General features: G+C 69.6%; 12 protein-coding genes and 1 long non-coding RNA gene across 15 annotated transcripts; 7 read left to right on the forward strand and 6 right to left on the reverse strand.

Moving 5' to 3' along the window:
• Positions 1–1931: 1931 nt before the first annotated feature.
• RAPGEF3 (Rap guanine nucleotide exchange factor 3) lies at positions 1932–12748 on the forward strand. The gene is made up of 27 exons (XM_068997627.1): positions 1932–2198; positions 5467–5520; positions 5740–5846; positions 5927–6048; positions 6133–6307; positions 6501–6585; positions 6839–6899; positions 7000–7076; positions 7160–7306; positions 7392–7501; positions 7720–7808; positions 8336–8414; positions 8605–8755; positions 8838–8920; positions 9196–9235; positions 9354–9435; positions 9505–9651; positions 9742–9839; positions 9987–10112; positions 10198–10379; positions 10505–10595; positions 10705–10755; positions 11413–11500; positions 11601–11665; positions 11869–11923; positions 12008–12079; positions 12346–12748. Exons 1-27 carry the CDS (start codon positions 1947–1949, stop codon positions 12462–12464), a joined length of 2808 nt encoding a protein of 935 aa, XP_068853728.1. The 5' UTR covers positions 1932–1946; the 3' UTR covers positions 12465–12748.
• Positions 12749–14352: 1604 nt separating this feature from the next.
• Positions 14353–20049, forward strand: ENDOU (endonuclease, poly(U) specific). The gene is made up of 9 exons (XM_068997679.1): positions 14353–14427; positions 17635–17769; positions 17913–17948; positions 18358–18529; positions 18617–18816; positions 18951–19064; positions 19140–19246; positions 19603–19745; positions 19892–20049. Exons 1-9 carry the CDS (start codon positions 14370–14372, stop codon positions 20004–20006), a joined length of 1080 nt encoding a protein of 359 aa, XP_068853780.1. The 5' UTR covers positions 14353–14369; the 3' UTR covers positions 20007–20049.
• Positions 20050–29425: 9376 nt separating this feature from the next.
• NEUROD4 (neuronal differentiation 4) lies at positions 29426–30421 on the reverse strand. Its single transcript, XM_068997712.1, has one exon. The coding sequence runs from the start codon at positions 30419–30421 to the stop codon at positions 29426–29428; it is 996 nt and encodes a 331-aa protein (XP_068853813.1).
• An 8524-nt stretch (positions 30422–38945) lies between these two features.
• LOC138099907 (skin secretory protein xP2-like) lies at positions 38946–41463 on the reverse strand. Its single transcript, XM_068997504.1, has 4 exons — positions 41403–41463; positions 39549–41216; positions 39110–39203; positions 38946–38949 (listed from the first exon to the last, which is right to left on the reverse strand). The coding sequence occupies exons 1-4, from the start codon at positions 41461–41463 to the stop codon at positions 38946–38948; spliced, it is 1827 nt and encodes a 608-aa protein (XP_068853605.1).
• Positions 41464–43932: 2469 nt separating this feature from the next.
• TESPA1 (thymocyte expressed, positive selection associated 1) lies at positions 43933–49980 on the reverse strand. Of its 3 annotated transcripts, XM_068997755.1 has the most exons (12): positions 49343–49980; positions 48680–48804; positions 47443–47667; positions 47329–47371; positions 46828–46868; positions 46656–46709; positions 46364–46400; positions 46152–46277; positions 45860–46068; positions 44809–45602; positions 44408–44525; positions 43933–44303 (listed from the first exon to the last, which is right to left on the reverse strand). In XM_068997755.1, exons 3-12 carry the CDS (start codon positions 47642–47644, stop codon positions 44200–44202), a joined length of 1728 nt encoding a protein of 575 aa, XP_068853856.1. In that variant the 5' UTR covers positions 47645–47667; positions 48680–48804; positions 49343–49980; the 3' UTR covers positions 43933–44199. The 3 variants fall into 3 exon arrangements, with proteins under 3 accessions (XP_068853856.1, XP_068853855.1, XP_068853857.1); XM_068997754.1 differs by having other exon boundaries at positions 43933–44525; XM_068997756.1 differs by lacking the exon at positions 46152–46277 and having other exon boundaries at positions 43933–44525.
• A 1662-nt stretch (positions 49981–51642) lies between these two features.
• On the forward strand, positions 51643–57054 carry PPP1R1A (protein phosphatase 1 regulatory inhibitor subunit 1A). Its single transcript, XM_068997649.1, has 7 exons — positions 51643–51785; positions 54567–54627; positions 54936–54973; positions 55072–55135; positions 55397–55555; positions 55635–55792; positions 56175–57054. Exons 1-6 carry the CDS (start codon positions 51705–51707, stop codon positions 55790–55792), a joined length of 561 nt encoding a protein of 186 aa, XP_068853750.1. The 5' UTR covers positions 51643–51704; the 3' UTR covers positions 56175–57054.
• Positions 57055–58430: 1376 nt separating this feature from the next.
• PDE1B (phosphodiesterase 1B) lies at positions 58431–66394 on the reverse strand. The gene is made up of 15 exons (XM_068997638.1): positions 66264–66394; positions 63681–63794; positions 63345–63530; positions 62840–62906; positions 62269–62385; positions 61616–61756; positions 60666–60766; positions 59908–60033; positions 59700–59801; positions 59505–59625; positions 59349–59430; positions 59133–59259; positions 58911–59047; positions 58610–58717; positions 58431–58517 (listed from the first exon to the last, which is right to left on the reverse strand). Exons 1-14 carry the CDS (start codon positions 66392–66394, stop codon positions 58626–58628), a joined length of 1644 nt encoding a protein of 547 aa, XP_068853739.1. The 3' UTR covers positions 58431–58517; positions 58610–58625.
• Positions 66395–70399: 4005 nt separating this feature from the next.
• Positions 70400–82334, reverse strand: NCKAP1L (NCK associated protein 1 like). Its single transcript, XM_068997647.1, has 31 exons — positions 82233–82334; positions 81744–81854; positions 81357–81449; positions 81206–81262; positions 80984–81126; positions 80299–80389; positions 80079–80216; positions 79180–79228; positions 78904–79060; positions 78580–78636; positions 78083–78179; positions 77401–77510; positions 77003–77135; positions 76838–76919; positions 76621–76679; positions 76174–76319; positions 75548–75680; positions 75355–75474; positions 74625–74764; positions 74343–74474; positions 74040–74258; positions 73218–73348; positions 73035–73132; positions 72296–72383; positions 72131–72213; positions 71948–72028; positions 71770–71863; positions 71569–71685; positions 71181–71290; positions 71007–71096; positions 70400–70533 (listed from the first exon to the last, which is right to left on the reverse strand). Exons 1-31 carry the CDS (start codon positions 82332–82334, stop codon positions 70405–70407), a joined length of 3390 nt encoding a protein of 1129 aa, XP_068853748.1. The 3' UTR covers positions 70400–70404.
• A 1046-nt stretch (positions 82335–83380) lies between these two features.
• On the forward strand, positions 83381–85596 carry GTSF1 (gametocyte specific factor 1). The gene is made up of 5 exons (XM_068997505.1): positions 83381–83473; positions 84513–84639; positions 84716–84787; positions 84891–84972; positions 85578–85596. Exons 1-5 carry the CDS (start codon positions 83381–83383, stop codon positions 85594–85596), a joined length of 393 nt encoding a protein of 130 aa, XP_068853606.1.
• A 6027-nt stretch (positions 85597–91623) lies between these two features.
• Positions 91624–109870, forward strand: ITGA5 (integrin subunit alpha 5). The gene is given in 31 exon segments (XM_068997506.1): positions 91624–91838; positions 93000–93127; positions 93573–93685; positions 94259–94385; positions 94742–94803; positions 95153–95198; positions 95676–95801; positions 96456–96500; positions 96606–96649; positions 96770–96826; positions 97066–97118; positions 97785–97990; positions 98331–98522; positions 98822–98867; positions 98948–99055; positions 99484–99539; positions 99775–99848; positions 99850–99945; positions 100513–100650; positions 102033–102100; positions 102828–102978; positions 103364–103451; positions 103555–103639; positions 104179–104259; positions 104512–104614; positions 104850–105002; positions 105691–105759; positions 105963–106073; positions 106594–106695; positions 107849–107971; positions 108362–109870. Coding segments are annotated over 31 exon segments (3150 nt in total). The 3' UTR covers positions 108446–109870.
• A 2173-nt stretch (positions 109871–112043) lies between these two features.
• ZNF385A (zinc finger protein 385A) lies at positions 112044–117372 on the forward strand. The gene is given in 8 exon segments (XM_068997507.1): positions 112044–112151; positions 113368–113463; positions 114233–114386; positions 114655–114876; positions 116059–116225; positions 116708–116800; positions 117141–117182; positions 117184–117372. Coding segments are annotated over 8 exon segments (1071 nt in total).
• A 3078-nt stretch (positions 117373–120450) lies between these two features.
• On the reverse strand, positions 120451–125962 carry COPZ1 (COPI coat complex subunit zeta 1). The gene is made up of 9 exons (XM_068997750.1): positions 125867–125962; positions 124263–124331; positions 123729–123810; positions 123509–123600; positions 122294–122349; positions 121662–121739; positions 121206–121257; positions 121027–121065; positions 120451–120569 (listed from the first exon to the last, which is right to left on the reverse strand). Exons 1-9 carry the CDS (start codon positions 125882–125884, stop codon positions 120522–120524), a joined length of 534 nt encoding a protein of 177 aa, XP_068853851.1. The 5' UTR covers positions 125885–125962; the 3' UTR covers positions 120451–120521.
• A 1377-nt stretch (positions 125963–127339) lies between these two features.
• On the forward strand, positions 127340–129223 carry LOC138100061 (uncharacterized). The gene is made up of 3 exons (XR_011146787.1): positions 127340–127416; positions 128787–128822; positions 129140–129223. It is a non-coding gene; the product is annotated as an uncharacterized lncRNA (long non-coding RNA).
• Positions 129224–131263: the final 2040 nt, after the last annotated feature.

Genomic DNA, 131263 nt, shown 5'->3' on the forward strand with positions numbered 1-131263 from the left:
TTGGGATTCTCCGTGCCTGGAGCGGGATCGCCCAGGGATGGGATGAGGGACCGGGAATGTCCCCGGGCTCAGGGACACCCCCAGGGACACCTCAGGGACACCATCACTGCTGTGTGATGGCCTCAAACCCCCCCGAAAGCACCTCACTGGTCCGGTAACGCCGGGACACTGGGCTGGACAGAGCCACTGGTCCGCCCTGGGATGCTCCGCCTGATTTCCCGAGGGATTGGGATCCCCACACCTCCCACAGCCCCCAGGGGCAGCGGGGTCGGTGACCCCCGGCCCTCGCACACCCCATCCCGCGTCCCGGAGCTGCTCCAGGCCATCCCCCACAGGCTCGGGAAGGGCTCTCCGCTCCAGCGGGACTGGGAGCCGTTCCCAGGAATGCGGGGTGGGAGGAAGCGAGGAGACAAAGGGGCAGGGAGGGAGCTTCGGGAAAGGGCTGGGGGACCCTCATTCCTGGGTCTGGACTGCGATGGGATTGGGATGGGATGGGATGAGGCGGTGGAAGCCTCAGCCAAAAGAGGAACCGCCCGCGGTCCCCGGCGGGGCCCAGGGCAGGTGTCTCTTCCTCGGCTGCCGGGGTGGGGCTGCGCGGGCTCCAAGAGCTGCTGCCTTCCTCAGGCCTCTTCCTCCTTCCCCTAACGAGCTCTGATTTGCATGGGGGGACGTGTCTGTGCACGGCCGGCATCCCCCGCCCGTGCCGGGGACCCGGGGCCCGTCCCAGGGAATCCTGGGGGCAGCTCCTGGGGGGGGGGACTCCAGCACGGGGGAGGTTGTTGTGATCCCGGAGCGGCTGCGGCAGCGCCCGGAGCCTCCAGGAATCCCGGGAAAAGCGTCCTCGGCCTCCAGGCGCTCGCAGAGGCAGCGGGGGGGGGGGGGGAGGAGGGATCAGGGGCAGGAAGGATCAGGATCGTGTCCCGCTGCTCAAGGATGTGCCCAAGGCCACGCTGGGAGGACCCATCTCGGAGGGAGAGATTTGGGGACCCCAATGTGACCCCCAGAGCCTCTCGGGTGACTGGGCAGGAGGGAGAGCAGGGGAGGCTCAAGGCTCTTTCCCCAAATTCCTTGAATCCAGCTGATGTTTCCCATCCCTGCTCTAGCTGGGGTGGGGGCCGATTTAAAGGCAGATTTGAATTTAAAAATTGGGACTTATTTCAAGAGGAAAGGCTCCTTTTGGCAGAACCCCCTTTCCTTTTTTGCCAAAAGCCCCAGCAAAAGCTCTCCCAGGACCGCTGGGCCTTGCTCCAGCTTTGCTGCTCCGGCTGGGGGCTGGGGGCCACCTCCCCAGTACACACCAGCTTCCCAGTACAAACCATCCCCCAGTATAAACCATTCCCAGTACAAACCATCCCCCAGTACAAACCATTCCCAGTACAAACCATTCCCAGTACAAACCATCCCCCAGTATAAACCATTCCCAGTACAAACTATCCCCCAGTACAAACCCCCTCCCTCCTCCCAGCCCCTCTGGGTCCTGTTTTCCCCCCACCGGGCTGGGCAGGGCAGGGGGGTCCCCCGCGATCCCCCAAACCCCAGGGTCTCGTTGAGGTGCTCCGGGACTCCTGGAGACCCCCCGAAATCCAGGCCCGGGGGTCCCAGGGGGTCCCGGGGGTCTGGGGGCTCCCGCGGGCGGGGTCGGGGCTGTTCCTCCCCCGCCACGGCTGAACGAGGGGCGCGGGGGTCCCCTCCAGCCCCGAGGGGTCCCCTCCAGCCTCGGGGTCCCCTCCAGCCCCGAGAGGTCCCCTCCAGCCTCGGGGTCCCGGTGCGGGGCCGTGGGAGCCGGGGAGGGGCCGCGGGCGGAGCTCCCGTGCCCGGGGCGGGCCCGGCGCGGCGGCGGCGGCGGCGGCGGAGCCGCTCCCGAGCCCGGCCCCGTCCCGAGGAGCCGCGGAGCAGCCCCGGGCCGTGGCCGCGATGGCCTCGCTCCCCCCCGCCGCCGCCGCCGCATGAAGGTGCGCGGGGCCGGGCCGGGGGGAGCGGCCGGGGGGGCGCGGAGGGGCGCGGGGCCGGGGCGAGCGGGGCTGGAGCCGGGGAGCGGCGCCGGCGCCGCCCCCCCGCAGCCCCCCGGGGGTCCCGGCGCGGACGGAGCGCGGCTCTCGGGGCTGCTCAGGAGGATGCACTTGTTCCGGAGCTCCAGCTACGAGGTGCGGCTGGAGGGGGCCGGGGGGAGCCTGCCCCGCATCCAGGGAATCCGCTGGGTGAGTGGGGCCGTGGGGCGCGCGTCCCGAATCCAGGGAATCCGCCGTGGGATTGGGGCCGGGGGTCTCCCCAGCACCGGGAACCCAGGATGAGAGGAGGGGAGGGAGTCCAGGAGCGCAGGGAGCCAGGCGAGGATGGAAGGAGCCAGGTGAGGGCACAGGGAGTGAAGCCAGGCGTGCAGGGAGCCAGGTGAAGGAGCGGGGAGTGAAGCCAGGCGTGCAGGGAGCCAGGTGAAGGAGCGGGGAGTGAAGCCAGGCGTGCAGGTGAGGGTACGAGGAGCCAGGTGAGGGTACAGGGAGTGAAGCCAGGCGTGCAGGGAGCCAGGTGAGGCTGCAGGGAGCCAGGTGAGGGCACGAGGAGCCAGGTGAGGCTGCAGGTGAGCTGTGCAAGGCTGCACGCTTCCCCAGCCGCCTGCCCCGGGCCCGTCTCCGGGCGGAGCGGAGCGGAACGCGCGGCCAGGCGTGAAGCGAGCCCTGTGCCAGGTGTCCGGCAGCGCATCCCGGCCCGGCCGCCAGCGGGAAGGACATTCCCGACGCTCCCCCACCCGTTCCCGCAGCGGGGATTTGTTCCTTGGCATCGCGTCCTCCCCGCCTGGCCCCGGGAGCTGGGGGGCTCCTGGGGGTCCCGGGCCCTGCTCTCGGCCCCTCGTTGTCCCCTCCGGCGGGGAGGTGACCCTGGAGCCCTGGCAGAGCTTCCGGGGCTTTGCGTCCTTCCCCTTCCCGCAGTGCTTGACCTGGGAGACTTTTCAAGGGGAAAAGTGGGATTATTTTAGGGGAACAAGCCCCCTTTGGGCATTTCCACGCAGCACGGGGCTCCCTCCCAGATAGGAGCTTTCCTCTCCTTCCCCTTCCTTCCTGATTTTTTTCCCTCCGGAACTTTTAGGAACGGACTTTGGGGAGGGCTTTTGAGGGGCACTCAGCCTGGGAAGCCGGGCCAGCAGCGGGCCTGGAGCGTTCCTGGGATAAACTGGGATAAATCCCACCAGACTTGGCAGCGGTGGCACCTGCGGCTCGGCAGGAGCGTCCCCTCCCCGGGGGACACCCAGGGATCGAGGGGAGCAGAGCCGATCTGAGCAGGGAAAGGGGGATTTTGTCCCAGCACAGCCATTCCTGGGGCAGGTGAGCGGCAGGGAAGCGCCTGGCTGTGCCTTGGAGCACCACTATTGTCCCTTGTCCCCGTCACTGGAAGCTCCTGGAAACTCCTCCCAGCGTCCTGGCTCCGTCTCATCCCTCCTGGGACCTGATCCCAGCGCCAGCAAATCCCTCCCGGCTCCAAAGGACACCGGTGTCCCCAAGCGGCTCCGTCCTGCGTCCTTCCCAGGGGACGAGTGCCACCGTGCCAGCGACGAGTGCCACCGTGCCAGCGACAAGTGCCACCTTGCCAGCCCCCACCGCGTCCCTGGCGAGGACAGCGGGGCCGGAGCGGGTCCGGGGGGATGCCGAGCCGTGTCCCGGGAGATGCCGAGCCCCGGCCGGCGGCCGCGCCTGCGGAGGCTGCGGATGGGCGAGGACTTTCTCCGGAGCCGTAAAGCCCGAAATAGCCCCGGTTGTTTTCCTCGGGATCCCAAACAAAAGCGGCCGGGAGCGCGGAACGGCCGCTGGCGGCCTTGGCCGGGCGCCTGGCGCTGCCGGAATCCTGCAGAAAGGCAGGATCCCGGCGTGTCCCGTGGGCAGGAAGATGGAAAAGGCAACTCCTTAGGAAGCTGCTTGGAGCGACGCCGTGACAATGAGGGGGGGTTGGGGAGCGTCCTGCAGGTCCCGACCCGCGGCTGGATGCTCCAGGGAGGGGGTTTGGGGACAACGGGAAGGTTTGGGTGGTTCCAGAGCCGCCCTGGCAGTGAGGAACCCCCGGGAAAGGAGGAATCTGATCCTTGAGCGGCATTTTTGTGTTTCTTTCGGTGTCCTTGGAGCGTGGCCGGAGCTGGCCCGGGGCACAGCCTGGCTCTGTGCCCCAAGGACAGAGCTCACTGCCGGGGGACAGCAGAGGCCGTTTGGGGACCGGGGCAGCGCTCGCCTGGACACATGGGATGACACGGACCTGCTGCACCCATGGGGTGACACAGATCTCCCGCTTCCACGGGTGACAGGGACCTCTGGCTCCCATGGGGTGACACCTCCGTGTCCCCCCGGAGCAGCCGCCTCCCGGCTCCCGTTCGCAAACATTTGCTCGGAGCGGTTCCTGCTCCCCGCGGCCGTCACGGGGCTCGGCAGAGTTTGCGGAGTGCCTGAGTCACCGTGTCCCTGCCTTGGGGACAGTGTGGCCAGGTCAGGAGCGGTGTCCCAGCACTGGTGACACTGTGGCTGTGCCAGGAACTGTGTCCCAGCCTTGGTGACAGCACCACAGGGTCAGCAGCAGTGTTGCAGCCTCGGTGACACCGTGGCACAGGTGGCACAGGTGGCACAGGTCCCCCGGCACCTGCAGCGTTCCAAGAGCCGCTCGAATTCCTCCTGAGCCGTTGCAAAGTGCTGGGAGCAGGTGGAGGCTCAGCCTGGAGGATCCTGCACTAATTAACTCCTGCCATCCGCTCCCGTAATTGTGCCTTCCGTCCGGACCGTCCCCCTGGGCTGGGATTGCTCCAACCTTCCCTGCCCGGAGCCCGCAGATCCTGGCAGGATCCCTGGAGATGCCGCTTTTTGAGTGCCCGTCCGGGGAGCTGCAGAGCCCCCACAGTCGGGAATACCCGGAGGGGACCCCCAAATCCCCCTGGGGGTGCCCCCGGTGTGGGTGGATGTCTCTCGGAGGGGTGGCCGTGCCCCCGTGCCGGCTGAACGCTCCCGGCGCGTTCCCGGTGCCGGGAACTGGTCTGACGGGTGAGGACGAGGTTGTTTATCCAGGGCCGTGGCCAGGACGGAGCCCGGGTGCCTCGGTCCCCGCGGGCAGCGCCTGCCCCGGAGCTCGGCCACCTTTGCCCCGGGATCCGGGCGGGGCTGGGGAGGACGGGGCTCGTCCCTCCGTGGGTTTGTTTTTACCTGGAGCATCCCCGAGGGGGTAGCTGGGAGAAAAATGAGCTCGAGAGGGGGACTGGGGTCAGGATCTGGGTGCAGGGAATGGGTTCTGGATTCAGGTTCTGGGTGCTGGGTTCAGGAAATCGGTGCTGAGTGCAGGATCTGGGTTCTGGATTCAAGATCTGGATGCTGGGAAGCTCTCCCCTCACCTGGTGAAGAGCTGGGGCTGCTCTGGGGGTGTCCAGCCCCTCCCCAGGCTGTGTGGGGTGAGGGGGGCACAGCAGAGCCCCCACAGCCACCAACCCCCCCTTTGGTTTTCCAGACCCCACTCCTGGACTCGGAATCCAGCCTGGACTATGGACACAGCATCACCCAGGTGGGGGGGCCGGGGAAGCCCCCGGGGACGTGAATTTGGGGAGGCTGGGGGGGGTGGGGGTCCAGAGCACCCCCACATCCGGGGCCATCGACTCTGGGGTGGCCAGTCCTTGGGCTTGGCCATTCCCGAGGCGGGCGATGGCGATCCCGGGGCACTGGGGGGACCGGTGACAGCACAGCCCCCCACCCACCACCCCCCTTGTCCCCCTCCCACCCTCAGGCATCCTCGGAGAAGATCTGGAGGGCCGGGAAGCTCCTCTTCGCCCACCTCAGCAGCTCCCGGCCCGGCCTCATCCGCGACCACAAACACCACCTGCGGCACCACCGGTGGGACGGGGGGTCGGGGGGCTCACAGGGGGCTCCGGGGGTGCTGTCCCGGGGGGTTCTCACACCCTGTCCCCCCCCAGGCAGTGCTGCTCGGGGAAGGACTTGGTGGATTGGCTGCTGAGCGCCGGCGTCGCCGTCCAGACGCGCAGCCAGGCCGTGGGCATCGGGCAGGTTCTGGTGGACGGAGGGGTCCTGACGCACGGTGAGGGCTCCGGGGGGCTCCGGGGGGCTCCGGGGGGCTCGGGCGGGGTGCAGAGCGGAGCTGACGGCCGCTGTGCCCCCGCAGTGAGGCAGGAGTGGCACTTCCAGGACAAGGACACGCAGTTTTACCGCTTTGCCGAGCTGGAGCTGAGCCCCGAGCCCGGCGCGGGGCCGCGGGACCCCGAGGAGCTGCTGGAGGCTTTGGGGTTCCTGGCGCAGCTGGGCCCCGACGCGCTGCTCTCCATGGCCCTGCGCAAGCCGTGAGTGCCCCGGGGGGGCTCCTTTGGACCTTCTGGACTCTGTTTGGACTGTTTGGGGGGGTCTGGAGCACCCAAGGGGCTGCTGTGGGTGGGGTGACCCGAGAACGTCACCCGGGGACGGAAGGGGGCTGGAGAGGGGGAGCTGTGCCCTGGGGGGGGGGCACAGGGAGCCGCTGACCCCCACCCTCCCCAGGCCTGCCCAGCGCACGCAGGACGAGCTGGAGCTGATCTTCGAGGAGCTGCTGCACATCAAAGCTGTGGCTCATCTCTCCAACTCGGTGAGTGAGGCCGTGTCCCCAAATCCTGCGGGGTGGGGGTGTCCCCTGGGCTGCTCCTGGGCCCCGAATCCTCCTGAATCCCATCAACTGCTGTCCAGGCATCCTCCCCTGGTCCCCAAATCCTCCTGCACCCCTTCCCTTCCCATCTGAGCATCCTCTCCCCATCCTCTCTGTGCCCCCGCCCCCTCATTCCCTGATCCCCTGTGTCCCCTCCTGGCCCAGCTGGGGGTGACAGGGCTGTCCCCTGGCGCAGGTGAAGCGGGAGCTGGCGGCCGTGCTGATGTTCGAGGGGCACCAGCGCGCGGGCACTGTCCGTGAGTCCCGGGGGGCACTCGGGGTCCCCAGCCTGGGGACACCAGAGCCGTTCCCAAAACTGCGGCCTTACCCCCCCCTCTTTCCCGGGCTCCGTCACAGTGTTCAGCCAAGGTGACAAAGGCACCTCCTGGTACATCATCTGGAAGGGCTCGGTCAACGTGGTCACCCACGGCAAGGTGCGTTTGCCCCCGCGCGGGGTGGGGGGACACCTCGGGGACACCTCAGTGTCACCACCCCTGGCCCCCTGTGCTGTCCGCAGGGCTTGGTGGCCACGCTGCACGAGGGGGACGACTTCGGGCAGCTGGCGCTGGTGAACGATGCCCCGCGGGCGGCCACCATCCTCCTGCGCGAGGACAATTGTCACTTCCTGCGCGTGGACAAGCAGGACTTCAACCGCATCCTCAAGGTGGGGCTGGAGCGGGGGGGAGAGATGGGATTGGGGGGAAGTTTTTGGGGATCCCGGCCGGGCTGATGGCTGGATTGTCCCCCAGGACGTGGAGGCCAACACGGTGCGGCTGAAGGAGCACGGGAAGGTGGTGCTGGTGCTGCAGAAGGACCTGCAGGGTGGCAGCGGCCAGGCGGCCTCGGCGCGGAGCAGCAGGTGACACCCTTGTCCCCGTTTTGGCAGGTGACACCCCCGTCCCTGTCCCCTGAACGTCCCCCGCGGCTCCTCTGCCCTCTCCAGCCTCCCTCGGGGCGGTTTTTGGGAGGAACAAAGGGACGAGGAGCAGGGTCACCAGCCCGTGCTGGCACCGGTGCGTGGCGTGGTGGCCCTGCCCGTGGCCGCGGTGCCACGTCCGCCCCTCCTGTCCCCACCAGGTACCTGGTGATGGCCGGGACGCCCGAGAAGATCCTGGAGCACCTGCTGGAGTTCATGAGGCTCGATGCCACCCTCTACGACCCCGTGGGTAGGTGGGGGTGTCCCCCTGCGCCGGGGACCGTCCCAGAGCCACCCGGAGATGGGGCTGGGGACAGGCGGGGGGAGCGGGGCTCCTCATTCCCGGTGTCCAACCCCAGATCCTGCTCCTCCCACCCTGGCGTCGCCAAAAATCCCTAAAGCTGGGGCCGGGAGAGGGCGGCAGCTCCGGGGCGGGGAGCGGCGCGTCTCCCGCGCCTCTCGGTCTCCCTCTGCCTTCGGAAAGGAGAACCCCGGGCGCGCCGGGAGCCAGGAGATGTCCCCAGCGGGTCACAGATCCGAGCCTGTCACCGGCGCTGCCTTGGAGACGGCTCCTGCCAATCCCCGGGATCCGCCTTCCCACCCGAACGATCCAGCCCCTCCCGCGGGGTTTGGGAACAAAATCCGCCCGGCCGCGAGTGGGGTCCCCGTGGTGGGGACACCCCAAGTCAGCCCCAGGCACACGGGGGATCCTTCGCTGCGGTCACCGTGTCCCCCCCGCGCTGGGGACAGGAGTGACGCTGCCCCGGTCCCTCGCAGACACGCTGCTGGGGGATTTCCTGCTCACCTACACCGTGTTCATGCCGACCTCGCAGCTCTGCCGGGCCCTGCTGCACCAGTATCCTTCTGCTGCGGGAACTGGGGGGGACTGGGCTCCATCCCTCGCTGGGGACACACTCAGCCCGGTCCCTGTCACCTCAGGGGGATCCCCTTTTAGGGCTCTTGGGCGCATCCCCATCTCCCGGGGTGACATCCCTGGGGATCGCTGCCCCTCTCCACGTTTTACTGGTGCCCTTGACTGGTCCCAGTTTCCGCGCGGAGCCGCTGGAGGGCTCGGAGCAGGACAAGGCCACCTATTCCCTGCGGAAGCGGCGGAAAATCCTGCGGCTCGTGAGCCAGTGGGTGCTGCTCTACGGGCGGCTGCTGCAGGGAGACCGCAGCACCACGGCGCTGCTGCAGGTACGGGCAGGGTGACACGGGAACACCGCGGGGACCGGCGGGGACCGCCCCGCGCTCACCCCCGGGCCCCCTGTCCCTCCAGAACCTGGCGGACCTGGCGAGCCGGGACCCCCGGCTGGGCGGGCTGGGCCAGGAGCAGGGCCAGGAGCGGCGGCGGCCCCGAGCGTGAGTCCCCCAGTGTCCCCCGCTGTCCCCCTCTGTCCCCCGATGTCACCGCGGGTGCCCGTGTCCCTTCCCCGAGGGGCTGCGCTTCCCTGGGGAGGAGCTTTTGGGGCATCTCTGGGGCCGCCTTGTCCCCGGTGTGGGGGTTCCCGGCCGTGGGGAGGGTGTCACACACAGCCAGGTGGGGCTCGGAGGTGGCCGGAATCCCGGGGGTGGCCGGTCCCGGTTCTGTCCCCAGTGGGAACGGCGGCTCCATCCTCCCCCTTCCCCTCCCGCAGGCTGGAGAACGGTGACGGCAGCGTGTCCCCCCAGCCTAAGGTAGGGACCCCCTGAGGGGGGACAGGGCAGGATCTGGGTCCCCCCTGCCCTTTGGGGACACCCCGCGGGAGGGGTGGTGGCTGGGGCCGCATCCTCCCCTCTGTCCCGCCTTTCCCAGGCTCGGAGCTCGGGAATGTGGCCCGGGAGCCCCGAGGAGGCGATCCTGGACAGCACCTGCACCCTGAGAGCCCAGGACAAAGGTACTGCCCCTGCGGTGGGGACCGTGCCCCCCGGCGTGGAGACACTGAGGCCCCTTTTGTCCCCGCCAGTGCCCTACGAGATCTTCAGGGCCGACCACTCGTGCCTGGTGTCGGTGCTGCCCGTGAACGCCTCGGTCCGGGACGTCCTGCGGGCCCTGGCGCCGCGGCTGGGCCAGGACCGGGAGCACGTCCTGGTCAAGGTGAACTCGGCCGGAGGTGAGGGGGCTCCCCCGGGGTGGCCTTGTCCCCATGCCCAGCCGGGATCTGTCCCCTCCTCCATCCCGGCCCCCCGTTCCCTCCCCGCAGACAGAGTGGTGCTGCCGCCGGACGCCGTGGGGGTGTTCACAGCACTGGGGCTCAACGAGAGGCTCTTTGTGGTCAGCAGGGACGAGCTGGGCAGCCTGGTGAGTGCGGGGTGGGGGTCCGGGGTGGGCAGCACCGGGCAGACCCACCCAGAGGGGTTGGGGGTTGCGGTGCCTCGCTTTGGGGTGTCCGTCCCTCCCGGGGTCTGCTGAGGGCAGGAGGGGTCAGGGGTCCTCTGCCGTGCACAGACCCCCCACCCCGAGCAGCTGGGCCCCCACGCCGGCTCCTCGGACACCCTGGACCTGATCAGCTCGAAGGACCTGGCCAGCCACCTCACCGACTACGACTGGAACCTCTTCAAGAGCATCCACCAGGTCTGGCCCGCGCTGGGACTGCGGCGGGAGCAGCCGGGGAAGGACGGGGAGGGTCGGGACACCCCTCACCTGCCGGGGTTCCCAGGTGGAAATGATTCACTACATCGTGGGGCCGCACAAATTCCACGAGGTCACCACGGCCAACCTGGCGCGGGTGATGCGGCGCTTCAACGAGCTGCAGTTCTGGGTGGCCACCGAGCTGTGCCTGTGCCCCGAGCTCGGGCGGCGCACGCAGCTCCTCCGCAAGTTCATCAAACTGGCGGCACAGTGAGTCCCTGTCCCTGTCCCGGTCCCTGCTACTGTCCCCGTCCCCATCCCCATCCCCATCCCCATCCCCATCCCCATCCCCATCCCCATCCCCATCCCCATCCCTGACCCGTCCCCGCCTGCAGCCTCAAGGAGCAGAAGAACCTGAATTCCTTCTTCGCGGTGATGTTTGGTGTGAGCAACACGGCCGTCACTCGCCTGGCCAAGACCTGGGAGGTGACTGCGGGGGGGTGGGGGAACAGCGGGAGGTGCCAGGGGCGGGACAGCCGGGGGTCTCTGGGGTGGGACAGGCGAGTGCCAGCCCCGTGGTGCTGTCCCTGCGCAGAGATTGCCCCACAAGATCCGGAAGCTGCACTCGGCCCTGGAGCGGATGCTGGTGAGCGGAGCCCCTCCGGCCCCGTGTCCCCCTTCCTGCTCCGTGTCCCCCCTTCCTGCCCCGTGTCCCTCTCCCCGCCCCGTGTCCCCCTCCCTTCCCCGTGTCCCTCTCCCTGCCCCGTGTCCCCCTTCCCACCCTGTGTCCCCCTTCCCGCCCCGTGTCCCCGTTCCCACCCCGTGTCCCCGTTCCCACCCCGTGTCCCCCTTCCCACCCTGTGTCCCCCTTCCCACCCTGTGTCCCCCTTCCCGCCCCGTGTCCCCCTTCCCTCCCCGTGTCCCCCTCCCCGCCCCGTGTCCCCCCTTCCCTCCCCGTGTCCCCCTTCCCTCCCCGTGTCCCCCTCCCCGCCCCGTGTCCCCCCTTCCCTCCCCTTGTCCCCCCTGCCGCCCCGTGTCCCCCTTCCCGCCCCGTGCCCCCCTTCCCGCCCCGTGTCCCCCTTCCCACTCCATGTCCCCCTTCCCACCCTGTGTCCCCCCCCCGCCTCATGCTCCCCCTTCCCTGCCCCGTGTCCCCCCTTCCCGCCCCGTGTCCCCCCTTCCTGCCTTGTGTCCCCCTTCCTGGCCGGATTTGCCCCTGGAGCAATGGGGAGGGAATGCCACTGTCCCTCCTGTCCCCCCCCCCGTCTCCCCCGTGTCCCTGCCCGCCCCGCTCCGTCCCCAGGACCCGTCGTGGAACCACCGCGTCTATCGCCTGGCCGTGGCCAAGATGAGCCCCCCCATCATCCCCTTCGTGCCCCTCCTGCTCAAAGGTGGGTGTCCGGCGTTGGGCTGGGCTGGTGGGGACCCTCTGGGCATGTCCAGTGCTCCCAGGGACCGAGGAGCCTGCTCTGACCCCTAAACCCCCCCCAGACATGACCTTCATCCACGAGGGCAATCGCACCCTGGCCGAGAACCTCATCAACTTCGAGAAGATGGTGAGTGGGGGGGTGGCTCCCCGGGGACCCCTCTCTGAGGGCCCTGCTGTGCCCCCGTCCCCCGGGATGCAGAGCTGTGGCACTGGGGCAGCCCCCCAGCAGCCGGGGGGTCCCAGTATGGTCACAGCCATGACAGGGACAGAGTTTTTGGGGATCCAAATGGGGCCAGGTGGCAGCAGGTGACCCCTGTGCCTCGCCCACAGCACATGATGGCCAAGACCGTGCGAGTCCTGCAGCGCTGCCGGGGCCACGCGCACGGTGAGTGTTCCCGGGAGCCGGGGAGGGGGCCGGGAGCATCCCCTGGGGACAGGGCTGAGCCCCCTTCTCTCTGTCCCCACCCAGCTCCGCTGTCCCCGCTGCGGAACCGCTCCCCGCACCGGCCCGAGGACGCCAAGGCTGTCAGGATCTCCACGTGTATGTCTGGAGTTCATCAGTCTGACCCCTACCCCGGCCCTGGGCAACCCCCAACCCTCTGCGGGGGTCCCTGAGCTGCGGGAGAGGGGATGGAGATGGAGAGATCAGTGGAGGGGGATCCGTGAGCCAGGCCAGGGGTGATGTGGAGGTTTGGAGGTGATGGAGGGCAGCGCAGGGGGATCCGGGGGGTGATCCTGCAGGGATGGAGAGGGTCACCAGGCTGTGCCGTGGGGATGGAGGGGACTTGACCTCGTCTCTCCCCACAGGCTCAGAGCAGTCCCTGAGCGTGCGGAACCCCGTCTCCACCTGGGCCTACCTGCAGCACCTGAGGGCCATCGACAGCCAGAAGGAGCTGCTGCGGCTCTCCCGGGACCTGGAGCCCTGAGGGTCATGGGGCCGGAGCAAGAATGGGGTCCCAGAGCGGGGATGGGGGCCCAGAGTGAGGATGGGGGCCCAGAGCAGTGATTTGGGGCTGGAGTGGGGATGGGGGCCCGGGGTGGTGATGGGGCCCCGGCTGCCGGCGGCGGGGCAGCCCCTGGCTCTGCTCCCGGTGGCCCCGGGCTGTGCTGGAGCTGGCCCCGAGCTCGGCTGTGCAGCGGGTCCGGCCGTGTGGGGCAGCTGGGGCCCCGGAGAGCTCCGGGCAGAGCAATAGAGGTATTTTTGTATGCATGGCTGTGCTCCCTGTTCTTCTCTGAGCCCGGGGTCACCCCCTGCACCCACCTGGGAGGAAAAGGGGCTGCGGTGCCCCCGATGTGACCCAGGGGACAGCCCCAGAGCCGCCCCAGTGGAGGTGACGCAGCGCTGTCACCAGGAGGGGACAGGTCAGGAAATGACTGAGGGGTGAGGGAGAAGCCAAACCCGGCCCTTATTGCACCAAACGCCGCTCCCGTGCCAGCTGATACCGCCTGGGGCACAGCAGGGACCGCTCCCTGCTCCAGGAGGGATCCTGGGCATCGCCCCAGCTCCTCAGGAGCTGTTTGGGGTCAGTTCTCAGCTGCCCAGGCAGGAGGCACAGGGGGTGATCCTCTCCTCGGGGTGGACGCCCTGTCCTGGTCCTGCAGCTGCTCCCGAAGCATCGGGGCCGTGTCCAGGAGAGCCCGGGGCTGGTTCTGGGAGCCTCCAGATGCTGACCCTGCCTGGAATTGCACCAGGCCAAGCCAGAGGGACCTGGACCACCAGGACCAGCCGGTACTGGCCATCCCTGGGCCGGTGAGGGTGGGGAGAAGTGTCTGGAGGAAATCCTGTGGGCTTTGGGCAAGGTTTGGGATGCAGCTTCCCAGGAAAACACGCCAGGGAGTGAGGAGGGGGAGGCAGAGGCCTGGGGGTGCCTGTGGGAGACCCTCAGCGCTGCTGGTGCTCTGTTATTTCCCTGGAATGAGAAAAAGGGCGATGCCTGTGGGCAGCCCTGCTCCTGATGGGTGAGTTGGGATCAACCCGTGCCGGAGACCAGGCTGGGAAGAGCCGGGGGCATTTGTGTGGCAGAGCTGGACTTTCCCAGCACCCTCCAGCAGCAGAGCAGGCCAGGCACTGGACCCACGCCAGTCTGGTCACTCCAGGCCTTTGTGGGGACTGGTCGGCAGCGGGACAGGCTCCAGGACTGGGAACATCTTCCATCAGGATTCATTGGGCTGAGCCTGGGCAGGAACAGGGCTGTGACCCCCCCCAGGCCTGGGCTGAGCCCCCCAGGGCCGTGGAGGGTCCCTGGAGCAGCTCTGGGGTCATCCCAGGAGTGGGACCACACTGGGATAACCCCAAAACCTCACACGGGGACTGGGGTGGTGTTTTGGGCTTTCCTGGTGCTGCCCTGAGGCTCCAACGAGGCCGATCCGTGCTGGGGGGGGGAGGAGGTCACGGCCTCCAGAGCTGAGTTAGGAGAGCTCATTACCCCCAGTTCATGCTGCTCCCAGTTCACACCAGTTGCCCGGAGCGCGAGGCCCAGTGAGGGACCCGAGTGTGCCCCTGGTCCCCACTTCAGCCCCCCGTGGGTGGGCAAAGCCCCCCCGGGACGCTCCCCCCGCAGCCTCGGCCACCCCCGGGGGTCAGGCACGGGAGCTGTGGAGCAACCCCGGGATTCTGGATTTACCAGCCCTCCTCCCACTGCGGGCAGCCTGTAATTAGCCATGCGCTTAATGAGTTTTGGGGAAGTTTGGGTGCAGCCTGCCCGTGGAGCCCTCGCTGCCATCACGCCCCTCCCTCCCCTCCCGCGGGACCCACAAATAGCAGGGAGCGCCGGGGAGCTCCGGCATTCCCAACCCGCTCCCGGGACGCCCATCCCGCCTCCCGAGGGACGATGGAGACCTGGATCCTCCTGTTCGGGGCAGGAATTGCCCTGGGCTGCGTGTCCGGCCGTGAGTAACCAGCGGGGCCGGGCCGCGGGGGCTCCGGGGCTGCGGCATCCCACGGGATGGGCTGGGAGCGCTGCCCTAAACCAGGGGCTGGGCCCTACTGGGACAACTGGGTCCTGCTGGGGACGGGTCCAGTCGAGCTCCACGGGGGAAGGGGAGGAGGATTTTCCATGCTGGGTGGATTATCCAACTTCCCTGGTCCTCAGCCTGGCCCACCAGTTGGTTCCTGGTGTGTCTGGCCCTGCTTTGGTCCCGCAAAGCACAAGGAACCCTCCTCTGGCTCCTCCTTTCCATTTACCCACGGAAAAACACCGCTGGGTATTTTCCAATCCCAATCCCACATCCACCTTCCCCCCGCGGCCACTGGGGCTGCTCAGGTGGAAACGCAGCAGGGACCGGGCTGTTCGCCCTTCCCCACCCCGTGGTGCCCAAGAGAGGCTCGGGGGGGCCGAGGGAGAGGAGCTCTGGCTTTAAGGAGGAGCTCGGAGCCGCCAGGATTTGGCTCCTGGGATCCCATGGGGATGAGGAGGTGCTGGCATTGCTGAGTTCTTGCACAAAGCGTGAACTGTGATCCACTGATGAGGACGGGATTTCGTCACCCCCGACGCTGCCAGGAGCCCGTATCTGATGTCCCGGGAGCGGACGAGTCCCCTCGGGATGAAAGATGAGGAGTTTTGCAAGGCCAGCGCACAGGAGAAGCTCCAAGCCTGAGTCAGGCTGGGAGCAGGAGTTTCCCAAGGGCTCCGTGTGAGACCTGAGTTGTTCCAGAAGGAAAACCCGGGGTGAAGGTGGCTGGGAAGCTCGGCTGGCTCGTGGTCACCTGATGGACCGGTCTGGTGGACCTGGAACCACTTCACTTCTACCTGTGTGGGCGGTGGGAGATTTTCCCTGATTATCCCACAGGCAGGGGTCATGTGTGGGTCTGGAGACCAGGAACGGAGGATTTGGGAAGCTCAGGCTGTCCACAGCTCTGTTCCAGGTTAATTTGTCCTTCAAATGGTCCCTTTTGGAGGCCGGCTTGGGTTTTGATCCGTGTTTTCCTGGAGGAACGAGGTCCTGAGTCAGGCCAGGGGCTTGGGGACGCGGCTCTGGCTGAGCTGTGACTCATCCCCTTGCCCGAAACCAAACTGGGAGCACTGGGAGAGCTCCGTCACCTCGCCACTGCTGGGAGGATGGAGCTGGGCAGGGAACAACCCCCCCTCTCCTGGGCCAGAAGGCCTTTTTGGCAGAAGTGAAAATGAGTTTGGGAGGGGAGGAAGGGGTCTGGTCCCTGAGAATGAGAAATATTTGTGTGCTTTGTGCAGCCAGAGAAAACCTTTGGGCAGGACCAGCCAAAAAACTCCTCTGGCTGGACCAGCCAAATACCCCCGGGGTGGTTGAGTGTGGATGTGCCGCGTCCTCCTGTCCCGGCCACCATCCCTGTGGCACTTCCAGCTCTCCCCGCAGCCCCAAAAACCTCCCAAAAGCCCCAACAGCCTCTCCGATCACCCCATCAGGGGCGGCCGAGGGCCCTGCAGCGATTTAGGGTCGATTTAGCGATTTTGGGTCGTGTCTGAGTGAGGAGGAGGAGCCATTCCCCTGCCCTGAGACCCCTCGGCGCCCCCGTGGGATTCGGCATTTGGGATTGGGGATTTGGGATGATGCTGAGCCCGCCCCTCCGAGGGCTCCGCAGCGCTCCCGGCCCCGCTGAGTCAGCGCAGCGCGGGGTCGGGGCCCTGCTGGGACAGCCCCGGGCCGCACGGGACCGGCACCGGCACCGCCTCGGCGGTGACGGGGGTGTGTGGGCAGCTCCTGCCTTGCACAATCCCGCCGGGATTGCTGCTGGAAAAGGAGCCTGGATGAGTGATCCAGGGTGATTTATCCCAGCGCCGATCTGGGATGTGTCTGGGAATGGGGGGGGAGGCTCGGCTGCTGGGCCGGGACTGGGCAGACTGGGGGGGTCTGGGCACCGCCAGCGTTGCTGACCACGCGATCCATGGGATGTCCCTGCCCTGGAAGTTGTCCCAGTTCTTCTCGTGGACTCCGGGAGAACCTCGAGAGCCCCTCTGCTAAACCCCTCCTGTTTGGAGTGGATTTGCAGGGAATGGGAAGCCAAGAGGGAAAACCAAGCCAAGGGCACCCCCAGGAGCTGGGGCCGGGGGGTCCGGGGGGGCCAAGGGGTCCCTCAGCACCTGCAGGGCCCAGGTGACGTTACCGGGCACAAATAATTGGGGTGAAGTGACGAAGGGAACAAACAACGCGGGTGCCGAGGGAAGGCGGCGGTGCCGGGGAGTTTGATGTCACCCTCATGGCCTGGATGTCACTGTCATCGCCTGGATGTCACCCTCATGGCCTGGATGTCACTGTCATCGCCTGGATGTCCCGGGACAGGTTGTGTCGCATCGGGGTTTGCCCCGGGGCCACGTTTCACCCGCCCGAGTTGGGCAACCCCGCGGTGCCTCAGATGCCGGGAGATTGCGGCTCCGCCAGGGAAAGCAACGCCCTCTGCTCCAGGGATCCCTTTGCCGGCTGGGACACGGCTGCTGGCACGGCCTGGGACAGGGCCACCCCCCTGGCACAGGGCCACCCCGCTGGCACAGGGCCACCCTCCTGCTGAGGTGGCTTTTTGGCTCCTTCTGTCCCCTTCCTCCCGTCAGGAGCTGACGAGGAGCAGGGAGCTCCTTCCCTGGGGACAATCCCAACCCTTTGGTGACCTCCAGCTCCTCTTTGCTCCATGACAAGTGTCCCTCGTCCCTCTGAGTGTCCCTTGTCTCCTTCAAAGTGTCATTGCTGCTATTTTTAGCTTTGCTTTGCTGCCCTGCGTCAGACAGCAGGTGCTCAACAACTCATTTGTTATAAACAGCTCGGGAAGGAGTTTTCCCAGTTTTCCCAGTTTTCCCAGCAGGAGGAAGGGTGGCCAGGATGCAAACGAGGGTGCCTGGAATGCGGCAGCTCCTCCAGCAGGGCCCGGGGCACTCAGGCTCATCCCGGGGTGAATCACAGGGAGCAGTTCCAGGGGGGCACCCACGAGGTGTTCCCTGGTGTCACCTCGGCGCGGTGACACCCACCAGGAGTGACCCTGGTGACAAAGATCCCGGATGGCTCCGGGGCTGCAGGAGAACCCCGGGGCTGTCCCGGGAGGGGACAGAGGGCAGGATGGGGATGCTCCAGGTGAGGGGGTGGCTGCACGCAGCCCCTCCTGAGGGCCACCCCCTGTTTGTGTCCCCAAAGACCTGTACACGGCCCCCGACTCCTGCGAGGGACGCTGTGGGGAGCCTTTCAGCGAGGAGGACGAGTGTCACTGTCACCCCGAGTGCGAGAGACACCACAACTGCTGCGAGGACTACGAGAGGCACTGTGGGCCCGGTGAGCACCCGGGGACAGGGATTTGGGGTGTCCCTTTCCCCCTGCTGAGGATACCAGGGGTTGGTCCCAAGCCTCTGCAGGCTCCTGGGGAGTCCCCAGGGTGTCCCCATCCCCCTGAGCTCCTTTTCCTGTTGGTTCCGCAGGTGGGGAAGGGGCCGAGGATGGAGCTCGAACCCGCAGTGAGTGAGGAGGGATGAAACCTCCCTCAAGTGCCTCAGGGGGTCCCCCCCTGTTCCTCAGGGTGTCACCCCCTTGCCAGCAGCGCTGTCCCCTCCCCGGAGTTGGGGGCAGGAGCCAGCTGGGTTTGCATCACCTTCCCACCTAAAACGTGGGAAATGGGGAGGGGAATGATCCCAGTGGATGTGGGAGACAGGGACTGATGCTTCCCATGTCCCCATGGCCACCTCCTGTCCCCAGGGCTTGGGGTCAGTGAGGGCCGAGACCCCCCTTTGCACCCCTTAAGCCTCCACATCCTGGGATCCCCCATGTCCCAACAGGGACATCCTCACTTCTCCATGGATCCTGCTGGATCCCCCACACTTTTCCATGGATCCCAGAGCTGTCCCCAACCCCTGCCTGTCCCCACAGACGGATTCTCCAGCAGCCGCGATTCCATCACGGACCAGGAGCTGCTGGAGCTCTCGGAGCAGCTTTATGGGGTGGATCACAACAAGGCCCGGCCCGGCGACATCACCCTCAACCCCCAGCACCGCGCGGGCCCCGACGAGACCGGAGACAAACAGGACCGGTCACCACAGCCGTGAGTGGCACCGGGAGAGGGACGGTGACCCAGAGCTGGGCTGGCTGGGGAAGGGAGCTGCAATTCCCCGGCCCCGCTCTCCCCCAGGCTCTACAAATACGTGAACGAGGAGCTCTTCTCCAAGCCCACCTACGCCAGCTTCATTAAGCTGCTGGATAATTACCAGAGGGCCACGGGCAGGGAGGAGGAGGTGACGGCCGAGGAGCTGCGGGAGCAGGACCATTTCCTCGAGGAGGTGATGAAAACAGAGCTCATGAAGAAACTCTTCACCTTTCTGCGGGGAAAAAGTGAGGCTGGAGCAGGGCAGGGCTGGGGAATGGGGGAATCCCAAAGGGAATTGAGAATTCCTGAGGGACGGGAGTGGGGAAGGGATGGGGAACCCCAGCTCTGCCTCTCTCGGTGCTCCCACCTTTCCCTGCAGATCGCTATGGCTACGAGCAGGAGTTTGTGCAGGATTTGAAGGAGATGTGGTTCGGCCTCTACTCCCGAGGGGACGGAGAACGGGATTCCAGCGGCTTCGAGCACGTGTTCTCAGGTACAGCCCTCCCCGGGGCCGGGCTGTGCGCAGCGCCGGGCCGGGGGCTCATCCCGGGATCCCGTCTGTGTTTAGGGGAGGTGAAAAAGGGAAAAGTGTCTGGATTTCACAACTGGATCCGCTTCTACCTCCTGGAAAAGCAGGGGGTTGTCAACTACTTCAGCCACAACTTCAATGGGCCGGTGAGAGCTCCCGGGGAGGTCCGGGGCACCCCAAATCCCATCCCACTGGGATGACCCCACAGCATCAGGGATGCTCCCTCTGCCCCATCCCCGCTGTTCCCCCACATGTCCCGGGGTGGAGTGGGGTGGGAAGGGCCAGGACAGACAAGGCCAGGGGCAAGAGGGGCTCCCAAGCCATGAGGGAGAGATTTGAGGCCGGGGGGCTGGGACCCCTCAGCCCAGCTGGGAGCTGCTCTGGATCCTCCATGGAGGGGCTCTGATGATTCCCGGATGGGCTGGGTGTGGATTCCCAGCCCTGCTGCCCCCAGAGCCGAGTGGGGCCGGAGGTGTGACCCCAAACCCCCCTCCCTCTGCAGTGGGACACATACCCTGACGTGCTGGGGCTCCAGTTCAGCTGGGACGGCTTCTACAAAGAAGTGGGGTCGGCCTTCATCGGCTGCAGCCCCGAGTTTGAGTTCGGCCTCTACTCCCTCTGCTTCCTCGCACGGCCCGGCCGGGCGTGAGTACTGACCCTGTGTCCATCTGTCCATCCCGAGCCCGGCCCTGGGGCTGGCACGGCCTCCCTGAGCCCCATCAGAGCTGGGGCTTGCCCTGAGTTTGGGGCTCGGGGACGGAGCAGGGCGGTGACAGTCAGTGTCCCCACAGATGTCACCTGAGCCTGGGCGGGCACGGCCTCAGCGTCCAGACCTACCCCTGGACCAAGTCCACCTACGGCAGCGGCAGGAGGTTCATCGCCACCGCCTACGTGATGTCACCCTGAGGGGGGGACGGCTGTGGGGCGAGCACCGCCCGCTCTGGGGCCGGTCCGGCCGCGGGACGGGAGCGGCCGCGCTGCGGGCCCGGGGAGGGGGCCCGGAGGGGGCTGGGAGGGGCGGCGGGGGCACCGGGACACCCCCAGCCCCCACCGCGAGCCGCGGGCCCGGTCTCGGCAGAAGAGCGGCGGGAAGGGAAGGATTTGGCACGGAAAGGAGGATTCTGAGCGGAATAAACACTGCCCTGGCTGCGGGAGCGTTGGGTTCTGGGGGCAGGAGCTGCGGCTCCCCCTTTATCCACCCCGCACCCCATTTCTCCCTCTGTTTGTCCCCCCACCCCCTCTCTGAGCCCCCCGAGGCTTTGTCCCCCCGGGGCTCTGTCCCCCGGAGCCTCTCCCCGGGGCCCCTTCCCGGGAATTCGGCTCTGCCCCGGGTGCCTCCCCCACCCTGCCCAGCTGAGCTCTCCCCGGGGGCCGCGGCTCCCCAGAGACCCCCAAACCCCCCCGAGCTGGGGCTGCTCAGGGCTCCAGGTGCTCCAGCACGGCCCTCAGGGGGACAAAGCAGAGCCCGGGCAGCAGCGGGACCCCCAGGCCGGCACCCCCCGGACCCCCACCCCCTTCCCCGGGCCGGGCATTGGAGATGACGCCCCACGCTCGGGACAAGACCCCCCACCCGCCCCGAGGCACCGGATCCCACAGCCCCCCGCTGCTCACCCCCGGATTTGGGGGGTGCCGGGGGGGGAGTGACAGCCACCAGCTCCCCCCGCTGCCCCCGTCCCCTCCTGCTGCACCCCCGGGCTGGCGGGGCCGGCGGTCGGGGGGTCCCAGGGCGGTGGGGCCGGGCGGGAGCCGGGAGCTCGGAGCTGCCTGACAGATGGTCCGGCTGCAGCAGTTCCTGGGCAGGGCTGGGAGTCCCCGCACCATCTGCCAGGGGTCACAGGTGACCCCCAAACCCCGCCGCGGGGGAGGGGGGGAATGCCAGAGCTTGATTTATAGAAATGCGCTGGGAAATCGGGGAGAGGGCGGCTTTGGGGGGACCCGGGCTGGGTGCGGGTGGTGTCCCCCGGAGCAGGGGTGTCACGGGGGGTGATTGTGGAGTCATTTGAGGGATCCAGCGCTGGGGCCATGGCCAGGGTGGCCCGGGCCAGCTGGGGAGGGCACCGGGCAGGGCAGAGCTGTGGGACGGGGATGCTCCAGGAGCCTCCAGCTCGTCCGGGAGCTCTCGGCAGCGGGTGGTTCCTGCCCCCTCTGGCACAGGACCCGGCTCCTCCTCCCTGCCATCCCTGCCATCCCTGCCAGCAGCTCCGGCAGCTTCCTGGATGCCAAATCTCACCCGCGTTGATGCCAAACATCCCCGGTACCCCCCCCCCCCCGGGTTCACACAGAGCCCCGGCCCCGCGTCCTCGGGGAAGGGGCGGTGGGAAATTGCTCTTCCGACACCCATTCCTGGGGAGAACGGAGGCAAAACCTGGCAGGCGAGGGTCCTGGGTGGCTGCCGCGGGGGGGGGGTGCGGCGCTGGGCACTGGGGCAGGGGCTTGGAGGTGCTCAGGGGATACTGGGGAGCTGCTCTGCCTTTGTGTGCACTCAGAAGGGACCCCTCTGGCTGTCCCCGGCCCTGGGGAGAGCAGGGACGGCCACGCTGGGCATTTTTCCAGGTCCCTGCTGGGCTGAGGCCCCCCCTGCCTGCACCGGGTCGGGTGTGAGGCATCCAAGGTCAGGTGGAACAGCAGAACTCCCCGTGGGTGGGTCCCATGCCCCCCCAAAACCCCCGCGTGGAGCCGGCAGAGGCACCTCAACCTCCTCCCCCCATCCCCAGGACCCCTGGGAGCCCCCCAGGGCCGGCACATCCCTCCACAGCTCCCTGCCCCGGGGTCCCGCTCCCGGTTCGGGCCGAGGGGGCAGCGCGGGGGGACCCCGGGCCTCGCCCCCCGTGCGGGGAAATGAGCCAGAACGAGCGGCGAGGAAAGGGCAGGGCAGGAGAGGAGGGGCAGGTGTCAGCAAGCTGCCTCCAGCCATCTGTTGCCAGCTCGGGGACTCCGGGGCCCCCCAGCTCCGCGCCTGGCGGGGACAGCGCTGCCTCTCGGGGGGGACCCTGCGCGGCCGCGTCCCCCACCTGAGGCAGCCGGGGACGCGCGGAGGGGGGAGCGGGCGCTCCCCGCGAGGGGCTCCGGGGCTGCCCAGGTGTCTCTGGCACAGCTGAGCTGGCGGGGACACTCGGGGGACTTTGACCTCCGCTTCCAGGTGGGGAAATGTGGGGGTATCCCCTGGGCTCCCCCCAAAGCGCACACGGGGTGGTTTTTTCCCGTTTTCCCCCGTTTTTCACGTGTTTTATTGGGTTTTTTTCCCCGTGTTTCCCCGTTTTTCCCCTTCTTTCCCCCTTTTTCCCGCGCTCTGCTGAGCACAGGGAGCTGGGAGAGAAGGAGGAAGGAGCGGCTGGCCGTGGAATCCCGGGATCATCCCCCCGCCCAGGGCCAGGGGAGATCCCGGAGAGATCCCAGAGAAACAGGAGAGACCCCTTCCCCCTGTTTTTAGGAGGCGTGCGGAATACTCGGGGTCCCGGGCGGAGGAGCCGCTCTGTCACCCTCCCGTCCCTGCCGCAGCTGCTCCGCTGGGTCCCGCCTCGTTGTCCCCCTTGGAAACGGCTCCCTGAGAGATCCCTGCGGGATTTCTCCCGGCGCAGGCCGGGCAGCGTTTCCCCGGCAGCTCCATTAGCGCTGCGCGCAGTGAGGATGCGGAGGGTTCGGGCTCCAGCTGAGCCCCCGCCAGGCAAAGCCCGCGGCTTTAGACCCTAATCCGAGCGGCCCCGGGGACCGGGACGCGGCGCGGAGCCTCCCTAATCCCTCCCGTAACCGATCCGGCCGTAACTGCCCCGATGGGGCTCCGGCCACATCTGCTCCGGGAGCGCCCGGCTCCACCTCGGCCTAAGAGGATGAGGATGCGGAGGGGGATTTGCTAAACCATTTATGCCCCCGGCGCTCCTCAGCCGCGGCGGGCGGGAGCGGCGGGACGGGATCTCCGCTGGATCCAGCCCCGGAGCGGCACCGCTGGGCCGATCCCGAAAAAATCCCGGCGGGGGGCTCAGGGCTGCCAGGGAGGCAGAAATGACCCCAATAATGAGCACCACGCTCTGCCCCGTCCCCAAAGACAGCATGGATGGGGAGGGTCTTGTCCTGCGTTTGGGAACCCTCGAGGGGTCTCAGGACCCTCCGCCCCAGCCCTGAGCACCAAATTAAGGGAGAAACGACCCCAAAACACCCAACCCTGATGTGCGCGGGGGGGTTCGTGAGCAGGGGGGGAGCCCCTGGAGCATCCCCCCAGCCCAGGGGTGCAGCGGGCAGGGGTCGGGCCCCGCCGCGGCCGGGGTAGGACCCAGCCGGGTTTTTGGGATGGCAAATCTTCCTTTTTAACAGGGATTTATCCCGGGGATGGAAGGGGAGGGGGAGAGCAGAGCAGAGCTCCCCCCGAGACCCCCGGAGCATCGCTGGCAGCTGGGCCGGGGGTCCCCCCGGAGCAGGGGTTAATGAGGGAGCGGCGGCCGTTGGTCCCATATGGACACGGGGACAGGGAGGGGGCGGCTCCTGCCGGGGTCCTGCCCGCGTTTTGGGGCGGGGGGAGGCAGAGCCCCCTCCTTGGGCTGCCGAGAGCCCCCCGGAGGGCAGGGGGAGGGCGCTGATCCCCCGGTCTGGAGCTGCTGCCGCGCCCCTCCCGTTCCAGGGGTCGTTCCTAGGATCCAACAGCCGCGAAACCAGACCCCCGGTGGGTCGCCTGGGGGGTCCCAGCACCCCAAATTTCTTGCTCCGGGAGATCCAGCACCCCAAACTTTGCTCCTCAAGGGCTCTGACACCCCACAGCGCATCCTCTGAGGGGTCCCACACCCCCCAGCACCCAGGTGGGGACACGGGGAGGAGCGCGGCGTGGGCACTGCACCCACCCCGGCCGTGGCACAGTGGGGGCACATCCAGGTCCCTGGGACTCGTCCCGGTCAATCCAGGGATGCCGAGGCGGTGCCGGCGCCGCTGGCCCGCAGCTGGCCCGGGCCGTTGGGGACCCAAGCCGGGGTCGCGTCCGTTGCCCCCGCGCTGCCGCTCGTGGCCGGGAGCCCGCGGGGCCCCCTGGCACCCTCGTGCCGCCGCCCGCGGGGACGCCGAGCAGCGAGGAGCAGCCAACTGTTCCCCGGCGGGGCCGGCGGGCGCAGCCCCCGCTAATCCAATCCATCAGGGGGGTAATGAGCTATGAAAGTGTGGATTCAATTAAGGGGGATTGCGGCGGGAGGCAGCGCCCGGCGGCAGACGGCGAAAGGAGCCCGGGTCCCCTCTGAAAGGCTCCATCTGTGCCGCCGGGGCCCCTTTGTGCTCCCTGAAAGCGCCGCCGAGCCACAAAAGCCGCCGCGTCCCCGCCGGGCGCTGGAGCCGGGCGAGGCTCCGGTGATTCCCGGGGGGAAACTGAGGCACGGGAGAGGAGCTCGTGGAGGGGTTGGGGGAAATCGCGGAGCCGGGTCTCGGTGCTGGTTTCGCTTCACGGATTAGTTTTGATTTATGGGGTTTGTGCAGGGATTCCGTGGGAATCATCGAGCCTTGGGATGCTCGAATCTGGGAATGCTGGAATGGTTTGGGCTGGGAGGGACCTTAAAGAACATCCAGGGCCACCCCTGCCATGGGCAGGGTCACAGGGTCACCTCCACTATCCCAGGCTGCTCCAAGCCCCAATGTCCGGCCTGGCCTCGGACACTTCCAGGGATCCAGGGGCAGCCTCAGCTCCTCTGGGCACCCTGTGCCAGGGCCTCCCCACCCTCCCAGGGAGGAATTTCTCCCCAGTATCCCATCTGAATCTCCTCTCTGCCAGCGCGAGCTCCCCCCGACTCATTTGGGCTGGAAACACCCCCGAGGCCTCTTCATCCGAGAGGCTCCCGCCTGATTACAACTTGGGAGGGATTGGCTCGGGGACGAGTTTAAAGATGGGATTATTCCTGTACAAATTCTGATTAAACCGTCCCCAAACCCTCCTGCAACATCGTTAAGCCGAGCTCTAATCTCGCCCGAGCAGAGACTTCGTCAATAACTCCAAATCTCTGCGCTGTTGGTTTATCTGGTGCGGATTAAGCCGGGAGCTTCCTGAACTTGTATTAGAACAGAAAAAAAATAACCAAACCCCGGGGTTTTGTGAGGGTTTGCATTGGCAGCTGCCATCTCCCACGTCCCAGCCAGGGAAGGGGCTGGATGGAATTCCTGGTGTCTCCCAGATGCCAGGGAGGGCTCCAGGGATCTCCCAGGGCTCCGGGGATCTCCCAGTGCTGCCGCCGGGATGGGAACAGCCCCGATCCCATCCTAGCCCTGCTGGATTTGGGGACAGTTCGTGTTCCCAGCCCTTGGTGACATTGCAGGACACAATTCCCACCCTGGCTGGGGACTGCAGCCTGCGGGGGGTGGATGAGGGATGGCTCTGGGATGGATGGATGGATGGATGGATGGATGGATGGATGGATGGATGGATGGATGGATGGATGGATGGATTATGGATGGATTATGGATAGAAGATGCTGCAGGAATGGGACACCCCACACAGAAACCCCCCACCCTCACAGCCACATCCAGGATCAACTGCTCAGGTTGAGGGAGAGAAGAAGCTGCTCCTGAGGGCCGCTGAGGTGGCAGTGACGGGGGTTTGCACCTGGGGGTCATGGCCTTGCACGACCCCGTTTAACCCCCGTTCCCCTCCTGGCACATCCCGGTTCCCTGGTGTCACCAGCGGTGCCACCGCCTCCATCCTCCCGGCACCACTGTGGCTCCTCTCCCCCCTCTGAGCAGCAGGAAAAGTTCGTTGCCAAAATCTGCTGTCCCCACGGGGGAAAAGACGATTAAGTGAAGACCCCGCAGCCCGATATCCCGGCTTAGTGGGAAAATCCGCGTGGTTTCCCGAGCCGGGCACATTAGGGGCTCATGGCCGGCGGTGTTATCAGATTACAGACAAATATCAGAATTACAGCTCTGAAAGCCGGGCTTGCGGGGGACTTAGCAATTATCCAGCCCTGGGCACCCCCACCCCGCCGGGGAAACCAGGGCGACCCTGAGCCGTGACCCCCGGGGCCGGGGGCGGCTCCCAAACGGGGCTGCCCCGGGGGGGTGGGACAGGGAGTCCCCTCCACGGCCTTTGGCCAGGGCTGGACACCCCAACGGCCCCCACGGGAGTTCCGCAGGTGGGATGGGAGGGGAAGCCGCTCTGGGAGCCCTTCCCAGCCCCCCGACCCCGCCTGCCCCGTGTCGCCCCACCTGTGGGACCCCTGGGAGGAGCTGGGGGGCTGTGGGGTGTTCAGGGACCCCCAGAGGGGACGAGGGACCCTCCCCAGGGCCCTCAGGCTGGGTGCAGCGAGTGCGCCCGTTCTCAGCTCCTCAGCAGTGCCAACCCCCCCGTCCTGGTGTCCTGCGGGGACACGGGGGGCACCCACACCCCCGGGTGCTGCGTCCCCCCTCCCCACGCGAGCCGGGGGCCAGCTGTGCCCTCGCAGTGGCGGCCTGGCACGGCTCCTGCCCTGCTGGCACGGGCTGGGGCTGCTGGAAGGGCGCTGCCCCGGCTGTCGGGCGCACACGCGCCCGGGGGAGCTGGCACCGAGCTGGGCTTGGCCACCGGCCAGCGGGAGAGGGGCCGGGGGGGCCGGGGGCACAGCTGGACCCTCGGCCCCGGCGGGCAGCGGCCGCTGTCCTCAGCCCAGGGCTCCCGGGGCGTCGCTGGGGGGGTCCCGCTGCCACCGCGGGGGTGCGGGGGGGCGTGGGGGGCACCCGGCACGGAGCTGTGGGTGCGAGTGGGCCCTCGCAGCGCTGTCACAGCCCCGTGTCTGTGTCACAGCCCGGTGTCCGTGTCCCTCTGTGCACACCCGGGTGGGTGACACCTTGATGTGTCCTGTGTCCGTGCCGGGAAGGGTCCCCGCACCTCCCCCGGAGCGGGGCAGGGTGAGACCCACCCCGCCCAAATCCAATCCAGGCAGCTCCATCCCAGGTCGGCGCATCCCCATCCTCGCCCTGTCCCTAAATCCGCCGCTCCCCTCTTTTTTGGGGGGACACACGAAGTCCCCCCCGCTCCCCGCCAGCCCCTGCCTGGCCCGTACTCCCCGTGCCCCCCGTGCTCCCCGTGCCCGGCCCCGTTCTCGCTCGGAGCGGCCCCGCAGGGCCCCCCCGGCCCGACTGCAGCTGCGGGGGCCCCCGGAGAGCCCCCCGCCCTCAGCCCGAGCCGGGCGCAGCTTGCGGGGCCGAGCGGCGGCGGCTCCCCCGGGCTCCGGCACAGCCGGCGCGGGGCCGGGGGACAGCGGGGCGGGACGCGTGGAGCGGGGTCCCCGCGCGAGGGGACGCGGGGGGGACGCGCCCCCACGGCCGCCAGACGCTGCCGAGGGGTCGGGGAGCAGCTGCGGAGGGACGGAGGGACCCGGGGGTGCTGCGGGGGAGGAGGTGGGGTGAAGTCAGGACGGCCGTGTCCCCTGCGTGGACGTGTCCCCGGGTCCCTGCATGCAGCAGTTGGGGCACATCCCAGCTCCCCACACCCGCCGGTATCCCCAGGGCTGCCCTGCACCCCAGCTCCTGGTAGCCCAAATCTGTCCTGTGACCCCAGGGCTGTGCTGTGCCCCATTTCCTGCCACCCCAATTCCCCCCAGTGCCCTCAGGGCTCTGCTCTGCCCCCGTTCCTGGTACCCCGAATTCCCCCAGCACTCCACAGAGCCCTGCTCCAAGGTCAGGGATCCTCTGGCAGCCCCCGACCCTCACCTCAGCCCCCCCCAAAAAAAGGAGACAACAGCCCAGGGGCAAAGCTGCTTGAAACAAGACCACGACTTTATTCGAGCTAAAAACCCCAAATCTGCTCTCTTTACAAAAGGATAAAACATTTTCAGTACAAAAGGGAAGAAGCCCCAGGACCCGGGGGCTGGGCAGGGACCTCAAATCATCTCCAAATTCCCAACTTTATACAAAACCAGGGAGATTTGGCCAACGGGGACATCAAAAATAGTTGCCTGGCTTTTCTTTGAAAAACAAAACCAAAAAAATCGTTGCATAGCATTTAAAAGTTATTGCTCGTCTCAAAATGTGTGGAGGAGTTGGGAGCTGCCGGCAGGATCCGCCTCCCAAATCCATGGAATGGCCGTTAAAAACGAGTTTGGCATTAAATGTGGAAATACCGGGGTTTATCACCAGAAAAAACAATCAGGTGGTGAGGGAGGGGAGGGAAATAAATTAAATAAATAATGGCTAATAAATAACCCTGGAGCACCAGCACGGCAAAAACCACAACGTCTCCACGAAGGGAATTCCCACGACGGGCCTGGAAGACGGCGGGGGAAAAACGTTCGGCACATCCCAGGTTTCCGTGGAAAACGAGAGGAAATAAATTAGGACCCCTCACACACAGTAATTAATAAATAAAGCGGGGAATTAAGACAGGCTTTTGTTGGCGCTCAGGACTCGGAGCAGGGCAGGGAACGCTACGAACCGAGAGGAGGAGAGGCCCCAAACGGGAGAGGGGATCAGTGGCTCCTTTTCCAATCGGGATTCTGGGAAGGATCAGCGGGATCCCGTCCGAGGTTTCCAGGTCTGTGTGCGGAAAATCCCGTGGGGCTGGGGGGCACAAGGAGGGCTCAGGAGGGGTCGGGTAGAGGGAGGGGAGCAGTGGAGGGATGGCCACAGGGGTGGTCAGGGCCTGGCTGGACCTGGTGACCTGGGATAAGGGACTGGGATGTCCATGGATGATGGGCCACCATCCTTGGGTAATGGACCACTGACCCTGGATGATGGACCACTGTCCCTGGACGCTGCCCCTCCATCCCTGGACATTGTCCCTCCATCCCTGGACATTGTCCTTCCATCCCTGGGTGCTGACCCTCCATCCCTGGCCACGGTCCCTCCATCCATGATGGCAGCAGGAGAAGGTTCTCCCTGGGGTGGGAAGCTCCGTTGGGTGGGCAATCTCCCATTTTGGTTTCCCACAAGTGTCCAGCTCATTCCCACCCGGCCACGGCTGGATTGGGAAATCCATGACCCCACTGGAGCACGGGGAAGGGACACCGGTCACCCCGAGGGGCAGGAGGAGCTGACAGGGACAGGGATGTGTCCCCACCCCACTGCACCGAGCAGGGAGGGAGAGGAGCCGCCTCAGCCATGGATGTTCCAAGGGCTGGATGGGGCTGGATCCAGTGTCAGGATGGACATCCTGGAGGGGAAGCACCTTCGGGAGTATCTCTGGGGGACGCGGCAGCGACCGCTCAGAGTTCAGAAAGGTTCACGTGGCTCCTGGGGACAGCTGGGACAGCAGCGGGGTGGCACCGGCCACCTCCAGGGCCACGTCCTGCAGAGATGCTCGGGGTCCCTCACCCCCCTCGCTCCGGCTGTGTCCGTCCTGGGAACAGCTCCACCCCCGACTTCTCCCTGCCCCAAACCCCTGTCCAGCCCCGCTACTCGTTGAAGATGGCACCGAGCTGGGGCCCGGCCACCTGAGGTGGAAAGGACTCGTAGCTCACATCCAGCGGGATCTCGTAGCGGGGCACGGAGCTCTGGAAGTGGGAGCCGTGTCCGTGGGCTCCGGCCAGGCTGACCGAGGGGTAGTGGGCCATGAAGGGGTAGGATTTATCCAGGTCCGGGGACCCGTCCTGCTTCAGGGAGAAGTTCCCGCTGATGCTCAGGGGCGGTGTCAGGGGCCCCTCGTAGGGGGGCGTGGAGCAGTCAGAGGGGTGGCTCCCGAAGGAAGCGTCCACCAGGCTCTTGAAGGCCGGCGGCTTCAGGTGCAGCAGGTGAGACTCCATGGAGCCGTAGGGGGGGCTGGGCAGCCCCTGGTAGCCGAAGGAGTGGCCAGCCAGGGCCGACTCGCAGGCCGGGGCCTTCTCCTCGTGCTTCTCCAGGAAGAGCGGCTGCGGGCCCAGCTGCAGGCAGCCGGCCACCAGGTTACTGGTGGGCTGGGACAGCCCCTTGCACAGCATCTCCACGAAGCTCTTCCCCTCGGGCGTCTGCCCCGTCTCCAGCACCTCGGACAGGGCCCAGATGTAGTTCCTGGCCAGCCGCAGCGTCTCGATCTTGGAGAGCTTCTGGGTTTTGGAGTAGCAGGGCATGACCCTGCGCAGGTTGTCCAGGGCGTCGTTCAGGCCGTGCATCCGCGTGCGCTCCCGGGCGTTGGCCTTGACCCGCCGCGCTCGGAACCGCTCCAGCCTGGCCTTGGTCATCTTCTTCTTCTTCGGGCCCCTCCTCTTCGGCTTCTCCCCGTCTTCCTCCTCCTCCTCCTCCTCCTCCTCCTCCACGCTGTCGCGCTCCTCGGTCAGGGCCGGCCCCAGCCCGAAGGGACCTGTCCTGGTGTCCCCCTCCTTCAGCTCGGCCTTGGCTCCCGGCATTTCGTCCATCCAGCCCTGGCTGCTCACGAGCTCGGCCATGTCCGAGGGCTTGGTGCAGCTCTGGGGCATCCCCGAGCTCTGCAAGGGAGGGACAGGGACATGGGAACGGGTTCCAGAGGGAGAGTCCTCAAAACGTTGGGAAAATCTCCCTCCAGGCACAGCAGCAGCTCCTGGCACCCACGGATTCCCTTTCTCCGCTATTTCCCCCTCAATTTCCACTGGATTTCATCTGGGAGCCGCTGATGCCTCTCCCTGGGCTCCAGCACCTCCTTCCCCAGGGCTTCCAACCATCCCATTTCGGGGTTATTCCCACTCCTGAATCCCTTCCTCGCGCCCTCCACCCGGACTGTCACATTGGGGGTGACAACAGGGGGCTGGGAATTCCCGGTCTGAGAATTTCCTTCCCTGAGCCTCCGTTCCCCTCGGTGGCAGCGCCGGGAGCAGCCCCGGGTCCCCATTAATCAGCCCCCCCAAATCCCATCACCGTCCCTGACTCATTCCATAAAGCTTTAGCCCCTAAGCAGCTTTGCTGGAAGTGCTGCCCGAGCCGCGGCTCCCCTTTCCCGACCATCCCACGCGGAAAATCCCACTTTTAATATGCGTGATGGGGCTCCCGGGCTGGATTAGGGTGTTAATTGCTGTCGTATCCCCAAAGGACCACGCAGCCCCAATTAACTCCTGGCGGAGCACCGGGGGTCTGGCGGAGGCTGGGAAATAGGGTGGGTGGGGGGGAGGATCGTTTTTGGGGTGGGGGGATGGGTCCGGCTGGTCCCGAGTCCCTCTGGTGGGATGAGAGGATGGCCCCGCTGAGATCAGCCCCAAAACGCTGCAGATCTGCCCCAAAACCGCCACCCCCCCCCCGACTGCAGCCGGGGGTTCCTTTTCCCCCCGTCCTCGGGGGCCCTCCCTCCCCTCGCTGCTCCCGGGGACCAGGATCCATCCCGGGAGGAAATCCCCGGGTTTGGGGCTCCCTTCTCGAGGGGAGCCCCGCGCCCCTGCCCTGCCCGGCATTTCCAGGGAAAGTTTTCTCTCTGGAAGTCCCGTTGGAATTTTTAAGGGGATTTTGCTTTCTTTCTGCAGAATATTGATTAAAAGCAAAAAAAAAAAAAAAAAAAAAAGGGAAAGAATTTACACAAAGAGGGAATTGCCTGAGGAAGTCGCCTCCTTCACCACCTCCATGCCCAGCGAGACCCCGGCCCCGCCGTGCCCGGGGGTCACCGCACCCTCGCGGTGTCCCCGCCCGGCCCCGGGACCGCGGCTCCGTCCCCAACGGGGACCGGCGGGAGCGGCTGTGGCCCCATCCCGCCCCTCTCCCCGCACCCCCGGCGGCTCAGCCCCTCCCCGGGCCGGGGTCCCGCCGCTCCGCCGCCGGGGCAGAGCCCCCCGCTCCATCCCGGAGGAACCGGGACCACCGAGCGGCCGCGGAGCCCCGTCGGGAGCACCCCCGGGGGTCCCGGTCCGCCCTTACCTGGGCACCGCAGCGAGTCCCCGCTGTCACTTGTGTCACTTGCCCGGGGACATGGCGGGGCCAGCCCCGGGGGCGCGGGCAGCTCCCGCCGAGCGGCACCGGGAGCGCAGCGGGCACCGGGAGCGCAGCGGGCACCGGGAGCGCAGCGGGCACCGGCGGCTCCGCGCTCGGGCGGTTTTGAGAGCTCCGCGCTGCCCGCGGCTCCTGCCCGGCCGCGGGTCCCGCGTGGCTCCTCCCACGGGGGGAGTGACCGGGCCCGGCTCCTCCCGCGGCCCCACCGGGACCCCGACGGCAGCGCCCGAGCGTCCCGGGATTGGGGACCGGCGGGGCGGGGGGACCCTCGGGAATCTCTGGATGGACCCCTATGGATGAACCCCCCCCGGACGGGCACCCCCGCATGAGTCCCCTCAGTTTGCCCAGCCCCAGGACAGCCCCCGGCACTCAGCCCCCTCCTCGGGGGGAGCCCCTGGGGGTCCCCATCCCCCAAGACGCGATGTGACGGTGCCGCCAGTGCCACAGGCCTGGGGGTGTCCCCACCCGCCGCCCCCCCTTGCTGGGCACTGCCCTGGTGACACCGAGGGTGACACCGGCTCCCACCCGGGTGCTGGGGGTGGGCGCGGGGGCTGCGGCCCCCTCCCGGCTGTAATGAGAGAGCGAAGGGGAGTAATTATCGCTCGGCAGAGCCAGAAGGGGCCCGGCCGAGCTGGGGACAGGCGGGGGAATGGACCTGGAGGCTCGGCAGCCCCCGAGAAGGGAGAGCGGGGGGCGGAAAAAAGACCCTCCCCGAAATTTCGGGGGTCCTGGGTCGTTTAACTTGGCCTGAGGACTGGGGAAGCGCTCGGACCTGGGGGTCCCCCAGCTTGGGGCAGGAGTTGCGCCCCTCTGCAGCAGCCGGACTGAAAGGGGGGGGACAGCCGTGACACCCCAAAATTCACCTCCCTGACCTCCCCCATCCATCCGCTGCTCCCCAAATCCCCGCGTCCCCGCGCGGGACCCTTCCCCGCGGCCTCGGAGCGCTCGGAATCGCGGCCCCGGCAGCCCGGGATTACGGGGAATACTAATTAATTCATTAGGCGGCTCCGTGGCTCCCTTCCCGGCGCGCGGGCCGGGCGGCACGAACAGATTGCGGCCGATAAATCTGCCTGTTGCGGGCCCCCCCTGACAGATGGCTCCAACAGGTCCCGGCACCCGCACAAAGGGGCCGGTGGGCGCCCCGGGGAAGGGGGGACACGGCCCGGGCTCCCCCGGGGCCGCGGGACCCCCGGGGGGTGCAGGGCATTGTCTGCGCCGGCCACGTGCCGCCGCTGATCCCATTGTGCGGGGGCCCCGCATCTGTTGGGGTTACGGCGGCCGCGGCCCCCCCCGGGAACGCTCGGCAAAGATGTTCCCCTCCCTCGTCCCCTTCCCTCATCCCCTGGGACCCCCCCATCCCATCCTCTCGCCACCCCGCATCCCTCCCCGCTCCCCATCCCCTGGCACTGGTGACACTCCCAGCCCCAGCGTCCCTCTCTGCCGGGGGGCTCTGGGCAGCGCAGACCCCCAGGGGCGGGCAGTGACCCCCAGGGAAGGTGTGGCAGGTCCTGAGCTGATGGTCACTCCCGAAATAGCCCCCACAACGTGACCCTTTCAGGAAGCCCCCCCTGAAATCATCATCATCGTCATCCTCTTCCTCCTCAGCCGCGGAGGACAAGGACAATTCCACCAGGATTTAGGAGGACGTGGAGTCCTCCCGAAGGCTCCAGGACTGGCCAAAAGGAGCGAAATTTGGGATGCTCCACCTGGATGATGCCTCACGCGGATGCAGCTCCACCCCGGGATGTTCCACCTCAAGGATGCTCCACCTGGAAAAGGGGATGAAGCCACCCCCCAGGCGCTCCCAAAGCCGCAGATTGAGCCGAATTTGGGGCTGATGAGAACAAGGGAAGCTCATCCCAGCCCTGCCCCCGTGTCCCCCCCCGCCCCGGTGTCCCTCATCCCCCCGGCGGGGCCGCGGCCTGGAAGGGAGGGCAATTTCCAGAGTAAATATTGGGAAAGGCGCTTCCCGCCCCTGCGGCCCGGCTGGAATTCCTGGGCCCGTGCGGAAGCGCAATTACCGCGTATTAACGGGGTCTAATTTAATCCCGGCAGCTGCGCCCGGGCCGCCTCATTTGCATAACACTGGGGAATGCAATTAGGGAGAAACGAGGGGCTGGGGGGCCCCGGGGTTGGGGGGGGAGGGGGGCGGGGCGGGGGGCTGCGGCCAGCGCTCGCTGACCCGTGTTTGTCACTTTGAGCGATGGTGGCACCGGCCAGAGGTGCCGCGGGGGCGGGGACAAAGGGACGCTGTCCCCGGGGTCCCCCTCGGCTGTTCTGGGGTCTCCAAACCCCCCGGGTGATCCAACCTCGGGGTCCCGGAGGCTCCGGGGGGAATTTCCCCACCCTGACGGCTGCTGGTACTGGAGAAGGGACATGACAGGAACTGGGGACGCTCCTGTGCCCCCAAAAACCCCCGGGTGCGGGCCACGGAGTGGGGGTCACCTGAGATGTGCGGGGCTGAGCCTCTCGCACGGCTCCTGCCTCAGTTTCCCCTTCCTCAATTTCCCCTTTCCTCAGGTTCCCCTTCCCCATTTTCCCGCCCCAGTTTCCCAAGTGCCAGAGCTGGGAAGGAGCGGGGGGGGCGGGGGGGGAGGGGGGTGCACCCCCCAGAAAGGGCCAGGGAAAGAACCTCGTGGGGCAGGAACCCCCTCGAGAGGGGCTTTTCCTGCTGGGATCCCCCCAGAACCCCCGAGAGGGGCTTTTCCTGCTGGGATCCCCCAGAACCCCCCGAGAGGGGCTTTTCCTGCTGGGATCCCCCCGGAACCCCCTCGAGAGGTGCTTTTCCTGCTGGGATCCCCCCGGAACCCCCCGGGAGGGGCTTTTCCTGCTGGGATCCCCTCGGAACCCCCCGAGAGGGGCTTTTCCTGCTGGGATCCCCTCGGAACCCCCCGAGAGGGGCTTTTCCTGCTGGCAAATCCCCACGAACCTCCCCCCAAGAAGGATTTTTCCTGCCGGGAACGCGACTCGTGGTGGGGGTCCTGGGTGGGCTGGGGTCCCGGGTGGGCTGGGGTCCCTTGTGTCACTCCCCCCGAAGGGAGGCAGCAGTGCACATGGAATCAGACCTGGAATTGCACATGGAATTGCACATGGAATCGCACGGAATCTGACCGGGAATCGCACGTGGAATCACCCATGGAATCACCCATGGAATCACCCATGGAATTGCCCATAGAATCACATGGAACCTGACTGGGAATCACCCATGGAATCACCCATGGAATTGCACATGGAATCGCCCATGGAATCACATGGAATCTGACACGGAATCGCCCATGGAATCACCCATGGAATCCCCCACGGAATCCCATGGAATCTGACCGGGAATCGCCCATGGAATCCCCCATGGAATCTGACCGGGAGTCGCCCATGGAATCCCCCATGGAATCCCACGGAATCTGACCGGGAGTCGCCCATAGATTCCCCCATGGAATCCCATGATATCTGACCGGGAGTCGCCCATGGAATCGCCCACGGAATCCCATGGAATCTGACCGGGAGTCGCCCATGGAATCCCCCATGGAATCCCATGGAATCTGACCGGGAGTCGCCCATGGAATCGCGCCCGGAGCCGCCCGCCCGCGGCTCCCGCAGGCCCGGGCCGGAGCTGACCTCTGCTGGCGAGAGCCCTCAGCAGCCGAGCCCCCCCCGTCGCGTCCCCAGGGCCCCCATCCCGGCGGCAGCGAGGATTTGGGGGGAGCCGGGACTTGTCCAGGGTGGGATCCCCGGGCGGGAGGGCTCGAGAGGATCTGGGCGGCCTCCGCCGTGTGGGGTTGGGGTCCGGCACTGCTGGGGGGATTTGGAGAGTCAGGATTTGGGGTTCGGCACTGCCTGGGGGGGGGGGGGGGGCTGGGAGGATTTGGGGTCCCAGGACAGGGGGCACCGCACAGCCCTGGGGTCACAGGCCTGCGACAGGCACACCCCAGGGACCCCCGCTGCTCTGTGGGACCACGGCCACCCCTCACCCCCCCACAGACACCCCCGTGGGGTCACAGCGGGACCCCGTGGGATCCCGGCAGGGGGGGTCCCCCGCTCTTGGCACCGGTTCCTCCCGGCCTGGGGGCTCCCGGCGCCTGTCCCGACATTCCCAGAGCGTGGAAAAGGTTCCTCCCCAGCCGCGCCGCCCCCGGCCGGGCCCTGCCGCAGGAGGAGGAGGAGGAGGAGGCGGCCTTGGCACAGGCGGGGGCACTGCTGGCTGGACGGCGACCGCGGGCCCCAGATGTTGAGCTGCGGGCACGGCTTTGCCCGTTTGGCAGCGTCCTCGCCCAGCTGCCGCCCCTGTCCCGCGGCTCCGCAGCCGGGGCTGCCGAGCCCCCCCGGAACGGGCCCGGATGTCCCCCGGGGCCCGCGGCGGCACCTGGGCCAGCCTGGCCCCGACCCAGGCCTTGGAGCCGCGCCGGCATTCCCGGAGGGAGCGGGGATCCGCGCCAGCTCCAGGGAAAAACCCCTCGGGGTGAGGGGCCCCGGCCCCTCCGCGGACACCGGGATGCTGGGGGGGGTTGGGGGGCGTTTGCAGGGTCAGGGCAGAGCATCCCGGGAGAGCCGCGGCTCCCGGCGCAGGAGGAGCAGCTCCGTGCAGGGAACCAGGATTTCCCGAGCCTTCACGGGCGAATCCGTTAATTACTCGATGAACCAAAATTAATTAAGATCGGGTCCTCCAAGGGCCGCTGCTCTGAGCCGGCTCCTTGGATCTGGCTGAGGCTCCGGCTGGGCCGGCTCCAGGATCCGCATCCCGACTGCCCTGGGGGTGCTCCCGAGGGGTCTGGGGCAGGAGCGGACACTCCGGGGTGCTCCTTGTCCCTGCTCCTTCTGAGGGACCCCTGCGAGCTGCCCCCAGGACCGCCCCCATCCCCATCCCCATCCCCACCCCGGCCTTCAGAGCCAGGAAAAACCTTCTCTGGCCTCGGAGGTGTGGGATGGATGCTGGACCCCAGCCTCAGTGCCCCCAATGCCCCCCACTCCGCTTACTGGGGACGTCACTGCCTTTTGGGGCCACCGCTCCCGGGCGGGGACATCCAGCCGGGAGCCTGCAGGAGGTCACCTGGATGATGTCACCACCTGGGAGCTGGTGACGTCACCGGCATGTCCAGCTGGATGTCACCTGGATGTCGCCACCCGGGAGCTGCTGATCCCAAAACTCTCTGGGGTCCCTGAACGTCCCCGCTTCATTTTTCTGCTCCGTCCTTTATTTGAGGTCAATTTCCGCGATTTGGGGACAGCGTCACGCCCGGCCCCGCACCCCAGGTGGCCGCGGGTGACATTTTCAAGCCGGGTGGCCCCACCCGGGAGGGCCCCGGCAGCCGGAGCGCGATCCCAGCCCCGCTGCAGCCCCAAATCCATCGCTGATCACGCTCGATTCCCCCTCGAGGGACAATGACAGCGGGAGGAGCTGTCGGGAACGACTTGTGTCACATCCCCGGGGACATCCCACTCTGCGGCAGCGCCGAGCCCGGCTCTGCTCACCGGGAGCCTTTTCCTGGGGAAAAAAAAAAGCCAGCCGGAAAAGCTGATTTTTGTGAAACTGTGAATTCTCTCACCTGCGCTGGGAGCTCGCACCGAATTCATTTTTCCGCCCCCTCCGCATCCCTGGGCCGGCTCCCAGCGGGACTCTGCATCCCAGAGCTCCTCGAGCTGGCACCACGCGCCTTCCCCTGGGGAAAAACGGCCCAAAAAACGCTGCTTTTGGGGAAAAGCTGCCCGGCAGCGGTGGGAGGAGGCGCGGTGAGATGTCAGCCAGCGAGGAGGAGGAGGATGAGGCAGCTCTTCACACCGGGATGAGGCATTTCCCTGCACCAGGAGGGGCTGGGTTTGTTCCTAGGGGGAATTCATGGAGGGGAAAATCACTAATTTCGGGTGTCCCCCCGCCCCTGGAGAGCTGAGTTGGGGGGTGACGAGGGAGTGGAAACAGAGCCGCGAGACGTCCCTTACTGGGCTCCTGAACTGGAAACCAGTGGGTACCAGTTCCGCCACGTGCCCTGGGCCCATGTGGGGTTTGGGGGGGACCAACCCCAAGGACCTCACGGAACCGGGACAGGGCTGATCCCGGACGGGGCCGGGTCCCTGGGGAGCGTCCCACGGCTCCGAGAAGACGCGGAGCTTCTACCCCCCCCCTCCTCCGGCCCTGCGAAGATCTCCCGCTTCCCACGGAGCTGCCACATCATCGCCGTCGCCATGGAAACCGCAGCCCCCCGCCCCCCCCGGGCAGGGCTCTGGCAGAGCCGGGGGGTATCAGAGCTGCCAATCCAACACCTCGGCCCCCACAGGACATCCATGGATGGGGGGATGGGACCAGCGATGGCACCAGGGACATCGCCAGGGTGGTCCCCAGCGACCGTCTGGGTCCCCAAGGACCCCCCCCCCCAGGGCTGGCGGTCACCCCCGCAGTGAGGAGAGACGGGAAAGGGACAAGGACAGGAGATGCTGGATGTGGCAGAGGGGACTAGGCTGTCCCGGGGCACCCCCCGGCCACCCAGGGACCCCCGTGTCCCACCCAGAGCTCCGGGACACCCCGAGCCGGGCCACTGAGCTGGGGACTCCCGTGAGGACCCCGAACTGTCCCTGCCCACCCTGGAAGAGCCTCGGGAGACAGCGACCCCCACTAACGAGGGGCAGGAGCCAAATCCTAACTGGGAGCGAGAGTTTGGGGACAGGGAAGTGCTGCGGGTTGGGGTCTGGGGGTTTGGCGTTTGCAGGACCCGGAGACACAGCTGGGCACAGCTGGAGGGGTCTCCGGGATGTTTGAGGATTGAAGGCACGGCTGAAGAGGCCCTGGGACCCCAAAACGGGCACCAAACCCCCCACGGGCACCAGGATGGGGTCGGGGGGCCTCGGTTCATTGTGCTGGACCCCAGGATAACCCCCGGCCCCATTTTCGCCCCCGGAAGAGCCGGCAGGACACAACGGGCTGCGTTTGGGATCGGCTTTATTTGGGATCTGCGGGGAGGGGCGGTGCAGGCTCCTGGAGCGGGGGGAGCCGCGGGACGAGCCGGGAGCTCGGCCGGGGCAGCGGGATCCGTCCCCCGGCCCTGGGGGAACCCTCACGGTGCTCTCGGGTCACCTGGAAGAGAGAAAACGCAGCGGAGCTGAGCCCCAGCCCAGACTCCCCATCCCACCCTGGGAGCCCCCAGCCGCCCCCAGCCCCCCTCAGCCGCCGGGAGGGGCCGGGACCCGTTTTGGGGCGCTGACCTCGGGGCAACTGCCCGAGTCCCCGTGCGCACCCGATGATGTTTGTGCTCAGCGCCTTCAGCAGCCGGTCCAGCAAATCCGTGACCAAAGCCAGGAGCCCCTCGTTCTTCTGGGTTGCCTCGGCCTCTGTGAGGGCAAAACCGGGGGCCTTCAGCACCCCGAGGGCTCCTCACCCCCTCCTCGGGGTCCCCCACCCACCCAAAGCAGTGGCTGGCACTGATGCCCGGCACGTCCTGACCCCCGTGTGATGCCCCTGCAGTGCCACCGTCCCCTCTCCCAGCTCCCTCTGTGCCTCGGGGGGGGTCCAACCCTCCCGTTCCCCCCACCTCGGAGCCGGGACAGAGATATGGGATCGTTCCCAACCCTCGGGAGCCCTCACATGGCAGCACCAACCCCACCTCGGAACAGAGACAGAACCCAAAGGTCTGCCCTCCCATTAAGGGTCCAGGAGGCTTGGGGGGGCTCCCAAACCTTGCAGTCTGGTTGCCAGTTCCACGAGGAGGGTCGGATCTACGCTGAGCTCCTCCAACTCCTCAGAATTCTCCTCGGAATCCTCTGATTCCAACTCACTGGCTTCGGGATCCTCGGACTCTGCGGGGCCCGCTTCGGGATCCTCAGACTCTGCGGGGCTCTCTTCGGGATCCTCGGACTCAGCAGGACTGGCTTCTGGATCCTCGGACTCAGCAGGGTTCTCTTCAGGATCCTCAGACTCAGCAGGACTCGCTTCTGGATCCTCGGACTCAGCAGGGTTCTCTTCAGGATCCTCGGACTCAGCAGGACTGGCTTCTGGATCCTCGGACTCAGCGGGGCTCTCTTCGGGATCCTCGGACTCAGCAGGGCTCTCTTCGGGATCCTCGGACTCTGCAGGGTTCTCTTCGGGATCCTCGGACTCTGCGGGGCTCTCTTCGGGATCCTCAGACTCTGCAGGGCTGGCTTCAGGATCCTCGGACTCTGCAGGGTTCTCTTCAGGATCCTCGGACTCAGCAGGACTGGCTTCTGGATCCTCGGACTCAGCAGGGTTCTCTTCAGGATCCTCGGACTCAGCAGGACTGGCTTCTGGATCCTCGGACTCTGCAGGGTTCTCTTCGGGATCCTCGGACTCTGCAGGGCTCTCTTCGGGATCCTCGGACTCTGCAGGGTTCTCTTCGGGATCCTCGGACTCTGCGGGGTTCTCTTCTGGATCCTCGGACTCAGCGGGGCTCTCTTCGGGATCCTCGGACTCTGCAGGGCTGGCTTCTGGATCCTCGGACTCAGCAGGGTTCTCTTCAGGATCCTCTGACTCAGCGGGGCTCTCTTCAGGATCCTCGGACTCTGCGGGGTTCTCTTCTGGATCCTCGGACTCAGCGGGGCTCTCTTCTGGATCCTCGGACTCTGCAGGGCTCTCTTCGGGATCCTCGGACTCAGCAGGACTCGCTTCTGGATCCTCTGACTCAGCAGGGTTCTCTTCAGGATCCTCGGACTCTATGGGGCTCTCTTCGGGATCCTCGGACTCTGCGGGGCTCTCTTCGGGATCCTCGGACTCAGCAGGACTGGCTTCTGGATCCTCGGACTCAGCGGGGTTCTCTTCCGGATCCTCGGACTCTGCAGGGTTCTCTTCAGGATCCTCAGACTCAGCAGGACTCGCTTCGGGATCCTCGGACTCTGCGGGGCTCTCTTCGGGATCCTCGGACTCAGCAGGACTGGCTTCAGGATCCTCGGACTCTGCAGGGCTCTCTTCGGGATCCTCAGACTCAGCGGGGCTCTCTTCGGGATCCTCGGACTCTGCAGGGTTCTCTTTGGGATCCTCGGACTCTGCGGGGCTCTCTTCGGGATCCTCGGACTCAGCAGGGTTCTCTTCGGGATCCTCGGACTCTGCAGGGCTCTCTTCTGGATCCTCTGACTCAGCGGGGCTCTCTTCGGGATCCTCGGACTCAGCAGGACTGGCTTCAGGATCCTCGGACTCTGCGGGGCTTTCTTCGGGATCCTCTGACTCAGCGGGGCTCTCTTCGGGATCCTCTGACTCAGCGGGGTTCTCTTCGGGATCCTCGGACTCTATGGGGCTCGCTTCGAGAGCCTCCCGCCCCAGGAGGCCCCCCAGGAGGCCCGCGATGGGTTTCAACAGCGCCGCGGGAGCCCCTGGACTCGCCTCCTCCACAGGCCCTGTGGGAGGAAGAGGAGAGGTGGCATCGCCCACCTGGGCAGGGGTCGGGACCCCCAGGACTCCCTCACAATCTGCGCCCCATCTGGGGACACCCCGGGCACCCTGATCCCCCTCCTGCACCCACCGGGACCCCCCCAGTGCCACCCCGGTGCCCCCCCTGGTGCCACCCCGTGTCCCCCACTCACGGGCAGTGGCCAGGCTGCCAACGAGCCCGGCCAGCAGCAGCGTGGTCCAGAGCTTCATCATTCTGGCGGATTTCGGACACGGATCACGACCAGGAGAACGCAGGGATGAGCCGGGACCGGGCTCTGCCCCTTATGAAGGGACTCAGGGAGGGCTTGGGCACGTGTGGGATTTTCCAGGTGTGGGCAGGTGCCCGTGCCAGGGCAGGATTAGCCCGGATTAACCCCGCAGCCCCCCCGGGACAGCCCAGCCCCACCCCGGAGCAATTCCTGAGTCCCCAGAGCCCAAACAAAGCTCCCTGGATCCCACTCCACACCATCCCAGTGCACCCCAGAGTCCCCCAGTGTACCCCTGGTCACCCCACACGCCCTCCCAGGCCCCCACGCTCTCCAGCACTGGATCTCCCAGCACTTGATGGAAAACGGATGGGAAGGGACATTTGGGGACATGGAGGGACAGGGGGGTTGGAGGGTGTGAAGCCACCCCAGTCCCAGCTCTGGTGGGGAGTGGGAATATTTGGGGAGGAGATGATGGGAATTGTCCCACTGGAACACATCGGGAGCGCAGCTCCGCTCGGGAATTGGGGCAGAGCATCCCCGTCCCCTTTTGGGATGGGGCAGGAGCATCCCCGTGCTCCCCCTTTGGAATGGGGTTGAGCTCGGAACCTCTCCAGGGCTGAGTGGGATGAGCTGAGCCCAGCCCGGTGCTCCAAGGCCAAGGACAAGGAGTGACCACTGGCTGGACACGGCCAGGACACGGCACGGAGAGCCGGGAGCCTTGACCCACGGAAAATCAGGATGAATCATTCCCCGGGAGCTGCTTGGCAAACAATTCCCATCCGAGGGTGGATCCGTGTCCGTCTCCAGGGACGGGGCAGCCGAGCGTGGCCTGACAGCAATCCCGGGATGTGCTCGGCTGCGCCCGCACCGGGAGCGCCGGGAAAAGGTTTAGGTGGAATTTTAGGGAATGATTGATTGACAGCAGCTCCAAGGGCTGGCATGGGGAATTCAGGGATGTGCCCCAGGAGACGCTCCGGGTCCTGCAGGGATGAGTGGGGGCTGGATGTGGGGTGGGAATGGGGCTGAGGAATGGGATGGGAATGGGGATGGGGATGGGGGATGGCGAGGGGACGGATGTGGATGGGGCTGGCGATGGATGGGGCTGGATGTGGTGCCAGTGGGGATGGAGCAGACCCTGCATCAAACCCAGCCCCAAATGTAGGACACGGGGCTCTGCCGGCAGCTCCCCCCTCTCCTTCCCTGCCCCCCCAGCAGCTCCTGCTCCCCGTGGGAAGCAGCTCCCACGGTTTGGCCGCATCCTTCCTCTTGGCTGCCGAGCCGAGGGATGAATCCTGGGTGTTTTCCATCATCCCAGCGCCCGAGGGAGGATTTGTGCCACCTTCCTCCCTGTTCCTGGTGGCTCAGAACGTCCCGTTCATTCCCGATGGGAAGAGGAGGGTGAGGAGAGCCCAGCTGTGCCCCGGGCAGAGATTTGGGGCAACCAGATCCGGGAGGCAGAGCCAGAGCCCCCAGGAGGGAATTGGAATCCTGGATCAGGGAGTTAATCCCCAAACGCCCTCGTGGGGAGGCAGAAACACCTCATGGCAAGAGGAACCTCTTTGTGCTGCTCCACTACCCCGAGGTTCCTCATCCCACTGGATTAATTCATCCTAAATGGCCCCAAAATCCCCCTAAAACCCTCCCGGAAAGCACCACAGGCTCCAAGGTGTCCATGAAATGTGCTGGAGCTGTTGCTCTCCTTTCCCTGGATGGATGAAGATGTCCCAGCGTGTCTCCAACCCCACCCCCATCCCAGCCTGGTTCCCAGTGGGATGGGACCGGTCCCGGGTGTCCCAGGGGTGGGTGACATCCACCAGGGCTGGTCCCTGAGCTCAGCTCTGCTCCACTGAGGCTTTTCCAGAGGCTTCCAGAGCCCCATCCAGGCTCTGCCAGCAGATCCCGGGTTTATTTCTGCGATGAGCCAGGGCCGGGCAGAGCCAGGGGATGGGATAGGAATGGGGAGGGGGATGGCACTGGGGGGTCCCAGCTGCACCCAGGTTTGGGGTCCCACACGGTCCCAGGATGGGGGTGAATCCTGGAGCAGCCGGATCCATCCCGGAGCAGCCCCGGTGGGGTGGGACCATCCCCCCCCGCGTTTGGGGATCCAGCCCCGGTGCCGGTGCCGGAGGGGCCGCGGGGATAATCCCGGATCATCCCATCCTGGCTGCTCTCCATGGGGAAGCCCCGGGGCCGTTGATCCACCGGGACTTCCCTTTCCCAGGAATTGCAGCCCGTGCCACTCTGGCACCCGGAGAGTCCCGGGGGGCGGCCGGGACGGGGACAGGGACAGCCCGAGGACAAAGGGACTGTGGTGGCTCCTTCCTGGCATCCTGGAGCTCGCACCTGGGGTGACGCGGGACCCCTCCCCGTCCCCCAAGGGTGGGGCCTGGGCAGGGTCGGATCCCACCCCCTCCAGAAGCCCCAGGCAGGGACACAGCCGCCGTCATCCCTTCGGGAACTTTATTGTGTCCCCACCCCCCATAGTGTTACCAACGTGGCCAAAGTGCAAGTGACATCCCCAAGGGCTGGGGACACGTCCCCGCTGCAGGCCCCGAGCCACAGGGCTGGGGGACGAGGGGGGGACAAAATATGGAGCAAAGTCCTGAGTCCAGAGGTTTTTCTGTGCCAAACACCCACGCGTGCACCCACACACACACCCACACACGCGCACACGTGCCACACGCGTGTCCAAAACGTCCGTGGGAACCCGGCCAAGGCCCCACATCCCCCTGAGGTGGCCTCAGGTCACCCAGTCGGGGCCGCGGGGCCGGGCCGGGGGTGCCGAGGCGGGGACCGGCTCCTCCCCGAAGCCGCTGCTGTCGGACCGCCCGTGGAACATGGAGCCTGCAGCGGGGGGACACGGCGGGGACACGGCGGGGACACGGCGGGGACACGTTGGCACCGGACACCAGCTGTCCCCCAGGAGGGTGGGGAACCCCCCAACTCACTCCTTCGGGTCCTGACGGACGGATGGGGGGACCAGGCGGCTTCCTCGGGGGCGGCATCATCATCATCATCCTCCTCCTCATCATCATCACCATCCTCCTCCTCCTCCTCGCTCAGCACCTGCGGGGGGGTCGGTGGGGGGCTGAGCGCGTCCCCGCTATCGCGACAAAGCTGTGTCACCGCCTCCACGTGTCCCTCGTGTCCCCACGCGTGCCCCGGCCCGGCCTGTGCGTGCCTGTGCCCGCGGGGGAGGGAGGTGACCCGGCTGCCCCCGGGCTCGGCTCCGCCCGAGGCTCTGAATCATTTAAACCTTAAAAGCCTGGGAAGCTCCGGGGACATTTCCCGCTCCAGCGCCTTCCCCGCGCCAGCCAGGGGGGCCCTTCCTCCTCCTCCTCCTCCTCACCTCCTCCAGCTCGAAGGACTCCGCCGCTCCTCGGGGGATGAGGGGCGAGGGGACCCTCCCGGGGGGCTGCAGCCCCGGGGGACCCCCTCGCAGCCCAGCCCGGTGGCCTCCAGCCCCTGCGGTGGCACCCGGGTGGCACCAGGAGCCGAAACCGGAGTCGCCCTCCGGTTCCAGCCCCACCGGGGGCTCGGGGGTGACCCCCACCCTGCTGGCGTGCGGGGACAGGGGACCCAGCGTGGGGGACACCGTGACATTGTCCCACGGGGCAGCGGCGTCCGGCCGCGGGTCCCTTGTGCCCCTCTGTGCTGCTCCCGCCGGGCACGGAGCCCCCCCGGGCCCCCAAACCGCCCGGCCGTGGGTCCAGGACCGCTCCGGGGCTCCCCACGGCCCCGCCGGTGTCCCCACGGGGGTTGGCCTCGGGGACGGCCCCCGCTGCACCGTCCCCGCGTCGCCGTCCCTCCGCCAGCCCTCGGGGGCACCGCCCGGGTCCTTCCGAAGCCCCCCCGTCCCCGGGGCGCTGCGGGGGCCGAGGGTCGCCCCCCGGGACCCCCGCGGGATGTCCCCGTCCCTCCCCGTGTAGAGGCACAGCGAGGACACGGCGCGCTTCAGGCGCTCCCCGGGCGGGGCCGGGCCGGGCCGGGCCCCGCGGAGCTCGGGGCTGTCGGGGATGTCGCGATAGGGCCAGGCGGGCCGGGGGGGGCCAATGCGCTGCAGGGGGGTCCGCGACACGTAGGAGTAGAGGCAGAAGAAAGCGTCGGCGGTGGCGGCCAGGGCCTGGACCTGCTGGAAGCGACCTGGGGGCGACAGGGTGGGGAGGGGGGTCAGGGGGCTCGGGGGGCTGGGGGGGTTCCCCCAGCTCCCGCACGGGGAAACTGAGGCACGGAAGCGATTTCCCACCCCCAGTAGGAGCAGCTAGTGGGTCCCACAGCTCGGGGGGCTAGGGGTGATGCCCCAATTCCCGCCCGGGGAAACTGAGGCACGCGAGAGTTTCCCATCCCCCCAGGGGGGCCGCTGGCGGGCCGGGGACCCCGGGGACAGCGGTGTCACGCACTGGCCAGCAGCAGGCAGGGGTCCTCCATCTCCAGGCGCCGCACTTGGGCCCGCAGGAAGAGCCCGAGGTCGATGCCGCTGGCGCGGGACGGGGCCGAGAAGAAGCGGGGGGGGACACGGGACGCGACCCCCGGGTCGGTCCCCACGAAGCCCAGGTTGTGCAGGATCTCCTCGGCGTCCGACTGCCACCACGCCAGCACCTCGGACAGGCTGCGGGAGGGGACAGCCCCGCCTCAGCCCCGCGGGGTGACACCGGCGGCGACGCGGCCACCCGAGCCCCCGCCAGCCCATACCTGGAGCTGGTGGCGAGGCTGGAGGGGACACTGGAGGGGACACTGGAGGGGACACTGGAGGGGACACTGGAGGGGACACTGGAGGCCATGCTGTGCCCCGGGCTGAGGCGCCCGTCCCGCGGAGCCCTACGCGGGGAGGGGACACTGGAGGGGACGCACGGGGACAGCGTGCCCCCCGCCCCGCCAGCCTCCCCCGGCACCCCAAACCTCACCTGCCCGCGGCCTGGAGGCTCCCCGGGAGCAGAAGAGCTGGAAAAGGGGAGCGGGGGGACACCAGGGGGTGAGCCGGAGCGGTTTGGGGACACGTCCCGCTCTTGTCCCCTCTTTCTTCGCAGCCGCAGCCCCGGGGGGACGGGGAGCTTGGGGACAACCCCGCCCCACCGAACCCCTCCTGGAGGAACTGGTGGTGGCTGTCCCCCGCCTCTGCTGCCGCCTGTCCCCAGCCCCGCTGCCCCCTCGGGGGGTGACGGTGACACCGCGGGGACCCCCGGGAGTGGCCGGTACCTTCAGCTCCCAGGGTCAGGTCGTCCTCGAAGCTCGTCCCGCTGCTGCCACACGCTGCGACAGAGGGAGGGGACACTCTGGGACACCCCTGAGGACCCCCCGGGCCACCGCCCCGCACCTCGCACGCCGCTGGGTGGTCCTTGGGGACACCGAGGGGACAAAGCTGACGTACCGCAGGGTCCCGGCAATCCCGGCTCCTCCAGCGCCGTCGCCCTGCGCCAGAGCACGGCCCCGGTCACGACCCCTGACCCCGAGCCCCGAGCCCATCCCGGGGGAGCAGAGGCAGGACAGGAGAGCAGAGCATGGCGAGGTGGGCGCTGGGGACAGGGACACGCAGGGAACAGCCAGGGACACGGTGGCTGTGCTCGATTTTGGGCTGCTGGGGACAGGGGTCTCCTCGGCAGATCCCCGATCCCAGGGACCCCAGACGCCTCTGAGATCCTGGAGACCCCCGAGGCGCTGCAGGGGGAAGGTGCCACCATTCCAGCCCAGCCCTGGGGACATCCCTGGGACCCCGGCTGTGACACGTGGGGGTCACAAGTCACTGTCCCACCCCCCCCCCCGCCGCCATGTGCAACTCCAGGAAGGGCCAAGCCAGACCCTCGCCCCCCGCCCCAAATCCCCTGGGAACGGGGTTGTGACTCGCGGGTGACCCCCGCCTGTCCCCCCTCACCCGCAGTCCTGCAGCCACGTCTGGATCTTGCTGCAGGCGCCTCCTGGGGGGACACAAACGCCCGTGAGGGGACCCAGCCCGGGGGTCCCTCCCGCGCCCCGGGGTGTCCCTGACCTTCGAGGACAACGTCGTCCAGGTGTGGTGGAGGCTCCGGGATGTCCCAGGGGACAGCGGCCGCCTCCTGCTCCTCTTCCTCCTCCTCCTCCTCCTCCTCCTGCTCGCCCTCGGGCGCGGGGCTGCGCCAGCCCCGGCTCTGCTGGGCCCACGCGCAGCGTTTCTGCCACGAGAAGGGGCCGAGCACCGAGGGTCCCTCCATGGCCGGGGGGGCTGGAGAGGTCCCTGCGGGGTCGGGAGGGACGTGAGGGGGGCGGGGGGGGGGGGTCCAGGGGGTGGTGGGACCCACCAGGGGCTCCACGGGCAGGCGCAGGGTGGGCTCCCGGCATTCCAGAGTGGGGTCGGGACATCCCAGGGCTGCTCTGCCCCCTCCCAGGCGTTTTCCCGGGTGCCAACGGGCGCCGAGGGGCGGAGTGGGACGGGGCCGGAGCTGCCGGAGGGGCGGAAGAGCTGCGGGCCCGAGATAAGCGCGTGGAGCTGCCCCACGCGGGACGGGGGATGCGGATCTCCCGGCCCTCCCCTCTGCCCGTCTCCCTCCGGGAATGTCCCAGTCCAGGCATCACCCGAACACGGGACCGGCCCAGTCCAGCCGTCCCCGGGGGGAAGGGACGCCCCTCGCCCACCCCGCAGCACCCCCGTCACGGGGGTGAGGGGTCCCCTGGGCTCCATTCCCGGCCCCCCTCCCCCCGGGAAGGCTCCGGGATGGGGCGAAGCCCCCGACAGGACCAGCCCGGCCCCCCCCCGTGATGCCCAGGGCTGGGACGTCACCTCTGGTGCCACCCTGGGGGCACCGCGGGCCCTCGGGGAGCTCCTCATCGAGGCCACCTCCATCCCCCGGGACACGTGGCCGGGAACCCCCTCGGGATGCCCGGATCCAGGAGATGCCCTGACCCCCCCTGTGCCCATGCCGGCCCCCTCAGCTGAGCCCGGCACAGGGAATGTGGGTGGGGGTCCCAGCAGGGCTCGTGTCCCAGAGCACCCCCAGCCCCATTCCCCTCATCCCCCTCATCCCACCTCATCCCACCTCATCCCACCTCATCCCCCCTCATCCCACCTCATCCCACCTGCTCCTCGCTCCTCTCCCCATCCTGTTCGGTTTCCCATCGGCTCCGGGCACTGGAATCGCCTGTCCCGGTGTCCCCGTCACCCCCACGGCCCCAACTCCCTCCACTCCCCCCCTTCCTCCCTCCATCCCCGCAGCTCCCCATCCCAAAATCCCAAATCCCTCCGCACTGACCGGCACCGGGGGCAGGTGGGCAGCTCCCTACGTCCAGCCAGGGTCCGCGGGCAGCGGCCTCCTGCCCCCCCGGCACCGCGCCCGGCCCCCATCCGTCGTCAGCAGAGCGGGAGGAAACTCATCAGCTGGGAAGAGGAAATTAAAAAAAAATCAACAACCCAAACCTCAAACGTTGCCCCACATCCGCCACCGCCGCGGGAAAAGCTCCGTGCGCTGCCAGCGGGGGCTGAGAATGGCCCGGGCACTCCCCCCCCGCCACCTTCCGAGGGGTCCCCGACCCTCCCAAGGGGTCCCCGACCTTCCCAAGGGGTCCCTGTCCCTGTTTGGCTGGGACATCCCAGTGGGGGTCCCGGGGTCTCTCTGGGTGGGCACGTGGCACCTGTGTGGTGTCACCTGCTGGCCCAGGGGGCCACCACGGGGGGACACAAACTCTGCCTGCGGTGGCTTCGTGGGGTGACAGTGAAGCCACACGAGTTTGAGGGGTGACAAGGGGGTGACGGTGAAGCCACCGCAGGGTTGGGGGGGGGACAAGGAGGGGCTTTCCCTGGGAGTTGTTCTCCAAGCTGGGGTGGCACCTCTGATGCCACTCTCCGGCATCTCCTCCAGTGCAGGGGGGACAGCAGAGGGTGACAGGGACATCCCCAGCGCGGGGACAGCACTCACCTCACGGCCACTGAGGTGCCAGCCCTGGTCCCTCATCCATTCCCATGGGTCCCCAAGGAGCTGGAATTCCCAGGAGCTGGAGACCCCCGGATCTGGGTCCCCAGGGGCTGTGTCCCCGGGAGCCAGCTCCCAGAAGTGACAGTGACCGGGGGCCCCGGGCGCTGCCCCAGCTGCGATCCCGTCAAAAAAGGCAAGGAAGCTCCGGGCCGGGAATGCCGCGCCCGCTCCGCCGGGATATTTTTAGCCCGGGAGTGTTTGTGGATAAAGCCCCGAATTAAGCGTTCCCTCAGCCCGGCCCGGGCGGGGGGGCCCCAGGAATCGGGAAGGACGGGAACACCCCCGGGGAGGACGGGAACAGCCCCGGGAAGGACGGGAACAGCCCCGGGAAGGACGGGAATATCCCTGGAAAGATGGACAGATCCCTTGGGAGGGATGGACAGGTCCCCGGGAGGGATGGACGCAACCCTGGGAGGGATGGACCCATCCTTTGCGGGGGATGGACACAACCCTGGAGGGATGGACACAACCCTGGATCCCTCCGGCCTCGCCCCTCGCTGGCCCCGCTCCGGGCTGGGAGGGGGAGAACGGCCCCGTCCTGTCCCCGTCACATCCCGCACCCGGCTGTCCCCAAGGATGTCCCCAAGGATGCCCCCAAGGATGCCCCCAAGGATGCCCCCAAGGATGTCCCCGTGGCCTGGCACGGCCGAGGGACCCGCAATGCCACCAGGGCCTGGATATTGCCATTCCGGGCCCTGCCAGCAGTCGGGGGGGCTCCCAGTTTAGCCACAACCTCCCCCCCCCCGCCCTGTACCTCCCTCAATCCCATTCCCACCCCACCATTCCCTCGGGAAGCGCAGGGGAAGCAGCGGGGGCCGGGGGGCTGCGGGGGGGGGGGGGGAAGAGGGGGGGCACGGCTGTTCCTCAGCCCCTTTTCCACCAATAATTCCCGGGACCCTCGGGATGGGGCTGGGGGCGTCACGCCGGGGTTTGGGGGGGGTCCCGCTGCCTTTCCCCCACTCTGGGAGCTGGGGACCCCCCCTCTTCCCCCCCCCCCAGAGCCACCAGCGCCTTTGTCGCGATCCGGCACCCACGGGATCCCCGCGCCCCCCCCCCCCCCAGCGCTGCCCTGGGACCCTCCCTCGGACCCCCGGAGCTGGCGGGGGGCACGGCGGGGGCACGGCGGGGCTCGGGCGGCCCCCCCGGGCCCCCCCCCGCCTGACCTACTTAGCGGATTCCTGCCGGCAGATCCCGGCAGCCGCCCGGGCTCCCGGCTCCATGAATAAGTGATGGGACACGCACTCATGGCTGCGGCGGGGAGGGCCCGGCCCCGCAACCCCCCCAAACCCCGGGGGGCCTTCACCTGGGGGGGACATGGCGGTGTGAGGACACGGCACACCCAGGACAGGGGGTTGGGGACACCCCCACCCCACCCTGTGACCCCCACCAATCCTAAATCTTCCATTTTGGGTTTTTTTTTGGGGGGTGTCCCCCGCATGTCCGGGCCCTGCTGGGACAGTCCCCAAGCGCTGGCAGTGTCCCCGTGTCCCAGAGGCCGAGGGGGGGGATCGATGCTGGACTTTGCCCCACTCTGACTGCGGTGGGGGGGCTGCTGTCGCTGTCGCTGTCCCTTTCCCTGTCCCTTTCCCTGTCCCTGTCCCTGTCCCTGTCCCTGTCCCTGTCCCTGTGTCTCCCGGCGGGATCTGACCGGCGGGGTGTCCCGGTGGGGGGTGTCCATATCCCACGCTCTGTGTCTGTCCCAGGGCCTGTGTGTCCGTCCTCTTGTCCCCGCGTCTGTCCCAGTGTCCCCGAGTCCGTCCTTCTGTCTGTTTTTCTGTCCCTGTGTCCCAGGGTCACCCTGTGTGTCCGTCCCTGTGTCCCTGTGTCTGTCCTCGTGTCCCAGCTCTCTTCCTGTGTCTGCCCCCGTGTCCCTGTTTGTCCCCGTGTCCTGGCTCTGTCCACACGTCTGTCCCTGCGGCCTGCAGTCCGTCCTTGTGTCTGTTTGTCTGTCCCCGTGTCCCAGGGTCCATCCGTGTGTGCGTCCCAGTGTCCCTGTGTCTGTCCCCGTGTCGCAGCTCAGTGCACCCATTCCTGTGTCCCTGTGTCTGTCCCTGTGCTGTCCCAGGCTCTGTCCGTGTGTCCATCCCCGTGTCCCTGTGTCCATCCTCGTGTCCCCGTGTCCGTCCCGGTGTCCCAAGCCCTGTCCCCGTGTCCCGTTGTCCATCCCCGTGTCCCGCCGTCCCTCGGCGCGCGGGGCCCGGGGTGGGGCGTGGCCGTGGGCGGGGCACCAGCGGGGCGTGGCCGGGGCGTGGCCGGGGCGTGGCCGCTCGGAGCCGCCGGAGCCGCCGGAGCCGCCGCGCCCGCGATGGAGCCCAACAGCCCCCGCAAGATCCAGTTCACGGTCCCGCTGCTGGAGCCGCACCTGGACCCGGAGGCGGCCGAGCAGGTGCGGGAGCACCGGGGGGACCCCGGGGGGGCCGCGGGGCCGCTCCGCGGGGCGAGCCGGGGGGGCTCCGGGGGGCTGCGGGCACGGCGGGGACACTGCCCGGGCGGGGGGCACCGAGCGCGGGCCGGGGCTGGCACCGCTGGGGCCGGGGGTGACGCGGGGACAGCGGGGCCGGGGGGTGCAGCCCCCCAGTCCCGGGGACACCCGCGCAGAGCGGCCCCCGCTGTCCCCAGAGCCCCGCGGGGCCGTGGGGCGGGGGGTGGCAGTGCCAGGGCCATGTGCCGGCTCTGCGCGACGCCACCGGGGCCACCCCGGGGTGGGGGCCGGGTCGAGGTCTCCCCGGGACCCCCTGGCCCCTCCAGCCCTTGCTCAGCTCCTGCTCCCGCCAGAGTCGGTCCCAGAACAGCCCCGGGCTCGGGATGGCCCCGCGCGGGGACACGGCCGGGGACCCCCGGGCACCCCGACCCCTCCCCACCACCTGCGCCCGCCCCAGGGTCTGCAGGGGACAAGGGGGGTCTGACAAGGGCGGTCTGGGGGGACCCCCGACCCCACCGCGGCCCCATCATCGCCCGCGGAGGCTTGAGGGGACGAGGAGGAGGAGGAGGGGTCCCAGCCATATCTCCCCTGATGGGGGTCCTGGGGGTGGCGGGCGAGGACCCCCCTCGGTGCCAGCAGAGCGGGGGCGAGTGTGGCGCTGTCACTGAATGTGCCCATCTGGGGCCACCACCCGGCTCGGTGGCAGCAGTGCGGGGTCCCCAGGAGGGAAGGAGAGAGTTGGGGGTCCCCAGGAGGCAGAGTGAGAACTGGGGGGCTGCTGGGGGGGGGGGTACGAGCCCCCCAGCACCCAGCAAGGAGCACCCACGGCCCAGTCCCCATCACAGCCGGCCTCGGCCCTGCCCCGGGGACCCCTTGCCCAGCCCTGCCTCAGTTTCCCCTCTCGGGGGGGTCTCACCCAGCGCCTCTCAGGGCCCTGAGCTGGGGGTGACACCGGCCCCGTGCGGTGACACTGCTGATGTCCCCTTTCCTGCTCTTCTTTCTGGGGTGTCCCTGCGTGGGCTCCCCTCGCAGTGATGGGGGTCTCGGCCGTGTCACCCCTGGCCGGGTGGCACCGCGGTGTCCCCGTGTCCTGCAGGGTTGTCCCCAAATCTGTCCTGCCCCACCCACCCGAAGGACCTTGTCCCCACGGCCCCCCGTGTCCCCACAGGTCCCGCAGCTCCCTGATCCCCATCTCTGCTGAGCCCCCCCTGTTTGCCCCCCTGGGTGCCCCCCGTGGGTGCCAGGCCTGGCCCAGGGCTTTGTCCTGCACCTCTGCCTGTGTCCCCAACTCCCCCCGCGCGTGTCCCCGAGGCCGCGGGGACCATCCCGGGGGGGTTTTGCTCCGTCGCGCTGAGCTGAGCCGGACCCCTCCCTCTGCCACCGCCGCTCCCGGCCCGGTCCCCGCTCCCGGTGACGGTCCCGGCCCCGTCCCGGCTGCCCCCGGATCGCGCCGCTCTCCTTAATCGATGGTGGAGATTGATCTAAAAATAGCGCCGGGAGCAGAGCGCGGCCGAGCCGGGAGGGAGGCAGGGATGGAGGGATGGAGGCAGGGATGGGGGATGGAGGAGGGAGGAGGGAGGGGAGGACGGAGGGAGGGAGGGAGAGAGGGAGGGGGGGACCAGCGCATCCCCTCCCCGGAGCACAGCCGGGATCCCCCCGCCCGCCCGGGACCCCCCGGTCCGGACCGGGAATGGGGGGTGGGGGGGGCTCAGCCGGGGGCGCTCCGCTCCACCTGGGTGACCTTGAGCAGGTGGCACCGGTGTCCCCTCCCCATCCCCGCGCCGGGGGGGAGCACGGCCTCGCCCCGCACCCGCGGGAGACTCCGGAGGGGCTGGAGCGTCCCGGGGGGGGCTGCGGAACCCGGGGTCCCTCCCGGGGCTGCGGGGCCGGGCCCGGCCCGGGTGGACCCCAAACCCTCCCAGCCCCATCGCGGGGGTGGCCGGGGGGGGCGGCTGGACCCCGACCCCGAAGTGGGGGGCCTCGGCCGTGGGTCCTCGGCGGGGCCGGGGCGATTCCCGGCGATTCCCGGCGATTCCCGGTTCCCTCTAATCTCCGTTTAATATCCAGATCGCGTTTCCATGGCAACGGGGCCGGCACGGGAGGATGCGCCGGGGGCCCGGGGGGGTGGGCAGGGGCCGGGGGAGGTGCGGAGGGGCGGGGGGGGCTGCTCCCGGCCGCTCGCCCGCCTCATTAGCATCTCATCAGCATCTCATTAGGCAACCCGCCTCATTAGGGAATCCTCGCTGGGAAATTCATTTTTCGGAGGCGCTCAGTTACTGGGTCAGCGGGGAAAGGGGGCGCGGGGTCACCGCTGGCCCCACCGCCACCGCTGGCCCCGCCGCCATCATTGTCCCCACTGCCACCACCGTCCCCACTGCGGCCACCCCGAGGCCGCCGGAACCTCCTCGGGGCCACCAACCCCCCTCAAAGGGCACCGGCGGGGGGGACGCGGGGCCGGAGCAGCTCCAGGTGACCTTGGGCAAGGACAGCGCCCGCAGAGGAAGGGCAGGGCCCCTCCGGTGTCCCCGCGCCGCTGTCCCCGCGCCGCTGTCCCCACGCGCTTCCCGCGGCCGGGTATAATTAGCTCCGGGATGGAAAAGCCACGTGTGTCCGGCCACCGCTGTCCCCGCGGGGCCACCACCGCCCCGGGCACGGGGACATCGCGGGCTCGGTGCCAGCGAGGGCCGGGGGAGGCCGGGGCCCGGCCGAGGGTCCCAATTCTCTCCTGTGTTCCCCCCACCCCAGATCCGGAGGCGTCGACCGACCCCGGCCAACCTGGTCCTGAGCAGCGACCAATCGTCCCCAGGTGGGTCCTCGCAGTGTCCCCGCGTCACCCCGGGCCACCCAGGGACACCCTGGTGTGCTCAGGGACCCCACACATGCACAGGACGCCCCCTAACACGGTTAGAGACCTCCCCCATTGTCCTGACCGTCCCCCCACGTGCTCACGGACCCCCTAAATGACACTGAGGGACCGCCACATGGTACCCAGGGACCCCCACACACATTCTCAGGACCCCTCCCCCTTGCCCAGGACCCTCCCCGATGCTCAGGACCCCCACGCAGACCCCCCCCACCCCCCTGCTGACCTTCTGTCCTCCCTCTGCCCCCCAGAGATCGACGAGGACCGGCTGCCCAACCCCCTGCTGAAGGTACGTGACACTGCCCAGGGGGCTGCGGGGATCCCCGGGGGACACTGGGGAGACCCCCCAGCCCGGGGAACCCCCCCTGACCGGCGTCCCCCCCACAGTCGGGCCTGGCCATGTCCCCCCGGCAGAGGAAGAAGGTTTCCCGCACCACCCCCACCATGAAAGGTACTTGGGGGCGACACGGGGGGGGACACGACGGGACACGGGGGGGCACGAGGGGGCACAGGGGGTGACAAACCCCCCCGGCACCTCGGGGGACGAGCGGCTGGAGGCCACCCGCCCTCGCTGGCCTCGCTTCGGGCGCGACAAACGCCACCACGAAGCCCCCCGGGCGGCTGGGGCGGCGCGGCCGCTGTGTCGCCGGGAGCGTGGGGACGGTCACCAGGGCCCCCCCGCGCCCCCCCAGCGCCGCTCCCTGCCCGGCAGAGCTGCAGATGATGGTGGAGCATCACCTGTGCAAGCAGGCGCAGGGCGGCGACGACGACGACGAGGTGGCGACCACCGCGCGCTGCCACCGCGGCGACCCCGAGCACCGCCACAGCCCCGGCGGCTCCTGCCCGCTGGCCACGCCCCAGGGCGGCCACCGTGAGTCGGGGGGGCCCGGGGGGGGGACAGGGGACAGTGCGGGGCCCTGAGGTCACCCCGTGTGCTGTGACACCCGCAGGGACCCCCGGGGACGGGACCCCCCAAGCCGGGACCCCCCAGGCCGGGACCCCCCAGGCCGGGACCCCCCGGGCCGGGACCCCCGGGGCCGCGCGGCGCGGCCGGGCCGAGGACGGGACCCATATAGAGCCTGGGGACAGCGCGGCCAGCGGCCAGTAGGTACGGCCTGGGGGCACTGGGGACACTGGGGGCACTGGGAACGCTGGGCTGGGGTGCTGCGGGCACTGGGACACCGGGCTGCGGCAGTGGGACGCTGGGCTGGGGCACTGGAGGGGCACTGGGACACCTGGGGGGCACTGGGACATGGTACTGGGGCACTCGGGTGGTACTGGGACGCTGGACTGGGACGTTGGAGGGCATTGGGACACTGGACAGAGGCACTGGGATGTCACTGGGACGGCACTGGGATGTCACTGGGACACCACTGGGACACTGCTCAGGGACGGGGACAGTGACAGGGGCAGGGTGGCCTTGCTGGGACGGGGCAGGGACAGGGGGTGTCCCCTCCCCGCGGGTCCCCAGCGCTGTCCCTTGTCCCCAGGTGTGGCCGCGGGAGCCGGACATCAGCGGAGATTTTTTTATTCCATTTTCTAAGATTTTGGGGCTGCCCAGAATTATTTTGATTTTTTTTTTTTCTTTTGTTTTTTACTGCCACGGGCAGGTCCCCGCCGGGGTGGGGGGCTGGGGACAACGCCGGGGCTGTCCCCTCCCGCTGGGGACCTCAGGGCAGGTGACACGTGCCCCACCCCCACCCTTGGGTGACACCGGGGACACCGAGCAACACCCTGCGTGCCCCCCACCCCCACTGCCACCCCGGGAGTCCCCAGGGCAGGTGACACTGGGGACACGGAGCAGACGACCCCCCCCCTCACTGCCACCCTCGGGGTGTCCCCTGGGCCCCCCCTCCAGGTGTCACCCCCCCCACCTGTGCGCACCTGGAGGGGACACCTGGACACACGGACACGGAAAGGGGACACGGGGAGGGGACACGGGGAGGGGACAGGGACGCGCGGGTGCACACGGACACGGGGGGTGACACTGACACGGGGGGGGCGCGGGGACCCCCCCTCAGCCGGAATTAAAGGGATCCTTTCCCCCCCCGCCTCCTCCTTGGGCCGCGCCGGGGGGGGTGGGGGGCAGGACCCCCTCTTTGGGTGCTGGGGGGTCCAAAACCCCTTTTGGATGCTGGGGTGGGGGTCAGAACCCCACTTTGGGTGCGGGGGGGAATTCAGGACCCCCTTTGGGCGCTGAGGGGCCGCCTCCCACCCGGGTCCAGCCCCCCCCGGGGTTCAGCCCCCCAGGGTCCCCCCCCAGCTGTCCCCAGGCCATGGCGGTGTCCCCCCAGCCTCGGGGGTGACCCCGGGGGTCGCACCCCCCCCTCAGTGCCCGGAGCGTGGCCGTGGTGGCGGCGGCGTTTATTAATTAACTCATTAATTAAATAATTGCTCGTTAGCGGCGGCGCAGGGGGGACACATGCGGTGAGGGGGAGGGGCGAGGTGGAGCTCTGCCAGCGGTGACCGAGGGGGGGGACACGGAGGGGACACGGGGGGGACACGGGAGGGACACGGGGTAGAAAAATACAAACACGGGGGGCGGGGGGGGGGCACGGAGCCGGGCTGGAGCCGGAGGGGCCGGAGCGGGAGGGGGGTCCGGGCATTCCCGGGGCATTCTCGAACATTCCCGATCATTCCCGGGGTTCGGGGCATTCCCGGGGTGCCGGAGGATGCTCGAGGAACACCTGGATCCGGGATCTTGGAGGATTCCCAGGGCTGGATCCGGGATGCTGGAGGATGTCCAAGACACGCCGGCTCCAGGATCCAGGAGAATTCCCGAGGCGTGATGGATCCAGGATGCCGTGGGAAGCTCCAGGCCCACCAGGAGGATGCCGGAGGATTCCCGGAACACCCCCAGAGACGGGATCCTGGCGGATTCCCGAGGGATGCGGGATGCTGCCGGAGGATGCTCCGGGCACGCCGGCGGGATGCTCGGGGGTTCCCAAGGCACGCTGGGGCCGGGATGCCGGAGCATGCCCCAAACATTCCGGGATGCCCCGAACATTCCAGGATTCCCGAGGCTCGCTGGAGCCGGGATGCTGGAGGACACCCAAGGCAAGCTGGGGCCGGGATGCCCGAGCATTCCCGAGCATTCCCGGGATGTCGCAGTAGTTCTGGGGAGCGGGGACATTCCAAGGACGCGCTGGAGCCGGCGGGGGCTGGAGGCAGCGACGCTGGGAGAGCCCCGGAGCCGGGGGACACCGGAGCGGGACCCGTCCCTGTCCCCGCCGCTCCCTGTCCCTGTCCCCGTCCCCGTCCCCGTCCCCGTCCCCGCTCCCTGTCCCTGTCCCCGTCCCCGTCCCCGTCCCCGTCCCCGTCCCCGTCCCTGTCCCTCTCCCCATCTCCATCCCCATCCCCGTCCCTGTCCCTGTCTCCATCCCCGTCCCTGTCGCTGTCCCCGGGCGGGATGGGGACGGGGCACAGGGACACCCTCGCGGTGTCACCAGCCCGACCCCGAGGGCACAGAGGGGAGCGCGGTGGCCGTCGCGGTGACAGCGTGTCCCACCTGGCTCTCCCCAGCGCCGCCGTCCCCGTCCCAGCCCCTCCCGAGCGCCCGGCGGGGCGGGAGAAGCGTTTGTAAAAATCCGTAAGGACCGAGCCCGGCGGGGGGGCCGGGGGTGGCAGTGAGGGACCGGTGGCACCGGAGACCGGGCTGGGGGGACCAGGGGGGACAGCCCGGGAGGCTCCTGGCGCAGAGGTGACACCGATCCTGGCACGGGGGTGACACCGATCCGAGCCCGGCCCCGGGGGGCTCCTGCCCTGCAGATGGTGCTGAACTCGATGGCATCGAAGACTTTGGACGAGACGCTGTCACTCGGCCGGACAAGGACCTGTTAGGAGAGCACGGTCACCACGATGTCCCCACCCCCGCTGCCGGTGTCCCCGCCCCCGCTGCCGGTGTCCCCGCCCCGCCCGCGCCCACCTCTCTCCTCCCGCTGTTATTCCACGTCCCCGTTCTCCCTGTGGGGGACGGGGGCCGCGGGCTCCTCGCACGGTGACAGCTCATCGATGGACGCCTGGTTGGTGATGCCTGGGGGGGACACGGGGCCGGGGGTCACCAGGGACACCTTAGGACCCGTGTCCCCCCCCCGCGGCCACCCGCCCGCACAGTCCGGGGCCACCTCCCCGTCTTGGGACGCTCGGACAGAGCTGGCCCTGCGCTGTTCGCGGTGGTCCCCAGACCCTCCCCGGCGGCCGCGGTGGCCGCGGTGGCCGTCCCTTACCGCTGGCCGCCCTCTCCTTCCACTTCTGCTTGTTCTCCTGGATGTGCTTGGTCCAGGTGGAGCGGAACCCGGCCAGGTCGGCTTTGATGTCCCCCAGCTCCAGGTGCTCATCCAGGGACGGCTGCCGCCACTGCGAGCTGGGGGACAACGGGGACAGCTGGCAGCGGGGCAGGGCCACCACTGCCACCACAGGGCCCAAAACACGGGGACAGGGACGCCCACCTGGGCTGCTGGGTGGCCGCGGGGTTGCCCTTGGCTTTGGAGCCGTCCTCGGCCAGGGGCGTCACCAACTTCTCGGCCACGTCAGTGAGCACCGAGAACGTCGGCTCCACGATGAAGTCGATGAACCCTGGGGACAGGAGGGGACACGGCGTGGCTGGGGACACACTGGGGACAGCGTGGGGACAGGACAGGGACGGGAACCTCCCCCGCACTCACCGATCTGCGACTGGGCCACCAGCGTGGAGGTGCGGTCGCAGAGGGGCGAGAAGGGCAGCCCCAGCTCGGCCTCCTTGTCCCCCTGGCAAGGCAAGGGACAGGCGTGGCGTCCCCACGGGGTGTCCCCCGCGCCCCCCCGCCCGGCCCCGGCCCTACCTGCCGGAAGAACTCCTCCATGAGGGCCTTGGTCCAGCGGCTGTGCACTGCCCACTGCTTGGTGGGGTGGCTGATGTCGGCCGCGTGCAGCAGCAGCGACAGCACCTTGGACTTGTCCAGCCTGGGGACAGCACCCCGGCACTCAGATTGTCCCCAGAGCCACCGCGTCACCCCCCCCCCGCGGCCCCCACCCACCTCTCCAGCTGCTGCAGCGCCGTTTTCATGGACTTGACCTGCTGGAAGTGGCAGGACATGTCGGTGGCCAGGACCATCTCGATGACCAGCGCCCGCAGCTCCCTGCCGGGGGGGGAGGAGGGGGGCACACGGCGTCAGGGCCGGCCGGGGACAGCGCGGGGACAACGCGGGGACAGCGCGGGGACGGCGGTGGGGGCGGGGACCTTACGCGAACTCGTCCTTGGTGAGGTTGACGAAGATGTTGAGCTCCTCGTCCTGCATCAGGCGGAACACGGCGCTGATGTGGTGGTTCTCCAGCACCGAGCGGTCGTTGTACAGGATGGCGGTGTCCGACCTGGGGACACGGGGACAGTGGGCACGGGCACGGCTGGCCGAGCCACCCTCAGGGCGACGGACGGCCCCAGGGTGGCAGCGCGGCTGTGTCCCGGCTGCGTTGGTGGCGCTGGGTGTCCCCAGGGTGCCACCAGCCTCTTGCCAGCTGTACAGGTGACCTCAGGTGTCCCCAGGGTGCCCCGCAGTGTCCCCAGGGCAGGTCCGCAGCCCTGCCTGGGACCTGCCATGCCACCCGCACCATGCCGTGCCAGCCGTGCTGTGCCGTGTCACCCGCGCCACGCCATGCTGTGTCACCCGTGCTGTGCCGTGTCACCCATGCTGTGACACCCGTGCCGTGCCGTGCTGTGCCACATCTGTTGTGCCACCCGCGCCATGCTGTGCCACCTGTGCCACCCGTGCTGTGCCACCTGTGCCACGCCACGCTGTGCCACCCATGCCGTGCTGTGCTGTGTCACCCACGCTGTGCCATCTGCGCCACGCCACGCTGTGCCACCCATGCTGTGCTGTGTCACCCATGCTGTGCCATCTGCGCCATGCCACGCTGTGCCATCTGTGCCGTGCTGCGCCACCCATGCCACGCTGTGCCACCTTCACCGTGCCGTGCTGCGTCCCCCGTGTCCCCCGTGCCCTCACTTGGTCTGGATGTGGAAGCTGTTGGTTGTCCCCGTGTGCTCGAAGTCGTGGATGGCGGCGGCAAAGACGATGGCCAGGACCTCGATCTCGGACAGGCAGTGCTGGGGACAGCGCGTCAGGGACGGGGACGGGGACAGGGACAGGGATGGGGACAGGGACAGGGACAGGGATGGGGACGGGGACAGGGAGAGGGACAGGGACAGGGACAGGGACAGGGACAGGGACCGGGACAGGGACAGGGACAGGGACAGGGACAGGGACAGGGAAGGGACAGGGAAGGGACAGGGACAGGGATGGGGACAGGGACAGGGACAGGGACAGGGACAGGGATGGGGACGGGGACAGGGACAGGGATGGGGACGGGGACAGGGACAGGGACAGGGATGGGGACGGGGACAGGGACAGGGACAGGGACAGGGATGGGGACAGGGACAGGGATAGGGACAGGGACAGGGATGGGGACGGGGACAGGGACAAGGACAGGGACAGGGACAAGGACAGGGACAGGGACAGAGACGGGGCCAGGGCCACCCCCCGGGGGGGTATCACAGCCACAGCTGTGACACACCAGGAGTGTGACACGCCCCGGGCGTGCGCGCGCTGTGACAGCCACGTGGGGACAACGGGGACCACATGTGCCAGGTGCCACCCCACGTGTGACAGCCAGGAGGGGACAACGGGGCACAAGCGTGTGACAACCGTGCAGGGAGAGCGCGGCACATGCGTGTGCCAGGTGCCACCTCGCGCGTAACAGCCAGGAGGGGACGATTGGGCACAGACATGTGCCAGGAGCCACCCCATGTGCAGCCACCTGTCCCCCCGTGCCAGATGTCACCTTGTCCCCCATCACCCTGGGGGTGTTCCCATGGCAACGAGCGTCCCCTGGGCCAGCAGGGACCGCGCCGGTGAGCCGGTGCCAGCCTCGGGGACTGTCCCCGGTGTCCCCGTACCAGCATGCCGGTGCGCAGCAGGAAGCAGTGCACGGTCTGGGTGACATCGGCCGCGTGCACCTGGTTGTGGTACGGATTCCGGAACTTTCCGTAGCCGGATTCCAGCGCCTCCAGCAGCGACGTCAGGAACGCGCCGGGGATCTGGGAATGGGACAGGGGGGTCACGGGGGGGGGGGGGTCCGGGAGGTCCTGGGGGGGCAGCTCGGCTGTCCTGGGAAGGGACTTTATGGTCCTGAAAGGCAGTTTGGGGGTCCTGGGGGGAAACTTGGGGGTCCAGGAGTTTCTGGGGAGGGTTCCAAGGGTGTTTTGGGGCTGTTTGGGGGTGTTTTGGGGTCTCGGCACACCTTGAAGTGGCTGTTGAGGTTGTGGGGGTGTTTTGGGGCTGTTTTGAGGGGTTTGGGGGGATTTTGGGGTCCCAGGCACACCTTGAAGCAGCTGTTGAGGTTGTGGGGGTGTTTTGGGGCTGTTTGGGGGTGTTTTGGGGTCTCAGCACACCTTGAAGCGGTTGTTGAAGTTGTGGGGGTGTTTTGAGGCTGTTTTGGGGGTTTGGGGGGGGATTTTGGGGTCCCGGGCACACCTTGAAGCAGCTGTTGAGGTTGTGGGGGTGTTTTGAGGCTGTTTTGGGGGGGATTTTGGGGGGGTCCCGGGCACACCTTGAAGCGGCTGTTGAGGTTGTGGCGGGTGAAGAGCTCGAACACCACCGTGCGCAGCGAGTGCTCCTCGGCCGCGCGGTGCAGCGAGAACACATCAAAGCACCACTGGTCCAGCCCCTGTGGGACACGGGGACACGGGGGGGGAGGCCGGGAATTCCGGGGATGATGCCCAGGGACTCCCAGGGAAGTCCAGTAAAACCCCAGGGAAATCCAGTAAAACCCCAGTGAAGCCAAGGATGCCCAGAGATGTCCGGTGACTCCCCAGCAAGGCCCGGGATGTCCAGGGATATCCAGGGATGCCCAAAGATGCCCAGTGATTCCCAGATGTGCCCAGCAAAGTCCACAATTCCCAGTGCTCCCCAGTGACTCCCAGGAATGCCCAGCCATGCCCAGCGATGTCCAGTGAAGCCCAGGGGTGTCCATGAGTATCCAGAGATGCCCAGGGGTGCCCAGGGACACCCCACAATTCCAGGCAAAGCCCAGCCATGCAATTCCCAGCCAGTCCCAGTGACTCCCAGTGACTCCCAGCGACTCCCAGCAGCCCCCCGGGGTTATTGCGGTGCCCTGGTACCTTCAGGCAGTTGAGGACGGAGGAGGAGTAGCTCGGCCCCACGGCCGTGTACGTCCGGCGGAACATCCTGGGGGGGAGGCAGGGCTGGGGGGGCTGGGGGGCACCGCAGGGACCCCCCTGGGGCTGGGGACAGTCCCTGGGTTTTGGGGGACCCCTCGGGTGCTGGGGACATCCCAGGGGCTTGGGGACACCCCTGAGTTCTGGGGACCCTCTTGAGTGCTGGGGACAGCCCCTGGGTGTTGGGGGACCCACCTCCGTTCAAGGGACCCACCTGGGTTTTGGGGACAATCCCCGGGTGTTGGGGACCCTCCTGAGTGCTGGGGACAGTCCCCAGATATTGGGAACCCACCCGTGCTCCGGTCACCCCTCACACTCTCGGGTCCCCCCCCCCGAGCTCTGTCCCGGCCGTGTCTCCCCTGTGCCCTCCTCGGGGGGGACCCTGTCCCTGTTTCCGGCCCCTCTGTCCCCTGTCCCCGCTCCCCCCCTGCTCTGTCCCCTGTCGCACCTCTCCACGAAGATCCCGGCCTGCACGGCGTGCACGATGCTGCGGAATTTGGGCTTCTCCTCGGCCCGGCGCCCCTTGGCCCGCGCCTGCTGCGTGAAGGTGGCCGCGAGCCAGTCCCGCACCTCCGAGGGCACGGCCGCGTCCGAGCCCATCTCTCGCAGCTCGTCCTCCGTGTCCAGCACCTGCCTGAGGGACGCGGCGACACTCAGGGAGCGGCTCGCCCCGCGGGGACGCTGCTGCTGTCCCCTCCCATGTCCCCCCGCTGTCCCCCCCGCTGTCCCTTCCTCTGTCCCTTCCTCTGTCCCCTCCGCTGTCCCCCCGCTGTCCCCTCCCCACCTGGTCTCGTCGATGTAAACGGCCTCGAGCAGCGAGGCCGCGTATTCCAAATTGCGCTTCAGCTCCTCCACGTTCACCTCGCCCGTCTCCAGCTGCTTCACCAGGTACCGCAGCCTGCGGCGGGGGGACGCGGGGGGACCCCCCGAGAGCGGGGACAGCCCCCCGGGGGGGGGGGACAAAGTGTTAGAGACCCCCCGAGAGCGGGGACAGCCCCTGGGGATAGGGACAGGGTGGCACTGACCCCCCTGGATAGAGGGGACAGCCCCTGGGGATGGGGACAGGGTGGCACTGAGCCCCCCGGATAGAGGGGACAGCCCCTGGGGATGGGGACAGGGTGGCACTGACCCCCCTGGATAGAGGGGACAGCCCCTGGGGATGGGGACAGGGTGGCACTGACCCCCCCGGATAGAGGGGACAGCCCCTGGGGATGGGGACAGGGTGGCACTGAGCCCCCCGGATAGAGGGGACAGGCCCGGGTGGGGACAGGGTGGCACTGAGCCCCCCGGATAGAGGGGACAGCCCCTGGGGATGGGGACAGGGTGGCACTGAGCCCCCCGGATAGAGGGGACAGCCCCTGGGGATGGGGACAGGGTGGCACTGACCCCCCCCCGGACAGCACAACCCTCACGGGATGGGTACAGGGTGGCACTGACCCCCCCGGATAGCGGGGACAGCCCCCGGGTGGGGACAGGGGGTCACAGTCCGCCCAAGACGAGGACAGAGGGTCACAGCCCCACCCCAGGACGGGGACAGGGGGTCGCAGGGAGGGGACAGGGAATGTGGGGGTTCCCATCTGGGAAGCGTGGCTGGCACGAGTGGCACAGGTGGCACCATGGCATGGGGTGGCACGGGTGGCACGGGTGGCACAGGGACATGGGGTGGCACGGGATGGCACGGGGGGGACTCAGGGTGGGGACAGTGTGGGGACACGGGGCGCTGCCATCCGGCCCACGCGTGTGCCAGTGCAAGGACGCTCGTGTGGCCACCGCGGTGACCGGAGCCACTTGGTGGGGAGGGGCCACCACGTCCCCCGGTCACGGCGACAGTGACGGTGACAGCGAGGGGGGCCGGGGGGAGCGGAGGGGGGGCCACAGACGTCACCAGCGCTGCTGTGACCTTGGGGAAGGCGATTGTCACCTTCCCGCGCCCGGCCACCCCCCGTGGGGACCCTCAGGGACCCCCATCCTTGGTGGCGGGGCCGCGGAGGACCCCTGTGTCACTCGTGGGGACAAGGGACGGGGGTCGGGCTGTGCCACGCTGCCGGGTGCCACCCCCCTGGCCACCTGTCGCCACCACGCCCCCCGTGCCCCCTGCCATGGGCAGGACGCAGCCTCGGGAGTGACCCCAGTGTCCCCAGTGCCACCCCATGGGTGACAGGGTGGTCGCAGGGACCCCCTGTCACCCACAGGTGCTGCCGCCCCTCGGACCCCCCCCGTGGGGACCTGCCACCAACCCCCCGGAATGTGGGGGGACACCGGGGGGGCCTCAGGCGGGGACCGCCCCCACTTTGGGGACACACGTTCACCCACCTGTGGGAGGGACACGTGCGCTCACGTGGGGACACGCGTGTGACACCCCCGCGCCCACCCAGGGGTGCTCCCACCCCCCCCTTGCACACGCGTGTGACACCCCCCCGTGCGTCCCCTCGCGCTCTCAGGTGTGTCACACGCGGCCCAGGTGTGTCACACGCGTGTGCGACACGGGCACCCAGCCCCGCGTGTCCCCCCCGCACCCCCCCGGTGTCCCACACGTGTCCCCACGCGTGTCCCCACCCACGTGGTGCCCCCTCGGCCGCCCCCGCCCCGCCGGGACCCCCCCCCCACGCGCCGCACGTGCCGCAGGTGGGCGCGGGGACACGTGAGCTCCCAGCGACACAGGTGAGGGGGTGGCACCCCCCGGCAGCCCCCCCGGAGGGGACCGGGGACAAGGGGGTGGCACCTGCGGCACCTGCGCTGCTCCCGCGGAATTGGGGACAGCCCGGGCCCTCTGTCACCCCACGGTGACACCCAGGGTGAGGGTGACATCCCCCGGCACCCCCAGAGCTGCCCCGTCGGTGCCACGGCGGGGGCGGGGGGACCCCCAAGTCCGGGGGGTCCCGGTGTCCCCACATCAAGGGGTGCAATGGGCGTAGGGGGGGGCCCAAAGGGACAAGGGGGTCTCGCATGCGGCGTTGGGGACACCTGGAGGGTCCCTAGGGGCAGCCGAAGGTCCCAAGGGTCCTTCTTGGGGTGGGGGTCCTGGGGGTACTCTAAGAGGAGAGTGGGGGGTCCCCAAAGTGGGGGGTCAGGGGTTTGTTGGGGTGGGATCCTCAGGTGGCCTGGCTTGGGGGGTCCCAGTGTGGGGTTTAGGGGTCCTGGTTTGGGGTTTGAGGGGTCCCAGTTTGGGGTTTGGGGGGGTCACAGTTTGGGGTTCGGGGTCTCAGTTTGGGGTTTGAGGAGTTCTGGTTTGGGGGTCCCAGTTTGGGACTGAGGGATCTCGGTTTGGGGGCCCAGCTTTGGGGTTTGGGTGTCTCTCTTTGGGGCTCCCGCTTTGGGGGGTCTCGGTTGGGGGTTCGGGGGGTCCCGCGGCCGGGGGGTCACTCACAGCGCCCGCAGCTTGACCCAGACCTTCCTGCCGGGCACGGCCTTGGTGTCCAGCGGGGACGGGCACCCTCCGGCCGCGTCCAGCGCGCCGCGCTCCCGCTCCAGCCCCGGGAGGCTCCGCGGCGGCTCCATCGCCCCTGGGCACCGGGAACGCGGCTCAGCCCCGGCCGGGCCCGGCACCGCGGCCGCTGCCTCCCGTAGCCCCCGGCCCCTCCCGAAGCCCCCCGTGCCTCCCGCAGCCGCCGCCGGTTCCTCCCGCGGCCCCGGTTCCCGGCGCCTCCCGGAACCCCGCAGCCCCCGCGGCCCCGGCGGCTCCCCCGGCCCCGGTACCCGGCGGCGCCGGTGCCTCCTGCGGCCCCCGGTAGCGCCCGCAGCCCCGGCGGCCGCCCCCCCGCCCCGGCCTCCCCCCGCCTCCCGGTACCCGGCGGCTGCGCAGGCAACACCGGAGCCAAGATGGATCCGGGCACCGGGGGTGGGAGCACCGGCAGGGGAGAACCGGGGAGAGCCGGGAAGGGAGGGCCGGGAGCGGAGAGCCGGGATGGAGAACCGGGATGGGAGAGCCGGAGATGGGAGAACCGGGAGAGGGAGAACCGGAGATGGGAGAACCGGAGATGAGAGAACCGGGAGAGGGAGAACCGGAGATGGGGAAAGCGGGAGCGCCGGGGCTGGGAGGAAACGGGGAAGAAGAACCGGGATGGGGAGAGGAGGGAGCGGAGGAGCGGGGATGGGCAGCGCCGGGATGGGGAGCGCCGGCGGGCGGCGGGGGGGACCGGGGATGCTGCGCGCTCCTACCGGGGGATGCTCGGCCGGTGCCGCCGGTGCCGCCGGTGTCGCCGAGCCCCGGTGTCGCCGTGTCCCGGTGCCCCGCCGCCACCGGCTCTGCCTCCGCCGACCGGGGCTCGCCGCAACTTTCCCCGAGCCGGCACCGGCACCGGCGGGCGGGGCGGGGCGGGGGGAGCCGGGGGCGGGGGCCGGCAACGGGGGGTCCGCCCAGCCCCGCGCGGCGCCGGGACCCCCAGGGGAACGTGGGGCGGGGAGGGGGGGGGGGGTGCCCCGGGACCCCCCGAGGGGAGGGAGGGGTCCGGGACCACCAGGAGCCCCGGGGGGCACCCGAGACCCCTCTGGGGCTATGGGGGCCGTGCCCCAGGACCCCAATCGGGCGGACCCCAGGACTCCAACTGGGGGGCCCCAGGACCTCCTGGAGCTCCGGGGGGGGTCAGGACCCCCAGGATCCCTGGGGAAAAAGGGGGGGGGGGGCGAGGTGTCCCGGGACCCCCGAGGAGTTGTGGGGGTGCCCCTGGGTTTGGCTGCTGGGGAAGGGGTCAGAGCCCCCCGGTGACCCCCAGAGAGGGGCCGTGACCCCCCCGTGCCCCCACACCGGGGCTCTGCCCTGCCTGGGGTGGGGGCACCGCCACCCCCAGACCCCCCTGGCCCCCCCAGCCCCCTCCCTGCCCAGCCCTGCCCCGTCCATCCCACGACCCCGGGGACGCGACCCCTTTGTCCCTTTGTCCCCTCCCGCTCGGGGGGTCAGCACCCACCCCCCTCCCCCCCCTTTTTGTAGGACCTACCCAAACCCGGGGTCTCTCACCTGGGCTGGGGGGGCGCGGGGGGGGGGCGCGGGGGGGCGTGGGAGCAGCTGGAGCTTGAGGGGACCCCCCCACGCCCCCCGCACCCCTCACCCCAGGGACCCCCCTCACCCTGTGACCCCCAGCCCCACCGTGTCCCCCTGGGTGCTGGGGGCCCGGAGGGGCTCGGGGGGTGCCCGGAGGGGGGGTTTGGGATGCGGGAGCCCCCGGGGGGGGGGAGGCCCCCCCTCACCTGCCCGGCACGCGCCGAGCGCGCCCCCGAGGAATATTAATGAGGCTTTTATGTAACGGCGGGGGTGGGAGCAGCGCCCACCCCGGCACCGCGGGGGGGGCCAGGTGAGACCCCCCCCACCCTGGGGCACCCCCCCGAGCCCCCCAGCCCCGTCCCACCACCCCGGCCCGGCCCCCTCTGCCACCTCCGGCTGCTCCCCGGGGCACCCACGGGTGATGCTGGGGGGGGGTCCCTCTGTTTAGCCCCCCAATTTGGGGGCTGGGCCCCCTCCCACGGGGGTCCCCGGCTTTGCTGAGGGGGGTGAGGGGCACCCACGGGACTCCCCTGCTTGGCTGCGACCCCCGGACACGGCGTGGAAGTCCCACTGGGGACACTTCGGGAGTGTAAAACCCTTAATTTGGGGTCCCCCAGCTCTTCATTTGGGGTCTAGTGACTCATCTTGGGGTCTTCAGACAAACTTGGGGGTCCTCAAGCTGATTTGGGGGTTGTCAATCTCATTTTGGGTTTCTCGAACGGATTTGGGGATCCTCGGACTGATTTTAGGGGTCTCAAACTCATTTTGAGGTTACTCAAACTCATTTCGGGGTTACTCAAACTCATTTCGGGGGTGCTCAAACCAATTTTAGGGCCCCAAAACTGCGTTCGGGATCCTCGAACAGCTCATTTCGGATTTCTCCACCTCGTTTTGGGCTCCTCAAACGGGGCCGGGGCTCCTCAAACCGACGTCGGGCTTCAAACAAAAAAATCCCCCTCACTTTTGGGGTGCTGAAAGTTTCGGGGGGCGCGGAGCCGGGTGTGGGGGGCGGGGAGGGGGCAGAGCTTTGTGCGGTGGGGGTGGGACACGGGGGGGGGGGGGGGTCCGTGGGCAGGGCCGGGTGGGCGCGCGCGAGACAAAAGCGCTGCGGGGGGGGGGGGGAAGGGGGGGGGGTGGCGAGCTCGGGAACGTTTCGGGCTCGTGATTGACGAGCGCCGAAATAGAACCGAGCCGCGAGCGGGGAGGGGGCGGCGGAGCCCCCCGGGAGCGCGGCCGGGGGCGGGGGAGTGGGGGGTGGGGGGGGGGGGGTCGCTCCGGGGTCGTTTCGCAGCTCCCGGTGTTGGGGGGGGGGGGGGGAGGATTTTGGGGTTTGGGTTTTTTTTTTTTTATTTGAAGGCGATTTTTGCCCCACGCGGTTTTGGGGCCGCTCCCTCCGGTCCCCCCCACCCCTGATGATGCTGAGGGGGGGGGTCTCGGTCACGGGGGGGTCCGAGGGGGGGGCCCGAGGGCGCGGCGGGCGCTGTCGCCGCTGCCGGTGACTCATCCCGGAGCCGCCGCCGTGCGCGGAATGGCAACGGCCGCGGCCGCCTGCGCCCCATTAATTTTTCCCCCAAGATGCTGCACGGGAGGGAAATAAAAACACGCGGAGATGGGGGGAAAAGAGAAATGGGGGAGGGGGGCCAAGAGGTGGCGGGCTGGGGGGGAGGGCGGGCGTGGAACGTGACTGGAAGCGGCCCCGGGGGCGAGCGGGAGAAGGGAAACTGAGGCACGGCCCCAGCGGGATCGGCGCGGATGGAAAGGTGGAAAATCCCGCCGGGAGCTGCGGTGCCGCCGCGTCCCGACCCCAGCGTGGCACCCCCCGGACACCCCCGGGGAGCCCGGACAGCGCTCGGACACCCCCCAAACCCCCCGGAGGGTCGGGGAACGTCCCCGGGAGTGGTCGCCGGGTGGGGGCCCGCTGCTGGCCCCGAATGATTCCCGGGATGAGTCCGAGAGTTTGGGGGGAAAAAGAGGCTTTTAGTGACGGCGGCGACAGCGGGGGGACATTTGGGGACACGGTGGTGGCATCCAGCGGTGAGGGGGGCGGGGGACCGCGGTGAGGGGAGGGTTTGGGGGGGGTCGGGGGGAGATCGGGGGGAACGAGGGGGTCCCGGAGGGGCGGGTTGGGGCATTTGGGGAGGGACGCGGGGGTCTTGGAGGGACAGGGAGGGGGATTTGGGGATCGGGGGGGCACGAGGGTCCTGGGGGGGGGGGTTGGAAGGTTTGGGGAGGGACACGGGGGTCCTGGCAAGGGGTGGATTGGGGGATTTAGGGCTTGGGAGGAAACCTGGGGGGGGAATTGGGGCATTTGGGGAGGGGCACGTTTGGGGGGAAGGTTGGAGGATTTGGGGTCGAGGGAGGGGGGACAGGCTGGGGAGTCTGGGGAGGGACACGGGGGTCCTGAAGGGGTGGCCTGGGGGATTTAAGGGTCGGGGGGATGCGGGGCTTCCGGGGGGGAGGAGTGGGTTGGGGCATTTGGGGAGGGGCACAGGGGTCCCGGCGCGGGCCGGGAGGGGGTCCGGGGGTCCGGTCAGTGCGGGAGGGCCCTGCCGGGGCCGGGGGGGTCCCGGCACACCTCGCGGAAGGCGTTGCGCAGCAGGACGTAGGGGAAGCAGCTCTCCAGCATGTCCAGCGTCAGGAAGGACGATTCGGCCACGATCTGCCGGCCGAAGGGGGGGGGGGTTCGGTCAGCGCCCCCTCCTCTTCCTCCCGACCTCCCCGCGGCCCCCCCCGTCCCGGCTCCAGGTTGGAATATTTGCATTTAAATTGCTCCGAGCCGGGCCGGGCGCTCCTGGAATACCAATCCCGCCGGGGGGGGCGAGACCCCCACCCCCGGCATTCCAGCCCCTCCCGGCATTCCAGGCCCCCCCCCCCCGACATTCCAGCCCCCCCTCCCCCGGCATTCCAGCCGCTTCCAGGGGGGTCGGAGATGGATGCGCCCCCCCTCCCCCGCGGGACCAAACCGGAGCCCACTCGGGTACAGCCCAGAGCCCACCCAGGGGGACATCAGGACCCACCCAGGGGACACCCCAGAGCCCTCCCAAGGGGGACCTCACCCCAAAGCCCACCCAGAAGGGCCCCTCAGGGGCTGTGCCCACCCAGGGCCACCCCAGAGCCCCCCGGAGCCCTCACCAGGTGCAGCAGCAGCACGAGGGAGTCGCGGTTCCGCGCCCGCACCTTGTCCGGCTCCTGGCCCAGCTGCAGGAGGCTGACCGAGGCCAGCTGGGGACAGGGAGGGTCAGTGCGGGGACAGGGATCCCGCGGGGACAGGGACAGCCCCCGGGGAGGGGACAGGGCCAGGCTCACCAGCAGGAACTCCTTCAGGTGGGTCTCGATGTTCTTGTTGTGGACGGTGAAGAGCGCGGCCGAGACCTGGACGATGGCCTTGGCCAGGCAGTGCAGGTTGTTGTTGTAGCCTGGGGACACCGCGGGGACGCCGGGAGGTTGGGGACACGGGTTGGGCACAGAGGAAGGTGGGGACACAGGAAGATTAAGGATTCGGGAAGGTTGGGGACACAGGAGGGTTGGGGACCAGCCAGGGTCTCCTCTGTGCCCACCTCCCTCCGTGGCAGTCGCGGTGTCCCCATGTCCCCCCAAACCCTCTGCTGGGACAACGGGACGGTGACAACCCCCAGCACACAGGACACGGGGACACGGGGACACGGGGACACGGGGACACGGGGACAGCCCTCACCGTCCAGCTCGGGGTTGTAGAGGGACGCGGGGTCAGCGGCCAGCTGGGGCAGGGACACGGCCACGAACACCAGGAGCAGGCAGGACACCTTGTAATCCTCCTCGGGGGACGAGCCCTCTGCAGAGGCAGGGGACAGCCCGGTGACAGGGGGCTCCCAGGGGACACCAGCAGCCCCCCCGTGTCCCCAGAGCCCCCCCAGACCTGTCCTGTTGCCGGCCAGGGCGGTGACCAGCGCCGGGTCCACCTCACACGGGATCCCCGCGGCCGAGGCCAGCTCGAAGATGCTCAGGGTGACCTGGGGACAGGGGGGACACGCGATGCCACCCGGTGCCACGTGGCTGGGCGGGCCCGAGGGGCCCCCCCGTGTCCCTGTCCCCACCTGGATGTCGGTGTCGGGGGTCACCACGTCCGCCAGGCACTCGATGGGGCCCATCAGGAAGGGGCAGTGCTGGGAGAACGCCTGGAAAGGGGAAAAGGGGGGGGGTCAGGGGGGTCCTGTGGGGTCGGGGGTCCCACGGGGGGGGGTCCCGTGCTCTAGGGGTACCCCTTGGGGGGCTCCCACCTCCCTGAGGCCCTGCTGGGCCATGGCGCGGAAGCTCAGGATCTCCCCGATGATGGTCATGCGCTTCAGGACGTTCTCGGCCGCTGCGGGGACACGCGTGGGACGGAGGTGTGACGCGGGTGGCACAGGTGGCACCCGCGTGCGGCACCCCCTGTCCCCACTCACAGGTCAGGCGGGACAGCAGCGCCGGCCTCTGCTCAGCCCTGCAGCAGCGCAGCTGCACCAGCGTGTCCATGTTCTCGGCCACCAGCTTCTGCGGGGACATGGGGACACTGGGGACACTGGGGAACACTGGGGACATGGGGACACTGGGGGACACTGGGGGACACTGGGGACATGGGGACACTGGGGGACATGGGGACATGGGGACATGGGGACACTGGGGACACTGGGGACACTGGGGGACATGGGGAAATGGGGACATTGGGGGACGTGGGGAAATGGGGACATGGGGGACATGGGGGCATGGGGACACTGGGGGACACTGGGGACATGGGGACACTGGGGACATGGGGGACATGGGGACACTGGGGACATGGGGGGACATGGGGACACTGGGGACACTGGGGGACATGGGGACATGGAGAAATGGGGACATGGGGACACTGGGGGGGATACTGGGGGCACTGGGGACACGGGACACTGGGGAACATGGGGACATGGGGGACATGGGGACACTGGGGACACTGGGGGACATGGGGACCCTGCAGGACCCAGCACCTCTGACCCTCCCACAAAGCCCAAGGGACAGGCAGGGACGGGGTTGGGGTGGCCCCAGGGTGGCCCTGCTTGCCCTGTCACGGTCCCCAGCCCTCTGATCCCTGTCCCAGCCCTCTGATCCCTGTCCCAGCCCTCTGATCCCTGTCCCAGCCCACTGTCCCCTGTCCCCAGCCCCCCCCTGTACCTTCAGCTCGGTGACCTGGGACCCCACGTGCCACATCAGGTTCTCGCTCAGGAACTTCATCCCGTAGGGCCCGATGAGCTCGGCCAGCGCCCGCATCTCTGCAGGAGGGGACAGGGTGGGGACCCCGACGGGGACAGGGGAGGTGACAAATCCCCCCCAGACCCCCCCCCCCCCAGACCCCACCTGAGATGTCGGAGAACTCGGCGGCGCTGAACGGGGGCTGCTCCTCGCGGGGCACCGTGGTGAAGGCCTGGAGGGCCGGGGACAGGAGCACGGCCCCGGTGCTGGCCTGGCGCAGCAGGGCCTCCAGGTACCTGCGGGCACGGGGACACGGCGCTGTCACCTGCGGGAGTGCCACCCAGGGGAATGCCACCCGTGGCACCGCGACCCACAGCAACAGGACCCGGGATCAGGGCAGTGGGGTGGGGATTTGGGGGCTGGGGACAGGCTCAGGGCACTGGGATGGGGATCTGGGGGCCGGGGACAGGCTTAGGACCCTGGGATGGGGATTTGGGGGCTGAGGACAGGCTCAGGGCACTGGGGACAGGCTCAGGGCACTGGGGTGGGGATTTGAGGTCTGGGGACAGGCTCAGGGCACTGGGGTGGGGATTTGGGGGCTGGGGACAGGCTCAGGGCACTGAGATGGGGATTTGGGCACTGGGGACAGGCTCAGGGCACTGGGATGGGGATCTGGGGGCCGGGGACAGGCTCAGGGCACTGGGGTGGGAATTTGAGGTCTGGGGTCAGGCTCAGGGCACTGGGATGGGGATTTGGGGGCTGGGGACAGGCTCAGGACACTGGGGTGGGGATTTGAGGTCTGGGGACAGGCTCAGGGCACTGGGGTGGGGATTTGGGGGCTGGGGACAGGCTCAGGGCACTGGGGACAGGCTCAGGGCACTGGGATCGGGATCATGCTGCAAGAACCACAAGCTGCTGCCCCCACGACCCCACAGCAGCGTCACCCAGCCCCGTCCCCGTGTCCCCAGCCCTACGGGGGACACGCACCAGTCCGTGTAGATGGCGGTCAGCGTGGGCTGCCCGCTGGCGTCGCGGGGGTGGCTCTGCTGCAGCAGCACCGCGCGGAGCAGCCGCCCCGTGTCCAGTGCCACCAACTGCCCCAGCCGCTGCACCAGCCCCATGTAGGCCCCCAGCCCCGCCAGCACCTCCGAGGGCCGGGCCACCTCCTGCGTGGCCTGGCTGTAGCCGGCCATGGCCACGATGGCCCTGCGGGGACACGGGGGCGGTGAGGGACACGCCGTGCGTCCCCTCGGCCCCCTCGGCCCCGGCGCGGCCCCGGCGCGGCCCCACCTGGTCAGGCGCGTCTCCAGGTGGCTGCTCAGGTACTCGGCCGGTGTCACCTTGTGCCCAAAGACGGTGAAGTTGGGGACGTGGTTGAGGCTCAGGGACAGCTCGGCCAGGGTCAGGTGCAGCTTGTCCATGCTGGGAGGACGACCACGGTGTGACCACACGGGGACAGTCCGCGTCCCCTGGGGACAATCATACCCACACCGTGCCCACACCCAAGCTCTGGTGGCCTCATCAGGCACACCGTGACCCTGTGGGGACAGTCCTGCCCCGGGTGACGCTCACTTGGTGGTCAGAGTCCGGTCCCGCCGTTGGCTCTCTGTCCCCGGCTTGTCCCTGTCGGGGTCCCCCTTGCGGGGCGGCTGCTTCGGGGTTTTCTTGCCGCGGGCTCTGCTGATGGTGGCCGCACAGTGCTTGGGCAGCAGCTGAGGGGTGGGGACAGGCTCATGGGGACATGGGGACACCCCAAATGGGGTCATCAGGGCCACAGGCCACCGTCCCCCAGGGCTGGGTTGGGGGAATGCCCTGCCAGGTTTTGCCCCTGTGGAGAAACTTCCTCATCCCGAGGGTTTGGTGGAGACAGAGGGACAAGGGGACAGAGAGGCCACGGAGATCCCAAAAGCCACAGCGACCCCAGAACCCCTGAAGACCCCAAAGGCCCCAGAGATCCTCAAGCTGATAGAGACCTTGAGGTGGTGGAAACCCAAAAAGCCAGAGGGATCCTGAAGGTGATGAAGCCCCCAAAGTCCTGGATCCCCCAAAGGCCACTGAAGCCCCAAAGCTCCTGAAGACCCCAAAGCTCCTGAAGCCCCCAAAGGCCACTGAGCCCCCAGAGGTTGTGGAGATCCCAAGGGCCACCAAGATCCCAAAGGCCCTGAAGCCCCCAAGGGTCACCAATCCCCCCAAAAGTCCCAGACCCCCTGGACCCCCCTGAGCCCCACAAAGGTCCCAGAGCCCCCTGAAGGTCCCAGACCCCCATGAGCCCCCCAGACCCTCCGGATCCCCCTGTCGGGACCTGCTGGCTCAGGTTGTGCTGCTCGGCGCAGGCATCCAGGACGCAGCCGCTGCCCACCCGCGCCAGCTCCTCCAGGAACTTGTGGCAGAGCCCCAGCGCCGCCGCCTCCAGCTGCGGGTACTGGGAGGGGACACCGGGACCCCTCAGAGCCGGGGACACGGCCAGGGGACCCCCCCCCCGGGGTGTCACCCACCTCCTCGGGGCACATGGGGTGCAGGCAGCGCGAGAAGTGGGCGCAGAGCAGGGGGAAGGCGATGGCGAAGCGGAGCATGGACGGCTCCTCCAGCGTCACCGCGAACATCCGCTCCAGGGGCCGGGGGTAGAAACTGCGGGACAGGGCGGGGACAGGGGGATGGAGGGGGGAAAAGGGTGGGAAAAGGGGAGATGGGGTGGGAAAAGGGGGTACAGGGATGGGAAAAGGGCAGGGAAATGGGGACAGGATGGGACAAGGGTGGGAAAAGGGTGGGAAAAGGGGTATGGGGTGGGAAAAGAGGGTACAGGGATGGGAAAAGGGCAGGGAAATGGGGACAGGGTGGGAAAAGGGTGGAAAAAGGGGTGGGGTGGGAGAAGGGGGTACAGGGTGGGAAAAGGGCAGGAAAAAGGGGTATGGGGTGGGAAAAGAGGGTACAGGGGCAGGAAAAGGGCAGAGAAAGGGGGTAGAAGAGGGGTCAGGAAAAGGGGCAGGAGAGGGGCAGAAATGGGGTAGGGAGTGGAGGAAGGGGGTACAGGGGTGGGAAAAGGGAAGGAAAATGGGATGGGGAGTGGGAAAAGGGGGTACAGGGGCACGAGAGGGGCAGGAGAAGGGGGACAGGGGCTCACCAGAGGTGGGACAGGTCGGAGACCTCATCCAGCAGCTCCTCGGGCTGGTCCAGCAGGCGCGTGTGGAACACCACGAGGTTCATGGCGCGTCCCACGTCCCCGTTGGAGACCAGCGGCAGCGCCGCCTTCGCCACGCTCGTGTAGGCCTGGGGACAGAGGTGGGGACAGCGGGGACAGGGACAGGGTCAGGGGATGTGGGGACAAGGATGGGGACGGCAGGGATGGGGGAGGAATGGGATTGGCACAGGGATGGGAACAAAGGTGGAGATTGGGATGGGGACAGGGAGAGCAGGGGGACGGGGACAGGGACGGGGACAGGGACAGGGACAGAGACAGGGACAGGGATAGGGACAGGGACAGGGACAGGGACAGGGACAGGGACGGGGACAGGGACGGGGACAGGGACAGGGACAGGGACAGGGACGGGGACAGAGACAGGGCCACCACCTGGAGCCGGAACCAGTCGAGGCGCAGGGCGGTGAAGTCAAACTGCTCCTTGTCATCCACTGCGGGGACAGAGGGACGTGGGGACGGGGCTGGGGGGTGGCAGTGCCACCACAGGGTGGAGCCGCCACCCCTCGGGGTGCCCAGCACGGCCCGGGCTCCCGGGACAGCGGGGACGCGGGGAGGGGACATTCGGGGCGGGGAGGGGACACGGCCGCACCTTCTTTGGCAGAGAGAGCCGAGAGGGAGCTGACGAAGGACGAGAGGATCACGGACTCCTCCTCGGGACACACCGAGAGGTTCTGGGGGGACACGGGCGGGCTCAGGGGACAGGGACAGCCCGGAGGAGGCTCAGGGGACAGGGCCACCCCCTCCCCCGCGGTACCTGGATGACGTCGCTGAGCACGAGCGCGTCGAAGCGGGCCAGGTACTGCCGGTGGTACCGGCTCAGGACCCGCCGGTGCCGCCGCACCAGCGCCCGCAGCTGCTCCAGCGCGAACAGCAGCTCCGCGATGCGGCTGCGCCAGGGGGGCCATTAGAGACCCCCCCCCCAAACACCCCGGACTCTCCCAGTGCCCCCCGAATCCCCCCGAATCCCCCCAAAACCACTGAACGTCCTCGGGGCCCCACAGAACCTCTGGGACCCCCCCGAACCGCTCTGAGTTCCCCCCCCAGCCCCTCTGAACTCCCCCGGAGCCCGCCCGGACCCTCCCGGCTGAGCCCCCCCAGCCCGCCCGTCCCACGCCCGGGGTGTCCCTGCGGGTGTCCCCTCCCCGTCCCCACCTGTCGGCGAAGTCCTCGGGGCTCTTGGTCTTGGTGGCGTGCTCGGCGTGTCGCGACAGCCAGCTCACCTCGTCGCGACACAGCGACAGGGCCACGAACACCAGCAGGGCCTGGGGGGTTTGGCGAGGGGGTCGGGGGGAGCCCGGGAATCCCCCCCGGACCCACCCTGAACCACCAGGGATGGGCAGAGCCCGGCACGCATCCCCCGCACCCAAAATCCTGTGCCCACCCCCTGCACCCCTAATCCAGCACCCCAAACCCTTTCCCCATCCCTACACCCCAAATCCAGCACCCCAAACCCTGTGCCCACCCCCTGCACTCCAAACTCCGCACCCCAAACTCAACACCCCAAACCCTTTTCCCATCCCTACACCCCTAATCCAGCATCCCAAACCCTGTGCCCACCCCCTGCACCCCAAACCCCGCACCCCAAACCCTGCGCCCACCCCCTGAACCCCAAATCCAGCACCCCAAACCCTGTGCCCACCCCCTGCACCCCAAATCCAGCACCCCGCACCCCAAATCCTGTTCCCGTTCCCCTGTATCCCAAATCCTGCAACCCCACACCCCCGAAACTCCCCAAAACCCCCAAAGCGCAAGCCCCAAACCCCGCACACACAACGCCCCGCACCCCAAAATCCCCCCAAAATCTCCCAACCCCCCCCCCCCCCCCCGGCCTCACCTTGGGCCCCAGCAGCCCGGGCTGATCCTCCAGCAGCGCCACGAGCTCCCGCACGGCCCCGCGCAGGAACGAGCGGCGGCCCCGGTGCAGCGCCGGGCTGGGGGGACCAGGGGGGTTTGGGGGGGTCACTGGGGGTCTCGGGGCTTGTGGGGGGTGGGGAGGATCCGGGGGGAGCAGGGCGAGGGGACAGAACCCCTCGCAGGAATGGGAGGGGACCCCGGAGAGTGACTCTGTGGGGGATTTGGGGGGGTCAGGACGGGGAGCGAGTGGGGCATCAGGGTCAGGGCCACCCAACCGAGCCCCCTGGCCACCCCCAGGGGACAGCACGTGCGGCACGGGGTCGGTGTGGGTGAAATCGGGGCACCCCCAATCTCCGCCCGGGGTCCGAGACACCCCCCCCCAGGACCCCCCCGTGTTTTAGGGGCGCCCCGGACCCCCGGGACCCTCCCCAGCCTCCCCCAGCCCCGCTGGCCCCGCTGGCCCCGCTGGCCCCAGACCTGTGAGCCACCGCGTGGTCCCGGCACTCCTTGACATCGGCCACGCGCTTCCCGTACCTGGGGAGGGACACCTGGCACAGCCCTGGGGGACCCCCGGGCACCCCCGGAGCCCCCTGGGTACAGCCCCCAGACCCTGCTACCCCCCGGGCACCTATGAGACCCCCAGGAGACCCCCCGAGCACTCCCAAAGCCCCCTGAACAGCCCCCAGCCCCCTCTGGGACCCTCCAGAGCCCCCGGCCCCGCTCCCTGTGAAGCCCCCAGCCCCTGGCACCGGCTGTGCCCCCCCCCACCCTGGCTGTGCCACCCCTCGGGGGGGTCCTCACCCCTTGAGCCCCCCCAGCAGCTCCTCGGTGACCTTGTGCACGGCGATGGCCTCGTCGCGCAGGAGGGTGACAAAGAGGGTCCCCTGCAGCGCCTGGCGCCACAGCTCCTGGCACGGGGGGGCTGCGGCCAGAGCCCCCGGGCACACCAGGAACCCCACTGCGGGGACAGCCTCGCGTCAGGGACCCGCGGCGCCGGGGGGACCCCAAAACGGGGAGTGGGGGGTGGGGACACTGCCCAGGAGGGGTTGGGGAGCCGCGGGCGGTGCCGGCACTCACGGATGATCCAGCGCTCCATCACCTCCAGGGACAGGTACTCACAGGCCATCTGGGGACACCGGTGTCACCACGCCACTGTCCCCTGACCCTTCCCAGTGCCTGTCACTGTCCCCATCTCCCTGTGTCTCCATATCCCCCAGTCCCCCATGTCCCAGGGTCACTCACTCTGTCACAGGTGGCCGGGCTCAGCGTGTCCCCATACCCCATACCCCATGTGCCCATGTCCCCACAACCCATGTCCCCATGTCCCCATACCCCAAGTCCCCATGTTACCATGTCCCCATGACCCACACCCCCTGTCCCCATGTCCCTATGTCCCCAAATCCCCATACCCCATGTCCCCATACCCCGTGTCCCCATGTCCCCATGTCCCCACACCCCCTGTCGCCATGTCCCCATGTCCCCAAGTCCCCATACCCCAAGTCCCCATGTCCCCATGTCCCATATCCCGTGTCCCCGTGTCCCCGTGTCCCCATATCCCCTGTACCCATGTCCCCATGACCCCATACCCCGTGTCCCCGTGTCCCCATGTCCCCATACCCCATACCTCATGTCCCCATGTCCCCATGTCCCCAAGTCCCCATACCCCAAGTCCCCATGTCCCCAAGTCCCCATACCCCAAGTTCCCATGTCCCCACACCCCCTGTCCCTATGTCCCCATGTCCCCAAATCCCCCTACCCTGTGTCCCCATGTCCCCATACCCCGTGTCCCATACCCCATACCCCATACCCCATGTCCCCATGTCCCCATACCCCGTGTCCCATACCCCATACCCCATGTCCCCATGACCCCATACCCCGTGTCACTCATGCTGTTGCACGTGGCTGGGCTCAGCATGTCCCCATACCCCATACCCCATACCCCATGTCCCCATACCCCGTGTCCCCGTGTCACTCACGCTGTCGCACGTGGCCGGGCTCAGCATGTCCCCGGCGGGTCCCAGCAGGCTCAGGAGCTGCTCCCTCCGCCACTGCTCCGCGTCCTGGCAGCGCCGCGCCAACGGTGCCCGCAGCGACAGCAGCGCGCTGCTCACGGCCTGCCACGGGGACACGGCGGCGCTGGGGACACCGGCCCGGGCGGGGGGTGGCCCTGCCGGTCACCGGGGACCCCTGACCCACCTTGGTGTGGGGCCCGAACTCCTCGGGCAGCTTCTTGAGGGGGTGCTCGTACTCCAGCACCATCTGCGCCAGGCGGGCGAAGCCGGGCTCGCTGCGGGGACACGGGGACACGTTGGGGACAGCCCCGAGGAGGGGACGGCCTTGGGGACAGCCCCGGGCCTGGCCTCGGTGGGGACACGGTGCTGAGGACAGCCCCGGTGGGGACACGGTGCTGGGGACACGGTGCTGGTGGCAGCCCCAGTGGGGACACGGCCGTGGGGACACGGTGCTGGGGACACGGTGCTGGTGGCAGCCCCGGTGGGGACACGGTGCTGGGGACACGGTGCTGGTGGCAGCCCCGGTGGGGACACGGCCGTGGGGACACGGTGCTGGGGACACGGTGCTGGTGGCAGCCCCGGTGGGGACACGGCCGTGGGGACACGGTGCTGGGGACACGGTGCTGGGGACAGCCCCGGTGCGGACACAACCGTGGGGACACGGCCGTGGGGACATGATGCTGGGGACAGCCCCGGTGGGGACACGGTGCTGGGGACACGGTGCTGGGGACACGGTGCTGGTGGCAGCCCCGGTGCAGACACAACCGTGGGGACACGGTGCTGGGGACACAGCGTTGGGGACAGCCCCGGAGCCACCCCTGGCAGGGACGCGGCCTTGGGGACATCCCCGGTGGGGACAGCGGTGGCACCTGGCGCCGTGGCTCATCTCGTGCGCGCAGTGGTAGAGCCCCAGCAGCAGCCGCCGCTCCTCGGTGCGCGCCAGCAGCAGCACCAGCGACACGTAGGTGACAACCAGGTCCAGGTAGCCCTTGGTGAAGTCGTAGTTGATGTGCTGGCGGGGAGGGGACAGCCGTGAGCGCGGCGGGGACGGCGGGGACACCCCGGGGTGGGTCCCCGCGGGCGGCACTCACGATGTCGAAGAAGCACTGGCTGGCGTCGATGGTGTTGAGCAGCTCGTACACGTGGTCCTGGCGGCGAGGGGACAGCGCCGCGTGTCACCGCCGTGTCCCCGGCTCTGAGTGACCCCCCCTGTCCCCTCTGTCCCCCCCCCCCCCGGCTCACCCGGAACTCCAGCACGTCCAGGAAGGTGTGGTAGAACGGTGCCAGCACCCGCACGATGTCCCCTTTGTCCCTGTGCACCGGCCCCAGGTGCTGCTGCAGGGGGACAGCGGCGTGGGTGGCACCGGGGGGGGGGACACCGCGGTGGGGGTGGCACGGGGGGGGACACGCGGGGGGCGGTGAGAAAAGGGGACATCCAGGGTGAGGTGACAGTGGTGACACCCATGGAGGGGGTGGCACGGGGGGGGGACACCCAGGGAGAGGTGACAGAGGGGACACGCAGGGTGGGGTGGCACAAGGGAGGGCACGGGAGGGGGGTGGCACATCCCACAGGGGGTGGGGACACGGCGGGTGGGGACACGGGGACAGTGGGGACAAGGGGACACTCACGGTGCTGCTCCGCACGTCCAGGTGCGGGAATTTCTTCTGGATGAACTTGGCCGAGGCCTCCATGGCCTTGTCCCCAAGGAAAGGCGGCCGCGTGCGGGGGTCCGAGCACGTCTGGGGGACCCCGCGATCAGAACCCCTCCCCCTCCCAAACTGACCCCAAAAACTCCTCCCCCGGATGGAACACCCCAAAATCCCCCGCAGAACTGAGCCCTCCCCCACCCAAACCCCCCCAAACCCCTTCCGGACTGGATCCCCCTCCAAAAACCCACCCTGCCCCAACCCTCCCTGGGCTGGGACCCCCCCAAACCCCCCCTGTCCAAGCTCCTCCCTGACCAGGAGGTCAAAACCCCCCTAAAACCCCTCCTGGGCCGTCCCCTTCCCCAAATTCCCCCAACCCCCCCCGGTCCCTGCAGCCCTTTGGCTGCTCCCCATCAGCGGGGGGAGGGGGGTTGGGGACCCCCGGGTGTCCCCCCAGGATCCCCCACCCACCTTTTTGATGTGGTAGACGCGCACGAGGACCCCCCGGCCGCGCTCGTTGAGCAGCGTCAGCTTCTCAGCCAGTTTGTCCCCGTACACCGAGGGCAGGGACATGGTGGCACCCCGGTGGCACCCCCGTGTCACCCCCACGGTCCCCAAAAGGCCCCAAGCCCCAACTTCCCCTTCCTGGGCTGGGCCCGGCCGCGCTGGGGCCACCGGGGCCACGTGACGGCGCTGCCACCACCCCGTGACACCGCGGGGGACGTGGGCGGGGGACACCGGGCGTGGGGGACAACACGGATGGGGGACAACACGGGTGGGGGACAACACCGTGGGGGACACCAGTGTCAGCCGATGCCAGCACTGCCTGACGCCGTGGGTGGCATCTGGGTGACACCGCTGATGGGTGACACCGTGATGGGTGACACCGCTGGTGGCCGATGCCCCCATCAGCCCCATCTGGGGCCGTGACAGCCCCACTCCGGGCCCACATATCGGGGCCAGGGCCCTCATATTGGGGTCAGGGCCCTCATATTGGGGTCCAGGCCCTTATACCGATGTCAGGGCCTTCATATCGGTGTCTGGGCCCTTACAGCCCTGCCTGGGCTCATACAGAACCAATTCTAGTCCGTATAACCCCAATCCGCTCCCGTTTGTCCCCATTTTGGTCCCGCTCACCCCCATTTTGGTCCCATTTATCCCCAAACTGATCGCATCGATCCCAAATCAGGGGACCCCAATCAGGGCTCATTTATTCCCAATCGGGGCCCATTTAAGCCCAGTCTGCTCCCGTACAGCCCGACCCGGCTCCGTAGAACCCCAATCCGGGCCTGTTTGACCCCAACTGGGGCCGATTTAGCCCAAATTTTCCCGCGCTCCCGTTGCCACGACGACGGCGCGCGGCGCCCCCCAGCGGCGCGGAGGACCCGGAAGCAGCGCCCGTTGCCGCGGTAACGGCGACGCTGCCGAGAGACAGAACCGGCACCGGTGGAACCGAACCGGGACAGAACCGAGACCGCTGGGACCAAACTGTGGCCGGTGAGACCGAACCGGGACTGAACCGCGCCCGGTAGGATCGAACCGCGGCCGGGCGGTGCCCGGTGGGGCAGGACCGGCACCGGGCCGTGCCGGGCGATACCGGGCCGCGCTCGGGGGTCCCCATGGAGCCCGACGCGCTCGTGCAGTGCCCGTACGACCGGAGCCACCAGGTGCGCGTGTCCCGCCTGCCCTATCACCTGGTGCGCTGCCAGCAGGTGCGCGGGGGGCACACCGGGACCGGGGGGCACCGGGACCTGGGGGGGACACACCAGGACCTGGGGGGACACCGGGACATGGGGACACACCGGGACTTGGGGGGACACACCGGGACCGGGGACACACCGGGACCGGGGGGCACCGGGACCTGGGGGGGACACACCGGGACCGGGGGGGCACCGGAACATGGCGGGGGACACACCGGGACCTGGGGGGACACCGGGACCTGGGGGGGACACACCGGGACCTGGGGGGGCACCGGGACCTGGGGGGCACCGGGACATGGGGGGACACCGGGACATGGGGGGACACCGGGACCTGGGGGGACACACCGGGACCGGGGGGGCACCGGGACCTGGGGGGCACCGGGACATGGGGACACACCGGGACCTGGGGGGACACCGGGACATGGGGACACACCGGGACATGGGGAGACACCGGGACATGGGGACACACCGGGACCGGGGGGGCACACCGGGACCTGGGGACACACCGGGACCTGGGGACACACCGGGACTGGGGGGCACCGGGACCTGGGGGGGACACACCGGGACCTGGGGGGGCACCGGGACCTGGGGGGCACCGGGACATGGGGGGACACCGGGACATGGCGGGGGACACACCGAGACCTGGGGGGCACCGGGACCTGGGGGGCACCGGGATCTGGGGGGACACCGGGACCTGGGGGGGCACCGGGACCTGGGGGCGGGGCTGGAGACCGGGGCCTGCCGGGGATCGGGCTCGGTTTTGAGCTCCAGGATCTGCCCGGATCGGGGTCTTTGAGGGTCTGGGGTCGCGGGGAATTTGAGTTGGGGTTTGCGCGGGGTCGGGGTCCGTTTTGGGGTCCAGGACCTGCCGGGGGGAGGCCGTGAGGGTCTGGGGTCTGCGGGGGGTTTGGGGTTGGGGGTCCAGGACCTGTCAGGCATCGGGGTCTGTGAGGGTCTGGGGTCCGCGGGGGATTTGGGGTTGGGGGTCCAGGCCGCGCTGGGGGTCGCGGTCGGTGTCCCCCCCCCCCCAGTCCCCCCTGTCCCCCCCCAGAACAACCCGCAGGTGTCCCGCACCTTGGCCACGTGTCCCTTCAACGCTCGCCACCGCGTCCCCCGCGGCCTCCTGCGCAGCCACGTCACCTCCTGCCCCGACAAGCTCCCGCTCGAGCTGCCCCCAGGTACGCGGTGTCCCCCCCCCCCCGGGTGTCCCCAGCTGTCCCCAGCTGTGTCCCCCCCTCACCTCTGTCCCCGCAGACCCCGAGGACGCGGCCGGGGAGCCCCCCCTCGCCTGGCAGCCCCCCCCGTGCCGGGAGGACTGGGACGCAGGTGAGGGTCCCCAAGTGTCCCCAGAGTCCCCCCCGGTGTCCCCCCCGGGGCTGGCACGTCCCCGTCGCGTCCTCACGGTGTCCCCGTCGTGTCCCCTGTGCAGAGCTGAGCGAGCTGCAGCTGGAGGAGCCCCCCCCGTTCATCCTGCAGGTCACCAAGGGGGACCTGCCCACCCCCTGCTACAGGTGGGGCCCGGGGACAGGGGTGCCACCCCCCCGAGTGCCACTCGGGTGTGTGTGAGTGTTCCCAAGTGTCACACTCAGGTGTGTGAGTGTCCCCAGGTGCCACAGCCGTGTCTGTGTGTCCTCAAGTGCCACACTCAGCTGTCTGTGTGTCCCCAGGTGTCACACTCAGGTGTGTGAGTGTCCCCAGGTGCCACACTCAGGTGTGAGTGTCCCCAGGTACCACAGCCGTGTCTGTGTGTCCTCAAGTGCCACACAGGTGTGTGTGTCCCCAGGTGTCACACTCAGGTGTGTGAGTGTCCCCAAGTGTCACACTCAGCTGTGTGAGTGTCCCCAGGTGTCACAGCCGTGTCTGTGTGTCCTCAAGTGCCACACTCAGCTGTCTGTGTGTCCCCAGGTGTCACACTCAGGTGTGAGTGTCCCCAGGTACCACACTCAGGTGTGTGAGTGTCCCCAAGTGCCACACTCAAGTATGTGAATGTCCCCAGCTGCCACACTCATCTGTCTGCCCCCAAGTGTCACACTCAACTCTGTGAGTGTCCCCAGGTGCCACACTCAGGTGTGTGAGTGTCCCCAGCTGCCACACTCATCTGTCTGTGTGCCCCCAGGTACCACACTCAGGTGTGAGTGTCCCCAAGTGCCACACTCATCTGTCTGTGTGCCCCCAAGTGTCACACTCAGCTCTGTGAATGTCCCCACGTGCCACACTCAGGTGTCCCCCCAGGGCACCTGCACTGACCCCCCCCCCCCGCCTCTCTCGCCCCCAGCTCCGACCCCGCCACCCCCCCGGAGGGGCTGTCACCGAGGAAATCCCGGCCGGCGACAGCGGGACCCCGCCCGGGGACAGCGGGACCCCGCCCGGGGACAGCACGGCCCAGGACAGCGGGAGGGGGCTCCTCCAGGGGCCGGGGGGTCCTGGGGGCCGGGAGGGGGCTCGGAGCCGGAGGGGCCCCCCCGGCTTTTAAATATTTTCGGAAATAAAATCGCTACAAGTCCCCGCGGTGTCCCCGCAGCCCGGGGGAGGGGGGGAGAGGGGGGACAGGGGACACGCGGGGGTGGGAACGCGGGGATCCCCACCCTGCCCTGGGCTGGTCCTGTCCCCTCCCGGGCCTGGCAGTGTCCCTGTCACCCCCCCGCTGTCACCCTGCCACCCCCCTCGATGCGTCCCCGTCACTCCCTGTCCCGTCCCCCCTCCCCGCATTCCCTTTCCCTCCGATCCGGCGCTCCCAGGAGGAATTTTGGGCTCGGGGGGGGCTATTTTGGGGCCTCTTGCGCAAGGCCCCCCCCTCGCGCTCGGGGTACTGGGCCAGGGGACCCCGCCCTGGGGGGCGGACAAGGGGGGAGACCCCACCCTGGGGGAGGGGGGACCACAGGGGGGGTCCCCACCCTGGGGGGCCGTGACGGGGGTGGGATCCCTGCCCCTCACCCTGGGAATCCTTCCCAAAAATTGCCACAGCGCATCCCCACCCCTGGGACCCCCCCGGGACCCCCACCGGGACCCTCGGGAGGGGGGAGATCCCCACTCCCGCTCCCCAAATTCCTCCTCCCTCCGGCGGGATCGCTCCGGGCCCCCCCCCGCGCCGGGAGCTGCGCTCAACTCGGAGCCACCGGATTTGGGGCGGAAAACGTGGAAATGGGAATTTCTGTGTCATCGGCACCGCCACTGCCACCCCCGCGCGCGCCCCGACACCTCCGGACCCCGGGATCCTCCTCCCTCCCGCCTGGATTTGGGGGGAAAACGCCTCTTTCTCCCCTTTTTCTCCCCTTTTCCAGGGGTTCACCCCGAGGGCAGCGCAGGGTCCGGCGCGGGGGGGGCGGGGGGCGCTCTGGAAGGCTCTGGAATTGTGGAGAATTCCGGGATCGCAGCTGCGGGGCGGGATTCGGGATTCGGGATTCCCACCCCCGCCCCGGATCCCAACATCTGGCACAGCTGCGCCTCCCGGGCCCGTCCCCTTTCCCGCATTCCCCATTCCGATCCCAACGCGGAGCCCTCACCCCGGGATCGCTCCCTCCCTTCCCTGGGCTTATCCCGCTCGTTTTTCCCCAAAAATCCCTTTTTTTAAAACCCTTTTATTGGGAATTTTCCACCCCTCCCAGCTCCACGTGGAGAACCAGGACGCTCCCAGCGGGATTTATCCGCTCGCCCCAACCCAAATCCCACCCTACGCCTCAGGTGGGACCCCCCCCAAATCCCACCCAGCTCCGGGACGGGGTTCAGGATGGATTTTTCCAACTTTTTCCAGCTTTTTCCAGCTTTTTCCAGCTTTCCCTGACCCCTCTCCCTGCGTGTCCTGGCCCTGGCCGGGAGTTTTCCTGCGAGGGTGGATCCGGGCGGGGGCTGGAAAACGGGATCGCCGTCACCGTGTGGGAAAAAACAGGCGGATCCCGCTTTTCCACCAATTTTTCGTGGCGATTTTCCCTCTCCCCGGAGCCTCCCCCGGTCCCGCTCCCGCCGGGAATTCCCCGGGCAGGGAGGATCCGGAATGTTCTGGTGGCATCCCCCGATCTCTGTCACCCCCGTTGTCACCTTTGTTGTCCCACTTCCCCCCCAAATCCCGGAGGGAATTCTGCCCGTGGCACTTTTGGGGTGATTTCCCAGTTTTTTGGCATCATCCCGGGGGTTTTTAACGGCTTCTCCCCGTCCTGGCCTGGACAGGGATGGAGATCCCAGATTTTGAGGCTGCTGGGACCCCCCAAAAGAGCCCTGGGGTTCCTCGAGGCAGGAGTTGGGGGGAAAAACATGGAACACCCCAAAAACCAACACTTTCACCCCAAAACAGCGAGGGGAGGGGAGTCCCCCCAAAATCCCTTCCCGCTGCCCCAGCAGGAAAATCCCAGGATTTGGCCCCAAAATGCCCTGTGATGGATTGCAGGGGAGGTCACCCCAAATGGGGGGTGGGAAGGGTCACAAGAGGGGTGACCCCCAAATGAGGACGTGGGGACACAGGGATATGGGGACACAGGGACATGGGGACACGGGGACATGGGATATGGGGACATGGGGACATGGAGAGATGGGATAAGAGGACATGGGGACACAGGGACATGGGGACATGGGGACACGGGGACATGGGGATATGGGGACACAGAGAGATGGGATAAGAGGACATGGGGACACGGGGATATGGGGACACAGGGATATGGGGACATGGGGATATGGGGATATGGGGACACAGGGATATGGGGACATGGAGACATGGGGATATGGGGACATGGGGATATGGGGACACAGAGGGATGGGATAGGACATGGGGACACAGGGAATGGGGACACGGGGACATGGGGACACGGGGATATGGGGACACGGGGATATGGGGACATGGGGACACGGGAACATGGGGACAGCCAGCACAGGCGTGTGGCGGCTCCCTGTGCCGCAGGGTCCCGTGTCCCTGTTTCCGCACGTCCCCGGAATGTTCCCTCACACACTCACCCTCACCCTCACCCTCACCCTCACACTCGCCTGTGTCACCCTCGGCCGTGCCCCCCCCGTGTCCCCCCCCTCGGGGCCCCCCGGGCTGGCCCCGCTCCCGCTCCCCACGGCCGCCAGCGCCTTTTTGGGAAGCGCCGGTGCCGGGGCCCCCCCGCGCCCCCCCCCCCCGCGCCCGCCCGGGCTCCCGGCCAGCCCCGACCCCCCCCGCGCCCCCCGCCCCGGGGACACCGAGGGGACACCGGGGGGACACCGGGGGGACACCGAGGCACCGGCTTTCCCCGCCTGCTCTGGGGGTCACCCCCGGTGGTCGCCGCGCCCCGAGACCCCCCAGGCGTGCCCCGGGGGGGTCGGGGGTGCCGGGGGGGCGCGGGGGGTGACGTGGCCCCGCCGCCGGGCCGGGCTATATACGGGGCTGGCGGCGGCCGTGACTCAGGCCGGGCCCCGCTGGGCCCCCCCGGTGACTCAGGGACGCGCCGGCACCGCCGGGACAGCGGCGGGGGGGTCCCCACAGCGGGGCGGGGGCGCCGGGGGACCCTGGGGACACCCCCCGAGGCTGGGGGACGTGGGGTGTCCCCCACCAAAATGGGGCTGGGGGATCCTGGGAACACCCCCGCGGGGAGTCCCTGGGAGGGGGGGTCTGGGGATGTCCCTGGGGTGGGGACATGGGGGTGGGGCACCTTGGGACAGCACCCCTGGGTGACCCTGGGGGGGGGACAATGGGGGGGCAGAGCGGGTGGGAAACGGAGGCAGCAGTGGGACACGGGGATTTGGGGTTTTGGGGTTTTGGGGTTTTGGGGATTAGGGGTTTTGGGGTTTTGGGGATTTGGGGTTTTGGGGTTTTGGGGACACGGGGGATGTGCGGACGGGGGATATGGGGTGGGAGGATTTGGGGACACGGGGACGAGGAGTGCGAGCAGGGGGACAGAGCCAGGACACGCGTGCGCTCGAGGGGATGGTACCAGGCCCCGCGCCCGCCCACGGGCCCGGTGTCACCACATGGTGTCACAGCCCGTGGTCACGGTGTCACCCCACGCGTGTGCACAGGCTCACGGTGTCCCCACCCGCGATCTCGGTGCCACCACCCGCGCGTGTCCGGGGCCGGTGCCCGGGCCGGGTGCGCGGCAGGAAAGGCCCCGGCGCCAGCGCATTGTTCCCCCCCGCCTGCCACTTCCCCCCCGGCCACGGAAATGTCCCCATTGTCCCCACGGGCTCCGCGCCACCGCCGCGGGCACAGCGGGCACACGCGCGCGGGGACACGCGGGGACACGCGGGGACAACACCCGCGACCACCCGCGTCCCCCACTCCGGGCACGGCCTGGGTGCCCCTGGGGGGTGTCCCCGGGGGGACCGCGGTGTCCCCACGGTCACCTGGGCGCTCCCATCCCCCCCGGAGCCCCCCGAGCCCCCCGACCCCGGCCCAGCTGCGCGGGCGCCGTTGCATCAGCGGCGCTGGAATGCGGCGGCTGCGGGGCGAGGCCCCCGACCCCGGCCCCCTGCACGCCCCCTTCGCACGCCCCCCCCCCCCTTTGCACGCCCCCGGCCCCCCTTTCACACCCCCACCCCCTTGCACACCCCCTTTTGCACGCCCCCCACCCTTTACAGGCCGCCCCTGCGCGTCCCCGGCCCCCCCCACGCACACGCGGGCACGCGCCTCGCACGGGGCCGGGGGTGTCCCCGCGTGTCCCCGCGTGTCCCCCCGTGTACCCCCCTTTGCACGGGCACGGGGGGGCCGCACACGCTTGCGGGGGGGAGGCACCTCCCGGGGGTCCCCGTGTCCCTCCTTGTGCTTCCCGGGGGGGTCCCACTGTGCTCCCGTGTCCCCCCAAGGAGGTCCCAGCCCCACCACGCACCCGCTGTGTCCCCATGGGGGTCCGGTCCCCCCCCCCCCCCGTGGGGGTCCTGTCCCTCCCCGTGCCCCCCCGTGGGGGTCCCACCCCCTCCGTGGGAACGGCTCCAGCCTCGGCCCCGTTTCCGCTCTTTCCTTCCAGGAAGCGGCGCCGGGATCCGGCCTCCCCCCGTGTCCCCCGCGGTGTCCCCTTCCTCCCGCCGCGTCCCCGGCCCTGCCACCCCCCGGCCTGTCCCCCGTGCCCCGTCCCCCCCACGCCGTGTCCTGCAGTGTCTCCCTGGTGTCCCCAAGTGTCCCGTGTCGCCCACGTACCCCCGTGTCCCCTGTGCCTGTCCCGCTCGCGTCCCCCCCCCAGTGTCCTGGTGTCCCCCAAACGTCCCAGCACCCCCAGTGTCCCCGCACCCCCGTGTCCCAGTGTCCCTGTCCCTCATGTGCCGGTGCCCCAAGGTGTCCCAGTGTCTTTCGGGTGTCCCTGTCCCCGCTGTCCCATTGCCCTCAGGCTGTCTCTGGGGTGTCCCAGTCCCTGATGTCTTGATGTCCCTCGGGTGTCCTTCAGGTGTCCCCATCCCTGATGTCGCAGTGTCCCTGGGCTGTCCCAGGGCGTCCCGGTGCCCTTGCAGTGTCCCGGTGTCCCTCGAGTGCCCCATTCCCTTATGTCGCGGTGTTCCCGGAGGGTCCCGGTGCTCCCCGACTGTCCCGATCCCCTCTGACTGGCTCCCCTCTGAGTGTCCCCGTCCCTGATGTCCCCTTGTCCCCGAGCTCCCCACGGGATGCCCCATTCCCGCCGATCCCGGATGTCCCGCTGTCCCCGGGGTGTCCCTGTCCCTGATGTCCCGCTGTCCCTGGGGTGTCCCGCTCCCCCCGGGGTGTCCCTGATGTCCCGCTGTCCCCGGCGTGTCCCTGTCCCTGATGTCCCGCTGTCCCTAGGGTGTCCTGCTCCCCCCGGGGTGTCCTGCTCCCCCCGGGGTGTCCCTGATGTCCCGCTGTCCCCGGCGTGTCCCGCTCCCCCTGGGGTGTCCCTGTCCCTGACGTCGCAGTGTCCCCGGGCTGTCCCGGTGTCCCCGGGGTGCCCCTGACGTCCCGCTGTCCCCGGGGTGTCCCGCTGTCCCCGGGGTGTCCCTGTCCCTGACGTCCCGCTGTCCCCGGGGTGTCCCGCTGTCCCCGGGGTGTCCCTGTCCCTGACGTGCCGCTCCCCCCGGAGTGCCCCGCTCCCCCCGGGCTCCCCGCCGCCCGGTGCCGGTGCCGGTGCCCGGCGGGGCCGTGGCTCCTCCCCGGTGAGTCACGGCGGGGCGGGGCGGCCCCGGGCCCCCCCCGGGCACTTTCCGAGGGGACTCGGGAGCGGGAGCAGCGCCGAGCCCGGGCAGCCCCGACCGCCATGGCCCCGGCCCCGGCCCCCCCGCGCCGCCCCCGGCCCCGGCGCCGCTGCCGGCCCCGGATCCCGCTCCCGGTGCCGCTCCCGCTGCTGCTCCCGCTGCTGCTCCCGCCGGTCGCCGCCTTCAACCTGGAGGCGTCGCGGCCCGTGGTCTTCCGCGGGGCCCCCGGGTCCCTCTTCGGCTTCGCGCTGGACTTTTACCTGCCCGAGCCCCGCAGGTACCGGGAACCGAGCCGGGAACGGCACCGCGGACCGGGAACCGCGCCGGGAACCGGCACCGCGAACCGAGAACCGCTCCGGGACGGGACGGGGCGGGGGCGGCAGCGGCGCCGGGGCGGGAGCGGCCCCCGGGAGCGGCCGCCGGGAAGCGGGGAGGGCGGCGGGACGGGCAGGGAGGGAGGGAGAGCAGAACCGGGAACCGGGAAAGGAACGGGAACCGGGCACCGGAGCGGGATGGGAGTGGGAGCGGCCGCCGGGAGCGGGAGCGGGAGCGGCCCGGTGGGACGGGGAGCGGCCCCGGAGCGGGGCGGGGAGGGGAGGGACGGCCCCGGGAGCGGAATAACGGGAATGGGACAGCGGGAACCGGGAATGGGAAGGGGCACCGGGAACGGGACCGGGCGGGGGGCAACGGGAACCGGGAAAGGGAACGGGGAGTAGGAACCGGGGACCGAGAGTGGGAACCGGGACCGGGACGGGGGAAAGGGAGCGGGACCCGGGGAACGAGGCGGTCCCGGGGACTGGGCCGGCTCAGCGGGAACCGGGAACGGGGCAGCGGGGCGGGGACGGGGACCGGGAATGGGAAGCAGGAAGCGGGGCCGGGTAACGGGAACCGGGAGGGTCTGGCCCGGGGGTCCCGAGCGGGGCCGAGCCCTGGTCCCCCCGTGTCCGCCCCGCGCCGGCCCCGCCGGGGGTCCCGGGGCCCCGCTGCCCCCGGGCCGGAGCGTTTCCTGTAACCGGAGCCAGGAGCTGCCCCCGGGGGGCTCAGGGGGGGCTCGGGGGGGGTTCGGGGGGACCCAAACATCTGGGGGGGGACCCAGGCACGGCCCTGCCGCCCCGCCAACCTCCACGCGTGTCCCCAGCCGGGGGGGCCCGGGCCGAACCGGGGGGCACCCAGCGAGTGTCCCTCCGCGCCCCGGGACCCCCCCGGCCGCGTCCCGTGCCCCCCCTCCCCCGCGGCCGGGGGCGGACTCGGCGCTTCCTCCCCCCGGGCCGGAAGGGGTCACCAGGCCCAGCCCCGGGGCTGGGTCAGAGGGGCCCGGGGGACACCCGTGGGACCCCCCCCGGCCCCGGCCCGGCTCCCCGCGGGTGACAACCGCCGTGTCCCGTCCCCCCCCCGCCTTGGGGTCACCCCGCTGAGCGCCCCCTGCTCCCCCCCCCAGTGTCAGCATCCTGGTGGGGGCCCCCAAGGCCAACACGAGCCAGCCCAATGTCACCCAGGGGGGGGCCGTGTTCCACTGCCCGTGGCCCCCCGGCGGCGACTGCACCCCCATCGACTTCGACCACATCGGTGAGGGGGCCTGGGGACACGGGGGGACGCGGGGGGACACGGGGGGACACGGGAGGGGACAGGGACTCGGGGGGGGTCAGGACCCCCCAGGGCTGGGGAAAGGGAAGGGGACACGGGCGGGGACAAATCCCCCAGGAATGGGGACAGGATCAGGGCACGGGACAGCGATGGGGACGGAAGTGGGGAACGGGGTGTGGGGACAGGGATGGGGCCACGCCCGGGGGGGACAGGGACACAGCGGTGGCACCCAGCGGCCCCCCAGGGCCCCTCCGAGAGCCCCCCCCAGCGCAGCCCCGTGTCCCCGTCCCCCTCCTGTCCCCGTCCCCCTCCCCCCGCTGGCCTTGGCTCCCGTTAATGATCAACCCGGGGGGGGCCGGGGGGGGCGGGGGTCCCCGGGGGCTGCGGCCGCGGGGGCGGGGGGGTGGCCTGACCCTGTCCCCCCTAGGGACCCGCACCCACGACTTTGGGGGCAACAGCAGCGACGCCCCCGAGCCCGTGGAGTTCAAGTCCCTGCAGTGGTTCGGGGCCACCGTGAGGGCCCACAACGGCTCCATCCTGGTGCGGGGGCACTGGGGGGGCACTGGGGACACTGGGGGACACTGGGGACACTGGGAGGCTGGGGGGGGGCATTGGGGACACTGGGGGGACACTGGGGGGACACTGGGGACACTGGGAGGCTGGGGGGGCACTGGGGGGACAGGTGGGCACTGGGGACACTGGGGGGACACTGGGAGTCTGGGGGGGGCACTGGGGACACTGGGGGACACTGGGAGGCTGGGGGGGCACTGGGGACACTGGAGTGACACAGGGGGGATACTGGGGGCCTCGGGGGGCACTGGGGACACTGGGGGGACACTGGGAGGCTGGGGGGGGCACTGGGGGGACAGGCGGGCACTGGGGACACTGGGGGGACACGGGGGGGACAGTGGGGGCCTCAGGGTATGCTGGGGACACTGGGGGACACTGGGGACACTGGGGGGCTTGGGGGACACTGGGGACACTGGGGGACACTGGGGACACTGGGGGGACACTGAGGGGTAGGGGAGGAATGGGGGACACTGGGGACCCCAAAGGGGCGAGCAGGGGCCACCCAGCGGTGCCCGGGCCCACCCCCCACGCGCCCCCCCCCAGGCCTGCGCCCCCCTGTACAGCTGGAGCCCCCCCAAGGAGGAGGGGGGGGCACGGGAGCCGGTGGGCTCCTGCTTCCTCTCCATCGGCAACTTCTCCAAGTTTGTGGAATACGCTCCCTGCCGCTCAGGTGGGACCCCCGGGACCCCCCCCGGGACCCCCCAGAACCACCCCCCCCACCCTGTCCCCCCCCAAGGGGTGGCACCTCCAACCCCCCCCCCCATGGGACCCTGGGTGTCACCCCCCCGGCCGTGTCCAGACCCCCAACCCTTCCTGATCCCCAGGGACCCCTCCCCGGGACCCCTCGGGACCTGCCCCAAACCTCCAGGTACCCCTAACCCCCCCCATGGGACCCTGGGTGCCACCCCCAGCCATGTCCAGACCCCCAGGGTGACCCCCCCAAACCCTCCCTGGTCCCTCGGGGGAGGGGGGTGACACCCCCAGAGCCCCCCCGGGACCCCCAACGACCCCCACGTGTCCCCCCAGACCTGAACTCGGCGGCGGGGCAGGGGTACTGCCAGGGGGGCTTCAGCGCCGAGTTCACCCAGGTGGGGGCTTGGGGGGGCTCTGGGGGGGCTCGGGGCACAGAGGGGTGGGGGGGTGAGAGGGGAGTGATGAGAGGGGTTTTGGGGGGTCCTGGGGGGGGGTCACAGGAGGGTGAGGGTGGGGCTGGGGAGTCCTGAGGGTTTTTTTGGGGGGTCCTGAGGGGTTTTGGGGGGTCTGGGGGACTTGGGGGGGGCGCAGGGGGTCCTGGGGAGTCACAGGGGAGTGAGGGTGGGGCTGGGGTTTTTTGGGTTTTTTTGGGGGGTCCTGGGGGGTTTTGGGGGTCCTGGGGGGTTTTTGGGGGGGTTCGGGGGGTGCCCCGACCTGAGGAGGGGTCCCCCGGTGTCTCTGCAGACCGGGCGGGTGCTCCTGGGGGGGCCCGGCAGCTACTTCTGGCAAGGTGAGACCCCCTGTCCCCATTGTCCCCTGCCTGTCCCCACTGTCCCCTGCCTGTCCCCACTGTCCCCTGTGTGTGCCCTGGCTGTCCCTCCTGTCCCCCACCTCCCTGCCCACCCTGTCCCTGTCCCTGTCCCCCTGTCCCCATCCCCCCGTCCCTGTCCCTGTCCCCCTGTCCCCCTGTCCCCCTGTCCCTGTCCCCATCCCTGTCCCCGTCCCTGTTCCTGTCCTCATCCCTGTCCCTGTCCCCCTCTCCCTGTCCCCCTGTCCCCATCCCCTCGTCCCTGTCCCCATCCCCCTGTCCCTGTCCCTGTCCTCATCCCTGTCCCTGTCCTCATCCCTGTCCCTGTCCCCCTGTCCCTGTCCCCCTGTCCCCATCCCCTCGTCCCTGTCCCCATCCCCCCGTCCCTGTCCTCATCCCTGTCCCTGTCCCCCTGGTGTCCCCGCGGTGTCCCCGGGCCGCTGCTGAGGTGTCCCCCAGGGCAGGTGATGTCGGCGACACAGGAGCAGATCGCGGCCGGGAACTTCCCCGAGTACCTGATCCAGGAGGTGCCGGGGCAGCTGCAGACGCGGCAGGCGGCACCGAGCCACGACGACAGCTACATGGGTGGGGACAGGGGGACAGGGGGACAGGGACAGGGGACAGGGGACAGGGACAGCTACATGGGTGGGGACATGGGGACAGGGGGACAGGGGATAGGGACAGGGACAGGGGACAGGGACAGGGGACAGGGACAGGGGACATGGGGACATGGGGACAGGGACAGGGGACAGCTACATGGGTGGGGACAGGGGGACAGGGGGACAGGGACAGGGGACAGGGGACAGGGACAGCTACATGGGTGGGGACATGGGGACAGGGGGACAGGGGGACAGGGACAGGGGACAGGGGACAGGGACAGCTACATGGGTGGGGACATGGGGACAGGGACAGGGGACAGGGACAGGGGACATGGGGACAGGATCAGGGGACAGCTACATGGGTGGGGACATGGGGACATGGGGACAGGGGACATGGGGACAAGGGGACACGGGGACATGGGGACAGGGGATACACAGAATGGGGACAGGGAGGACAGGGGGATGTGGGGACACGAGGGAACAGGGGGACAAAGGGGACAAAGGGGACACGGGCGTGTGTGTGGACAGGCCATGGCAGGGGACAGAGGGACACGGGGGTCACTGGGACACGGGGACACAGGGCAGGGTGGCATCAGTGGCACAGGTGACAACCCAGGTGACACCTCCCCCCCTCGCCCAGGCTACTCGGTGGCAGTCGGGGAGTTCAGCGGTGACACGACGCAAGGTGGGTGACACCGGCGGATGGGGGAGGGTGACATGGGGGGGTCCCACCCCCCACCCTCCCCCCGGCCACCCCTGAGGGCGTCCCTTTGTCCCTTTGTCCCCACAGACTTCGTGGCCGGTGTCCCCAAAGGCAACCTCACCTACGGCTACGTAAGGACGGGGACACGGAGGGGACACGGAGGGGACACGGGGGGACACCGGGGGGGTGGCGGTGCCCGTGTCCCCCCCCCCGCTGCCTCAGTGTCCCCCCCGTGTCCCCGTTGTCCCCAGGTCACCATCCTCAATGGCACCAACATGAGGTCCCTGTACAACTTCTCGGGGGAGCAGGTGGGGACAGGAGGGGACAGAGGGGACAGGGGGGTCCTGGGGGGTCCGGGGAGGGGTCCCAGGGAGGGAGAGAAAAGGGGGGGGGTCCCAAATAGGGCGGGGGGGGGGCGGGACCTGGGTGTGGGGTCCCCGTGGAGGGGAGGGGGGGAACTCGAGGGGTTTGGGGGGGGGGGGTCACCACCCCCATCTCGGCCCCCCCTGGACCCCCCTCACCCCGCTCTGCCCTCCCCCCCCCCCAGATGGCCTCGTACTTCGGCTACGCCGTGGCTGCCACCGATGTCAACAACGACGGGTGAGGGACCCCCCCCGACCCCCCCGGGACACCCCAAACCCCCCCGGAACTGCCGGGACACCCCCGGGACACCCCAAACCCCCTCCAGGACAACCCCGACCCCTCAGGACCCCTCCGGGACCCCCCTCAGACACTTCTGGGCCCTTCCCTGACCCCTCCCCGGTGCCCCCCGAAGCTGCTCAGCACCGCTTGACCCCCCCAAAGCCCCCCGGGGGGGTTTCAGTGTCCCCCCCCCCCCAGCACCCCCCAAATCTGCTCTGTGACCCCCCGACCCCCACAATCTGCTCTGTGCCCCCCCCGTTCCCCCCTGACCCCCCCCCCAAATCTGCTCTGTGCCCCGCCCGTTCCCCCCTGACCCCCCAAATCATCTCTGTGCCCCCCCGTGCCCCCTGAGCCCCCCCAAATCAGCTCCGTGCCCCCTCCCCGTGCCCCCCTGACCCCCCAAATCTGCTCCGTGCCCCCTCCCCGTGCCCCCCTGACCCCCCAAATCTGCTCCGTGCCCCCTCCCCCGTTCCCCCCGACCCCCAAATCAGCTCCGTGCCCCCTCCCCCGTTCCCCCCGACCCCCCAGATCAGCTCCGTGCCCCCTCCCCCGTTCCCCCCGACCCCCCAAATCAGCTCCGTGCCCCCTCCCCGTGCCCCCCTGACCCCCCCGGTGCCCCCCCAGGCTGACGGACCTGCTGGTGGGGGCCCCGCTGTTCATGGCGCGCAGCGGCGCGGGGGGGGCGCGGGAGCTGGGCCGGGTGTACCTGTACCTGCAGCGGGGGGGGGCCCCGCCCGCGCCCCCCGCCCCCCTCACCGGCACCCACGAGTTCGGGAGGTTCGGCAGCGCCATCGCCCCCCTGGGGGACCTGGACCGGGACGGCTTCAACGGTGGGGGGGGCACGGGGGGGGGGGGGCGCAGGGGGTGTGGGGAGGGGGGAAAAGGGGGTCTGGGGTGCCCACGGGGGTCTCCAGGGGGGCACAGGGGGGTGCGGGAGGGGAGGGGTCCATGGAGGGGGTCACGGGGTGGGGGGGGCGTGGGGGGCACGGGAGGGGCCCGGGGGGGCGCAAGGAGTGTCTGGGGGGGGTTACAGGGGGATTTTGGGGGGGCGTTCCGGGCCCTGTGGGGTGCAGGAGGGTGTTTGGGGGGGGTCGCGGGTTCTCCGGGGTTCCGGGGGGGGGTTTCGGGGGCTCCGTGCCCCCCCCCCCCGCCGCTGACCGCCGTGTCCAGACGTGGCCGTGGGGGCCCCGCTGGGGGCCGAGGGTCGCCGGGGGCTCGTGTTCATCTTCCGGGGGGGGGGCGCGGGGCTGCGCCCCCGGCCCGCGCAGGTGCTGCGGGGTCTGGGGGGGCCCCGAGCCCAGCCCGACTTCTTCGGGGCCGCCCTGCGCGGGGCCACCGACCTGGACGGCAACGGCTACCCGGGTGAGGGCCAGCGCTGGCACCTCCCCTGGCACCGCCCTGTGTCACCGCGTCACCTCTGTCACCTCCCCTGGCACCCTCCCGTGACACCCCTGCCGTCCCCTTTGCGTCACCCCCTTTGTGTCACTCCCCCTGTCCCCATTCCCGGTGACCCCCCCCGTCCCCGTGTCCCCATCCCGGTGCCGCCCTTGTCGCTGTCCCCATTCCCAGCGCCTCCCCGCCCCGTCCCTGTCGCTGTCCCCACCTTGGTGTCCCCCTGTCCCCGCCGGTGACCCCCCCCTGTCCCCACCCTGTCCCCTCAGACCTCCTGGTTGGCGCCTTCGGGGCGGACGCGGCCGTGGTTTACAGGTGAGTGTCACCGCTGTCACCCCCTGGGGGGGTCCCGGGGGTCGCTGGGGGGGGTCCCTGACCCCCTGTCCCCCCCCCAGGGGCCGCCCCATCGTCCACGCCAGCGCCACCCTGGCCATTGTCCCCACCATGTTCAACCCCGAGGAGCGCGGCTGCGTCCTGGCGGCGAGTGGCCACCACGTGCCCTGGTGGGTGACACCGAGGGGACAGCGAGGGGACAGCGGGGGGACAGCGGGGGGCACAGGAGGGGACAATAGGAGGGGACACTGGGAGGGGACACTGGGAGGTCCCAGGGACATGGGGCCACTGGGAAGGGACACTGGGAGGTCCCAGGGACGTGGGGACACTGGTGGGGACACTGGGGGAGGACATGGGGACACTGGGGCGGGACACTGGGAGGTCCCAGGGATGTGGGGACAGTGCGGGGGGGACACTGGGGGGTCCTTGGGTGTCCGTGAGGGCGGAGGGGACACCGAGGGGGGGCCACCCAGCGCGGCTGGGGACAGTCAGGGGTGGCCGGGGCTGCGGAGGGCGACACTGAGGGGACACTGAGGGGACACTGAGGGGACACGGGGGGGTCTCACGGTGCCACCCCTGTGTGTCCCCCCCCCCCCAGCATCAATGTCACCTTCTGCCTCAACGCCTCGGGGCGTCACCTGCCCGGCCCCATCGGTGAGGGGGACACGGGGACAGCGGGCGGGGGGGGGGGGGGGGACAGGGGACATGGGGGGACGGGGCTGGGGGGGCGGGGACACGGGGGGAACAAAGGGGACATCGGGGGGACGAAGGAAGGGGGCAAAGGGGGGCACTCCGGGGGGGACACCGACCTCGGGGATGCCCCGGGGGTCGTGTCCCCGTGTCCCTGACGTGTCCCCGCGCTGTCCCCGCGCTGTCCCCGTGTCGCCAGGGCTGGCGCTGGAGCTGAGCGTGGACGGGGCCAAGGCGGGGGGGGCGCGGCGAGCGCTGTTCCTGGGGGGGGGCCCCGGGGGGGGCTCCCCCCTCCCCCACCCGGAACCTGTCCCTGGAGGTCCCCAACGGGGGGACCCCACGCTGCCGCACCCTGGGCGTGTTCCTGAGGGTAAGGGGGACCCCGAAACACCCCGAAACTGCCCTAAAACGACAGCGGGACCCCAAAAACCCCCAAACCACCACTGGGACTCCAAAGCACCCCGAAACTGCCCCAAAACACCACCGGGACGCCGAAACAGCCCGAAACAGCCCCAAAACACCCCTGGGACCCCGAAAACATCCCTGGGACACCAAAACAGCCCGGGGCATCCCCAAAACACTCCCTGGGGCCCCAAAACCCTTCCCGGGGACCCCATAAACACCCCTAGGACCCCAAAAATCCTCCCCAGGACTCCAAACTCCCCCCGAGGACTCCAAACACTCCCGAGGGACCCCAAAAACACCCCCGGGGACCCCAAAAACGCTCCCTGGGATCCCAAAACACCCTCGGGGCATCCCCGGGACCCCTCCTGTCACCTCCGTGTCACCCTGGGGACCCCCTGTGTCACCTCGGGGACCCCCCGTGTCACCTCCCTGCCACCCCTGGGACCCCCCGTGTCACTCCGGGCACCTCGTGCCTCACGGGCCGGTGTCCCCCCGGTGTCCCCCGGTGCCAGCGCTGTCCCCGTGTCCCCAGAACGAGTCGGAGTTCCGGGACAAGCTGTCGCCCATCCCGGTGTCGCTGAGCCTGGCCCTGGACCCGGCCGTGTCCCCTCCCCCGCCGGGGCTGGCCCCGCTGCTGTCCCCGGCCACGCGCACGCGCCTGGAGGCCAAGGTACCCTGTGTCACCTCCGTGTCACCCCGGTGTCACCCAGTGTCACCCCTGTGTCACCTCCGTGTCACCCAGTGTCACCCAGTGTCCCGCCTGTGACCCCCGTGTCATCCCCATGTCACCCAGTGTCACCCAGTGTCACTCTGTGTCACTCTGTGTCTCCCCGGGTCACCCCTGTGTCACCCCCATGTCACCCCCGTGTCACCTCTGTGTCACCTCTGTGTCACCTCTGTGTCATCTCCGTGTCACCCCAACGTCACCCAGTGTCCCGCCTGTGGTCCCCGTGTCACCCACATGTCCCTCCTGTGACCTCCGTGTCGCCCCAATGTCACCCAGTGTCACCCAGTGTAACCCCCGTGTCACCCCTGTGTCACCCCTGTGTCACCTCCGTGTCAACCTGGTGTCACCCAGTGTCCCGCCTGTGACCCCCGTGTCACCCAGTGTCACTCTGTGTCACTCTGTGTCACTCTGTGTCCCCCCGGGTCACCCCTGGCTCACCCCCGTGTCACCTCTGTGTCACCTCCGTGTCAACCTGGTGTCACCCAGTGTCCCACCCGTGGCCCCCGTGTCACCCACATGTCCCTCCTGTGACCCCCGTGTCACCCAGTGTCACCCAGTGTCACTCTGTGTCCCCCCGGGTCACCCCCGTGTCACCCCTGTGTCACCTCCGTGTCAACCTGGTGTCACCCAGTGTCCCACCTGTGGCCCCCGTGTCACCCAGTGTCACCTCCGTGTTGCCCCAATGTCACCCAGTGTCCCTCCTGTGACCCCCGTGTCATCCCCATGTCACCCAGTGTCACCCAATGTCACCCCTGTGTCCCCCTGGGTCACCCCGTGTCACCCCTGTGTCACTCTGTGTCCCCCCTGGTCACCCCTGTGTCACCTCTATGTCACCTCTGTGTCACCCCAATGTCACCCAGTGTCCCTCCTGTGACCCCCGTGTCACCCAGTGTCACCCTGTGTCTCCCCGTGTCACCCCCGTGTCATCCCGGTGTCACCTCTGTGTCACCTCCGTGTCAACCTGGTGTCACCCAGTGTCCCGCCTGTGGCCCCTGTGTCACCCACATGTCCCTCCTGTGACCCCCGTGTCACCCAGTGTCACCTCCGTGTCACCCTGTGTCACCCCGTGTCACCCTGTGTCACTCATGTCACCCCTGTGTCACCCAGTGTCACTCTGTGTCCCCCCCGTGTCACCCCCGTGACACCGCCCTGTGCCACCCAGTGTCCCCCCTGTGTCCCCCCTGTGTCACCCAGTGTCACTCTGTGTCCCCCCGGCGTCACCCCCAGGGCACACAGTGTCCCCCCAGTGTCCCCCCAGTGTCCCCCCAGTGTCCCCCATGGTGGCGGCCATGTCCCACCGTCCCCGCTGTCCCCGCTGTCCCCAGGCCCACATCCAGCTGGACTGTGGCGAGGACAATGTCTGCGTGCCCGACCTGCAGCTCGAGGCCAGCGCGTAAGGGGGGCCCGGGGGGGTCCGGGGGGGCCCGGGGGGGCCCGGGGGGCCCGGGGTGGGGGTGGTGACCATGCCCGGTGTCCCCACGGGGTGGCCCCGGGGGTGTCCCGGTGTCCCCACGCCCGTGTCCCCCTCCAAGGGCCGCCGGGCCGTGTTCTGGGGGGGTTCTGGGGGTCCCTGGGGATGTCCCCACGCCCGTGTCCCCCCCCAGGGGTCCCACGGTGGTTTCTGGGGGGTCCCGGGGGGGTCCCGGGGGGGTGCTGGGGGTGTCCCTGGGGGTGTCCCCGTGTCACCGTGCTGTCCCCCCTGCCAGGGACTGCCGGGCCATGTTCTGGGGGGTCCAGGGGGTGTCCCGGGGGTGTCCCGGGGGGTCCAGGGGGTGTCCCGGGGGTGTCCCGGGGGTGTCCCGGTGTCACCACGCTGTCCCCTCCCCCAGGGACCGCCGGGCCGTATTCTGGGGGTGTCCCGGGGGTGTCCCGGGGGTGTCCCGGGGGTGTCCCGGTGTCACCACGCTGTCCCCTCCCCCAGGGACCGCCGGGCCGTGTTCTGGGGGGTCCAGGGGGTCCCTGGGGGTGTCCCGGGTGTGTGCCGGGGGTGTCCCTGGGGATGTCCCCACGCCAGTGTCCCCCCCCAGGGGTCCCACGGTGGTTTCTGGGGGGTCCCGGGGGTGTCCCGGGGGTGTCCGTGGGGATGTCCCGGTGTCACCACGCTGTCCCCCCCACCCCAGGGACCGCCGGGCCGTGTTCCTGGGGGACAGGAACAGCCTGAACGTGACGTTCCACGCGCGGAACGTGGGCGAGGGGGGGGCGTACGAGGCCGAGCTGCACGTGCGGCCCCCCCCGGGCGCGCTCTACTCGGGGGTGCTGCGGCCGCACGGGGTGAGGGGGGGGCGCCCAGGGGTGTGGGGAGGGGGCCACGGGTGTTGGGGGAGGGGTCAGGGGGGTTTGGGGGGCCCTGGGGGGGCACCGCAGGGGCGGGGAGGGGGTATTGGGGAGGGGGTCGGGGGGGGTCAGAAGTGCCCGGGGGGGCTCAGGGAGTGTCCTTAAATCTGGGGGGGGCTCTGGGGGGAGGTTCAGGGGGTGCTTGGGGGGACCCCGCGTAAGGGGGGGGGCGTTTGGGGGGGGTCAGGGGGTAAATGAGGGGGGTCCTGACTGGGGAAGGGGGGGGCACACCGGGAGTGAATTGGGGGGCCCGGGGAGGGGGGGGGGGGAGGTCACCATCGCTGACCCCCTCCCCCCCATTTCTCTCTGCACCCCCCCCCAGAATTTCTCGGCCCTGAGCTGTGAGCTGGGGGGGGGCAACGGCTCGAGCTCCCTCGTGTGCGACCTGGGCAACCCCATGAAGGCGGGGGGCGAGCGTGAGTGGGGTCCGGGGGGGGCTCGGGGGGATGTTCGGGGGGCTGGGCTGGGGGTCCTGGTGTGACCCCCCCCCCCCTCCCCCCGTGTCACTGTCCCCGCAGATCCGGGGGGGGCTGCGCTTCACCCTCCCCCAGCTGAGCGACAGCAGCAGCAGCGTCCGCTTCGAGCTGCAGATCCGCAGGTGGGGGGCCGGGGGGGCACGGGGGTCTTTGAGGGGGCTGGAACCCCCAGTTTGGGGGGGCCGGGGACGTCCGAGGGAGCTGGGGGGGGACCCGGCGTGGGGGGAGCGAGGGGGGTCCCAGTGAGAGTTTTTTTGGGGGGGATGTACCCCATTTGGGGGTGCTGGGGGGGTCCCGAGGGGAGGGAGGGTCCAGCCCGCTCTGTCCGCCTGGGGACTTTTGGGGAGGGGGTCCCAAAGGGGGCACCCAGGGGGACTCAGGTCGGGGGGGGTCCCGCTGTGCTTTGGGGAGGTGTCACCTCGGGGGGGTCCCTGGGGTGTCCCCAAGGGGGGGGTGGGAGTCCCGGGGGGGTCCCTAAAGGGGGTGGGGGTCCCTGGGATGTCCCCAATGGGGGTGGCGGTCCCCAATGGGGGGGTCCCTAAAGGGGGTGGGGATCCCTGGGGTGTCCCCAATGGGGGTAGGAGTCCCGGGGGGGGGTCCCTAAAGGGGTGGGGGTCCCCAATGGGGGTGTCCCGGCCGTGACCCGCCCCCCGCCCCGCAGCAAGAACGCGAACAACTCGCAGAGCGCCGTGGTGCCGGTGGCGCTGGCCGTGAGGGCGGCCACCAGGGTGTCCGTGCTCGGGTGAGTGACACGGGGACAGCCGGGGGACAGCGGGGACGCGGGGGTGGCCCCGGGAGCTGCCACAGCCCCCCGGGTGCGCCCCGGGGTGAGCGACAGAGGGGGACACGCAGGGGGACACGGGGGGCACCGGGGACCTGCCACCCCCCCCTCCGTGTCCCTGAGTGATGGGGGGGGACACGGAGGGGACACGGAGGGGACACGGAGGGGACACACACGGTGCTGACCCCCCTCCCGCCCCGCGTGTCCCCTCAGGGTGTCCCGGCCCGACGTTGTCACCATCCCCGAGGGGGGGTGGGGACCCGACCCCCCCCAGCGGCTGCAGGACCTGGGGCCACCCGTGGAGCACGTGTACGAGGTGGGGACACCGCCGGGGTCCCTGTCCCCAGCGCGGGGGTCCCCGTGTCCCCAAACCTGGGGTCTCCATGTCCCCGAGCCTGCGGGGAGGAGGGGGGGGGTGCCCATGTCCCCCCCCTACCCTGCGGGTCCCCCATCCCCAAACCTGGGGTCCCCACATGCCCGACCCCAGGGATGTCCCCCCCGTCCTGACCCCGTGTCCCCGCGCCCCGGGGGTGTCCCCGCGGCGTCCCCAGGTGGTGAACGAGGGTCCCAGCGCCATCAGCCAGGGCACGCTGGAGCTGAGCTGTCCCCTGGGCCACCGCGGCCACCCCCTGCTCTACGTCACTGGCCACTCGGGGCTGCCCAACTGCTCGGCCAGCCACCCCCTGGACCCGCTGCGCCTGGCGGTACTGGGGACACTGGGGACACTGGGGGGCTCTTGGAAATGGGGCACTGGGGACAACGCTGGGGACATTGGGTGGCACTGGGAGATGGGGCACTGGGGACAATGCTGGGGACATTGGGTGGCACTGGGAGATGGGGCCCTCTGGGCTCTGGAGGGTGTTGGGGACACTGGGGGCACTGGGTGGCACTGGGAGATGGGGCACTGAGAACACTGGGGACATCGGGGGACACCTGGAAATGGGGTTCTGGGGACACTGGGGGACACTGGTGACATCGGGTGGCACAGGGCGCCGCGGGACTGGGGGGCACTGGGAGGAGCTGGGGACATCGGGTGGCTCTGGGGACATCGAGGGGCACTGGGAGGAGCTGGAGACATCGGGGGGCTCTGGGGACATCGGGTGGCTCTGGGGACATCGGGGGGCACTGGGAGGAGCTGGGGACATCGGTGGGCACTGGGAGGAGCTGGGGACATCGGGTGGCTCTGGGGACATCGGGTGGCTCTGGGGACATCGGGGGGCACTGGGAGGAGCTGGGGACATCGGGGGGCTCTGGGAGGAGCTGGGGACATCAGGGGGCTCTGGGGACATCAGGGGGCTCTGGGGACATCGGGTGGCGCTGGGAGCTGCCGGAGGGGGCCGGGGGTGGCCGGGCCGGGGCTGTCCCCAGCGCTGTCCCCTCTGTCCCCCCCAGGAGCAGGAGCAGAGCCCCGGGCCCCACGTCCTGCAGCGCCGGGACACGGGGGACACGGGGGACACCCTGGTGAGTGCCGCTGTCCCCGCGTCCCCTGTGACACCCCCGGGCTGGCCCCGGCCCCCCCCCGGGACTGTCCCGAGAGGGGGGATGGGCGCTGGGGTGACACCGGGTGGTGGCGGGGGGTGACCCTGCTGTGGGGGACACCTGGGGGTGCCGGTGTCCCCTCGGAGGGTGACGCGGTGTCCCCGCGGGTGGCCCGGGGGTGACAGGGCTGTCCCGAGACCGAGTGCTTCCGCCTGAGCTGCCCCTCGGGGGGGCTGGAGCGGCAGCAGCGGGTCAGTCTGCGCCTGACCTTCCACCTGTGGACCCCCCCCCCTGCGGCAGGTGAGAACCCAAAACACCCCTGGGACCCCCCCCCGGGACCCCCAAAACACCCCCGGGAGCCCAAAACACCCCCAGAACCCCCAAAACACCCCCGGGACCCCCAAAACACCCCGAGGATCCCAAAACACCCCCGGGACCCCAAAAAACCCCCGGGACCCCAGAACTGCCCCAGGACCCTGAGACCCCCTGAAACCCCTCTGAAATCCCTGGGGCTTCTCCCAAACTCCCTGGGAACCCCCCCAGAGCCCCCCCGGGACCCCCTGGGAACCCTGAGAACCTCCCCAGAATCCTGGGACCCTCCCCAGATTCCCGGGGAAACCCCCCCCCGAAATCCCTGGGACCCCCCCGGGACCTCCCCAAAATTCCCTGGGAGCCCCCGGCACCCCCTGGGACCCCCTGGAATCCCCCAGGAGCAGCCCTGGGGGGTCCCCGCGTGTCCCGGTGGCGCTGAGGGGGGGTCCCCGCGTGTCCCCGCGGCACTGAGGGGGGGGTCCCCGCGTGTCCCCTGTGTCCCAGCAGGACGTGGGGACCCCGTCCCTGCGCTGTGACGCCGAGTTCCGGGTGCTGCGGCTCCCGTACCGCCTGCGGCCCGAGTCCTACCCGCGCCACCGGCTGCAGGTGCCACCGGGGACACGGGGGGGGCACGGGGGGCACGGGGGGCACGGGGCTGGCCGGGGGGCTGGGGTGACACCGGGGGTGGCATTGAGATCTGGGGGGGTGGGAGGTGACAGCGCGGTGGCAGCCTGGGGCGGGTGGGGGGGCCCCGGTGTGGGTGGCACTGGGTGGCACTGGGTGGCACTGGGTGGCACTGGTGCCCCTGTGGGTCACAGTGGGTGACAGTGGGTGGCACTGGGTGGCACTGGTGTCCCTGTGGGTCACACAGGGTGGCACTGGTGTCCCTGTGGGTCATACAGGGTGGCACTGGGTGGCACTGGTGTCCCTGTGGGTCATACAAGGTGACAGTGGGTGGCACTGGGTGGCACTGGTGTCCCTGTGGGTCACACAGGGTGGCACTGGGTGGCACTGGTGTCCCTGTGGGTCACAGAGAGGGTGGCACTGGGTGGCACTGGGTGGCACTGGTGTCCCTGTGGGTCACAGTGGGTCACAGTGGGTGGCACTGGGTGGCATTGGTGTCCCTGTGGGTCATACAGGGTGGCACTGGGTGGCACTGGGTGGCACTGGTGTCCCTGTGGGTCACAGAGGGGGTGGCACTGGGTGGCACTGGTGTCCCTGTGGGTCATACAGGGTGGCACTGGGTGGCACTGGGTGGCACTGGTGTCCCTGTGGGTCACAGTGGGTCACAGTGGGTGGCACTGGGTGGCATTGGTGTCCCTGTGGGTCATACAGGGTGGCACTGGGTGGCACTGGGTGGCACTGGTGTCCCTGTGGGTCACACAGGGTGGCACTGGGTGGCACTGGTGCCCCTGTGGGTCACAGAGGGGGTGGCACTGGGTGGCACTGGTGTCCCTGTGGGTCATACAGGGTGGCACTGGGTGGCACTGGGTGGCACTGGTGTCCCTGTGGGTCACAGAGGGGGTGGCACTGGGTGGCACTGGGTGGCACTGGTGTCCCTGTGGGTCACAGTGGGTCACAGTGGGTGGCACTGGGTGGCACTGGTGTCCCTGTGGGTCATACAGGGTGGCACTGGGTGGCACTGGGTGGCACTGGTGTCCCTGTGGGTCACACAGGGTGGCACTGGGTGGCACTGGTGCCCCTGTGGGTCCCACTGGGTGGCCCTGGGGGTGACCCCGCTCTCTGTCCCTGTGCCCAGGTGGTGACAGCGCTGTCGTGGGCGCGGCCCGAGGCGGGCGGGGGGGTCCCGGTGTGGGTGGTGGTGCTCGCGGTGCTGCTGGGGCTGCTCCTGCTCGGCCTCCTCTGCTACGGCCTCTACAAGGTGGGGCTGGGGGCTCCTGGGGGGTCCTGGGGGTGGTCACAGGGGTCTGGGGGGGCCTCTACAAGGTGGGCTGGGGCAATTTGGGGGGGGTCTTGGGGGGTTCAAAGGGGTCTGCGAGGGTCTGGGGGGGGCTCTACAAGGTGGGGCTGGGGGACTGGAGGGACACTGGGGGACACTGGGGGGACACTGGGGGGTCTGGGGGCTCTGCTATGGCCTCTACAAGGGAGGCCTGGGGGCTCTGGGAGTCACAGGGGGCATTTGGGGGGACACGGGGGACACTGGGGGCATTTTGGGGGCCATGGAGGACACGAGGGGCACAGGGACAAGGGGTGGCACTGGGGTGTCCTGGGGGGATTCTGGGGGTCCCCCTGACCCCCCCCGTCCTCCCAGCTCGGGTTCTTCAAGCGCTCGGGGCCCTACGGCACCGCCATGGAGAAGGCGCAGCTCAAACCCCAGGCGGCCTCCGAGGCCTGAGGGGACCCCTGGTGACGGGGACACCCCATGGCCAGGGACACCCCACGGCTTGGGGACACCCCAGGGCTTGGGGACTCCCCCACGGCTCGGGGACCCCCACAAGGACGGTGTCACCTGCATGGCTGGGGACCCCCACACTGCTGGGGACCCCCCGCTCCTGGGGACCCTCACACTGCCAGCGTCCCCTGCACCAGCGGTGCCACCTGCACGGACAGGGCGACGTCACCTGCGCCACCGGGGACCTCCCCGCTGCTGGGGACCCTCCCATGGCTGGGGACCCCCTCACGGACAGTGTCACCTGCATGGCCGGGATGTCCCCACTCCTGGGGACCCCCTCACAGACAGTGTCACCTGCATGGCCGGGATGTCCCCGCTCCTGGGGACCCCCTCACGGACAGTGTCACCTGCATGGCCGGGATGTCCCCGCTCCTGGGGACCCTCGGACAGTGTCACCTGCATGGCCGGGATGTCCCCACTCCTGGGGACCCCACACCGCCGGCGTCCCCTGCACCACTGGTGTCACCTGCATGGCCGGTGTCACCTACACCGGTGACATCCCCCGCTCCACACCCCCGTGGGACCCCCATGGCACCCCCCACACCGGACTGGGAACCACCGGCACGGCCACTGCTGGATTGGGAATTACCGGGACAGCCACCACCGCGCTGGGGACACTCACGGGAACTGTCACCGCACTGGGGACACTCACGGGAACTGTCACCGCGCTGGGGAACCACCAGGACGTGTCCCCATGTGAGGGAATCCCCGGCACAGCCGCCACCGCCAGGCTGGGGACCCCCGGACTGGGAACCCCCAGGACGCGTCACCGCCGGGAATTGTCACCGCCGGGAATCGTCACCGCCGGGAATCGTCACCGCCGGGAATTGTCACCACCGGACTGGGAACCGGCGGCACGCGGGGTGACACCGAGCTGGCACCGACACGCTGGGCACGGACACGTGGGACACTACAGGGGCCAGCAGCAGGACACTACAGGGCCAGCGCTGGGCCAGCGGCAGGACACTGCAGGGACACTGCAGGGACACTGCAGGGACACTCGGACACTCGGACACTGCAGGGACACCAGGACATGGCCACGCCGGTGGCCCCAGCGCTGTGACCTCACCCAGGACAGGACCTGGCTGGGAAAACCGTGCCCCGCTGGCACCTGGTGGCGGTGTCACCGGCGTCACCCTGTCCCGGCGTGGCCCAGGGACGGTGTCACCCGGTCCCGGTGCCACCCGGTGTCCCCCGGTGTCGCCGCCGCTGCACTGCCCCCGCCCCCGCCGCGGGCACCTCACTTTGCACTGACCCCGAGTTTGGGGGGGACACGCCTCGACCCCTCCCTGTCCCCGGGGTGTCCCCGGGGTGTCCCCGGTGTCCCCGGGTGTCACGGGGGGTTTGCACTATCGCGGGGGGCGCGGGGGGGGGGGGGGGCGGCTTTGGTTTGTATTTAATTGGGGGGGGGGACGGCCTCAGGGGCCCCCAATAAACGAGTCTGACCCGGAGGTGGCCGTGGGGACGTGGGGGGGACACGGGGACACACAGGGGGACAGGGGGACACCCAGAGGGACACCCAGGGGGACAAGGAGACGCGGGGACACGCAGGGGCCAGGTGGGCACGGGGACAGAGGGACACGGGGACAGATGGACATGGGAACAGAGGGATGGGGGGACAGAGGGACATGGGGACAGAGGGACACGGGGACAGAGGGATGGGGGTACAGAGGGACATGGGGACAGAGGGACACGGGGACAGAGGGATGGGGGGACAGAGGGACACGGGGACAGAGGGACACGGAGACAGGGGGATGGGGGACAGAGGGACACGGGGACAGAGGGACACGGGGACAGAGGGACACGGAGACAGGGGGATGGGGGACAGAGGGACACGGGGACAGAGGGACACGGGGACAGTCCCGCGTGCCAGGCGGTCACGGCCGGTGCCCCCGGACAAGGCCGGGGCTCAATTACGCCTCATTAGCAGCCGGGCCTCGTCCGGTATCAATAATGCATCGATCGCTCATCAATAATGCATCAATAATGCATCAATCATTGATCCCCCCCGGCCCCCCCCCCCCCCCAAAACACCCCGGTGCTGCTGGGGGGGGGGCGGGGGCAGCGCCCACGGCACCCCCAGAGACCCCCCAGAGGCCCCCACCCCAAAATCTCCCCCAGACCCCCCCAAACCCTCCCCGGACCCCTCCCCACGGTCACGTGACCCGGCAGCTGGGGGGGGTGGGGGGGGGTCCCGGAAGGGTTTTTTTATTTCGGGGGGGGGGGGGAGGGGCTTCAATCCCCCCCCACTCCCCGCTGCCCCCACGCGTGTCCCACCCTGGGGGAGAGCAACAAACGGGGAGGGGGCGCAACGCGGGGGGGGGGGGCACCCACGGAGGGGGGAGGGGACCCACGGAGGGGGGGGGAGGGCACCCACGGAGGGGGGAGGGGACCCACGGAGGGGGGGGAGGGTCGCGTCCGTGTGTCCCCCCCCCCGCTTCTCCCCCTTCAATTCCCACGCTCCGAGGCGGGCCCCCCCCCCCCCCCCCGCGGTCTCCCGTGGCAACCGCCCCCTCCCCCGCCCCCCCCCCGCCCCCGCACGCGCGTGTCGCGACACGTGCGCGACCCCGCCCGCCGCGCACGCGCGAGGTGGGGGTTGGGGGTGGGGGGGGGCCGCGCCGGGGCCGCGCGTGGACGGGGCCGCAGCACGTGAGAGAGCGCGGGGGGGGCGGGGAGGGGGCGCGGGGGGGTCCCACGCGGAGGGGAGGGGGGGGGAGGGGAGGGGGCGTCCAGCGGGGGAGGGGGACACGCGTGGGGGGCGACACGCGCGGGGCGGCTCCGCCCCCGCCGCCCCCCGCCCCCCCCCCCCGTGCCCCAGTTCTGAGCGGCGCCATTGGCTGCGGCCGGCGCGGGGGGGGGGACACGGGGGGGACACGAGGGGGACACGGGCGGGGGGGGGGGACACGCAGGGACAGCCCCACCGGGCCGCCGCCGCCGCCACCGGGGCCGGGGGGGCCCCGCAGGTAACGGCCCCCCCCTTACCCCCCCCCGCTTCGTGCTGTGGAGGGGGAGATTTGGGATTTGGGGGGGGGGGGGGACGCGGGGGGGGTCGCGGTGCCCCGCGGGGAACTCAAAGCCCCCCCCCCCCCCCGGTGCGGGCCGGGGACCCCGGGAGGGAGCGGGGGACACGCGGAGGGGGCTCGGCGGTGGGAGGGGGGTCCTGGGGGGCGTCCTGGGGGGGGGCCCGGAGGGGGTCCCGGCGCCCCGCAGGTCACTCCGAGCCCCCCCCGCATCCCCCCGGTGCGGGCCGGGGACCCCGGCAGGGAGTCGGGACCCGCAGTGGGGGGGGCGGCGGGGATCGGGGGGGGGCCGGGGGTCACCGGGGTCGGTCCTGAGCGGTCCCGGGGGTCACCGTGGGAGGGTCCCGGGGGTCGCAGTGTCCCCGGGTCACTCAGAATCCCCCCCCCCGCATCCCCCAGGTGCGGGCCGGGGACGCGCGGGGGGGGGTCCCGGGAGGCTCGGGGGGGGGGTCCCGGGGTGATCGGGGGGGCCATCCCGGGGGTCCCGGCTGCCCCTGACCCCCCCCCCCCGCCGCAGGGCGATGCTGCGGGCCCCGGGGCCGCTGGGGCCGCCCCCCGGCCGCCTCCTCCTGCCCGACGCCGCCGCCGCCGCCGCCGCCGCGCTCCGGCTGCTGCCGCCGCTGCCCGGGGTGAGCGGGGCCGGGGGGCCCGGGGGGCACCGGAGGAGGCACCGGGGGGGGGCTGGAGGGGATTGGAGGGGTCCCCAAATCAGGGGGCGGGGGCGGGGGGTCCCGGCAGCGGCGGGTCGGGGGTCGCGGGCGCTGCGAGGCCGAGCCGGGCCGGGGGCTCGGGGGAGGCTCTGGGGGGAGTTCGGGGGGTCTCGGTACCGGGAGGGGGCGCGGGGGGGTCCCGGCTGCGGCCGCTGCCCGGAATGGGCCGGGAGCGGGGATTCGGGGGGGTTTGGGGGGTCCCGGGCCCGGGGAGCTTCGGGGAGCCCCGGTACCGCAGCGTTCGGGGGGTCCCGGCTGCGGCCGCCGCTGCCCGGGGGGAGCCGGTCCGGGGGGGGTCCCGGGGGGCTTCCCGGGGGGTCCCGGGAGGGTTTCGGGGGGCCCGGGGGGGCCCGGGGGGGCCCGGGGCAGTTCGGGGGTTTCGCCGCGGCGGCCGCGAGGGGCGCGCGGGGTCCCGGGGGGGCGGGGCGGCCCCGCCCCCTCCCGGCCGCCGTACCGGGACCCCCCCCGTTCCCCCTCCCCCCGGGGCCGCCGCTGGGGAACCCCTGAACCCCTCCCGGGACCCCTAAAACACCCCCGAGACCCCCCGGGACCCCCGCGAGGGCTCGGTGGGATGAGGAACCCCCGAGCCCCCCCCTCGGGACCCCCAAACCCGCGCGGGGGGGGGACTCTGGGATCCCCAAATGCCCCCCCCCGGGGCGGGGGCGGCGGGGGCGGTCCCGGTCCCCTCCCGGTCCCCTCCCGGTCCCCCGGGGTTGGGCAGGGAGGGATTCCTGAGGCGCTACGGAATGGGGCGGGGGCGGGGGGGGAGCCTCACCCCCCCCCGGCACCGGGGGGATTTTGGGGGGGGGCAGGGGACAGGAATTTGGGGTGGGGGGGCTGAACCCCTGCGGCCTCCCCCCCCCCGGATGGAGCCGGTGCCTAAAGGGGGTGCTGGGGGGGGTGTTTCGGGGATGTTTTGGGATTTTTGGGGGGGCGTTTGGGGCTATTTTGGGGCGCTCCTCCCCCCCCGGGTCTCCCTCAAGATGGAGCCCGTGCCCACGGCGGTGTTTTGGGGTATTTCGGGTTGTTTGGGGGTGCAGGAGGGGGTTTGGGGTGTTTTGGGGTTTTTGGGGGGTATTTTGGGGTTTGGGGGGTATTTTGGGGTGCTGACGTCCCCTCCGTGCCCCCCCTCCAGATGGAGCCGGTGCCCAAGGGGGTCCTGGGGGCTCTGGCCAAGCCCCGGCGCCCGGTGATCGCCTGCAGCGTCTGCCAGATCCGCTTCAACTCCGAGGTGCGACCCCCGGGCCCCCCCGCGACACCCCCGAACCCGGGACACCCCCCCGGGACACCCCCGAACCCGGGACACCCCAACGCCCCCAGGTCTCCCCTCCTGAGCACCAGGATTTGGGGGTCCTCAGGGTGTCCCCGTGTCCCCAAGGCGGTCCCAGGGGTGGCACCGTGTCCCGGGGGTGTCCCGGGGGTGTCCCGGGGTGTGACCGGGGGTGTGACCGGGGGTGTCCCAGGGGTGTGACCGGGGGTGTCCCAGGGGTGTGACACAGTGTCCGGGGGTGTGTCCGGGGGTGTGTCCGAGGTGTGTCCGAGGTGTGACCGCTGTCCCTGCGTTGTCCCCATGTCCGGGGCCGTGTCCGGGCTGTGACCGCTGTCCCCGTGTCCGGGGCCGTGTCCGGGGCCGTGTCCGGGCTGTGACCGCTGTCCCCGTGTCCGGGGCTGTGTCCGGGGCCGTGTCCGGGGCCGTGTCCGGGCTTTGACCGCTGTCCCCGTGTCCGGGGCCGTGTCCGGGGCTGTGTCCGGGGCCGTGTCCGGGGCCGTGTCCGGGGCCGTGTCCGGGGCTGTGTCCGGGGCCGTGTCCGGGGCCGTGTCCGGGGCCGTGTCCGGGGCTGTGACCGCTGTCCCCGTGTCCGGGGCCGTGTCCGGGGCCGTGTCCGGGGCCGTGTCCGGGCTGTGACCGCTGTCCCCGTGTCCGGGGCCGTGTCCGGGGCCGTGTCCGGGGCCGTGTCCGGGCTGTGACCGCTGTCCCCGCGCTGTCCCCGTGTCCCCAGAGCCAGGCGGCCGCGCACTACCAGGGGAACCGCCACGCCCGGCGCCTCAAGGGGCTCGAGGCCGCCCGCGCCCGCCGGGGGGGGGACACGGGGGACCCCCCGGAGCCGCCCGGCCCCGCGGCCCCCCCGGCCGGGGACACCCCCGAGCGCTCAGGTGGGTGCTGGGGCCCCCTCCCCAAAAGATCCCCCCATAACCCCTCTGTGCCTCCCCCCAACCACACCCCAATAACCCCCCCAGGGACACCCCCATCAACCGCCCCAAATCCTCCTCAAACCCCCCCTTACCCCCCTATATCCCCCCCAAAAGACAACCCCATAACCCCCTGTACACCCCCAACCCCCCTAAATCCCCTGGGACCCCCCCATAGCAGCCCCAAATCCCCCCCAAACCCCCCCTGTAACCCCTTCCCCCCCCCCCCCAGGGGAGCAGCCCCCCGCCCCCGCCGCCCCCGGCGCCCCCGGGCCCCCCTCGCCCCCCGCCCCCCCCCCGGCGCTGGGCCCGGAGCCGGGGGGGGCGCAGGGGGGGCCCGCGGGGGGGGCGCAGGAGGAGGAGGAGGAGCGGGCGAAGGCCAAGCGGCTCCTGTACTGCGGCCTCTGCAAGGTGGCCGTGAACTCCCTGTCCCAGCTGGAGGCTCACAACAGAGGTGGGGACAGGGGACCGGGGCGGGGACACGGGGGGGACACGGGGATGTGGGGGACACAGGGGACAGGGGGACATGGGGGACACGGGGATGTGGGGGACACAGGGGACAGCGGGGACATGGGGGACACGGGGGGGACACGGGGATGTGGGGGACACAGGGGACAGCGGGGACATGGGGGACATGGGGGGACACGGGGATGTGGGGGACACAGGGGACAGCGGGGACATGGGGGACATGGGGGGACACGGGGATGTGGGGGACACAGGGGACAGCAGGGACATGGGGGACACGGGGGGGACACGGGGATGTGGGGGACACAGGGGATGTGGGGGACACAGGGGACAGCAGGGACATGGGGGGACACGGGGGACATGGGGGGACACGGGGGACAGCGGGGACATGGGGGACACGGGGCGGACACAGGGATGTGGGGGACACAGGGGACAGGGGGACATGGGGGACACGGGGGACGTGGGGGACAGCAGGGACATGGGGGGACACAGGGGGACACAGGGGGACACAAGGGATGGGGGACAGCGGGGACAGCGGGGACATGGGGGGACACGGGGACAGCAGGGACACAGGGGGACACAGGGACGGGGGGACACAGGGGGACAGGGGGACACAGGGGACAGCAGGGACATGGGGGACACGGGGGACACGGGGGGACACGGGGGATGGGGAACGGGGGAGACAGCGGTGACAGAGCAGAGGGACAGGGGAGAAAAGGGGAGTGGGGACATCAGGGACACCGGGGACACTGGGGACGTGGGGGAGTCTGGGGGCATCGAGGGAATGGGGCCAAGGAGGGTCTGGGGGACGCGGGGGACGTGAGAGGGGGATGGAGGAGTCTGGGGGGACATCAGGGACAGGGGGACACGAGGGGGACAGCAGGGGATGGGGACAAGGAGGGTCTGGGGGACATCGGGGTGTCTGCGGGTTCGAGGGGGTCCTGGGGGGTCCCTGTGGGGTCGCTCAGGGCTCGGGGGGTTCCTGTGGGGTCGCTCAGGGCTTGGGGTGGGCTCGGGGGGTCCCTGTGGGGTCGCTCAGGGCTCGGGGGGTTCCTGTGGGGTCGCTCAGGGCTTGGGGTGGGCTCGGGGGGTCCCTGTGGGGTCGCTCAGGGCTCGGGGGGTCCTGGGGATCCCTGTGGGGTCGCTCAGGGCTGTCCCTGTCCCCCCCCAGGGACAAAGCACAAGACTTTGGTCGAGGCCCGCTCGGGGCTGGGCCCCATCCGCGCCTTCCCGCGGGGGGGGGGCTCCGCGGGGACCCCCCCGGCCGAGACCCCCGAGCGGTCCTTCCACTGCCAGATCTGCAACGTGCGCCTCAACTCCGAGCTGCAGCTCAAGCAGGTGCGGGGAGCCCCAAGAGTGACCCCAAATCCTCCCAGGGATCCCAAACTGACCCCAAATCCTCCCAGGGATCCCACACTGACCCTGGGATACACAAACTGACCCCAAATCCCTGCGGAGAGCCCCAAAAGTGGTCCCAAATCCTCCCAGGGATCCCAAACTGACCCTGGCACCCTGAACTGACCCCAAATCCCTGCGGAGAGCCCTAAAACCACCTCTGGGACACCCAAACCATCCCCAGAACCCCTCAAACTGACCCCAAAAGCCCTCCAAGAATCCCCAAATCCCTCCAGGGATCCCCTAATTGACCCCAAATCACTCCAAGATCCCGAAACTGACCCTGGGACGCCTGAACTGACCCCAAATCCTCACAGGGATCCCCAAAGTGACCCTAAACCCCTCCAGGGTCCCCCAGCCCCCCGTGCTCGGGGGGTCCCCGCAGGTTTGGGGGTCCCGCTGAGGCCCCCCCGTTCTCCCCCCAGCACATCTCCAGCCGGAGGCACCGGGATGGGGTGGCCGGAAAACCCAACCCCCTCCTGGGGCGGCACAAGAAACCCCGGAGCCCCCCCGAGCTGGTGAGGGGGGGGGTCTGGGGGGGTCACTTTGGGGGTCTGGGGGTCCCTGCGGTGTCTGTAGGGGGATTTGGGGGGCCTGTGGGGTGGGGGGCAGCTGAGGGGGGTCTGTAGGGGGGGTTTGGGGTGGCTTTGTGGGGGGAAGGGATCGGGGGGAGGGGAGGGCTGTGGAGGGGTCTGGGGGTGCCCCTGGAGGTTGGGGGGGGGGGGGGTCCCATGAGATTGGGGGGCCGGGAGGGATCTATGGGGGGGCTGGGAGGGGACTTTGGGGCACCGGGGGAGGCTTTGGGGTACCCCTGGGGGGGTTCTGGGGGTCCCTGACCCCCCCGCCCCCCCCCCGCAGGCGCCGCTGCCGTTCCCCAAGGAGCTGCCGAAGGCGCTGGCGGGGGGGGGGGCTCCTGCCGCCCCCCCTGGCTCTCGCCGCCGCCGCCGCCGCCATGGCCGCCCCCCCCCTGGCCCTGCGCCCCCCCGGACCCCCCCTCCTGCCCGGGCCCCCCCTGGCCCCCGCCCTGCTGCGCCCCGCCCCCGGCCCCCTGCGCCCCGCGCACGCCCCGCTGCTCTTCTCCCCCTACTGAGGGGGGCGGCGAGGGAGGGAAGGGGGGCACGGAGACCCCCGGGGGCACGGACAGCCCCGGGAATGGGGGCATGGAGACCCCCGGGGGCACGGACAGCCCCGGGAATGGGCGGGACACCCCCGGGAAAGGGGGAGACACCCTCGGGAATGGGGGCATGGACACCCCTGGGGGCACGGACACCCCTGGGGGCACGGACACCCCCGGGAATGGGGACAGGGACAGCCCCGGGAATGGGGGCACGGACACCCCCGGGAATGAGGGCACGGACACCCCCGGGAAAGGGGGAGACACCCCCGGGAATGGGGGCATGGACACCCCTGGGGGCACGGACACCCCCGGGAATGGGGGCACGGACACCCCCGGGAATGGGGGCACGGACAGCCCCGGGAATGGGGGCACGGACACCCGCGGCAGTGACAATCCTGGGGGGAACCATTCCCCTGCGGACAGCGACCCCCCCCCCCATCCCTCGGGAGAAGCCCCCGGAACAATCCCTTGGGAAAAACCTGGAACGGCCCCCCCGGGACAAGGAACCCCCCCCCGGAATTGCCCTGGGAACAACTGGACAACAACCGTTGCCTGGCAACTGGGAACCCCCTGGCAACGGTTGCCTGGCAACCTTTAATGAGCAACTGCCCGGTGATGGTCACTCGGTGATGGTCACCTGGCAACAGTCACCTCATGACCACCAAATGATGGCCACTCAGTGATGGGCACTTGGTGATGGGCACTCGGTGATGGTCACTTGGTGCTGGTCACCTGGCACCGGTCACCTGGCACCGGTCACCTGGATGGCCACCCATTGTTGGTCACATGGCACTGGTCACCCGGTGATGGTCACCTGGCACCGGTCACCTGGTGATGATCACTCGGTGATGGTCACCCAGTGATGGTCACCTGGCACCGGTCACTCAGTGATGGTCACTCAGTGCTGGTCACCTGGCACCAGTCACCTGGCGATGGTCACTCAGTGCTGGTCACCTGGCACCGGTCACTCAGTGATGGTCACTCAGTGCTGGTCACCTGGCACCGGTCACCTGGCACCGGTCACTCAGTGATGGTCACCCAGTGATGGTCACTCAGTGCTGGTCACCTGGCACCGGTCACCTGGCACCGGTCACTCAGTGATGGTCACTCAGTGCTGGTCACCTGGCACTGGTCACCTGGCACCGGTCACTCAGTGATGGTCACCTGGCACCGGTCACTCAGTGCCGGTCACCTGGCCTGGCACCCCCCAGCATCATCTCCCTGACAACGGCTCCCTGGCAACGGGACCCGCATCCTGCCTGGCAACCGGGGCTTTCCCTGCCAACGGTTGCCTGGCAACCGCCCCTGGCAACCGCCCGCACCCAGAGCTGCACGTGGCAACCGTCTCCTAGCAACCGTCTCCTAGCAACCGTCTCTTAGCAACGCCCCCCGCCCTCTCTGCCCCCCCTCCCCCCGGGCTCAGCGATTATTTTTTTAACTGGAATTCGGGAATTTGGCAGGAAAACCACGCCCCCCCCCCCCCGCCCCCCCGGCCCCACTGCACAAACCCCGGGGACCGGGACCCCCCCGGGGCGGGGGGGGGGTTCGGGGGGGGGGTCCCCAGAGCCCCTCCCCCTCCTGCTCCTCCCCTCCCCCCCCCGGCACCTCAGGGATCTGCTCAGCAATCAGTGATGGCTCGAGGGACGGGACCCCCCCCCGGACCCCCCCCCGGGACCCCGGGGTGCCCCCCCCTCCCCGGGTGCCCCCCCCAAGCCAGGACCTCTTGCACTGAGGGCAGCGAGCCCCGCACACGCCCCGGGGGGGGCCCCAAAAATCCCCCCCTCCCCCCCCTTTCCCCTCCCCCCCCCCCCCCACTCCGGGCCCAGCCCATTGCAATAACGCGGGGGGGCCGGGGCACCCCCCCTGTAAATAACGCCCCCCCCCCTCCTTCACACAGACATGGTACGGCCCCACAAGCACTGTGCCCCCCTCCCCAAAATCCTGCACCCCCCCAGCACTGTGACCCCCCCCCCCAAACCTGCACCCCCCATCACTGTGACCCCCCCCCACCAAAATCCCAGAGCCCCCCATCACTGTGACCCCCCCCCCCCCAAAAACCTTGGTACTGCCCCCGGCCCCCCCATCACTGTGACCCCCCTCCCAAAATCCTGCACCCCCCTTCACTGCTCCCCCCCACTATCACTGTGCCCCCCCTTATCACTGTGCCCCCCCCTTATCACTACAGCCCCCCCCCGGCACTGTAGCCCCCCCAAACCTTGCACTGCCCCCCCCCCAAACCTTGCACTGACCCCCCCTCACTGTGACCCCCCCCCAGCACTGAACCCCCCCAGTTTTGGGGGCCCCCCCCAGTCCAAACTGTGACTAAAGCGAAGCAATAGCGGGCGGGGGGGGGTTGGGGGTCCCCGTGCCCCCCCCCCAGCACCTGCCTGTCCCCGTGCCCCCCCCCCCCCCAGCTTCACCCCAATAAATGACGAGGTTTGAGCTCCTGCTCTCGTGGCTGGGGGGGCCCCGGGGGGGTTTTGGGGTGTCCTGGGAGGGTCCTGGAGGGGCCCCGGAGGGGTTTGAGGGGTCCCCAGGGAGTTTGGGGGGTCCTGGGGGGTTTAAAGTGTCCCGAGAAGGGTCCAGGGGAAACGCCAGGGGGGTCAGGGGGTCCCCAGGGGGGGTTGGGGGATTCCTGGGAGGGCCCCAAAGTGGTTTTGGGGGTCCCCAGGGGGGTCCCAGGTGGGTCTGGGGGTCCCTGGAGGGGTTTGGGGCATCTCCAGGGGGGTCCGGGGTGGGTCTGGGGGTCCCTGGGGGGGGTTGTGGGGTCCCCAGGGGGGTCCCAGGTGGATCTGGGGGTCCCTGGGGGGGGGTTTGTGGGGTCCCCAGGTGGGTCCCAGGCAGGGTGGGGAGGGTCCCTGTCCCCCCTTTGTGTCCCTTGTCCCCACCCCTGTGTCCCCCCCCAGCCCCCCAGGTGCATTGGGGACCCCCCCGGCGACACCCCCTGATTGAGGGGGGGGGTCCCCAAACCCCCCCAGACCCTCCCGGACCCCCCCATCCCAGGGCGGCGCAGGCACAGACGAGGCAGCACACGGGGCTGGGGGGGGCACCGGCGTGTTGGGGGTCCCGGGGGGGTCCCGGGGGGGTCCTGGGGGTCCCGGGGGGGTCCCGGGGGGGTCCCCCTAACGCAGCAACGACCACTTGATCTGTTCCTTCGCCGACTGCAGCACCTGGGGGTGCACAGGCGGGTACGGGGGGGGCACCTGGGGATGGGGGGGGGCACCTGGGGGGGGACTGGGACACCTCTGGGAGGGGTTTGGGGGGGGACCAGGGGGATTTTGGGGAGCCCAGGGGGATTTTAGGAAGGGTATGGGGGGGCGGCAGGAGGTTTTTGGGGGATTCCACGGGGTTTTGGGGTGGTCCCGGGGGGGTTTTGGGGGATTCCAGGGGTTTCTGGGGGGTTCTTGGGGGATTCCAGGGGTTTCTGGGGGGGTTTTGGGGGGGTCTCAGGGGTTTCTGGGGGGTCCCAGGGGGTTTTGGGGGGGATTCCAGGGGGTTTTGGGGGGTCCCAGGGAGTTTTGGGGCATTCCAGGGGGTTTTGGGGTAGTCCTGGGCGGTTTTTGGTGGGGGATCCCGGGAGTTTTGGGGGGATCCCAGGGGTTTTTGGGGGGGTCCCAGGGGTCCTACCTGTGACACCGTCTGCTCAGTCAGGGGCACATCCTCGCCCTGTGACAATGGGGACGGGGGGGGACAATGGGTGCCTGGCGCAGGGGGGGCACCCAGAGCCCCCCCTCAGCTCTGTCCCACCCCCTGAGACCCCCCAAAAACCCCCCAAACGCCCCCAAAAAACCCCAGATCCCCCATACCCGCACGGCCACGCGGTGCACGACCTGCTGGGGGTCACTCTCCAGGATGACCCTGAGGGGACAGAAGAGACCCCTCAGCACCTGGGGGGGGGGGGTCCCAGGCAGTGAGGGGGGGTGACAGACCCCAGGAAGGGGGTGACAGACCCCAGGGGGGGTCCCAGGCAGTGAGGGGGGGGGGTGACAGACCCCTGGGGGGGTGACAGACCCCAGGAAGGGGGTGACAGACCCCAGGATGGGGGTGACAGACCCCAGGGGGGGTCCCAGGCAGTGAGGGGGGGGGTGACAGACCCCCAAGGGGGGGTGACAGACCCCCAGGGGGGGTGACAGACCCCAGGATGGGGGTGACAGACCCCAGGGGGGGTCCCAGGCAGTGAGGGGGGGGTGACAGACCCCCAAGGGGGGGTGACAGACCCCCGGGGGGGTGGGTGACAGACCCCAGGAGGGTCCCAGGCCCACCCTCCGTCCACGATCTCATCCACAGCCAGGAACAGCCCCTCCATGTTGTCCAGCAGCGCCCGGCGCTCCACGTTCTTCCTGGGGGGGGATGGGGGGACACGGCTGGGAACCCCCCATCGGGGACACCCCAGGACACGGGGACACCCCCAAACGAAGCCTCCTCCCCCTCCTCGAGGCTCCCCCAAACTCCCCCTCCCCACCTGTGCCAGGGCCCTTTGGGGACACCAAAACCCCCAGGTGTCCCCCAGGTGCCCCTCGGGATGCCCAGGTGCCCCCACGTGTCCCCCAGGTGTCCCTCAGGATGCCCAGGTGTCCCCCAGGTGTCCCTCAGGATGCCCAGGTGCTCCCAGGTGTCCCCCAGGTGTCCCTCAGGATGCCCAGGTGTCCCCCAGGTGCCCCTCAGGTGTCCCCCAGGTGCCCCTTGGGATGCCCAGGTGCCCCCGGGGATCTCCCAGGTGTCCCCCAGGTGTCCCTCAGGATGCCCAGGTGCCCCCAGGGATCCCCCAGGTGTCCCTCAGGATGCCCAGGTGTCCCCCAGGTGCCCCTCAGGATGTCCAGGTGCCCCCAGGTGTCCCCAGGTGCCCCTCAGGATGCCCAGGTGCCCCCAGGTGCCCCCCAGGTGCCCCCCGTACCGCAGCATTTGGCTCAGGGAGTCGAACAGGCAGTTGAGCACGGCCGTGAGCATCAGCTGGGGACAGCGGGGTCAAAAAGGGGGGACAGTGGGGTCACACAGAGGGACAGCGGGGTCACACAGAGGGGGGACATTGGGGTCACACAGAGGGACAGCGGGGTCACACAGGGACAGCGGGGTCACACAGAGGGGACATTGGGGTCACACAGAGGGGACAGTGGGGTCACACACAGGGACAGTGGGGTCACACAGAGGGGACATTGGGGTCACACAGGGGGACATTGGGGTCACAGAGAGGGGACAGCGGGGTCACACGGGGTCACAGGGAGCGTCCCCCCTGCCACCCCAGTGTCCCCCTGCTCTGCCACCCCTCTTTGTCCCCCCGCCACCCCTGTGTGTCCTCCCCACGTCCCCCATGTCCCCCCAGCCTCCACGTGTCCCCTCCCATTCCCACGCCCCTCATGCCTTCCATGTGCCCCGAATGTCCCCATGACATCCCCACAGTGTCCCTGTGTCCCCAGGCCCCCGTGTCCCTGTGTGTGTCCCCGCAGTGTCCCCAACATCCCCATGTCCCTACAGTGTCCCCAACGTCCCCACAGTGTCCCCACAGTGCCCCCAACGTCCCCAGTGTTCCCACAGTGTCCCCAATGTCCCCACAGTTCCCCCATGTCCCCACAATGTCCCCAACGTCCTCAGTGGCCCCACAGTGTCCCCACAGTGTCCCCAATGTCCCCACAGTGTCCCAGTGTCCCCACAGTGTCCCCGGTGTCCCCACAGTGTCCCCAACGTCCCCAGTGTCCCCACAGTGTCCCCGGTGTCCCCACAGTGTCCCCAACATCCCCAGTGTCCCCACAGTGTCCCTGGTGTCCCCAATGTCCCCAGTGTTCCCACAGTGTCCCCGGTGTCCCCTCAGTGTCCCCACAGTGTCCCCACGGTGCCCCCATGTCCCCACAATGTCCCCAACGTCCTCAGTGTCCCCACAGTGTCCCCATGTCCCCACAGTGTCCCCACGGTGCCCCCATGTCCCCACAGTGTCCCCAACATCCTCAGTGTCCCCACAGTGTCCCCATGTCCCCACAGTGCCCCAACGTCTCCAGTGTCCCCACAGTGTCCCCAACATCCCCAGTGTCCCCACAGTGCCCCCAATGTCCCCAGTGTCCCCACAGTGTCCCCAGTGTCCCCCCCAGTGTCCCCAGTGTCCCCCCAGTGTCCGCACCTCGTTCTGGTGGGCGCTGCCGATGACGTAGCAGTACAGGTCGATGCTGCTCTTGTACACCACGGTCAGCCCCTCCAGCAGCGCGATCTCACCTGGGCACAGCGACACACACGGCTGTCCTGGCTGGCCCCACAGTGTCCTGCTGTCCCCTGCTGTCCCCTGCTGTCCCCTGCTGTCCCTCCCGTCCCCTGCCGCCCCCGTGGCCCCCGCTGTCACTCACTGTCGCTGCGGTGCGTCTTGCTGAAGATGTTCTTCTCGAAGGCGCGCTGCTCCTTCACGCTGGGGTACGTGTCATCGTAGTACTGGGGACATCGGGGACATGGAAGATGGGACATGGGACAGCTGGGCACACCTGGGGCACATTGGCCACCCCTTGACCCCTGGGCCATCAACCCTGTCCCTACCCCAAACGTCCCCTTCCCCAGAGCCGTGTCCCCTCACAGGGCAGTGTCCCCTCACAGGGCAGTGTCCCCTGGTGTCCCCCCTGTGTCCCCTCACAGGGCCGTGTCCCCTCACAGGGCAGTGTCCCCTCACAGGGCAGTGTCCCCTGGTGTCCCCCCTGTGTCCCCTCACAGGGCAGTGTCCCCTGCTGTCCCCTCGCTGTCCCCTCACAGGGCAGTGTCCCCTCACAGGGCAGTGTCCCCTGGTGTCCCCTGGTGTCCCCTCACAGGGCAGTGTCCCCTGGTGTCCCCCCTGTGTCCCCTCACAGGGCAGTGTCCCCTCGCTGTCCCCTTGCTGTCCCCTGCTGTCCCACCTTGGCGAAGAGCCTCTCGCCGTCGTTGTCCAGGATGATGATGGCCTTGACCGCGTACAGGGACGGCTCCTGCGGGGACAGGGACACCGTCACCGCCCGCCGCCACCACCCCGGGCACGGGGACGGTGCCACCGTCCCCCCCCGCCCTGGGGACACCGTGACTGCCACCCCCACGGGGACAGGGACACCCCATGGCACCCAGCACGAGGACATCGGGGGGGGGGAAGGGGGTGCCAGGGGGTCACAGCGGCTGCTGGGGGGGTCGTGTCCCCGTGTCCCCTCTGTCCCTGTCCCCATGTCCCCCCTGTCCCTGTCCCCGTGTCCCCTCCTGTCCCTCTCACTGTCCCCGTGTCCCTCCTGTCCCTGTCCCCATGTCCCCTCCTGTCCCTCTCACTGTCCCCTTGTCCCTCCTGTCCCTGTCCCCATGTCCCCTCCTGTCCCTCTCACTGTCCCCTTGTCCCTCCTGTCCCTGTCCCCATGTCCCTCCTGCCCCTATCCCCATGTCCCTCCTGTCCCTGTCCCCATGTCCCTCCTGTCCCTGTCCCCGTGTCCCTCCTGTCCCTCTCACTGTCCCCATGTCCCTCCTGCCCCTGTCCCCATGTCCCCCCTGTCCCTGTCCCCATGTCCCTCCTGTCCCTGTCCCCGTGTCCCTCCTGTCCCTCTCACTGTCCCCATGTCCCTCCTGCCCCTGTCCCCATGTCCCTCCTATCCCTCTCACTGTCCCCTTGTCCCTCCTGTCCCTGTCCCCATGTCCCCCCTGTCCCTGTCCCCATGTCCCCCCTGTCCCCATGTCCCTCCTGTCCCTCTCACTGTCCCCATGTCCCCCCTGTCCCTGTCCCCATGTCCCTCCTGTCCCTCTCACTGTCCCCATGTCCCCCCTGTCCCTGTCCCCATGTCCCTCCTGCCCCTGTCCCCATATCCCTCCTATCCCTCTCACTGTCCCCATGTCCATCCTGTCCCTCTCACTGTCCCCATGTCCCTCCTGTCCCTGTCCCCATGTCCCTCCTGTCCCTCTCACTGTCCCCGTGTCCCTCCTGTCCCTGTCCCCATGTCCCTCCTGTCGCTCCGGGCCCCCGGGACCAAGTTCTGTGATGCACTGACTGCCCAGAGCCACAGCCGGAGTGTAGGACAGAACCTCGGCCCGGGGACCCTCCGGCCACCACGGCCACCAGTGGCCACCCACAGCCACCAATAGTCACCCACGGCCACCAATGGTCACCCACGGCCACCAAAGGATAGGACAGAACCTCGGCCCAGGACTCGCCACGGCCACCCAGGTCACCGCTCAGGGCTGACCCCCTCAGTGACCCCAGTGACCCCCGGTTACGGCGCTGTCCCCGCTGGGCAGCCCCCCCCGTCCCCCCACTGTGACCCCAGTTCACCCCGCACTGTCCCCACTCTGGGCCCCCAATTCACCCCTCACTCCCCCCCAGTTCCCTCCCACCGCCCCCACTCCCCCTCAGCCCCGCCCCCCCTTTACCCCATTGCCCCCCCGTGCCCCCCCGGCTGTGGGGCGGCCCCTTTGCCCCCCATTTCCCCCAGTTCCTCCCCAGTTTCCCCTCAGTTCCCCCATTCCCCTCTCCCCCCCGGCCCCTCGGCCCTACCAGCACCAGCGCCTCCATTTTGCCTTCACCGCTGCCGACGTGGAGCCGGAAGAGCGCCCGCCGCTGATTGGCTGTTCGACTGTCAATCACTCCGCTTGACCCCGCCCCGCAGGGCTGATTGGCCCAACTCCGCCTCGATTCTGCCAGTCGCTGCGCGCTCCCGCGCGGTGGGCGGGCCACTCTTTCCCGCCTTTCCCTAGGCGGCCGCTGATTGGAGAAACAACCCGTCCATCACCGCCGCGCGGCTCCCCCGGAAGCGGAAAGGGGCGGTGCAGTTGCCATAGTGACCGGGGAAGCGCTGACGTCACCCTTTTGCCGGGGCCGGGATGTGATTGGCTGGCTTGATGAGCACGTGACCAGAAGCGATGCCCTTTTTGGTTGGCCACGCCCCCTCGTGGGCGGGGCCTCGCGTGACCTTTGGTGGCGTGGGGTCGTGGGGGGACATTGGGGACATTGGGGACATTGGGGACGTTTGGGGACGTTTGGGGACGTTGGGGGACATTGGGGGACACAGCAGAGCCCTGCAAGGCCCCAGCGCTGGGGGTGACAGGGGCGGGGGGTGAGGCAGTGCCACCAGAGGGGTGACAGTGCCACCGGGGGGGTGACAGTGCCACCAGAGGGGTGACAATGCCACCGGGGGGGTGACAATGCCACCAGGGGTGGGGACAATGCCACAATGCCACCAGAGGGGTGACAGTGCCACCGGGGGGGTGACAGTGCCACCAGAGGGGTGACAATGCCACCGGGGGGGTGACAATGCCACCAGGGGTGGGGACAATGCCACAATGCCACCAGAGGGGTGACAGTGCCACCGGGGGAGGTGACAATGCCACCAGGGGTGGGGACAATGCCACAATGCCACCAGGGGAGGTGACAATGCCACCAGGGGTGGGGACAATGCCACCAGAGGGGTGACAGTACCACCAGGGGAGGTGACAGTGCCACCGGGGGAGGTGACAGTGCCACCAGGGGAGGTGACAGTGCCACCGGGGGAGGTGACAGTGCCACCGGGGGGGGTGACAGTGCCACCGGGGGGGGTGACAATGCCACCCGGACGCGCTGGGCCCCGCTGATAGCGCCTGGCGGGGGTGGGTGACACCCCCCGTGTCCCCGCTGTCCCCAAGGGCCCCGCAGGGGAAACCGCCGGCGGCTTCCGTCACCCGGGGCAGCGGGGGGGACGAGGGGGGTCCCCGTCACTGCCAGCAGGCCCCGTGTCCCCTGTCCCTGTGCCCCCACCGTGTCCCCAGCTGTGTCCCCATGGCCCCTGTCCACCCGTCCCTGTGTCCCCACGGCCCCCTGGATGTCCCCATGTCCCCATCCCTGTCCCCTGTTCGTGTCCCCACATCCCCGTCCTTGGCCCCAGGTCCCCCCTTTTGTGTCCCCACGTCCCCCGTTGGTGTCCCCCGTGTGTGTCCCCTCCTCCCCCTCGTCCCCCCCTCAGTTCCTGTCCCCTCCCGTTGTCCCCAGGGTGTCCCCGGGGCGGGCACAGCCGGAGCTGGGGGTGGCACTGCGGGGCCCTGGCCCTGTCCGAGCCCATCCCGTGGCCCCAGGTGGGTCCTGGCTCAGGTGTGGGGCGGGGGGGTGACAGGGACGGGGTGGTGGCACAGGGGGGGACACGTGGGTGTCACTCTGGGGAGGGCCCCGATGGCTGCGGGGGCAGGGGGGACACGGGGGGACAATGGGGGAAACAATGGGGACACAATGGGGACACAGGGGGACAATGGGGGACAATGGGGACGCAATGGGGACACAATGGGGACAATGGGGGGACACAATGGGGGGACAATGGGGACACAATGGGGACACAATGGGGACAATGGGGGGACACAATGGAGGGACAATGGGGACACAATGGGGACACAATGGGGACACAGTGGGGGAAACAATGGGGGACAATGGGGGACACAATGGGGACAGTGGGGGACACAATGGGGACAATGGGGACACGGGGACACAATGAGGACACAATGGGGACCCAATGGAGACACAATGGGGACAATGGGGGACAATGGGGGAAACAATGGGGGCACAATGGGGACACAATGGGGACACATTGGGGACACAATGGGGACACAATGGGGACACAGGGGGACAATGGGGGACACAATGGGGGGACAATGGGGACACAATGGGGGGACAATGGGGACACAATGGGGACATGGGGGGACAATGGGGATGCAATGGGGACACAATGGGGACAGTGTGGGGACACAATGGGGGGACAATGGGGACACAATGGGGACACAATGGGGACACAGTGGGGGAAACAATGGGGGACAATGGGGGACACAATGGGGACACAATGGGGGAACACAGTGGGGACACAGGGGGACAATGGGGGACACAATGGGGACACAATGGGGACAATGGGGGGACAATGGGGACACAATGGGGACACGGGGGGACAATGGGGGAAACAATGGGGGAACACAATGGGGACAATGGGGGATACAATGGGGACACAATGGGGGCACAATGGGGGCAGTCTCCCCCAACAGGCACCGCCATTGTCACCGAGACCTTGTGGTGGTGGTGTAGGGTTGGTGTTGATGGGGGTGACAGGAGGGTGACAGGGGGGTGACACAGGGGGTGACAGGGGGGTGATGGGGGTGGCACAGGGTGACGGGGAGGTGACGTAGGGGGTGACAACAGGGTGACACGGGGAGGGGGCGATGAGGGGGTGACCCCGGGTGTGACAGGGGTGACCCAGGGGGTGACAAGGGGTGACCCAGGGGGTGACAAGGGGGTGCCCCCCCTCCCTGGGCGGGTCCCGGCGGTTGCTCCTTGTGCAACTCCCGGGTTGGGCAATGGGGTGGGGCCCAGGGGGAGCTCGGGGGGGCCACGGGCTGTCCCCAGGGGGGTCAGGGGGTGTCACCCCCCCCCCCCCAGGGTGGGCCCTAACCCCGATCTGGGGCTGCAGGAGGAAGCGGCGGCTGCGGCCATGGGGGACCCCCAGGTGAGGGGGGCTGGGGGGGCTCGGGGAGGTCCTGGAGGGTCTGGGGGTCACGAGGGGGAGGGAAGGGGGTGTTGGGGTGGGGATTGAGGGGGTTTGGGGGGGTTTTAGGGGAGGGATGTGGGGGATGTTGGGGGAATTTTGGGGGGGTTTTAGGGGAGGGATCTGGGGGACTTTGGGGTGATTTAGGAAGCATTCTGGGGTGGGATTTGGGGGGATTTTGAGTGGTTTTGGGGATGGAATTTGGGGAATTTGGGAGGGGGGGCTGCAAAGGGGGCGTGGCCAAGGTCCGCCCTCAGCCAATCAGCGGCGTCCCTCAGGCGCGGTGGGGGCGTGGCCCGGCGCAGGCCCCGCCCCCGAGTGCGCCCCCTGGCGGCGCGGGCGAGGCCGAGGTCACGTGGCAGGAGCTGCTGTCACTCAGCGAGCTGCAGGTGGGACACGCCCCCTCCCCGGGCCACGCCCCCTCCCCAGGCCACGCCCCTCGCTGGCTCTTACCGCCCCCTGGCGGCCGCCCCCCACCCCGGGGACCCCCTCCCCTTATGGACACAGGGGGGTGTCCCCACTGTCCCCCCGACCCCCTCTGACCCCTCCCCCTCTGTCCCCAGGGCCTGGACCTGCGGCCGGACCCCGCCCCGGACCCCCCTTTTTACCCTCCCCCCCCCTCCCCCTCCCCATTTCCCCCCTTTCCCCCCCCCCTCCCTTCCCGCCCGCCCCGCACGGCGGCACCGGGAGCGACACCGGGAGCGACAGCGGGAGCGGCCGCGATGGGCGGCGGGCGCTGGCGCTGCCCTTGGCCCCCGAGGCCATCGTCACCCTGCCCGTGGAGGAGCTCAGGGCCATCCTGGGCCGCGCGGGGACATCGGGGGCGCAGCTGGCGCTGGCCCGGGACATCCGGCGGCGCGGCCGCAACAAGGAGGCGGCTCAGAGGTGCCGCCGCCGCCGCCTCGAGGCCATCGCGGGGCTCCGCGCCGAGCTCGCCCGCCTGGGCCGCGAGCGGGAGCGGCTGCTGCGGGCGCGGGGACACGCGGAGAGGGCCCTGGGGACACTGCGGAGGGACCTGGCTCGCGTCACGCGGGAGGTGCTGGGTGCCCTCGGGGACTCCCGTGGGGACCTTGGCAGTGTCACCTCCCGGGTGCTGGGTGCCCTCGGGGACTCCCGTGGGGACATGGCCGGTGTCACCGCCCAGGTGCTGGGTGCCCTCGGGGATGGGGACACCTGTGGGGACATGGCCGGTGTCACCGCCCAGGTGCTGGGCGCTCTCGGGGATGGGGACACCTGTGGGGACATGGCCGGTGTCACCGCCCAGGTGCTGGGTGCCCTCGGGGACACCCGTGGGGACCTTGGCAGTGTCACCTCCCAGGTGCTGGGTGCCCTCGGGGACACCCGTGGGGACCTTGGCAGTGTCACCGCCCAGGTGCTGGGTGCCCTCGGGGACACCCGTGGGGACCCTGGCAGTGTCACCGCCCAGGTGCTGGGTGCCCTCGGGGATGGAGACACCAGTGGGGACCTCACTGGTGTCACCTCCCAGGTGCTGGGTGCCCTTGGGGACACCCGTGGGGACCTTGGCAGCGTCACCACCGGGGTGCTAGGTGCTCTCGGGGATGGGGACACCTGTGGGGACCCAGCCGGTGTCACCTCCCAGGTGCTGGGTGCTCTCAGGGACACCCATGGGGACATGGCCGGTGTCACCTCCCAGGTGTTGGGTGCTCTTGGGGACACCCGTGGGGACCTCACTGGTGTCCCCTCCCAGGTGCTGGGTGCTCTCAGGGATACCTGTGGGAACCTGGCACAGGTCACGCATCGAGTGTTGGGGACACTGGGGGATGGGGACCTGGGCAGTCTCGCCTCCCAGGTGCTGGGGACACTGGGGGATGGGACCCCACTTGTCACCTCCCAGCTGTTGGGGACACTCAGGGACGAGGATGGGACCCCACGTGTCACCCACCAGGTGTTGGGGACACTCGGGGACAGGGATGGGACCCCCAGGTCCCCCGAGAGCTTCGGGCTGTCCCCCTGTGCCCACAGCCCCCTGTGACACCCTGGGGACAGCCCTGTCACTGTCACCCCACAATAAACCTGCTCCCAAGGCACCGCGTGTCTCTGTCACCCTCTGTCACCCTGGGGTGACACATTCCCGCCACCTTCCCTGCCCGGTGACACATCCCGGTGACACATCCCGATCCCGGCGTTCCGGGCGCCCCCGGGCACCCCGTTCCTGCTGTCACCTCCTGGCCCCGTCCCCTCCAGGTCCCCTCCAGGTCCCCTGTGGCCCTGGCTGCCTCCGGGGTCCCCAAACCGGTGTCCCCCAGCCCTGTCCTCCACCCTCCTGTCCCTGTCCCCTCCCTCCCTCCCGCCCTGTCCCCACACACGGGAGGGACACAGGTACAAAAATACCCTTTTATTGAGGGCACCGGGGGGTCCCGCGGGCGCTGGGGCGGGGCTGG

This window comes from Aphelocoma coerulescens, chromosome 29, assembly GCF_041296385.1.
Source record: "Aphelocoma coerulescens isolate FSJ_1873_10779 chromosome 29, UR_Acoe_1.0, whole genome shotgun sequence".
Lineage (NCBI taxonomy): Eukaryota > Metazoa > Chordata > Aves > Passeriformes > Corvidae > Aphelocoma > Aphelocoma coerulescens.

What these genes read in the sequence shown, in the direction of transcription:
- NCKAP1L (XM_068997647.1), bottom strand. Translation starts at nt 82,334, where the DNA reads ATGTCCCTGCCCTCGGTGTACGGGGACAAACTGGCTGAGAAGCTGACG. An exon ending in CCCGAGGACTTCGCCGACAG is followed by an intron (nt 77,136 to 77,400) that starts GTGGGGACGGGG and finishes CCCCTGGCGCAG; the next exon opens with CCGCATCGCGGAGCTGCTGT. An exon ending in ACCCCATGTGCCCCGAGGAG is followed by an intron (nt 75,475 to 75,547) that starts GTGGGTGACACC and finishes GTCCCCTCCCAG; the next exon opens with TACCCGCAGCTGGAGGCGGC.
- PDE1B (XM_068997638.1), bottom strand. Translation starts at nt 66,394, where the DNA reads ATGGAGCCGCCGCGGAGCCTCCCGGGGCTGGAGCGGGAGCGCGGCGCG. An exon ending in AGCTTCCACATCCAGACCAA is followed by an intron (nt 60,034 to 60,665) that starts GTGAGGGCACGG and finishes CCGTGTCCCCAG; the next exon opens with GTCGGACACCGCCATCCTGT. An exon ending in CTCACCAAGGACGAGTTCGC is followed by an intron (nt 59,802 to 59,907) that starts GTAAGGTCCCCG and finishes CCCCCCCGGCAG; the next exon opens with GGAGCTGCGGGCGCTGGTCA.
- NEUROD4 (XM_068997712.1), bottom strand. Translation starts at nt 30,421, where the DNA reads ATGCCCCAGAGCTGCACCAAGCCCTCGGACATGGCCGAGCTCGTGAGC.
- PPP1R1A (XM_068997649.1), top strand. Translation starts at nt 51,705, where the DNA reads ATGGAGCCCAACAGCCCCCGCAAGATCCAGTTCACGGTCCCGCTGCTG. An exon ending in ACCCGGAGGCGGCCGAGCAG is followed by an intron (nt 51,786 to 54,566) that starts GTGCGGGAGCAC and finishes CCCCCACCCCAG; the next exon opens with ATCCGGAGGCGTCGACCGAC. An exon ending in TGCCCAACCCCCTGCTGAAG is followed by an intron (nt 54,974 to 55,071) that starts GTACGTGACACT and finishes TCCCCCCCACAG; the next exon opens with TCGGGCCTGGCCATGTCCCC.
- GTSF1 (XM_068997505.1), top strand. Translation starts at nt 83,381, where the DNA reads ATGGAGCCCGACGCGCTCGTGCAGTGCCCGTACGACCGGAGCCACCAG. An exon ending in ACCTGGTGCGCTGCCAGCAG is followed by an intron (nt 83,474 to 84,512) that starts GTGCGCGGGGGG and finishes GTCCCCCCCCAG; the next exon opens with AACAACCCGCAGGTGTCCCG. An exon ending in CCCGCTCGAGCTGCCCCCAG is followed by an intron (nt 84,640 to 84,715) that starts GTACGCGGTGTC and finishes CTGTCCCCGCAG; the next exon opens with ACCCCGAGGACGCGGCCGGG.
- LOC138099907 (XM_068997504.1), bottom strand. Translation starts at nt 41,463, where the DNA reads ATGATGAAGCTCTGGACCACGCTGCTGCTGGCCGGGCTCGTTGGCAGC. An exon ending in TGGCAGCCTGGCCACTGCCC is followed by an intron (nt 41,217 to 41,402) that starts GTGAGTGGGGGA and finishes TTCCTCCCACAG; the next exon opens with GGCCTGTGGAGGAGGCGAGT. An exon ending in ACTGGCAACCAGACTGCAAG is followed by an intron (nt 39,204 to 39,548) that starts GTTTGGGAGCCC and finishes TTGCCCTCACAG; the next exon opens with AGGCCGAGGCAACCCAGAAG.
- ENDOU (XM_068997679.1), top strand. Translation starts at nt 14,370, where the DNA reads ATGGAGACCTGGATCCTCCTGTTCGGGGCAGGAATTGCCCTGGGCTGC. An exon ending in CGAGAGGCACTGTGGGCCCG is followed by an intron (nt 17,770 to 17,912) that starts GTGAGCACCCGG and finishes TTGGTTCCGCAG; the next exon opens with GTGGGGAAGGGGCCGAGGAT. An exon ending in CACCTTTCTGCGGGGAAAAA is followed by an intron (nt 18,817 to 18,950) that starts GTGAGGCTGGAG and finishes CTTTCCCTGCAG; the next exon opens with ATCGCTATGGCTACGAGCAG.
- COPZ1 (XM_068997750.1), bottom strand. An exon ending in GCGAGAGGCTCTTCGCCAAG is followed by an intron (nt 123,811 to 124,262) that starts GTGGGACAGCAG and finishes CGATGTCCCCAG; the next exon opens with TACTACGATGACACGTACCC. An exon ending in CTGAGCAGACGGTGTCACAG is followed by an intron (nt 120,570 to 121,026) that starts GTAGGACCCCTG and finishes GTGCACCCCCAG; the next exon opens with GTGCTGCAGTCGGCGAAGGA.
- TESPA1 (XM_068997754.1), bottom strand. Translation starts at nt 47,644, where the DNA reads ATGGAGGGACCCTCGGTGCTCGGCCCCTTCTCGTGGCAGAAACGCTGC. An exon ending in GGGATTGCCGGGACCCTGCG is followed by an intron (nt 46,710 to 46,827) that starts GTACGTCAGCTT and finishes CCTCTGTCGCAG; the next exon opens with CGTGTGGCAGCAGCGGGACG. An exon ending in CCTGACCCTGGGAGCTGAAG is followed by an intron (nt 46,401 to 46,655) that starts GTACCGGCCACT and finishes CCCCTTTTCCAG; the next exon opens with CTCTTCTGCTCCCGGGGAGC.
- RAPGEF3 (XM_068997627.1), top strand. Translation starts at nt 1,947, where the DNA reads ATGAAGGTGCGCGGGGCCGGGCCGGGGGGAGCGGCCGGGGGGGCGCGG. An exon ending in GCATCCAGGGAATCCGCTGG is followed by an intron (nt 2,199 to 5,466) that starts GTGAGTGGGGCC and finishes TTGGTTTTCCAG; the next exon opens with ACCCCACTCCTGGACTCGGA. An exon ending in GGGACGAGCTGGGCAGCCTG is followed by an intron (nt 9,840 to 9,986) that starts GTGAGTGCGGGG and finishes TGCCGTGCACAG; the next exon opens with ACCCCCCACCCCGAGCAGCT.